Below are 144,179 nucleotides of genomic sequence, written 5' to 3'. Positions count from 1 at the left end.
GCATTTTCATTTAATTTCTCTTTTGCATGGCCCCACTGAGTACCATACCTTTTTTTTTTATGCTTTGTATACGAATTTTTTTTCTTTTACTACTCAGCATCTAGAAAATAATATCAAATAGTATTGATAAACAATCGGCCAAAAATTCACCATTTTCATAATTTAATGGAAGGAGCATCCTAACGGGTGAATAAACATACAGGCAAAACGATAATCTACTGGGAGCTGTGTTCACATCCACTTTCGTGCATAATTTCTTCTAAGGTGACCAGACTAAGGGCTAACAAGACTTACCTTTTTGTGTATATTGACAAAAGAATCATCAGTGAAGTCTGGGTGATCACTGGTGAATTTAAGTCATACGATAGCTAATTGTGATTGGGACTGCTGCTTTATCATTCTAATTTTTCAGACTTCACTGTTGATTCTGTTAGAGGCAAAGTTTATGCATGTAGTATTATTATACTTCTAAAGCGATTCCCAGGAAGCAGATTTGTTAAACAGAGCATCATCAAAACTTGCAAATGATTCATGTCACAGTACACTGGCCTTGATTGGGAAGAAATTGTTTATGCTGTTAATAGGAGTATTCTCTTCATAGGAACAATGGCCTAGAGGTGCTACATACTGAAAAATACTGATCCTGTTAAATTTAAGCCCTCTTAGAGCTGGCATTTGCTCTTATGTTCTCTGTCCAAGGTATAGTTCAGTTATTAATATTTTTTCTTGAACTTTTTTAGCTAAAATAGGTATTGTCTATTTTGTGACAGTTCATATGCAGAATCCCCTAACCATCTCTCTCCTAGAGGCTATTCTTTTAAATCAGAAAAAGAATACATACACAAAACACATGCATGTTCATGGCCTTAGGTATATGTAAGCACAGATGTGTGACAGCAATCAAACTGCATCATCGCAAACTGAGATTATCTATTGCTTCATTTCTGAGTTGCTCAGTTTTCCGAATGTGTGGTCAGTAAGGATGGGAAACAAAGAATTGCTATGAAAGATGTTCCTTTCCAATGTTCCCAAACTGCCTTTCTGGGATATGATTTAGAACAAAAAGCATTTTTTGATCTTTTGCTGTGTTTGGATAGCCAGACAAGAGCAGGGTTGATTTTTTTTTTTTTTTTTTTAAATCATGATTATTTCATTATTTTTTGCACTTAACTGGAAGGTGATAGGTCTTTCTGTCAAGTGTAGAGCTGTTTGCCTACACTTGGTCTCTGTGTATGAGGGTGCAACACACACACTTACTGCCTCATTCATTCGCAAAAATCTGCTGCTATTCAGTGATCCTCAGATGAGACTACATGTTAAAGCATATTGATGTTATGTCTGAATGCAGATTTCTCTCCTGGCTGAAGGAACCATGCAGACACAAGCTTGTATGCGGGCGTGCGTATAAGGCAATCCTGAAGGATCTGAGAGAAGAGAGAAGCTGCCATTTCTTAGTAATGTGCACCCTGACTACAAAATAGATGAAGTGGTCATGGGTAGTGCTGTGCCTACAGTACTAATAGCCCACAATGTCTTGGAAAAGCACATTTAGTATCAGGAAGATGAGCTGGCTTCAGGTCCCGAAAATGGCAGTGGCAGAGGGGGTGAGGACCTTGAGTATGAGAGCAAGGAGCCTCTGTTTGGGACTGCTGGAATTTGTACCACTTGCTAATGTAGGTGTCTGTTTATGTTTGGGAGAACATGTATATAACACATAGAGAACTGGTGAAACTGCATTCCCCTTCTACCTGCCAGCCTCAGACCCCTGGCATCCAGGCATCCAGTCTGGTGAAAGCTGTCACTTCCATGTAATTTAATTAATGCTTTTCTTCATATGCGTTCCTTCACAGGACGGGGCCCATGTGGCACAGCCCTGAGGTTCCTCCAGGACCTTCAGGGACGCATAGGGAAGACATGAGACATGGGGAACATCACCTAGGTACAACCTGTGAATAAAGAACAATTTCGGAATGGCTCCAGAAGTCTTAAATACTGCTTTGCCTGCACCAGGCTTGTCACACCTCTCTCAAGTCTATGGGTCCATGAAATTTGTCTGAAGGCAGTGAAAGATACCAGGTGCTGGCTTTGGTAACACCTCTCCACATGTGAATGTAAGTCATGTGCTCACTGGCCAGTTTCCCAAGGGCACAGTGTTCTCACCAGCTTGTCTCCTGGACGCAGCACTCACTGAGGCCAAGGATTGCAAAAGACATCCTGCCTCTTCCCTCCATCTAGAAAAAGAAATGCAGGAGGATGGGCAGGAATTTATTCAAGGTGTCGATGTGCAGCTGCAGAATTAGATCTATTTGTGCATCAAACCACCCTGCAGCAGATACTGTCCAAAAGGGCAAGGTGGAGGGAAGTATTTTCACAGAAAGCACCAATAGTTTTGCATGATCACAGAAAATGTTTCTGTACTTGAGCTCTGGTTCAGGTGGTGGTACTGCAGGTGCTGATTGTGGGACAGCTTCACTTGAGAAAGTGTGAAACCACATGTGCAACAGGAGCGCTCAGGTGCGTGGCCAAACCAAGTACTTCTGAAATGAAACATCAACATCACCAAGTTACTCCGAACTACTGGTCTGCCCCTCTTGTATCTAACAATTTGCGGTGCTCTTCTGGACCGACGAAAGCCTGTTTGACCCCTTATTCGGGACCGGGCAGGATGGCAGGAGCGCGCATTTTGGGGGGCAGGGGGTGCACGGGAGGTCCAGGAAGACAGCAGCAAAGTGGCTGCCCCGGCTCGGCTCTGGCATCGGTCAGCGGCCGAGCCCGGGCCGTGCCAGGACGCGGGGCCGGGCGGGGGGCACCTCCCGCTGCCGCGGGTAGGCGGGCGGGGGGCGGTGCTGCGGGCGGGGCGGGCTCGGGCTGCCGGCGCGGGACCGGGGCCCCCGCCGCCGAGCTGGCGTGGGGCAGAGCCAGGCTGGTGTCGGACAGAGCCGGGCTGGCGTGGGGCAGAGCCGGGTTGTGTCGGACAGAGCCGCGCCGCAGCGAGCAGAGCCCTGCGGCAGGTGGGGCAGCGCGGCTGGCGGAGGGAGGGCGTCCGGCCGCCGGCAGGTCAGCGGGGCTCCACGGGGGAGCGGGGCTAGAGACGCGAGCTCCCCGGCGGCGCCTAACCCCCGCGGGGCTCCCCTCGTCCCAGGGTCGGCTGGAGGGGCAGCCCGGGGCGGGGTGGGGGCCACAGGCAGATGCAGCCATCGGGGTGACCTAGACCCCCGCCCGGCAGCCGCTCTGCCCGCGGGCGCCGGGCGTGGCTGTGGGGCTGGGGGGCGGAAATTTGTGCCTCCTTTATAACGGAGAGCTGAGAGTGGACTGTGTCACTGGTCTGTTTTTTTATTTTTATTTTTTTTATTTTTTCTATGTGATCTAGGTGCGTGCAGGCAGATTGAACTAGCTTGAAAGCCTTAGTTTGTTGGCACGAGATGAAATAATTTATATCCTTCTGTGCCATACAAAAATCTGCTTTATTCTTGCACCAAGGGTGAAACGAGTTACTGTGTGTATTAATTTCTTTGATAATTTGTGGCATGGGAGCCCAAACTTTACAATAGTAAGTAGAAAGGTTTGTAGTAGCTGCAATTACACTTGTTGCCGTACCTGGAAAGAAAACCTGCCCTGCGGGCTGCTTCTGATGGCCACTATGCAGTTGCGTAATGCTTAGATGTACATGGCACTTACTGTGCTGAAAGGATGTGGTCTCCAATTCAAGGATTTCACAGGCTGGAAATCGAGTCCACTTGTTGATTCTGAAAGTCTTCCCGGTTTCAGGGACCTGAGAAAGCCTTGTGGGTTTACTAGACTCAGTAAACTTACTTGAAAGTTTTCCACAAACCTTATTGATTGTTGGCGTGCTTGTTATAGATCTCTCAGATATACTGAACTAAATAATGGGCACAAAATATTTGTTTGAAGAACTCTGCTAAGTATTTTCCTTAGGAAATATAGTTTTCAGCATGAAGGATTTGATAGGATACAGAATTTTAAAGGTGTGCAAAATCAAGACAAATGTCATTCTGGGATGTTGCAGGAGTATTGCAGATGTGTGATGGCATCTCTTGGTAGTTGTGACTTTGGGTCTGGGTCTGGTATTGGTACTGTCTGCGATTTTGGACACCACAGTTCCAGCAGTCTTAGCAGTTAGGCATGAGATGAGTAGCCGAGGTGATCAGAGATCGGGAAACATAACCTATGAGAAAAGAGTGAAAGAACTGGAATGTTGTAGCCTAGGAAAGCACAGACTGATGGAAGATGTGATAAGTATCTTCAACTGTGTAATTGGTTGCTGCAGAGTGGCGGGAAACACACTGTTCTCCACATTCAGTGGAGATATAACAAGAACCAGCATGCTGAACTGCAGCAGGAGGGATTAGGTTAAATGGTAGGGAAAGTTCTGTCTAATTGCACAGGTAATTGAGCACTGGATTGTCCAGGTAGGTTATGGAATCTCCTTCACTGTAGCAACAAACATTTACCAGAAATGCTTAAGGCAGGTGTGATAGTGCCTTCCTGTTGTGAGAGACACTACATGACCTCTCCAGGTCCCTTACAGGCTCCAGGGTTGACAGAGGCTACCAGGAGGCCAGCCTGTGAACTCACACTCTTGGTGATGATCATGCATATCAAATAAGTAGCTTTGTAAGGTAAACACAGTTTGGTAATCTGTTTATAATATTTCACATGCCTAAGTTTTATACTCGGTTTTGTGACTCTTCTTAGTTCTGCTCAAACTGCATTTACAGATGAAGTCTAAGAGCAGTGATGGATGATCTGCTGAAGAACATCACATCTTGGTTTGGCACCATCACAACTGGCCTTATTGGTAAATGTCAGGAGATTTGAGCTTGGTTTCAAAGTACAGTTCTGTAAACTGTATCACATTGTTCCCTTCAGGTCCTCAGTAATACAGGTGTGTCTCAGGCAGTCCATGAGGCAAGACTACTTTGGTTTAATTTATATCTTGACTATGATAATAATCTTTGGAATTACTTGGATTATCATTCAGTTCTTAAACATATTTTGAAAAGTGTAGTTGTCCTACTGCATTAAACAAGTGTTTTGTCCAGCCCTATTATTAGCGCAGCTATTACAGAAATAGCTGGCTGGAATGAGACCTGGTGTTTTTCTTCCCTTACCTCCATTGCCTAGAGGTTTTTGCTTCTTTGCTCAAATTTTGTTCTTTTATTTATTGTGTTATTCTTTGTGTCTAATTACAGATTAATTATTTTTAAAATTCTGCTACATTCTTTGCTTCTGGTGATTGCTTGTAAAATTAGCTTCACAGCCCACAAAAGTATCACTTCATTTTTTTTTAAACATCCACATTTTATAAAAGTGGGAACAGACATGGCCTAACCTCTCTTTCTAGGTTATTTGTTAGTATTTCTTGTCCCTGTGTTCTGCCCTTAGTACCTTAGAGAGGTGCTGAATGAAGCCAATTCAATCTTTCCAGTGTCTATTAGACAGTCCTTTTTAATGCTTTTAGTCATCCATGTTATCAAGATGTCATCGTTTCTGCCTGTTTTGTCTTCTTTGAGCTGACCAGAGCTAAGCCCAGTAACCCCACTGAAGATGCGCTGTTCATGCAGGATCTTCTCTTTCCTCCTTAGCCGAATCCCTCACTTCCCATCCCACCCATGGTCTCCCAGCAGTCTAGAGTGCTTAAAGAAATCAAAATGCGACTTACAAAATGCATTATCTTGCATTTAGTTTTTTCTGATGTCAGCATGTTGCCCTGTACTCTATTGGGATTTTCTGTGAATAATCTGAAATGACACATTTGGAGGGTGCATCAGGGCAGGGCCTGGCAGCCAGGGCCCATCCCGCTGTCCCAACCAGGAGCAGGGCAGCTGGGGGCAGTGGGGAAGCCCCAGCCCCTGGCATTGGGCACATCCCTGGTGACAGGCTGTGACCTGGACCCACAGGTAGGGCTGGCTTGGTGGGGCCTGTGGCTGGACAGGGAAGGATGTAGGAGCTGGAGACCAGCCGGTCTGCGGTGTCACTGGAGCAGCCCCGTGGGGCTGAAATGGGGTCCTGGGCTGTGGGAAGGGGCCAGTGAGGGCATGTTAGTGCTGTGAGGGCCCTGATAAATTTCAAAGCTTCACTGATCCAAATCTTGTGTTGAAAATGTGTGAAATCTACTCACTAGCACTGTAGTGGGTATCTGAAGTGTCTGAACATGTGGTCTTTAGGAAGGGTGAGCCTACAGAGACTGGAAGATGAACTTTGCCATCTATCCCAGGGTGATGGTCACAAGGAGATTGCCAGAGAGTATATCTCCCCTAATTACAGAAAACAGCAAGGTCTCTAGAAGAGTTTTTTGTAGTAGAGATGTGTGGTTCAGTGCCCCATCCTTCTGCAGCATGTCCTTGGCTTGCCTGTGCTGGAGCGTGTAGGGGCTGGTGCCCCCAGTGCATCCTCTGCCAGAATTCCATGCATCTCCTTCAGTATCTGCAGTGACCGTGCTCAGGTCTTTGCATTGAAGGTGGCTCCATCAGCCAGTGTCTGCCTGTGTGCAGCCAGCTCACTAATGCAGAGCAAAATTTAGGGATAAGGAGAAAATTATTAAGGAGGTTGCTGCACCATGGCAATACATATGGCTTTGTTAAATCAAAAATAATAATCAGGGCTTGGCATTTCTTCCCTGCTCTTGCCCATGGAAACAGGCTGAGCCCTGCGAGGCTTCTGTGTTGATTCATTTAGAACTGGACTGGCCATGGAAAAAAAGCAATATATGGTAGAAGAAAACTTAGACCCGTAGGGGCATAGACAAAATGACTTGAGGCTTTTTTCTTCTCTCTAGTTTCTGTGGTATTGCAATACTGTGAGACTTAGAAAAGAAACTTTTCTAAGTTACCATTAATCTGCACAGACATTGTTTTAAAACAGCGTTGATTGATTTAGCCTTCTAGGGTAGATTTCAGGCATTCTATTCATGATTAAGAGCAGATAGAAACCAGAGAGATGAGCAGTGTTGATCATACTGAATAATATGAATGGAAATAAGAGTACAAAGTAAATACATGTCAACCTTTTGGAATTTTGTGTATTTATATCGTTTCGGTGTTGGATTGAGTAATTGATCTTTTTTATCAGTGTGTTTTATGTTGTAATAAACCAGGATTTAAATAGTGAGAAGTTAATAGCTGCTCTAAGTAAAACACGCAGGCACTGGAATGAGACACATTCTCTATAACTAAGAACATGCAAAAATTGCAGGGAAGTTTGTTTGAACTTGATGTGGTGCAAAATAAAACTATCATTCATGCCAGTGAGAGACTTACATTTTTCCTTGAATTCTCTTGTCAGTTCAAAGTAAGCCTGTTAAGAGTACTGCATTAGCACATAGGAAATCTAAGTTTCCTCCTCGTATATTAGTACTTTAAGGCCTCTTCATAATTCAGACTTTTATATTCCAAGATTTTTCTTTCTCTCATGATTATTTCCAGTAGCTTGGTCTGAAGCTCTGGTTTGAGGCATGAGACACTGTGCTAGTAACAAGGAGAAGCTGGAGGCTTCTTAGCCCTGTTGACAGAAAAAACTACTGATGTGGCAGAATGAGCGGGTTCTGGAGATTGTCTCGAGAGACAAGGAGGGGCTGGGATCAACTGCAGCTCTTCTGGGGCAGGAGGAGCTGCGCAGAGGCTGTCAGGGTCACTCGCCTTTGGCTGTGGGACTGTGGGCAGGGGTCTTCTGGGAACTGACATGGGGACAGGGGTATGAGGAGGACTCAGGACATTTTTAGGACAGGGAGGTTTCAATGGAGCTTTTTAGCAGCAGGACTTCTCTTATTCTCTTACACTTTTCATCCAGACAGGCTCTCCTCATTGTCTTCTCCACTGTCTCATGTTGTGGGTGCCTCTTATCAACCTCCGCAGCCATCCATTTCTTCTCAGGCTACAAGTTTTCCTTTCTCTCTTCACTGGCCCCTTCAAACCCTTCCCCCTCCCACCCCCATTGCAGACTTTGGGAAAAGGGCTGGAGTTTCAGTGTCACTTGTTCTGGATGTTGAGGTGATCAAGGGACATATGAAGAGAGATAAGGGGACAGAACCATCCTGGCAGAGGTGAAGACAGCACTTCAGTGACCTTGAAGAGCAAGGGAGGCCCTGCAGCCACCTCACATACACTCATGTCTGTCCTTAGAGGTGGTGGCAGAAGTACTGTGTAAACAGGAGATGCTAATCAACGGTGTGGGATGTAGCTTTGCCATCCCCATCTTCTTTGGCACAGGTAAAATCTGCTGGTAGAAGTGGACTACTTGCTTACAGGTGGACAGGTTTGTGTATGAGTGTAAAAGACCCTGAAAAAAGAAGTGATTATTGGCTTTTAGTATGTTTTAATTGGGAAGTTAAGATTATCAGGGCTCTGAATGTGTCTGTCTGGGCATGACATATCCACAGCTGAAGTGGCTGTAGCATGGTGTATTTTAGCCGGTGTGATAAAATTTGTAGGATTTTTTAAAAGATTTTATCTGTGGAACATGCTAGAAAAGTGTCTTCATCCAAGCTGTCTTTGAAAGGGAGAAATTGAGGCACTGGATTGAAGAGTGTCCCAACTTCTGTGGTTGGAGTCTACATTAACTCTGGTATTTGGTTAGCTCAGAACATTTTTATATATTTTAAAGACCATTTACTATACCCAAAGCTCTGTATTTTTTTATATTTAGCCCAACTTATCAAATATACAGTGTTGATTTGCATTATCCCCTTCAGAGCCATGGTGATGATAAAACATGTTCCAACTTGCCTGAACTCAATTTATATCCTACATCAACAGAAAGTGGAAAAAAAGTCCTGAGCTCTACTTTGAGATTAAGCCAGCATTTTTAAAAGCATGCCAGCTTCTATTTTCCGAAATACTTTATAACAGTCTGTACTTTCTTCATTAAGTAGAGCTAATGATTTCCAAAAGTTTTATTTTTCCTCAAAACTGTTGCAGCATATAAAAATGAGCCAAATTAAGGTGATTTGAAAACACATAAGAGTGCTTGCAGCTGGTGTAACAGCAGGAGCATGGGTAGGCTCAGCCTTTAACAGACACTTGGGAGCTCTCTGTTGTCAGGAGCACCTTGTGCTGCTTTTTGTCTTAGTAGGTCATTGCAGTTCTCACCCCCTTATGACTATTGATTCCCTAATTCCACAACAGCTTGAAGTATCTTATGTGGAGAGGTCAAGATAATATTACGTACTTGTAGCAACAGTACAATTTATTAAAATACCAGATTATTGAGCACAGTTAAAAATCTTGTAGTATGACCCTTGTTTCACTGAAGTGTGGAAAACTGTGTGAACTTTTGCCAAACTACCAGGGGATCTGCCAGGGAGGGACCCCACGGTGCCCTGATGGGTTTTCTAGACTGTTAGTTTAATGCGTACATTTGAGGGAAGATGTACAAAGAGACACTTTAATTCTTTTCCTGATATCAGATACTTTAAAGTTTGAATTATAGGTGCAGTTAGAAAAGTACCTACTGCCGTCGGTCTCCCCAGAATGTAATAATTGATTTCTCTTAGTCTTTTAACCTCTTGGGTGGCTCTCTTGGAGCTCTGGCCCAGACAGACTCCATTAGACAGATCCAAGCAAGGCTGTTTAAATAAATGTGTCTTCCTTTCATTTCAACTCTCTTTGGCCAGATCAACATGTTCCTACTAACTTGCACTTGGGATCTGACCCTGGTTTCCTACTATTTTCCCTTTCTCATTGTGAGTACAGAAGACAGAATAATATTCCCAGTTAAATAACAAGTCAAAGGAGAAAATAAACACTCTTAAGTGTAGCTGCAGTGTCCTATGTGGAGAAGAGGAGGCAGGCACATCTGTGCAATAACTTAAAGGATGTGTGAATTATGCAGAATATGACTTGAAGTTGGAAGAAGCAGGAATGGACCATTGCTGGACTGTTAGGGTGGTGGATTTTTTCCTTTCCTAGCTGTGGGAAATGTTTCAAAACAAAAAAGCGCTCTGTGGGAAGTGGCTCTTTGAGATGCCCGAAATCAAAAACCCAGGGGAACATTACATAATGCTGGGCTTCCATTTAATCATAGGATTGCTTGCTTATGGGAGGTGGACATGGGAGTCTCCAGCTTTTAAAATCTTGGCCTTGATAGCACAGAACTGAAAGGTGAAGCAGATCACTCCTGGCAGAATGAAAACTGAAGTCAGCGTTGGTATCTTGGGAAAGGAGAGCACATGTTCCTTACCAATTGGAATAGTATCTGCATGGTTATCACATTCTGCTTAAAGGTTTTCCACTAGGAGAAAGCAGAACTGAGAGAATTAAAGTGAGAGAACTTTTGAGATATACCGTGAGATTCACCATCAACTCATGAGATAGAACAATGTGGAAAAGTCCAGCCAAGAAGACTGGAGCTATGTAAAAAGTGGAGCCCCTTACTTCATAGGAACTTAAAGGAAACTTTAGGTGGAAATGCAAAAATAAAAGGTGATATTATGTCGAGGGCAATTTTCAGAGACAAACCCGCTAATTATCTTACTTACTGAGAAGAAACTAAAATTCTCTCCTGCTGAAAGAAGTCCTTTTTGTCCTTCAAAAACTCTGTCACTTGCATAGGAAGCGAGGATCAAATGGCAACCCTAAGTGAACCAACCCAATAAATTAAATAGCTTTTTGAATAGGTCTGTCTGGAAGTTGAGAGACAAAGGACAGAGAAATAATGGCAATTAAGAGATCTGGAGGAGATTCTTCCTATCCCTGAAAAGTAAAATGGAAAATCTTTCAGGGCCTATGTAGAATTGCAGAAATTGTGAGAAATCACTGATGATAAGTATCTAAATGCTGGCAATCTAGTAAACTGAAAAATATACTCTTGCAGTGTAATAGAAGATAAAGCGATAAAATAATTTTTTGCTGTTCTACTAGCATGGAAGAGAATGAGGGGTAAGGAAGGGGAGGAAGCGTTGTTGAGCAGGAATAATAGTGATTTTTTTTTAAGGTCCTGGACAATGAAGTTTTATGTTTGTTATTCCCTGATGAATTTGGAATGAGGAGGAAGGAATGTAATTGTATGCCTCTGTGATTAAGTCCATTTGCTGTGCAAGGAGGCCCACATGGTCATGGAGTGCTCATGACTCAGCTGAAATGAACATTTACAAGTTTTGCCAAAAAGGGGAGGGAAGCCAGGATGCAGAGGATTTCACTAAGGAACTCAAAAGAGAGGACAGCTGCGCCTCATTTTCAGAAGCACTCAGTTGTCTTCGAGAAAGCCAAGCAGCACCAAAGAAAAAGCTTACTTTTTATTTCTTAAAGAATAAAGGCGTTCCATTTGTTTTCTCCCTTATTTTCTTTTCTAATCTGGATTTAAATAAGGTATCTGCCCTCAGAAAAGGTGTTTCTAGCAAAGGAGAATTTCTTCTTTGTGTATACATACATATACCCCACTCATGCTAAGTAACCTCTATAGGTAATGAGTAGCTTTGATTTTACCTAACAGTAGTAGCAAGAACAAGGCATTCAGCAGAACTGCCCTGGAGCTGTCCAGTACAGAGCATTCCCCCTGCAAAAGTTTTGGTGCTTTGCAGAGCATCCAGTTCTCTCTGCTCCTCAGTGCTCGACCACAGGCAGTTTTGAATTAGTTTCCTGGTTTACTCCGTCTGATTTTTAAGTAGCGCTGTGGTAATGTATGTTTTCTGCTCTTGTAGGAGTATTTGTAGGATGCCTTTGGAAAGTTGGGCAACGGCAGGCAATGAAATCTTGCTCAGAAATTAAAGTGATGTGAAAAGTTCTGTTATATGGTGATTTCATCCTGAAAACTCTGCTACACTAATACAAAAATATTAAGAGAACTCAAGCATGGCTGATTGACACCAGGAAGAAATATATAATCGCTTTGAATCATTAACCTGTTTTCTTATTTGAATAAACAGGAGGCAGCCTTTCTCTCCTGAAAATGAATAGGCCAAGATGTAGAGAATATTTTGATACCATGGAAAATACCAGTGATTATTATTAAATAATCCTATCGTCTTTTGTGACATAGACATTTTGCCACTTTTTTGCTGAAATAGTTATTTTCCAGATTCATTTGCTTATACATTTTCATTGGTTAATGTTTTGAATCTATTTTTATTGTCATGGAAGCATATTTTACGATTTTTGGTCTTGGCTGAAAGGGAATTGTCTTTTTGTGTGTATGCTTTTTTCACTTTTAATACTGAGAACCAACAACCGCATGTCTGGATATTTAAAAGTTCAAGTTTGTAGAGTTCATCTTTAACAAGTTCATTCCAAAACATACATGATAACATTTGCTTTTAAAGATCTAAAATGTAAAACAATGTTTATGGATTATTATATAGTTGCTAGTTATTATGGCTAAAATACAGCTAAATTCCGTAACTTGCAAATGGATTGTGAATCCTGATGAATTATACAGCCCATATAAGAACAGAGAATATGGTCACTTATCTTGAAATAAAGTTTAGAAGCATGAAAATCTGTTCTAGTCAAACAGTGGATCAGTGTGTTAGAGTTTAAGTAAGAGAACAGTATATGGTATTATACACACCATCTTTGGATGCTGATGCTATCCACCAGAGATTCCTCCAATGCAACTGTTTTTTTTGAAGATGACCTTTTTATATGAAGTCATTCTGAACTGGTAAACAAACATGAAATTATTGTGTGGAGTATCTAGAATTCACAGACCACTTAGATAACTATTGTGGTCTTACAGTACCTGCAAATACCACCATTGTTGCACTGGCAAATACAGCTTCTATAAAATGTGTCTGAACGTATTAAGTTGGTATTCTCATAGTGTTCAGTATTGCAGCAGTTTTGTATTTTCAAAATTGGGAGAATAGAATTTGAAAGAATACTTCCAGAATAGTGGTTGTTTCCTTCACATGGAAAGCAATGTTAGGTGGAGATTGGAGCATGGCATATCATTCTGTAACTGGAAGTAGAACAGCTGTTGTTTAAAGTTTCAAGGTATACAATGTAATGTGTGCGCTTATTTATTTGATGATTTCCTGACTGGTTTCATTTGGAGTCCCAGTCCTACAGACAGTGCTGTGCTTATTTAGGCCTGAATGCAAGGAATTACAGTCCAGGTACAGATTTTATGTTTCATTGAGATCACCATTTTTTTTTTTCCAGTATAATCATCAGTCCACCCAGTTGTGTTAAGGAGTGGCACTGTGTCTGTACAATGATTGGTTTCATCTAAACCTACAGGTGCTATGTTTATTTTACATTTTTATTTTATAGTTTACATATTTTTTTATACATCAGCATAGAATGTGGATCACAGCATAGTTTACTACATAAAAATACACTGAACTTTACTGAAAAGGAATTTGCCCCTCTCTCCTTTAGTATTAAATTCTGTACAAATTTTTCTGTATACTTTGGTGCAAGTCGGGTAATATTACTGTTGGTTTGTGCTAATGAATGAACCATTCATAAATGGACCATCAAAATCTGCATAGAACTGAAACCAGTAAAGTGCCTTGGGTGGACAGTTACAAATGTCTAAAAACTGGTCTTGTGGGCAGGCAGTGAGGAGCATAGTGGTGCGATTGAAGGTAAATGAGTGATATTTGCCAAGTCAGAGGATGGGAACTTGATTTTCAGGTTTCCATGGGACACATGGGAACACAGGAAAACTGGAAGAATGAACCTTAGAAGGACAGACCAGTGAAATCAGGGTTTCTGGGGATGCAACTTCAGCAACCAGCCAGCACCTTAGTTCAGTTTTGTGTCTCTGTTTCAAAGCACAGAATCTATTTCAGAGCATCTCCATTCTGCATAACTGGTATGTTCTGGCTTAGAAAAGGCTGCCGTCAAGTGTAGAAATGAGTCTTGAGTGTATCATTCCTCAAAAGCCTAAGGATATGGTATAGAATAGGATCAAAGAATTGTTTAGGTTGGCAAAGACCTTTAAGATCATCAAGTACAACCATTAACCTACCACTGCCAAGTGCGTAACTTCTATTCCAGGAACCGAGGTCCAGCATTGAAATGCCATAGAGACTCTTGCTTCTACTTCAAACCCCGGGGTAACTGAAGTCATTATAGCTATGTTTCTGTCAATAAAAATTCCTATACACCTACACTTCTGATGCTAGGCATGCCTAGAACTGTGTGGCATAGGTAGGTATCTAGCACAAGCCCAGTTCCTAGAAAGATTTACAGGGTTGGAATTCCTCTGTCTCACCTCTGGATCCTGATCCAGCAGGATTTTTAAGACTTGTTTTTGGAACAAGCTTCATGAAAAGCAGTATTTTTTACCCTTTATGTCATGTAGTTAGAGCATTAGTCAGAAAAGAAGACCAGAGTTTAGTTCCTTCCTTAGTCTGAAGCAGTTTGAACCTTTACATTTCTGGTAAAAGTTTAAATGATGAGCTTTTGGATAGAGGTGGAATGGGAGAGAAGTGTGAGGTATGGTGTAACTATGGGTGATATTGTGTATTTCAAGCCCTTTTTTTGCCAGCACTGCAGGGAGCTATAAATAAAGCTATCAGCCTCCAAAAGTAAGCTACATCACTAGGTGTTTGTTGTTCACATAGGACCTAAGTGAGATGTGTGTGTCAGTTATGGTAGAGATTATGCCTCTTAATAGATGAAGGGGAAAGCTATGTAAAAAGTCTGTTTTATTTAGTCAAGGCTAACTGTGAACATTGTGTGTGTGTGTTGCTGTTTTAGAAGCAGAGCTGCAAAAGTAAAGTGCACAAATGCGTTCTTCATACTGCTTTGGGCATGACAATTCAGTCTGCTAAAACTTTGTCTTCATAGAGAGAGAACATCATATGAAAGGGACTATGTTTAGAAACTCTTCATCTGGATCCATTTTGATCTCTTTTTGTATATGTTATCTAACATAAATTATTTATTGCTATGTGTTGGATAAGTTTGTTATAGAGCTTTTTTTTTTTCCTTTGTCTTGTTTTGGTATTGTTTAATATTTTTTCATGCTGCCAATGTACTGTATTTTTGACAGTTTATGAATGCCACAATTTAAAAGCTCATAGATATTTTCTAATAACACTACAGAAATGAATGTGAAAGTTTTGCATCATGGGGAGCAAATATAAAACAAATGATTTCATGTTGGTGGTCCATAGTGTAAATTCAGGCACTGAAGTCTGATGAATCTGGAGGTTTTCGTCTGTATCATGACAGACACTAGCAGCACCTCACTTGATAAGTAACTTTGCACCAAGTATTTTAAAATCAACTGGAGAAAAAAAACCCCCAACATTAAAAACTGCTATTATTACCTCCAGTATCTTTAGTGTTCTGGTGATAAATGGTCAAACTCAGAAGCACTTGGAGAGGGCTAAGGACTGGACGTGATTAAAAAGGATCACTCCCAAAAGGGGGGCTGTGGAACACCATGGTCTGAATAATCTGTGCTAATAATGCTTTTAAAACATGGCTTTTCATTTACTGTGAGAAATACAAATTGGAACTGACATTTAACAGATGAACATATCTCCACAAGCCTTCTTTATATGAAGTCGCTAAGACTGCACGCGTGGTACTTTTGTCCGGCTGTGTAATCCTTAGCTTCAAGTGCCAGAATAAACCTTGGAAACACTGCAAGTGTTTGCTCTGAAATGCTGGACGTGATGCTCAAGATTTTGTGTTCTTGGGAACACAGAATAGACTAGAGTTCTCTCTTGTATATAAATTCAGCTTTTTAAAACAAGCAAACAAACAAAAAAAACCCAACCCCAAATCTTCCCATTTTTCTAAGAGCACCAGTTTGACATTTAAAAAAAAAAAGCCTTTCTCAATGTGAATAACTCTGGAATATGTCTGAAAATGATTCTGGCATCTTTAGAAATGTCAAATTTCTGGCACGAATAAAAACATATTGTATTCCTTTTCAGTTTTTTTGAAAGCCATGTATTAGCATTTATGACAATATAAAATCTGCCTTTTTAATTTGTGGGACTTCTCTGAAAGGTAAGTTATATACCTATTTAGGCACACAGGTATGACCTGTACTTTGTTCAAACCTATCTGATAGCGTCACTATGCAGTGTAAGCAACAAGTGTGCTATGTTGTTTTATTCTGTCTTTTGCAACCTACGTTGGTGACAGTGGACATTTCTTAATGGACTCTAGAGAAAATAAGTTATATGTTTTGTATGTTTTAAGAGATGGGAACTACTTTGGAAAAAGTCATGTGTGCTTTTGAAAGAAAAAATGTTGTCTAAACTCCTCTAACCTCTAATGGCCATTTAATTCACCTTTTGCTAATTTAAATTAAGCTGTCTGATTCGGAAATGTGATACTCGTGAATTATTAACAAATTCTAGGCCCCTTAATGTAAAAAATAAAGGGCAGAAGTGTTTGCTATGTCCTCTTGAGCAGAAAAGTTGCAAGTGGAATGGCAAGAAGGAAGCAGAATGTGAAAGCCTTCAGCTATTTAGTCTGTCGGCTACAATATTGTAAAAAGTTATAATCTGTCAGAGTGGACTGAGGTAGTATGCTCTTTATGCCAAATGATATTTAATTATTGCTCAAAGGGGGAAAAAAGTGCCTTATTTCTTCTGGTTCCTTGGTGAAAACCTAAGAGATGTGTGGGTGATGAGTGCTTATGACTCTGGGATCACTGCTGGTACAGTAGCAGATCTCATCCCTGGAGGCCAGATGACTCTTTGACCCATATGTTGAAGGTTTCATCATAGAGTGGGAGGAAAGAATTTGCCTTCTCCTCATGTGCTGTAGCCTAGCAAGATGGAACAGGATGCTGCCCTCCGTCCCACTCCATCCTTGCACTGCCAGCTTGTGGGGAATTGTGTGGGACAACTGAGGATTAATTTTCCAGTTTTGAACACTGAGATTTCTGAGAATTTCCAAGTGCATAACAGACTTGCACGGCCCTGACTGTTGTAATTGTTGTGGAAACAAACATGTCTCAGACTTGAGGGTAGTTCTCATCAGGGTATCTTGGAGATTTGGAGTTGTGCTCCTGTTGTACTGTTAAATCCTGCTTAGTGAATGTCTAAAGGTTAACCAAGTGGCCAATAGCACAGATTGTCTGGAGTGAGAGAGAAGAAAAAGCTAAGATGTCAAAGGTAAATGTTTATAGCAGTATTACAGGGTTCAGGAGCTTCAGCATACGGAGAGATGAGGTGGTACATATGGTTTTGCCAGTATCACCAAGGGTATGGCTCATCAAAAACAAGAATGTGATAGCTAGGCAGCTATTATACAGATATGGAGCTATGTATCCAACTACAGAGTATCACATGTGAAAATTAAAGTGCACAAATACATGTAGGGCACATTTGAAAAATGTTAATTCAAATACTGACCCCTAAACAACAAAAGAGAAAAGCTGCAGTTACCCATGAAAGGGGGAAAGCTACCCCTACTTGTTCAAGAATCAGAGACAATAAAAGGCCACTTTGAAAGTTGAAAGCTGAAGAGCTGGTGAGTGTCTGCTACAAATGCTCCTCTTGCCTCTAAGCACAAGAGGAATTCCTTCTTAAGCACCTGTGAGGTGTCATAATAATATAAATACCATTTTGTCATTGCTGACTTCAGAAGACATTTGGTAGACATCTCATGTGCGGGAGTATGGCTGCGTATTCTGTGCATGTGACAGGGGAGATATGGAGCAGGTGCTGTAGTGTGGGGTGTGCTCTGAATGCCCAAACTTTGTCTTCTGCTTACTCAGCTGTCTGCTGGTCTTGTTGCCAAGAGGGGAGGTCAAGATACGAGGAATGGCAGTGGCTGCCCCTGAAGCCCCGTTCTGCCCGCTGGGGCAGCAGGAGGGCAGGGCTGCCTGGGCCATCTTTCCTCACCCTGCCCCACCTCTTCCTCCAGTCTGCTGATCATCACACTCTCCTCTGACCTTAATAGCCCCTGTTGTTCAATAGAATAGCTCAGAAAAGCAAACAGCTTGGAGAAGGGTGATATGCCTGAGGGATGGGGACAGTGCACCTTGAGGGCAAGTGCCCTAGAAATCATACTCAGGAGAGTGAGAAAGAGGGATACTGGAAAGGGACTGCAGAGATACAGAAACATGGAGGTTGGAAGGGACCTCCTGCGATCATCTGGTCTAGCTTCTGGTCAAAGCAGACCCAGTTAGTGTAGGCTGGCTAGGGTCTTGTTCAGTCCAGGTGTGAATAATACCAAAGGTGGAGATTTTGCTGACTCTTCTAGTGTCTGGCCATCTTCCTGTTAGAAAGTGTTTCCCTTACACTGGGCTGGCATTTCCTCTGTTCCTCTGTGCCCGTTTCTCCTTGTCCTTGCACTGTGCGACTGTGGGGAAACTCTGCTTCCATCTCCTGTACACCTGCCTTCTGAGTAATTGCAGACTGCCCTGGGATCTCCCCACAGCTTTCTCTGCATTCAGGTAGGGAAGCTGGGTATGGGGGAGAGAGGGAGAGACCTAGATTTTATTCCTGTCTCCCACTTAGACTCCCACAGACCCAGAACAAAACTGACCAGGACTGTGTCCAGCTTCCCCATTGCTGCTCTCCACACCCCAGGAGTCCTACAGAGTCCTCCCAGACATCTGATCTTCCTTTTGGTTCTCTCTTAGTGACTTGTAGCAATGCTACACGTACCCTTCCTTATCCCCAAGGACCTAAATGGCTTCAGCAAAGGCCATTCTTTAAATAATTAGAAACAGGTTCATTAGCAGACATTGAGGGATACCTACAAAGAGCAGTGCTTCTGAGATAATCCTGAATAATTGTCATCAGTTTATTCTTTGTAGGTTACTTCAGATATATTGTTTTATTTGGTGTCACTATTCAGTAGATAATCACCTCAATATGGGCTGTTGCTCCAGGGCTGTGACAAAATAGACCAGTATGTTTGGATGTGTGAAGAACAAGGCTTTTGAGTAGAAACAGGGAATTGATCTGGGATCTTACATTAACAAGTGTGCTAAAATATTGTGCCCTCTTCTATGTCCACACCTCAAAAACATTATGTCAGAAACGGAATTCAGAGGAAAGTAACAAAAAGGAGAAGGGATTTGGAAAACAAGTATAGCAACATGAATCTCAGGAGGGTCTATTTGTTTAGTACATGAAGGACAGGACTGAGTGGTGGCTTGCACTGTGTACACATATAGATAGAAAGGTGTGGGGGAGAACCTTTCAGTTTTGCTGAGGAAGTCATAGCCAGATCTAGTGGCTGGAAATTCAGACAAATTATTCTTTGAAATAAGATGCAGTTTCTTAAAATATGGGGCTGATTAAGAAGTGGAAAAGATTAAGGAGGTTGGAGAGAGCAGGGATGCACTTAAGTCGTTAAAACAAGATTAGAGGTTTTTCTTAAAAATGCAGTTTAATCCAGTTTCTTATATCTATAGCTTATGCATACATGGGGTCAAACTAGAAGATAAAAATATCCTGGGTGATGCTTTCTTTTCCCAAAATCGCACATAATGGCTTTGACAGAGCAGACAAACATTCACTTAACTGTATGGATGTTGAAAATGGCATTTCTCTTCTAAATTTGTGTGTTTTCATGTGCAACTGAAAACAGCTCCTTGTTCAGATGCCTGTCCAGGGGACTGGGAAATACTGGTGGTTTTGCTATGTCAGAAAGTGATTTTCAACATCCAGGTGAGGTTTGCGTGGTACCTGCTGGCTTATTTCATATTTTTTCTTAATGCTGTTTACCTGTGTGAAACAAAGCTGAAAGCGGAGAGGAATACACAGCATTCTTCTGGAGAGGGTATCCTCATAGACATGGGTTGTGTAGTGCTGCACAGCTCTGGCCTTCTCCCACCCTCCACCTTTGCAAAACCTTCTTGGTGTGATTTTTCTCTACTTTAATTAATCAACCCTGCAGCTACCGTGTCCTTAGTTACTTGGTGGACTGAAGGAAAAACACACAGTAGGGGCCAGGAATAAGTTTTATACTTTATGAATATAACAAAAAAAATGTCTTCATATAACAGGTTGTAAGAGTCATCACTTTGTAAAGAAGTTGAGCTTGAATACTTGCTGGAATATCTTTAGTCTTCTTGCAGGTGAAAAGCAGCTAACCAGCTGAATTTTGCATGGTTTTAATTTTTGCTTGGGATCATACTGTGTCTGGAACTCCAAGTGTTTCTCGAAGTACCAAACTTTGGAAATACTTGAAACAGCAAATGTTTATGTTTTCCCCTTTGAGGATGAATGTGCTAAATTTATGTTTTCTTCCCTCAAAAAATTGTTTAAAATATCAAGGGCCTGATATAGCTCCACTGAAAACAGTCAGAGGAGAGAACCTTCTTTCAAGGTTTTCACTAGTTCAGGTCCTACATTCCTACAAAATTTCTATTTCCATTCTTTCAGTGATCACAACCTCCTTTGAATGACTTGTCAGTATTTTCAGCAAGAACAAGACTAAGTAAAAAACCTCTATAATTTAAAAACACAGAATTGGAAAACCTAAAATTCTTTTCTGCTTGTTTATTTCATATGGATCTTCTTGGTTTGATGTCACTGAGTTTATATGTCATTGTCAAAATGCTAACATATAATCAAATGTTTTAAATGCCAGTCTACTTCATGATACCTTTATATGTAGTCTAAAGGCTGTTGTACAAAGTTAAATGGAATAAACATCCATTCTTTCTATAAAGTAAAACAATAAAATCAAGTTTTGAAGCTTAAATAGAGACTTTAACCAGCTTTTCCAATGGCTGTAGATGCCTTTTCTTTTTTTTTTTTCTTTTTTTTTTTCTTTTTTTTATAGATTAGTCTGTTTTACCTTTTATAGAATGTTTCTGGAAATAAGGGGAAAAGAGGGAGGACAGTTAAAGAATTAGAAAGGACTAAAGCAGGGCTCTGTGTGATCATTCTCATTCCCTCCAGCATTTGTCAGTACTTTAACAGTGAGAATAACATTTATTTGTGGAAAAAGACAATGAGTAACACAACTGGTTCTGATCTGTTGTGCTGGAATCCATTTTGAGGGATAAACAAGATAAATGAACAGAAGAAAAAGACAGGAAGACAGAAAATATAGCTTTTATTTCTGATGCTGACCCTTACTTGCACGAGGCAAACAGAACCCATAGACTTATTCTTTCCTTCACATAGCAAACTTATTTTAAATCACCTGTTGTGTATTTCTTACTGCTTTTCTCTTGTTTTCACAACAAATGTTACAGTCATCACATTGCAAATAACATCTTAACTAAGCCAACCCTACCCTCTCTTTTACCAAAGTGGAGAAAAAAATTAAAAAATGAAAGAAATGTTGGAGGATAAGATGTATGTGAGGAGTTATTGGCAGAAATGTGTATCTGACATATTGGGACCTAGCTGAATTCGCTAGTAATCAATGAGCAATTCTGTGTATCTCCTGTCAGCTAGGCGTGATCTTAATGTAGTATTTAAATTGCATTAGAAGTGCTTACTTGGATTGGTTCAGTTCTTATATTACTGTTACACCTTTTTCTGTCAACATTCATTGTTAGAGACTGTTGTACCTTGCTCTCAGACTTGAGCCAATTTCTGTAGTAGTTTCATTGCTAAATTATATATAGTTATGTATAATTATATGTAGTTGTTATATATAATTTCCAGTTATTGCATTATGTTCCCCAATGACTGTTCTCCTTCTGTTTACCAAAAATTGAACTCTACATTCCTTAGCTCAGACAAAATGGTCTCCCAAATTATTGCTCCAGGTATTCATTTGTATTGTTTTCTCTTTCCCTGTTTGGTAACACAGATACATATGCACACTCAAAATGCGATTTCCTGTAGGAGTAGGTGCAGATGTTTTTTTCTGCAGCATCCTGTTAACCGTATGCTAGCTCAATTTCAAGTGTAGAACTGGAACGTCAGATTTTATCCTATTGATTAGCTGTTTTGTTTTCCTTGAGTCCATCCAAGGAAGGAAAATTCTGTGGAATCTCAAGTTGCTTGATAAAGAGGGAAATAACAGCATGGGCTTTTCACAGGCGGGATGAAATCATGGTTTCCAGGGAGACCTCAGATTCATTTGTTGCAGCCAGAACGTGGAGCCGCCAACTGTGGTTGCTTACGTAAGTTGCCCATCCTATATTATTTTCCAATCCGTCGTGTATCAGTGAAGCAACTCAAGTGCTGTGGTAAACCTCCTTTTTCTTTAACCCATAATAACTAATTGCCAGCACCTGGCACAGGATTCTCTTGGAATGGGAATTAATCCAACAAAGTGCAAAGTGCCAGAATAAATTGGATTTTAAAATACAAGTCTTCTGTGACTTCAGATGCTGGAGAACGGATACAAACTTTATCTGCTGTAGACTGGAGGAGCCTGTGGGTTTGCTCTGCTTTACTGAATCATGTGAAAAATAAACAACCTATCCCACTTAAGAAGATTTTTGCTTTCAGAAATATGTGTCTTTTTGCTTGGGTTGTATTACATCAGCTGCTTACTTTGGTCTTCGAGGTATATAATTAAAGTTGGTATAAAGTCTTTGTACAGGTGATACAAAGCCGCCTTTCAGAAATTTGACAAAAATATGATAATTTCTTTAATCCTCTCTGCTTCTTTATATCATATTAATAACACTTTCTGCTGTATATATATCAAAGCTATAGATGTGGAGTGTAATCTTATGTAGTACTAATTCCTGTGGTTTACTTTATTGGTTTACTTGATTGGTTTACTTTATTGAACACCTCTAATAGTGGAAATTGTTGTTATGTTGCAGAATAGTTTCATTTAAACTACCAGTCCATTTTTTTTTCCTTGTCTATCCCTAAAATGTATTTTGGAGTGAAGATTGAAGTGAGTTGTTTTGTCAATAGTTTGTGCAATACTCTTTTGTCTGTTAAGTTAAGCATTTTTAATGAGAGATTGAAATAGGGGCTGTGGCACAAAGGAATTAAAACTCAAACATAAACTTGGTGTACTTAGTGCCTTTACTGAACTTTGGGGGAGAAACCCCACATAACATTTGAGCAGTAGGAACAGAGCACGCTGGTGTGTACCTGAGGGACCACAGATGTATATGCAGAGACAGGTGATGCTGCTGTTTCTCTGAGGTCTCCAAAATTCATTCACTTCCTGCAGCATTTGGACATTCACCGTCTGCTACCCCAGGTTGTTTTGCTGCTGATACCACACAGCTCCTATTACTGCAGCTGTGAACAAGATATTCTCACTGACTCAGCTGCAACAGGCCTTTGCCCGCATCTCTCCTGGCTTCTTTCATGTGTTTCTCCAGCACTGGCTGGCGATCTCTGTTCTCTAGTCTGGCTGTTAGTCTAAAAGCCTACCTGTTGTTGTAAAAAGAAAGAGAGCAAAGGTGATAGGAATGGGAGGGAGAGCCCAAGCAAAAGTGCCAGTAGCCTTTTCTTTTTAAGGTAGTTCAGACAATGCTTTCTGCCTGGTTTCAGGGTTAGGAAATACAGTGTCTTGAACTCTGTACTCTGTGTATTTTGCATAGCCGTGTATTCTTGTATAGACTAAGGACAGATATTGCTTAGCCAGAACAGAACCATTTTACAACTACTTTTCATTCTTCTTGTACTAGTACTAACTAGTAAAAAAAAAAATAAAATAGATCTCACAATACGCATAACTTAAACACGTAAGTTTCTTTCTTGACTCCTCTTAATAAAAGCTCATCTGAACTACTCTGTAATCATATATTTAATGTTGTAGAACCCTCCTGGCATGAATGTAATTACATTGGTGATGATGCCAAGACAGTTCATTGTAACATAGCAACAGAAATAAATGGTATGGGGCATACTAATGTACTCATCACTGTAGGAGATTTAGTCTATTTATATACAATCTTGCATTTATGTACATATATGTATGTGTAAACCGAGCCTAAATTAATGTCTTCACAGCCTCACCCTTCTGAGGAAATGCTATTACTCTTTTAAATGTTTGCAATATAATAACCTCATCAATTGTGCCCACCAAGAAAAATAAATGAAGAGGAACAATATGTGGAAAACATGGAAGCAGAATGGGACTGAAATCCAAGTGAAAATAAATACAGATTCAGATGTATTACTTGTTAAAAGTAACTGACTTAGAGTAACCTCATAGACTTTTTGAATGCTGAGGACTGGTAGTATAAGGTAGAGTTAGGAACAAATACTAAAATGTAAATTGCCCTAACATTTTATTTGCAAAATCCATTAATTTTGAAAACAGAACAAATATAAAAAGAAAGTGATGCAATATTACATTACTTTTCCACATTATTTAGTGCATATAAATCTGGATTTTCAGGGTTGATTTTTCACTTGCTGTACAGTTTCTGTAGTATTGCATAACTTTTGGAAATGCAAAGAATCTCATTTATGTCCTTTCAGTCATTATTGTTGTAATGTTTTAATATTTGTCCTTTTGTAAGCCAAACTTAACAATCTCTAGTTGAATTAAGAGATGTTTATACAGTGATGTAATATGAGAGAAGTGTTAATTTATACTTGGAAGGCGCCATTATATATGTAACCTTTAGTCTTGTTATTTTCTTGGGATGCTGGAGAAGGTTGAAATCATAGCCTTCCTGGCTTCTTTCAGAGGCAGTAACTGGCAATGGGAAATAGTGAAGGAAGGAACTCCTACTTTCAGTGTATTTCTTTAGTGTAGTTCTTCAGCAAGAAATCTTCATGCAACAGAGAAGCCAGGGTTTTCAGAGGAAGGAAGTCTCCCTTTCTTTCCCTCTCCACTCCCAAGTTTGGATAGTGACAAAACTGCAGTGAAAAGCAAATATTTTTGATTCTGGAAGATTCCAAATTACTCTTCCGAGGAATACCCTCTGAAGAAACTTTCCATTTAGAGCAAAGTGATATACTTAGATTCGGGAAGGCTGCATATGGAAAGTACATCAGTAAACTGCCTTTTGAGATACAGAAGGTGCTGCTTTTAGGCATCTTAAATGCACAGTGGAAATACTACCTAACCTGCAGAAAAGGATCTGGGAGTGTTGATTGACAGATGGCTGAATATGAGCCAGCACTGTGCCCAGATGACCAAAAAAGCCAACAGCATCCTGGCTTGTATCAGGAATAGTGTGGCCAGCAGGACTAGAGAAGTGATTGTGCCACTGTACTCAGCAGTGGTGAGGCTCCACCTTGAATACTGTGTTTAGTTTTGGGCCCCTCATCGTAAGAAGGACATGGAGGTACTAGAGAGAGTGCAGAGGAGGCGATGAAGCTGCTGAGGGGCCTGAAGCACACGTCTTGTGAGGAGCAGTCGAGGGAACTGGGGCTGTTTACAGTATCACAGTATCACAGTATGTTTGGGATTGGAAGGGACCTCAAAATATCATCTAGTCCAATCCCCCTGCTGGAGCAGGAACGCCTAGGTGAGGTTGCACAGGAACATGTCCAAGTGGGTCTTGAATGTCTCCAGAGAAGGAGACTCCACAACCCCCCTGGGCAGCCTGTTCCAGTGCTCTGTCACCCTTACTGAGAAGAAGTTTTTTCTCAAATTGAAGTGGAACCTCTTGTGTTCCAGCTTGATCCCATTACTCCTTGTCCTATCATTGTTTGCCAACGAGAAGAGCCTGGCTCCATCCTCATGGCACTCACCCTTTATATATTTATAAACATTAATAAGGTCACGCCTCAGTCTCCTTTTCTCCAAACTAAAGAGACCCAGCTCCCTCAGCCTTTCCTCATAAGGGAGCTGCTCCACTCCCTTAATCATCTTTGTTGCCCTACGCTGGACCCTCTCCAGTAGTTCCCTGTCCTTGAACTGAGGGGCCCAGAACTGGACACAATATTCCAGATGTTTAGCCTGGAGAAAAGAAGGCTGAGGGGAGACCTTATTGCTGTCTACAACTACCTGAAAGGAGGCTGTAGCATGGAGGGTGTTGGTCTCTTCTCCCAGTCAGCAAGTGATAGGACAAGAGGAAATGGCCTCAAGTTGTACCAGTGGAGGTTTAGACTGGATATTAGGAAAAAAAATTTCTTCATGGAAAGAGTTGTTGGGCATTGGAACAGGCTGCCCAGAGAAGCGGTGGAGTCACCATCCCTGGAGTTGTTTAAAAGGCCTTTAGGATGAGGTTCTTAGGGACATGGTTAGTGCTAGGTTTAGGTTAGGTTATGGTTGGACTTGATGATCCTGAGGGTCTCTTCCAACTGCAATGGTTCTATGATTCTGTGCTTAGGCACCTGAGTTTCCTACTGAAAACTTATGTTGGATGAGAAATTCATCTTCCGTACATGCATACAGAAGATGCTATCATTTGAATCTCTGTGCACATCTACATAGCAAAGATGTTCTGGAGATTGTATGATGCCTTTGACATGTCTAATACACTGGCAGCCTTGAATTAAATCAAAAATTGAGTAGCATCTGTTGGTGTCAGTAATGGCTGTACCACATGTCCACTGTGTAGGGAACCTGAGTTCAATTTCCTTCCTGGTCAAAGGTGCTCAGTGACCCTATTTGTGCAAATGTTGCTGCACAGCAAAACTGTAGCACACAGAAGAAAGCAAGAAAGTTGTTGCAAAAACTGTTCAATTGGTTTAAGCTGCCTGAAATGACACAGCATAAAGGTGAGTCAGTATGTTACCAATATCCGAACCTCATTGAGTTTTTCTCCTACACATGACAAAAACTGAATGTGTATTGGGGAGACTGTAATTTATCACAGGGCATGAGCTGATGCAGACAGCTTTGTTGTACCCTCTTATTTTCCTGCCTTTAGTGAAGATAGAAATGATACTCTGCTAACGGCTTTCATGGAGAACAGGTTCTTATACTACTGCCCTTTGGGCCATGGTTCAAGGGCCCAGTGTTTCGTTGGACTGCTATGGTTTTTACCTTTCATTTACTCTGAGATGCACAGAAACTTGCCTGAGTCTTGATGCAAGTCTCAAAGATATTCAGAAATATCTGGTGTACTCTATAACTCCTTATTTGAGGGGCTCAGAGCAGAGGCCTTTACATAAGCTGTCCCTCTACATAAGCTTTACATAAGCTGTCCCTTTACATAAGGGGTCCCTCTGTGCAAGGTAGACCATTTTGCCCTAGGGAACTGTTTCCACTCTCTCTAAACATCCCTTTTGCTATCAAAGTGTCATGTAAAAAATACAAGATAAAAAGCATATAGTGAAGAACAGAAGAATGGCCATAATGAGTCACACTAAAGGTCCACCCAACCCAGTATCCTGTCTCAGTGTCTGATAGGCCTTTGTGTCTTTAATCTGAGTTGTGGAGTTGGGAGATAGCCAAAGGCTTGCTCCCACCACCCTGTGCATGCCAGAGTTACAAACCCTTTGAGTGCAGTGTGCACTTTCCCATTTAAGGTGGAAAAAATAAATAACCATGGGACATGCCTTGAAAAATACAGTAGCACATGCTGTTTCTCCATTAATACTCTCTCAGTCAGCAACCCATTATTTGAGCTTGATGCAATGTCTGTGCATTTGTTCAGTAACCCTGTGTGGATTTCTCTTCCATGAACATATGTATACTAAAAGTGGTTTGGTATAACTGAGAGGTGGGAAAGCAGTTTGATAAATATGTTTCCCTAGTTACATTTGATATAACCACAGACTAAACAAATAATTTGGAAAAAGGCAGGGGCTAAAAGTTTTAATTGAAATATTTTTATTTAAGTTATTTTCCACAGAAATAATATCATAGAATCATAGAATATCTCGAGTTGGAAGGGTCCAATAAGGATCATTAAGTCCTGGCTACTGTTTGCAGATGCAGAGGAAATAAGGAGCAAGTGTGAATCCCATGTCCCTTTGCCTGTGCAGTGTGGGGACAGGCTGCCTGTCCCTTAGCTCTTCCCTGCACTCCCTGACCCAGCTCCTACAGCTCCAGCAGCAGTTTGGTATGAGGACCCTGACTTCTCGTAGCAGCTGGCTGAGCTCTCAGGGGCAGTGAAGAAGTCAGCGGGCACTTCTATGGACCACCATTGAGACAACTTTCTCTGTTTCTCTTAAAAAACCTGGAGATAGAAGGGACATGATCAGCAGTGATGAATTTTGTCTTTTGGCAATGTCGGTGGAGAGGTCCTGGGCCAGTGTTAATAGTGGCCTCTCCATGATAGCAATAAGGCACTTGGGCAAGTATTTTCTGTAAGTAATTTCAAGTACACTTCTGTTGCCTGTGCTATAATTGCTGTGTCAAAAAGACACAAAAGTTTGGTCTCTGTAGTTGTTGGTTTGGCATCTCTTTTCACTGTTAAAATTGCAGTGCTATATTATTATTTTCTTTCAAATAAATTGAACACTGGATAATTCCTGGAATCCCCTTTGATTGCTTAATTCTTGGGTTTATCCTTTTAATTTTGGTTTCTATTAATAACCAAGTGCATTTTGGACTACTAAATAGTTATTTGGCTCTATACTTATAATGAAGTTCCCACATTGAGTATCTCATAGTTTTCAGGCTTTATTGTAAATGAAATACAGAACGACTTTCACAAACTCATGGAAAAATTCGTCTGTTGAGAGAACACAATTTGGTTCTGCAAATGAGATAGGCCTATTTTAACAATTATTTTACTGATTTTTTTTAAGAAGTATAAGTTGGAGCATGGGTTTCACCAAAAGAATGGTGTGATAGTTTCATTGCTTTAATGTTTTTCAAGTTTAATGATGGGCACTGAAAGCTGCTGTAGCATTCACTAGTGAAGAATGGAAATTCTTCCCTGTGAGAAGTGACACGTATGATGCCTGCCCTGTAATTCATCCTGAGCTTCCCCACGCTGATGCCTGATGGCTAGTGAGGGTTTTCCCAGTATTATTTCTTTTACTGGTGGAGCGAGACCGAGTTTGGATATGCCCCTTAGGCGAGGCTGGGGCTGCACGGTGTGCAGCAGTTTGGGTGAGTGAGGCTGGGCTCAGGGGGAACTTGCAAACGTTTCTTCTTTCTTGTTCTACGCTTTTGTGACTCCTGTTTCACAGAGTTTTAAGACAACTTGATGAGAGCTGACCAGTGGGATCATATGAGGGGTGTGCCATTAATTTTTGCCTGTTATTTAAAATATATGTGTGAATGATGAATGCAATGATAGAACGACACAGAACTGAAACATTCAGAGGACAGCACATTTCTGCTGGGTGTGTCCATGGAACACACCACAGCATATGCCCATGAATTTTCCTTTCTTTACTTCTGGTTCTCCTATAACACCCCTAACTGGCAGTGGTTTTGAAATGACCTTTCCCCTCTGCTCCTAAACCAGGCTCCCTGACACTCCCTGTGCTCCAGGACAGCCAGTAAATGCTCTATTCACATCCTGCTTTCCAGCTCTGATGGTACCATAGGGTAAACGTTTGTGGAAAGATGAGCAGAGATGAAAGGGCCGGTGCAGTTTAGGGCAGGCACTAATGGCTTCTGCAGGGGCTGGTGCAAGGAGAGCCGTGCCAGGAGCAGCATCCCCGTGTCCCTGCCTGACCTGAAGTGCCTGCGCGTATGGCATGGAGCACATACAAGTTTTGTGCTGCAGGGAGTGTGTTGTTAAAATAATTTTGTAGATTTAGTGTGCTTTTTTTATTTTGCAAAAAAAAAAAAAAAGATGCAATATCAATGGTAGCAGTCCCTGTACTCCTTTTAGTGAAGACAGGCAGTGAAGTCACTAAGTTGCTTTTTTCTTTTCCTTTTACATAAAGCCTATAGATTTTATGTAAATAACCATTTATACACCACAGAGATGACGAACATCAAAAATTATTTAACATACAGTTGTGATATTATCCTCAACAAGCTTTTTCACAACTATTCCTTATCAGTTTTTTGGACCTTTTTCCTTTGGGCTTGTTGGTGGGAGAGGTCTATAGGATTTTGGAATTTGTTTGGGCCAGGACTGTAGTTTTGGTATATATTAGATTATTAGATCTCTGCATGGTAGTCTGTCTTTTTTTTTTTTTTTTTTTTTCAGTTTTAGGTTTATATTTTTCTGATATTTTCGAAGAGTTCAATTGTCCTTCTATGGTTACATGCTGTTCAAATTCCCACAGAGATATATTTTCATATGTTCTTTGGTATCACTCAGTTTGGCTTCATGAAAGATGTATTTTACCCTTCAGTAAACACTTGCCAAAGAAAAGGCTGAAAGTGATTTTAAAATGATGAATCTTACAAAGCATCAAGTCTTAAATAATCAATGTAAATTGCCCACTTCTACTATGGTAAGATTTTCTTATGTATCACATGCCTGTTACTTATACACTTAATTTCATAGTTTGAACATATTCTTTTTACAAATAGCTGGGACAAGAAATTGCCACTAAATGTACTTAAATGAAATTGACATACCAGTATTTGTAGCATCAGTGGAAGAGTGCATCTTATGTCCTATCCCACACACCCCAAAGTGCTTCGTCTGATTTCTTACCCATTCTGACACAAGGCAATATGAATAGCAAAGTCTGGTGTTACCTTGCAATTAGTTGTAATCCAAAAGTGGTATTTAATAACATAGTAATTATGTTTTTGCATTATTGATTTTGGGGGCTTATATTAGGTAGGAGTAACATTTCATGGAAATTGATTTTTGTGCATTCCTTGAGGTCATTTGAGATTATAATTATTTTTTTTGTCTTAATGGAATGAGTGCTCTATAAGCAGTGGAAAAAACAAAGCAGCTGACTGAAAAGCCAAAGTGAATCGACTTGCTGATTTGGTGACTCATCTTCTATCTGAGAAATACGGATTATGAATATACCAGAAATGAATCTGACATTGAAATTACTTTCTCACACCTTGTTACTGTCTTGCTCCCACACCTTTGTAATCCCTTTTCCCCATATTATTTTCCTAAAACATCATGTCAGGTATAGACGTCTTTAGAGAGAAAGGCCTGTGTTTAGCCACTGTAGAATTTTGGTGCAGATAACAGCTCACTGTCTGCTGGGTGGCTGCTCAGTATATTATAGTGATTAAATGGGATTCTATTCAGCTTACTCCCTTGCCTAGTCTTGGAAAATAAAATGGTTAGTTATCTCCATTTACCTTTCTCTTCTCCTAAGCGGCACATGCAATAGGCATGCTGAATTTTGTTTTGGCGTATTTTTGGGGAATAGTATTTTCCAGTGGTACAGAAATTTCAGAACACCTGCCAGTAGCTTATTGCTGGTAGTGTGGTGGACACCTTGCCCCCCAAAGAGTTCAAAATTAAAGATCAGCAATATAAAAAGCACAAATACACACAGCTTTCATCCCCTCCCCGATATACTGACTTTTAATTTTGTAGTATATTAAATATTTTCACTTATATTTGACCTTTTCAGTGAGCACGTAGATTCTTTTGGAGTGGGCATAAATGAAGGTTTATGTCTAAAAGAAAAAGATATGAAAAGAGAAGGAGTCTTGGCCTTATTCAAGGAAGGCATTTGAATTCTAGGAAATGGGCTGAAAAAAGCAGCAAGAATATTAGTGATAAACTAGTGTGTAACAGAGAAAGACTAACATGGCTGACAAAGCAACACTTGAAGAAAAAAGAGTAATATTTAGTCTTCTAGCCAGATGTAAAATACTTAAATGAGTGAAACTGAAAGGTAATGCAACGAATTGGCCCTGAACTGTTACTGAAAATTTGTCCTGAACTTAGATTTTCCAATGAATATGGGAAAATCTGAAAGCAGTAAGTTGGTTGGTCAATTACTGAGCACAATGTTCTTCTGAATGCAAACCAAATAACAGGGAAAAAAGTTTCTTTTACGATGTACAAAGAAAGATGTAAAGTATTCTAAAATTCTGTCCTCTGTTATATTAATGACATTTGATGAACCAAATCTATGCTTAAATGAACAAGTGCCACCTCATAGTTTAATAGAGATCACAGGATCACATAATGACTGAGATTGAAATAGACTTCTGGAGGTCATCTAGTCCAGTCCCTGGAGCTGGTTGCCCAGGACCATGTCCAGAGAGCTTGAATATCCCCAAGGATGGAGACCCCACAACCTCTCTGGACAACCTGTGCCAGTATTCAATCACTGGTGCATGCACTTACACCAGCAGTTAATCCTCCCTTTCCCTGTTAGGGTGTTCCTGTTTTGTAGTGGAGGATAAAATGGAGTTAGAAAAATTGCATTTTGCATTGGAGGATGAGAAAACAGAATACAAAAGAGATTCATTATACTTATATTCTTGAAATGAATGGATCTTTAATACAATACTCCAAAAATGCATCTTTTCCCATTATGATTCTATTTTTTTGCATTTAATAGAAGTAATTGTTATGACTTAATTTAAGTATGGTTCCTTTCTGACTTGATCTATTCTGTGATTTTAAATTTGTTAAATAGTAGTTATGACAGCAACATGAAACCAAAGTTGCATCTTTGCTTTGGGACCCTCTTAAGGATATAATCCAGAGGCCATGGTAACAAAGGAGATAGAAACAGGAAAAAAAAAAAGTGGTGAATATAATTGATATAACCTTTGATGTTACAGTACACAGTGGGCTTGGCTATGCTGGGAGGGGGCTGGGTCTCACTGAGACCTAGACTCATGGTGGTGGTCTCAGCCTAGGACAGAGGAGAAGGAGTGTCCTAGACTCCCTGAAGTAGCCAGGTATGCAGGTTGAGACTGAAGTACCATGTCCACACCAGTACCTGACACAAACACTTGCTGTATTTTGGAGCAGCAGCTCTGAAGTCTTTGGATAATGGCTGCAGAGGGGGATGGTGGTTGGACGAGTGTGACTGGGACTGGGAACATAACCTACTTGCGTGTGTATGTGGCAAGTGAAGTATATAAATATGCCTTGGTGAAAACGGAGCTTCCACAGAAAAGCTGGTGAGTGTTCTTGAGTTTAGAATCTCAACTTTGGGCTTACGTGCCTGACTGACACTTTTGGGGTCTGTGGTGCGTTGCAGGCTGGCCTTACTTTTGGGCTTGCAGATTCGATTTCAAAGCTGTTCCTCCTGTACAGGTTTTAAAACACAGCAATTTGGATTTGTTTTGTAATATAATGACACTATACTTTCTTTTCATTTCTTCCCCATCTAGTTTAGTCTGAAGACTTTGAAAATACAATACACATGGCACAGATCAGAACATTTTTTCAGATGGTATTAAGTCTATTACTTCATGATTACATCTCAGCTGAAGATGGGGAAACAAGAGCAAGTAAGTCTTAAGTTTTTATATTTCAGATAAGGGCAACTTCAAAGCATGCCTTGAATTTATAGTAATCATTTTCAGGTTCACATGCACACTTCTGTTGATGGTGATTTTTTTTCCATTGTAATTTTCTTGGTGAAAATACTGTAATATAGGGTAAGTAACTTAAATATTTCTCCTTTAGGAAGGGAATATCTTTATTTCTTTTTTTTTTTTCTTTTTTGTCCTGGAAATGCCCAAGGAGGTAGATGGAACTGTAAAGTTCCAGTCTTGATATAAACATGTGTCTTGAGTATTTATATTTTCATTTCTTCAGGAGTCCTCTTTTAAATAGCTTAATGTTATGTGAGAAACTAAATAACAAAAATAAAGCTTCTGTGAGGGGAAGCTGAGATAAACCTCGGCTTTGGGACAGATCTTCTTGCATATTCTTCAAAGTTAGCATCTCAGACCCCACCAAACCAAGTTATATACTCTAAATCTAGTTTATGGAAAAGAAAAAGTTGAAGCAAGGTAGCTTTTTGAAAGACAAAGTGAGTGGAAAAAAAGACTGTGGAAAACTTTCCTCTGGCCACAGTGATACTTTCAGAGTAGGTCTTTTTTCTCCAGTTCTGCTCTTAATACAGCAATTTTCAGTATTGTACAACATACTCCATAAAATTCCTTTTTGGTCTCTAGAAAGACATACATTTTTTTCAGTCCACCTGCTCTAAGCTGGGCCTGCTTTCAGCAGGGTCCAATGTCCCTTCATCAGGTCCGAAGTCCCTTCCGACTGAAATTACTGTGTGATTGATATCCCTGACTACAGAGTGACACACTCTGCTCGCCCCTTGCTCCTTCTCCCAGTGTCTCTTCACCACCTGCATTGCAAAATGATCTCTCCAGCAGACCATGGTCAAGTGCTTTCAAGGAAGGTAAAATCTTGACCTGACCAGACGTGTCCGTAGGCAGATGTCAGGACAAGGCCAAGCTCTCCTTCCTGTGCTGGAGCTGCAGCCTTTCACAAAGCAGAAAGCACAGAAACACCCAGCAACCCCTATGAGCCCAGGTGCCATGGGATCAAAATAATGTCTCCTGGTTTTGGCCCTCTCCTTGGGTCCTTGTTTGTCGGTTATTTAAGCTCCTTTCACAGTTGATGGAAGCTGATTATCTCCTCTGGAGTTATTCCCTCTATCTGAGGATGTTCATATAAGAGGGATAGGACTGACCTATAGAAATGCTTGTGTCAGTCCATGGCCTGTACTTGGCAATTTAGTCTAACAGCTCCATTTATAAGTGACTACAACTAGGAGAGCTGAGTCCACACCTAAATCATCATGCAGTTACATTATATTTGTTAAATGCTTATGTGTTCTTACACTCTGGAGGTTGAACTTGTTCACTGAGCATTTTCTTCTACTGAAATCACAGTATGCTATCAGCAATATTCAGTCAAGACTCAGGATTTTATAATAACTAGTTCTATAAGTGCCATGTAGCAGTGTCAGAAGTCAATTAAAATGCATTTGTAAAAGGATTGGATATTACTTCTGGAGTATTCAGACACCTCTGCAGTGTGCTTGGTTTGCTAACAAAACCAAGGTTTTATGTTTATCATCTGTGCAGACAGAGATATGGAAAAAACCAAAATGTATTTCTATCTGCTCATTGCATGATGTGCAATTGCCAGCTGAGGAATGAAGTTCCAGAAATTTTCATAGTTGTTTCTGGTGATAATGCGAAAAACAGAAAATGGTGTGGTTTTCAGATACCAAGCTGGATCTGTGTGGATTATGGAAACAATCTTGTTTTCTCTGATAAACTCAGCTGACCTTTTTTTAAATGGAATGTATTTGTCAATATAGGTTCTAATATAAACATTAATTGATATGAAAAATGTTTCTTATGGAAGAAGAATTGGAAGTGTTTGTTGAAAATTTTTCTTTTTTTTATTTTAGGTTGCAGAACTGCTCCGGCAGATTTAGTTTTTATCTTAGACGGCTCTTACAGTGTTGGCCCAGAAAACTTTGAAATCATCAAAAGCTGGCTTGTCAATATTACAAGAAATTTTGACATAGGGCCAAAGTTTATTCAAGTTGGAGTTGTCCAGTACAGTGATTACCCTGTACTTGAAATTCCCCTTGGAACTCATGAATCCACTGAGAACCTCATCAGGGAAATGGAATCCATACACTACTTGGGAGGAAATACAAGAACAGGAAGAGCTATTCAGTTTGCCTATGACCATCTTTTTGCAAAATCTTCAAGATTTTTAACAAAAATAGCAGTTGTTCTCACTGATGGAAAGTCCCAAGATGAAGTCAAAGATGTAGCAGCAGAAGCAAGGAAAAATAAAATCACTTTGTTTGCTATTGGTGTTGGCTCAGAAATTGAGGAGGATGAACTTAAAGCCATTGCCAATAAGCCTTCATCAACTTACGTATTTTATGTTGAAGATTATATTGCAATATCAAGAATTAAAGAAGTTATAAAGCAGAAACTCTGTGAAGGTAAGTTAGAGATCATAAAATATTTTAGAAGGTCTGCAGAAGACAGTTGTGTATGCGTATTTATTTCACAAACAGTATGTATTATTAATGTAACCTAAGGCACCTGATGATCTTTAGTATGATCTTCTTTCATTTTGATCTTGTTTGTGGAAGTCCCTCCTAAAATGGTATTTTCTCTGTTAAACAACATTTGTGAAGTGTATGATGTGTTAACACAGTGTGTGTTTGATTTTGGTATATAAGATTTTCGCCTAAGTCCCAAATTTTTGCGTTGATAAAATTTGTAAACCCTAAAGTAGGTGAGGAATTCTCGTACTGCCGAGAACATAGGGCTTGCTTTGTCCTTTTCCTAGATGTGGCTGACATCTACAATCTGGCATTTCTTTTCGACAGTTGAGAAGATAGCCTATCAAGACAAACAGGAGTTCTTCCGCTAGCATGCATTGAAAAACCCAGAAGAAAGGCTCTTGGCAAAAGTGCCCCAAATTGTAACAAGCTGTTATGATCTTTTTTAGAAGGATTTTATAGAAGAATTAGCCAAGACCAACATTGTAAAGTGACTTTTTAGCTTTAGAATGCTAGTAACATTACTGCATTGGGGTTTCTGATAACTTTGTAAAACACTCAGAAGGACTCTGTTATACAATGAATATTTATCAGTGCTATTTTGTACATTTTTTTATTTCCAAGAATTGATCCAAGTCATATTTCATTTGGACCATATTCCTGCACTTAGTAAGAATGCAAAATAGTTTTCATTTGCTCTCACTTTCAGTATGAACTTCATTGAAAAAATATGATACTTATTTTGAGGTTAATAGTGTTTATTTCTTGATACACTTACAAAAATCTTAATTCCTTGTGGCTGATATAGTGAGGTGGTCAGTCCAAAAATTAAATCAGCTAAGTGAAGCTAAATTCTTTAATAAAACTTAATGTAGAGAGAAATTTCCCAAAATAATAATGAAGTTTTCTTTAAATAAAGCTTAGAAGTAGTGACATCATATTCCATCAAGATGGAGTTTCTGCTTTCAGCATTAAGTTAACTAGTATCCTTTCAAATTCAGCTGCACTATTTGACTCTTACAGAAGGAATGTGTGAATGTTGACTACAAACGGGTACTTGAAGTGACCCTTTGCTCCCACACTCTGATGTTGTGCTCTACCCTCGCTGTAGCATTGAGATGCTTCTCTCAAAGAGCGATCAGAGCCAGTTGGCAGCTTCATTTCTAACCACAATGTCTTTAGCAGCTGAATTCAAAGACTGGAAATATTAGATCTGAGTGGTGGTTTGTTTTATTCATGTTGTTAAGATTCACTTGGACTCTGGGAGAGGAAGTTCCGTGAGGGCAAAGCAACAATGATTTGTCCCTAATCTGCCACATGAATCTGCCTGAAAATTCTGGAGTTCTCTCTTGATCATCTTTGTTTTAATGTCTAAAAAAATGCTAGCCTTCACTCTTTGGTGTTTTTAACTTCTTTATTATGTGAACATAGATCTAAGAGCTTAGGGGTAGTATTTCCTTTCTGGAAAAAGGAGGCCGAAGTTTGGTGGTTCATGTAGCAAGTAGCGTCATTATCAGCAACTCTCAAGGACAACGTGGCTGAAGCTTCCTCATATATTTAAAGTTTCTTATTCTGGATCTCAAATGTTCCTGTGTTATTAATATTCTCTAGCAAGAATATAGAAAAGAAAGATCATGTGTCGGGAATGCATTTAAAAACAATTTTCAGTGCAGACCTGAGAAGTATGACTAGAGGATGCTGAGTAAAGTTCCTTTGCATTAGATAATGGGTTTTAAAATCAAAAAGTTATTCCATACAGGACAGGAAAAACAAAGCATCAGAAAACTATATAAAACACTAAAAGGGAACAAGATTTCAGTATAGGCCAGAGAGTTGCTGTGACTGATACTATGGATTGGAAACACAACCCCATTTCCCTTGGAAGATAGTTCTTAATTTTGCCACTGACTTCTTCATCCTGTATAATGGCTCAGATACTTATCAAAATACTCTTGACAGAAGATGATCCAGAAGACACAAAAAAGGTTTACTGTCCTAGCAGTGCTTTTAGGTAGCTTTTCAATGTGCCATTGGAAATAAGGAATACTTCCTTAATGTATGATTTTGCAGATGCTCAATTTGTGTGTTGATTTGGAATAGTTACTTTGGCAGTGATCCAGAATAATGGCCCCCTCACAGAAAGTAATCCTATTTCTGTATTTAATTTTTGATTTTACACCAGATTTCTAATCATAGAATCATTTTGGTTGGAAGAGACCCTCAGGATCATCAAGTCAAACCATAACCTAACCTAAATCCAGCACTAAACCATGTCCCTAAGAACCTCATCGAAAGGCCTTTTAAACACCTCCAGGGATGGTGACTCCACCACTTCCCTAGGCAGCCTATTCCAATGCCTGACAACCCTTTCTGTGAGGATTTTTTCCCTAATATCCAGTCTAAACCTCCCTTGGTGCAACTTGAGGCCATTTCCTCTTGTCCTATCACTTGTTGCTTGAGAGAAGAGACCAACACCCTCGATGTTACAGCCTCCTTTCAGGTAGTTGTAGACAGCAACAAGGTCTCCCCTCAGCCTTCTTTTCTCCAGGCTAAACAGCCCCAGTTCACTCAACCTCTCCTCATAAGACTTGTGCTCCAGGCCCCTCAGCAGCTTTGTCACCCTCCTCTGCACTCTCTCTAGTACCTCAACGTTCTTCTTATGATGAGGGGCCCAAACCTGAACACAGGATTCAAGGTGGGGCCTCACCAGTGCTGAGTACAGTGGCACAATCACTTTTCTAGTTCCTGATACAAGCCAGGATGCTGTTGGCCTTTTTGGCCACCTGGGCACACTGGTGCCTCATACTCAGCCGGCTGTCAGTCAACACCCCCAGATTCCTCTCTGCCAGGCAGCTTTCCAGCCACTCTTCCCTGAGCCTGTAGCGCTGCCTGGGGTTGTTGTGACCCAAGTGCAGGACCCGACACTTGGCCTTGTTGAACCTCAGACAATTGGCCTCAGCCCAACGATCCAGCCAGTCCAGACCCCTCTGTATGGCCTTCCTACCCTCCGGCAGATCAACACTCCCACTCAATTTGGTGTCATCTGCAAATTTACTGAGGATGCACTCAATTCAGAGCATTGATAAAGAGATTAAACAGAACTGGCCCCAATACTGAACCCTGGGGAACACCACTCGTGACCAGCTGCCGACTGGATTTGGTTCTGTTCATCACAACTCTTTAGGCCTGGCCCTCCAGCCAGTTCTTTTTCCATCATGGAATACACCCATCCAGGCCATGAGCTGCCGGCTTCTCCAGGAGAATGCTGTGGGATACAGTGTCAAAGGCCTTACTGAAGTCTAAGTACACAACATCCACGGCCTTTCCCTCATCTACTCTGTGGGTCACCTTGTCATAGAAGGAGATCAGGTTGGTCGAACGAGACCTGCCTCTCATAAACCCATGTTGACTGGGCCTGATCGCTTGTTTTTCTTGTATGTACCATGTGATGTTACTCAGGATGATCTGCACCATGACCTTTCCCAGCACCGAGATCAGACTGACAGGTCTGTAGTTCCCTGGATCCTCCTTCTGGCTCTTCTTGTAGATGGGCGTCATATTAGCCAACTTCCAGTCAAGTGGGACCTCCCCAGTTAGCCAGGGTTGCTGATAGATAATGGGAAGTGGCTTAGTGATCACCTCCACCAGCTCCCTCAACACCCTTCGGTGTCTCCCATCTGGCCCCATAGACTTGTGGGTGTCCAAGTGGTATAGCAATACTGTAACTGATAAGAAATTCTTGTGTTCATCGTTTTGTCAGTGTATATGACTATCTGCAATATGTATTTATGGCAATATGACTGTTAATTCAGATTTGAAACATGTGAGTTTAAAACATACTTCCATGATAACACTACACAGTGAAGAAACCTGGAAGAAGAAAGTGTTATTGTTATTATTCTTACTTAATATCAAAAGTATGTTGACATAAATCCTCTGTCTGTGTTTTGAGGAGAACAAAAGGAAAGTTGTGTTGGACTTTTTTTTCTTTTTCCAGCATTCAAAAGTTAGACATTTTAGTTTCCGTAATGTGGTCGTGGACTTTTTGCAATTCTTTCTTACAGAACCAGGCAGATAACATTTAATGTGTTTTTAATTTGGGAGTCAGGTGACATTTAGCTGTGGGTGGGGAAAGAAAACCAAGGGGAATGTATGTGGCTTCTTGCTGCTGCCCCAGGTTAACTGTGGCATGTCCCCTTAGGATGGATTGTCCTTTCCCACCATATATAGTTTGTGCCTGCCCTTAGCTGAGTTGTCCTAGATCTTATATATCCTGCCTCACTCACCAGAACAGGGTAGCCTCTGACTACCCTTGGGCTAGAAAGAGAAACTGTGCAGCATTGCTCATGTTATAATGAGAAGCCAGTCTAGACCTTTGAGCTGATAATTCCCTGGCACTGAGACATGAGTTTTCCAGCCCGCAGCTGGTCCAGATGAAGATGAGAGAACCCTCCACTCCTTCTTTGAAATGTGTTCCTAACCTCCTCTGACTAATTATTAACCTCTTCTAACTGATTATTTCTAGTGAAACAAAGGAAAATGAATAATGAAAATGTGTTTATTGTAAATAGTTTAGCATAACTTTAACAAAACAAAAAGTAGTTTGCTTTCTTTTCATTGATTTACTACTCTGATACAATGTTGGCTTTATCATTAAATTTCACTCCGCTATCTCACTTTTTTGTTTTAAATAACTTAGGTCCACTGCCTAGTATTGTATTTGTGTAAAGAGAATTAAACAGAGATAACATTCAGCTAACTTTAGTCCCAGCAGAAAATATATCACACAATATTTGTCCAGTGAGAATAGCTTCAAGCAGATTTCAGTGTAACAGACAAAATAGATCAGAGTCCATTTTGAGCAAAAGAAGATGAAAAATAAGTTGTAGATAATTCTACCTTTGTCCATTTTCAACCTGATTTATAGTTGGGAGGGATCCTGGGTTAATCCAAATTGTGTCATGGAAATTAGCACCTGTAATTTTGTAGCATTTTGAGACCATACATTTTTAGAAATTAACTTAAATATTTTTATTGATCAGATATTGTAATACCTTTTAACTACAGTTAGTCTCAATTCAAAATAGTATGTGAGTATGCAGTAAAATATGGCATCTCTGTATTCTTGCTTCCTGTTGCTGAGGAGTCTGCATGACACTTCTCTTGTAACTGGCAGTTCCCAACTCTTATTTCTTGAAAGGCAGCTACAAAAAATGGGGTAAGTGGAGAGGTTTCTTTTTGGAGGTTTTACATCTAATTTTGAACTATACTTGCATTTATTACTTTGCAGAATCTGTTTGTCCAACAAGAATTCCAGTGGCAGCTCGAGATGAAAAAGGATTTGACATTCTTGTAGGATTAGGTGTGAAGAAAAAGGTTAAAAAGAGAATTCAAATACCAACTACTAATGCAAAAGCTTACGAAGTCACTTCACGTGTTGACCTGTCAGAACTGACGAGGTATTTAAATTTATAAATACACTTCTAAATTTAGTAAGATTTTTTGTTTGTTTGTTTAAAGTGAGAGAGACTTGTTTTAAGATCTGTATGAATGTTCAAGTACTGTCTTTTTGTTCTCTCTTCCCCATTATTTAGGAACGTGTTTCCAGAAGGTCTTCCTCCATCCTATGTGTTTGTTTCCACTCAAAGATTTAAAGTAAAGAAGACGTGGGATTTGTGGAGAATTCTAAGTCTGGATAAGAGACCACAAATAGCAGTCACTATTAATGGGGAAGAGAAAACATTATCATTCACTACAACAAGTTTAATGAATGGCACACAAGTTATTACTTTTGCTGCACCTCGTGTAAAGGTAAGGACTAATTTGACATCATGCTGGAATACGCATTTAAGTACACATTATTCCTTAGCAACTTTATGTTTTTTAAAAATGCGTGATCTTATTCTTGGCTCCTTAGGTATTTAAAAATAGATGGTTTGTACTTCACCCATGTTTCCAGAGTGTCCACAGTGATAATTAGTGTCAGTGCTTTGCAGGTGCCTTCTACTCCGCAGTTTCCAGCAGGTAGTTGTGAAGATCACAGAGACTTTTCTGCACACAGCTCTTTGCTTAGTATATGATGGCATGTATTTTCTGCCTTTGATGTGGATACTAGAAAATATGAATGAAAATATTCCATTTTTTGGAGCGAGTTTTTGTTAAGTGTCTAAATTATTGAAAAAAGATATGATGACAGCAGTTACTTTCTTTTCTAGAAGAGTAAATAGCATTTTACAAACTGAGAGTTCATTCTGGATTTGTTTAGTTCTGCATTGAGTAAAAAATCCTTTCAGTTGCTTACTTTTCTCTCTGAAGAAGGGATTCTCCCCTTCGTGCAAACCAATTTTATTGTTTCCTGGTGTAATCTGAAGGTTCCCATTCAATCTTCTTTCACTAATTTCCAGTGAAATATTCAACTCTGTGAGAAAGATCATCTCAGTTGCAGATGAGGAAAAGGGAAGGATATTGAATGTCTCCCCTCTTGCATTTGTAGCAGGAATACACAGCCCAGAGATGCACTTTTACTCGGGAAAATAGAAATATTATATATTCTGATCTGTTTTTTATTTTATCTTATAATGAGAGACATTGTAAATAAATAAAAACCCAATCTAGAAAAGAAAAAATAGAAACAGAGAAGCTATCTATGGGTGTATACTATTAATTGAAGTAAGATTAACTTCTCTTTATGTCTGAAAAAGGTAACAAAGATGTATAACATACTGAAAGATGTATATTTCAGTTTATGTACATCAGTGTAGTGGTTTCTGTTAAATTTAGGTATATTAAAGGGATGCAGCTAGGCTAGGCGAGGTTAAAGAGCTAGATTGTTTTTGAAATTAAGGGGTAGGCTCAAGAAGAAGGCATTTGTTCCCATGTTGAATTTCAGTTCTAAGGTAGGTGAGAGGAATACTTTGAAAGTGTCTCTCATTTTCTGTTACTTACAGAACTCTGCTATTTGTTTAAACCAGACCTTAAGCTTTAGAAAACTGATGTTTTATGAGATGATTAAGGTAATATTTAGTTTATTCATTGTAATTTTCTGGCTCTTTCTGCCAATATAATGCCCTTTTCTCTTTTTTTTTTTTTTTTAATAAGAGATTAAGTAGAAAGACTTTCAAGTATCCATTTGTTTTCGTCATGATTTAAGATCTGAAGTATTTGAGATATAATACTACTGCTGAAATAAATGCTTCCAGGTTCATATTTTTGAAAAATACTGGCTTGAGCATGTTCAAGATCATAGACTGAAAAAAATCTATGTGAGTTATAAAATAAGTTTGAAACAAGGATGCATTATGACCCAATATCTTGTTCTCAGTTGGCTCTCAACTTGGCAAATACTTTTTTGCCTCTACAGTTTAACAGTTTTTTGTATGAGAAAACCTAGAACATTGATAATCTCAATAATTAACAGTCGTTTAAGTGTTGAAATGAAGTTTTATTGTTATTTAAATTGAAGATATTTTGTCTTAAACAATTTTGTTTTCTTCTCTTTTATTAGACATTATTTGATGAAGAATGGCATCAAATCCGTCTCCTAGTAACAGAGGAGTTTGTAACATTGTATATAGATGATCAAGCAATTGAAACCAAGCCATTGCATCCTGTTTTAGGTATTTACATCAGTGGCCTAACACAAATAGGAAAGTATTCTGGAAAGGAGGAAACTGTACAGGTAAGCATATGCTAAACCCATGGTAATTCAGAAGTTGTACTGTAGGTTAACATTGCATTGGCACCTTCTGTTTTCCTGAACTTGCTCTTCTAATTTATACTAGGCTGAAATTTAATATGCAAAATTTTAATAGGTAAGAGGGAACATGAATTTTCTGGAGGACAATTGTATACGCACAACTGATGGATCCTCTGCGGTGGGTGCTGAATTGGTCTCACTGACTTCAAGGGCATTGGTTTTTGCTGAAACATGAATTTGATGCAATGTGGTTGTCTGAATTTTGGAAACAGTGTCTCAAAGCTGGGAATTTCCCCTGTGCTGGACACTTGCATATAATTTGCTTCCATCATTATATGGGGTTATGCTGGCACAAGAGGGAGGGAACAGTTTTGAGGAAATGTCTTTCTCATAACTGGCTGTCAAGAAATTACAAAGTGTATCAACTCCATTTCTGTTGTACTGCAAATATTTGGTACTCAAACTGATCCTGCTGTGCTGGAAGAAAAACCCTGAAAACCCTGTACGGAGACTGTGCTCTATTCTGAGAAACGTTAAGCTCCTTTTGCCTTCAGCTGTATGCAGACCAAAACAGCTGGTTAAAACTTCAGGTTATAAAGGCTGTATAGACCTATGGTGAAGACTAGTATGTTGACAGCATTCCAGATGTTGGCTAAATATTGCTTCCATTGATCTAGTAAAGATGTTACTAATTAGAGGAAGCAATACTAAGAAATACCAAATTATACAAGTAGGCATTATTTTTAGTTATTTTGAAAGCTATGCTTCTTTTGTACTCTCATGATCCTTACTGCTACTATTAAAATATATGAATGCGTGTTACATCGTCTTCATTAATTCTCTTCAGATGTCTTTACTCAGTTACTCCCAAATTTTGTGTATTTGTAGCCAGGCTTCAGTTCTATTATTATAAAATTCTAAAAGTGTACATGGAAACTTGGATGATGCACTCTGTATGTGACTCAGCATTGCTGGCAGTAACACCCTCCATACACTAAAGTATCCTTTTGTGAAAACTACTGAATGTTTGTCCACAGATTTCTTATAGGATTTCAGGCACTTATTGCAAGGAAAGCAGAGATTTCAGAATTGTAATAAATTCTCTGTGTGCTGTATTTGTTGATACAGGATTATCCCATTTTTATAGTTTTGTGCATTCTAGGATTATAGGGTTGTTTGGTTGTTTTTGTGTCTTGTTTTTTCTCTTAAGTCACTGCAGAAATGGGACTTCTGTAGATTCTCCCAGTGATACAGTTTCTGAGTTAGAATGTTAGTAGCAAGGCATGTTATTTAAAATAAAAAGGAAAACATTTTAGGAATGTCAAATTGTCCAAGATCCTCTTCTGGTAGTGGACTAAAAGAAAAGTAGAAAATCTGCCTCAGGTTGCGATTTTATATTTCCAGATGATCTCTATAATCTAAAAAAGATATTCCCTTCCTCCACTTTCCCAGACTGTGACACATTCTTCAAATCATTAACAGTCAAAATTTCCCAGGATATTTCTACTTAAACTATGATTATAGAGAAAGATTTTAATGAATCTGCATAACACCTTTCCATGAAAAGGTATTTTGAAATCCTTTAAGAAAGCTGGGGTTGTATACAAAGTTGTGTATAAAGTATGATACAAGAATTTTCAGAGATTCTTTAGTGAATTTTCATTCTCTTTCTGTGCTCTGATTCAAATGTTTTCTAGTGTTTTAACTAGTGTCTTATTGGCAGATATGCTTTCTAGTATTGCAATGATAAACTTGTGCACATAATTAAGTGATGTGAATTGTAGATATTTTAAAGTTGAAACCACATATTACTAGGCTTAGTATTAACAGACTTTATTTTCTGTGCTTTCTTCCTCCGCTAGTCTGACTTATGGTCTGTGATTTCAGATGAGTGCAACAGGACTTTTGTCTCTTTGCAGTCATGGTACCTTACGCTAGAAAAATTGACTTAATATATTTCATTTTTCTGGAGTACAGTGACGGCACAAAAACTTTTGCCTACCTGATGCCAAGGTTTTTATTGGCTGTTTTTTAAAGTTTTATGTTATACAACTGAACTCTAAACCAAATTCTTTCAAGCATCAGGGATGCCTTCTGATGCTTCACCAAAAGTTACTAATCTTACGTGCAGTAGATTGTTGCAGGACTGTAAAGGTAAAAAGGAAAATGTTGGTTTTCCTTTTGCTGTTGTAACTTCTTTCCTGATGGTATTGGCAGCCAGTGTAATTTCTGCTGTGTGTGTTTGCATTTATTGCCAAGGATTAGGGGTGGCGATTTCTACTATTTTAGAAAACACAATCTTGGATTGATTATTTTTCTCTAAATACTTCTGTTACAGAGTGTTTAATTGGTTTCATGTATTAATCGTTATGAGTAGCCTGACTAAAAATGTTTCTACATCTTTAATTGATTTTTAACTGTAGTGGCTACACAGAGCTTCCAGTTTCTCTTGCTTTTTAATATTTTGTCAATTTTTTTAAAACTTATGAATGACATGATTTAAGAAGAGTATAGTTTAACTGTTAAACTATTAACACTTTCTCTAAAAGAGTCTTTTATGTTTTGAATTATAGTTTGATATACAAAAACTGAGAATCTACTGTGACCCAGAGCAAAATAATCGAGAAACAGTCTGTGAGATCCCAGGATTTGTGAGTATGATAAATGAACATTTGAGGACTACTTGGCATTTTTTACAAATCACTGTTTAAAGCTGACTTAATGAATTCTCAAATAAGTAATACTGTATTGATTCTGCTGGTGGGAACAAATGCTTGTTACCTCTGCAATACCAAGGGATACAGAACTTTTCTGTTTTCAGCCTTATTTTTGCACAAACATATTTTAAAAGGGTTTTTTTAGTTTAGATATGTGATGGTGGAAATATGACAGCAATATAAAAGAATCTCCAAATCTTCTGTCACAATTTAAGATTTCAAACATTATAAATGCATAAAACTACTAGGTTACAGCAGTTTATAATACTTTCAATATTACTTTTTAACTTACCTGATATACTTCTTGCTACTTATCAGGTCATTTAATCTCTGAAACTTTTGTACATAACCAACAAACCTATATTTTTAAGTCACCTTTTACTGTCAGAAGTATCTATGGTGATTTCTATGTTAAATATTCCATTCACTGAAATTATGCTAAGATTTGATGAATTATTTTATGGATAAGACACACATGAAATCCTCGTCATGATTTTGTGATTCACATACACAAGTAGGAAGCTTAGGTGTATTCTTTTACCTTTTCTTTGCCCTCTTGCTTATAGTTAATTCTGCAATAAATTGTAAAATACGTGCAAACAGATTTGGAAACCATTCATTATATGCAGTTGGAACCAGATTTTCAAAAGCATTCAGCTTTTATCTCAAAATATAAGCAAGAGATTGTTTTATTCATACAGTTTCCTTCAAAATATCTTCCTTTGTTTCATGTTTAAACCAAAATGAGCTAAAGATGATGAGACACCAGTGTCTTACTGTGCAAACGCATATTCTTGATTTGTGATTTGGTTTAGTATTAGGACCATTTTACCAGTTTGACAGTAGAACCTGTGAATCTTCAACATCCAGATATATCATTTTTTGTCAGACTTCCACAGACCTCCAGCTAGTCTGGTTTTCTTCTGTTTATTTGGGGGCGGTGTGTCTATTGCAATCAACACCATCATTAGGGCTTTTTCAAAACTCACAGCTTTCATTTAAGGAACAAGCAGGTGGCTGGATTATTAGCTGTTGTGAAATCTGACTGTGTGTGCCAAGAAATAATGGGTTCAGAAGCACTATTGTAAAGTTAACTTTAAATCCTGAAGTAAATTTAGTATTTAGCTATTTGACTGCACCACATATCTCTTTGCTCTTTACAAAATAGAAGTAGGATATGAAAAGTAGACGAATGAAAAAAAAATTGCCTAAAGAAAGCAAACAATAAAAAGTCCAACATATTTTGTGTTCTCTGCAGTTGACAAGAAGTCCAAGCAAAAAGATTGCTTTTTGCCAGTGTAGTTTCACTTGCTGTTACTGTAAATTAAGTGTGGACTTCACCCATGAAATTCTAGACTCCTTCACAAATGTTGGATGATCTCCAAGGAGGGAATTAAGTTGGAGGAATATGTACTTTATGGTTGTATTCTGTCAGTGTGGTTGTATTGGAGCTCCTGAACTAAGCAGGGCTTGTATGTACTAATTACAGCCTGAATTCATCCCCTTTCCCAGAGATACCTAGCTGCATAGTATTTTTAAGCTCCCTGTCTGATCTGTGGAGAAAGATAACCTTCTCCAGAGGGAGCCTAAGATGAGAATTGAATGTAGAGGAAGCTATCTCTCCGCACACTGTGTATAAAGTCTGTGGTACCTGGGTGCACATTAGAAAACTCCCATACATGCCGCAGCTAATGATGGCGGCTAAACCATACAGATAATTTCCTGATTAGTATGCTGAAATATTGGGATGGATTGTTCTATGATATTGGAGATACTGGAAAACTCAATTCAATTAATAGCAGAGCCTAATGCAGTCACACAGGAAAGTGAGAAAAAGCCAGCCTTGTCTCTGTGCTGCTATGTATTTTCCCAGATGCTGGATTCAGACAGAGAGTTTAGAAATATTTTCGTACACGCTCTGACATGAACGAGGAAGCAGAGGAATTTTTTTGATGAGAAATTATTCATGGCAAAAGGTTTGATCCAAATCTAAACATTTATTGTATAAATATTTACATGGTTCAGTATTAATTCTAGTTTTGTCATTGCCCTTTAAAAACTGCTACTGGTAGCTCCTGTTGAAAGATCTGTAAATGAAATGAACTAAAAATTCATATGCATTGAAAGGAGCTGCACATAGGTCTGAGAAAGTCTAAAATTTTGAATTATGATTCCTTGACAGTTGGAGCCCTAAAATTATTATTGGTTTTGGTAGTGTTAACAAATGAATGGATTTTGCTTATTATAAATATTGCTGTACTCTTAAACTGTGTTTCTTCTTGTTTCAGAATGGAGAGGTAGGCTCAATCCTAAACTGCTCAAACTCAGTTTAAGGTAGTATTTGTCTTTTTGTATAAACTTCTTATTTTTCTAGGGAATATGCACTTCATTTTGAAAAGTGGATAGAATTTACTATCCTTAAAAGTGCTGGATTTTCATTAACTGAACTCTAGTCAATAGACAATTTCAAAATCAGTTTTCTGAATAAACATTTATTAGAATAAATGGCCTGATTATTTTTCCCTGGTTCAGTTCAATTGCTCTTATTTGCAGGCTGGATGCTGTTGCAAAGTGAATGGGGATATGCAGTCAGGTAGCTGTTACCTGCATCATGCTAATGGGAGCTCCCTGAGGGGGTTGCTTCTTTGAAGGCTTAATGTGATAACTTGTCCAACCATCCTCATAAGTCCACTCGGTACCATTGCAAAGGAAATGTGGATGTGTGTTTTGATAAATCATTTGACCCTGAGAAAGAATTTCTTTCAGAGAACATTGTAAAATGTCTGCATTATTTTAGAAAATATGAGTAAATTGTCATAGAAAGTGTTCCAGGTAATAAATAGAACATCTACTTTTTTGTATCTTGGATTCTTAGTGTTTTGCTTTTGCATAGCTCTAAGAACTTGCTGGGTGAAAAAGAATTCACTGAATCTGATTTCAGCACATATATTTAGTACAGATGCACCTAAATTTGGGGTGCCTGACCTTGGGCAAATGGATTTGTTCTAGTAGCTCTTCCCTTGCCTGCCTTGGTATAACACTGAGGTTTCATGTGGTCTCAGTGGTGAGAAGGAGACACCTAAAAATTAATCTCTAGAGGGTGATGTGGTCTGCCAAGGTTTATTATGTACTGCTGTTTGTACAGGGAGCATAGTTTGGAGAAGGTCTTCTATTGGTCTTTGCAGAATGGGCACCCTGGGGGCCAAGACTTTGTGACCAATAGCAGTTGGTGGTAGCAACCGTGCCCCACCTTTCTTCAAGTAGTTGGGACACATGCCCAGGAGGTAGGAGACTTGGGCTCTTTTCAGGTTTGCTACACATTATAGGATGTCCACTGGCTGTGGTCATTATACTCTACATAATATGTATTAGATTATTTTTACAAACATTGATTAAATATTGTATTTGATAATTATGAATAAAAAAATTATGAATATCAGCTTAGAAGAAGAGTTTTGCATGTTCCCAGACTGAAAGTTATCAGACTATGACAATATATTTCTGGGAAAGCAAACAGAATGTCAGATATCAGCCCAGTATTGGTACTTGATTTTTTATTTATTTTTCTTCTGGGTAAAATGCTGAATTCATGCATGCAAAGTAGTTGGAGGGCAATATTCAGGTAAGGAGAAGTTCCAGCCGAACTAAGGAGTGAGAGCCATGACCTATGCAACCTCAGGAAAATCAGCTTCCTATAATATTAAGATACATTTGTTAAATGCTTTTGGCATGTGTATTGATGGTTGGTTTCACTCTTGGTAGTGCATGAACGGCCCTAGTGATGTAGGCTCAACGCCTGCCCCCTGCATATGCCCACCAGGAAAACAAGGACCTCCAGGCCCCAAAGTAAGTTTCCATTCTGTTTTAGTGAGCATACATGACTTTTTAATTTTTTTTTTCCTTTTTCTTTGTCTTATGTTGGCCAGTCATGGTCAAAGAAAACGCTCATGGATGTAAAATTGTGTTTCCGTGCTGCCCTTCAGCAAACAATCTTGAACTGTGAGAACAGGATGTTTTGCTAATAAAAGTCTTTTAATGGAGAGGTTTTTCCCTTTGTTAAAGAATGGACTAGGTGCTTGTGGGAAGAGTTCCACCTTAGCTGTTCTGGTGACCAGTGTTGATGAAGGATTGAAATCAGAACCAGACTTGAGTCTCGAAAGTCCAACATGGCAAACTCAAATCCCCAGTACTTTGCAGTAGTACCTTTCCCAAAACTGAGTGAAGCAGTGCTTCCAGAGTTACTAGCTTGCCTTATAAGGGTAGATAAGAAAACCCCCAAACACTTGACTTTCATTAAGCAAATTATTAAAAAACCCCTACTCTCCTTACATAAGTGGTTAACAGTCTGCTGCAGCTGCCTCAAGTCAAAGGGCTTGTTGCTACAATGGTAGAGGCTTCTCATCGGGGAATTTTAGTCCACAAGGTGGAGATCATTATTGTTTCATGTAACAGAATTTTTGTGGTCTTCTACCTTTTTCTTTTCTCTTTAGGATATCAGAGAAAAATGAGAGAGAAGAAAGTATTTATCATTAAAAAAAAAAAATGAGCCCCCCATCCTGTAAAGTATGAAGGAGTACGAAATGCCAGAATTAGGGTGGCCTATACAATTTTATTTAGATCCCTGCTTCATATGCAATCTTTCAATTGCATTGCAGTATAATATTTGCTTGGGGATAACTGAATAATACAGACAACAAGATGCTGCCTAACACAAAAGACTGCAGAAAGTGTGAAAAGGAAAGCAATTTAAGATTGTATAGGTGATCTTAGTTACAGTATTTCTTAACTTTTTAGTACTGGTCTTTGGAACCATATACACTTAAACTTTATTTGTGTGGTTATGATATTAGTAGAATACAAGAACACAAATTAAAACAATTTAAAACCAAAATAACCTATATTTTAACTTTTTCAAGTTAAAGGCATAAAATTTCAGTTTAGATAGGATATTTGAAGGGATGATCATAACAGAGGTTATCCAAATAATTTCAAAGACCTTATGAGAAGAAATCTAAAATATCATCATTTTTAGACAGCAATAAGTGTGTGGAGAGCAGTTCAGTATTTAGCAGGTTTTAATCCTGACTCCTGCCTTTCCTTTGCTTTTGCTTTAAGAACTAGTCTCAGGCACTGCAGGTGAGAGTTTTCTTCAGAGTAGAACTATGAGATTAGCAAGGTTTTAATAAAGATTTTTATCATCTACTTGATGAAAAATGATTTTATTTCTGTTGCTTAAGATGCTAGAGAGCTTGAAAGCATTTGAGATGATGAGCCAAACTTGTGCTGTAACTTAGCGTGGGCTCACGTTTCCAAGTCCTGCACAAGAATTTAGGGAGGATTTTCTCAGATAGGGGGTTACAAGATGAGTTCCTTTCTGCCGTAGGATTTATTTCTCTATAGCAGGTATCTGGGCTTGCAGCCAGTGTTCTGTGGAATGTACTAGGGTTGAGGTTGCTCTGTGCTAATTTTGAAATGCTCTTTCTTATCTTTTGTATTAACATATTGCTTCTCCATAGGGTGACCCTGGGCAGCCCGGGAATCATGGTTATCCTGGTCAGCCTGGTCCAGATGGTAAGCCTGTGAGTACTAAAAACTTAGTCATATATTGTAAATGCAAAACTAACAGGAGAAAAAACATGTACTGCTGATATCAGATTTTCAAATTTAGATGATTTTGTCTCCATTCTTTGAAACTGTGAATGTCACACTTAAGCACTGTCTAAATGTAGCAATTCTATGAATATGTTAATCACAGTGGGTTTGTTTCCAGCTAAAATATTTTAAATATGGTAGCATGACTTAGGTACTGTTGTAAAGCAGAGAACAGGCTGTGAGTGCTCCTGTTGGTCTTCGCATTAGTTTGCAGCAGTTACCACCACCTGACCTTCAGTCTTTACTGCTTACGAAATTTTGCATTAGAAAGTACTTAGGGCAGCTAAAATCCTTTCTGTTTTGTTTTAAGGATTACTTCTCATGTTTAAGCTTAGTTCATTTAATTTCTTTTTAGGCTGCCTCAAGTAGTCAATCAAAATATGTAGATATACATGAATAACATATGTTCCTAAAATAAAAATGACACATTTGGCAATGGCTCATCTGGTCTTAATTTTTAATATTTTTTATTGTAATAAAATTGTAATAAAAGGAAATATATAAAAATAGCCTAAGGTTTCATTAAAAAATATGGTAGAACTCTGAATATGATTGGAAGCCTCTAAGAAACGAAACAGCCAAGCTTCTTCAGTGGCTAAGGGTGTTAATAGCCTACAGTCTCTGCATCTCTAAAGTGGTGGTGTGCATGTGCCTCCGATGTGTTAAGGGAAGGCAGGCCAAAAGCTGGGACACTTCACCACCCATGTTTCTTTTCTAAGAATGTGGCCTCTCATTTTGCTTCGTATGAATCAGAAGCTGCTTTATTTATATTTAAAAAAAAAAAAAGAAGAATGTCAGTTGGGAGTGTTGAAAATAATTTCCTTCTGAAAAGACTTCTCAGTTTGGCTGCGAAAAGCAGGAAAATAAAAGTGCATACACATACTAGAAATTGTTAATTCATCGTAGGTTTTCATTCTAATTGTGAGGACTAAATTTTATGGTTGAGTCCCTAGGTTGTAGTGTTATTTTGAAATCTCCATGGTGAAGCAGGAGAGAAGGTAAGCATCATGTCTTGAAATCCACAGAAAATAGGGAGGAGTCCCAAATATTTTTGAGAATAAAACTATAAAAAAATGTCCCAAAACATTAGAAAATATAAGTGTATGAATGCAGAGAAGACAAAATCATTTATGAAAGAAAGATTGGACTGTGGACTGGGGAACTAATAATCTATGGGTTTGGTTGAGACTTAGGGGATATTAAGTTATGTTGGGTCCTTTTGGTCCACACGTGACAAACTAGAGAGAATTCAGAGAAGGGCAACTAAGGTTTGAATTGAACCTTTCAACTTCACTCTTTTAGAAACTTTTCTGTCCTGTGGAAAGATTAATGAGGATATTGTAACTAATCACAAGTCTTTTCCAAATTTGCCCTTATCAATTTTAGTACTTCTAGCATGTTATTCCTGCTAAAGTGGCACTACCAACCAACTTTGATGTCTTCCATAATAACACCTGACGTTCTATTTTTGTTAATAATTTTTAATACTAGTAATACATTTAATTTCTAGGTCAGCTGAAGATGGAAACAGTGACATTGATCCTTAGGAAGTGTGTATGCTGTAAGGGTAATAAATATTGCCAGTTACAAAGAAAAAGCTCCATGCTCACTTTATAAAATGTTCACATTTCTCCTGTTTTGTTGCTTAGTTATGTGTTGGCCTTTTCTGAGGGATAGCAGCTGGTTCATTTAGCTGTGGTGATTCCTTTTGGAAGCAGTGTTAATTTGGGAGGGAAAAAAATAGGCACTGAAAACAAGAAATACAATTGTTTCTAAAAATTGAAAATTCCTCTTTTTTAAAATATGGGGCTTGGTAAATAGAAACCTGGCCATGTAGCCCTGATGGCCCAGGAGAGCAGTGAGTACATGCATTTTTCAACAGTTCTGCAAGCAACGATCCCCATTTTTCCTGTTTTAGAAAAACATTTTTATACTTTTGCTTGTGTTTTGATAGATATTATCTTTGAAGTGTCTTGGAACTAAAAATAGAGAAAACAATCTGAATTTAATCTCTCAGTGCTACAAAATGCTGCATTTTGGTTCCAGACATTCATGAGCATACAGGTTTTAAAATAGGAAGGGGTAGAAGCTGAGCTGGGGAAGTGTGATCTAATCAGAATAACTTTTTCGTTGACTAATGGTGGTGCTTAAGCTTCTCAAGAGCAGTCCTGGTCTCCTCTGCTGAGACATGTATGCAAACTGTCTCAACCCAGAGTTGCATGGGAGAGAGTGTCCATCACAGTTTGATGACACCAATTGGTAGAAGTAGACTTGCAGTGTTAGTTACGATTTTCATAACAATGAGTTATGATTTTTTCATACATTTGTTAACACATTTCTACTTCAATGCTCTCTATCTTCCCATAAGCACTGAAATTTGTAACAGTGGGAATTATGGAGAAGAAATAAATGGGTACTGTAGTGTTTCTGTAACTCTCTAATCTGGCAGATATGTTTGTGTATTTTTTTTTCCTATGAGTCATAATGTGCATAGATGGGCATTCTCTGAACATAAAAAAGATTAACAGAATTATCTTGGACAATTAAAAGATAATCAAAAAGCACTTATAAAGGAGAAATTTTGCCATATTGCTGAATTGAAGTTCATATGTTATTTGAAGTGCAATACAGTTAAATCCTATAGCTTTTCTAATTGACTTTTTTTTAAGTCAGCTGTAGCTTTTTGCACTTGTTCTTTGTAAGGACATAATTGCAAACCTATTAGATCATCTGCAGCTCTGGCCAGTACATTATTGTTCCTTACAGTAGATTCTTGAATGCTTTCCAGGCTAGCTTTTAGCCATGAACGGTGGGAGATCCTTTAGGTACACTCTGCAGGAAAACAGATTCCTCTTTCTGGATTTTTCTTTCTCTTTTACTTACATGTTTGCTAATACAACTTGCACTTCTGTGCTGTCAGTGATTTTCCTTGTTTGATATAACCTTGCTCATATGAATCTTTTTAGCTGTATCCCTTGGGGAACTCCGAAAAACGAGCTCTTAATTCAGAAAGCACAATAGACTTACAGGTAGTTGTGGAGTCAGTGTTGTTTAATCAAATGGCTTTTGCATGAAAAGCTTTTCCTGGAAAGTCAGTCTTTTCTGTTCCAAAACACATTTTTATGTTCTTCTCTAAAGTTATTCCAGTTTGCCTATCTGGTATTCATTTTCTTGGAACAGTGTAACTGGTCAACAAAATGTTTCTTCCTCTGAGAAAGGTTTTAGGCATGCATTTATATTACTATATGTAACTGTTTTTTAAAGTAAAACATCAAAGAAAATTTAATTTATTGTTTATGGGCTGACTAGAGTGTTGTAATATGTAAAGTTAGTTTCAGTCCAGAAAAATTCAAAACAATTCCCATGAATATCTTCAATATCACCAGAAAACAACTGTTCACCTGGTACTATCTAGTAAAATTGTTTGCTGTAATATTTGGGGAAGTGAACATTAACATGACTCATTCTCAAATATTCTTTTTTTTTAAATAGTTTTGTTTATTGGCTCTTTGTTTATTTCCTTTAGTTGCCACCTCTGCTTATTTTCCATACTCTGATACATACAGAAAAGATCAATTGAAGTAACTGGAGAAAAGCTCAGAAGTGAGAAGCATAATAAATAATCAAAATACCTTTTTTTTTTCCCAATCAAAAATGTCATTCAGTATCTAAAATGATTAAATTGTCTTGCCAGGAGAAACAGCACTGGTAAATAAGCACAAGGCTAAAAATAGTATTTGATTCTCAACTGGAACTCATTTTAATAGGCATTATTCATCAGAAAGAAGCAGCTGGAGTGGTTGCTGGCCCTGAGAATGCTCAGCAGCCTGACTGTGCGGTCACAAAGCCATTTTTTATTCCAAAGGATACTTTATATATACTGGGGAGAAACTCAGTTTAAGGGGAAAAATAAATGAACAGAGTCTATGCAGTGATCACTTGTGGTTAATAGAGGTGATAGGTTATCGGTCTGCTGAAAGCAATGAAAAAAACACACTTATTTGTCATTTTTGAGCTTTGAACTGCATGTCTGGCAAATGTGAACAATTTCCCAGTATTCCATCTAGTTTCATTGATGAAATTTTGGAACCATTTGCCTTGTCTTTACAGTGTCTATAAGCAATAAGCAGTTTGAAAATAATCTGGTGAGTGTGACTTTACTGATTTACCCAGATAGAGTTTGTAAGGTATAGAGAGCCTTACATAGTTAGTAATTTCTTATCATTCCAATATTGCTTAAAAAACCCGCAAACCTGTAGAACATTATTGCAGCTTCTACCTAGAGTTTAATAGTATTTGGTGACTAACTGTAGGCTGAATCTTTTATGATGAACTTGGCGTAATGGCAAGGGCTGGCTATTTCAACAGTACTTTTGGAATAAAAATGGGTGATAGTTTCATGTATACATAGGATTACCTGTGCTATTGGATGGTTTGCCTGAGGATTTAAGTTGATATAAACTCTGCAGCTACTTTTCTTGGGAAACTTTCACAAACATAGTTGGTAATTCAGCTGTAAAATGCTGCTGTCGATTCCAGAAAAATACATGTTCCTCAGTAACCCTGTGACCTTGTTATTCTTAGAGGAAACATGTTTGCTCCATTCTGACTAATACAGTCATGTAACAGCTTCCCTGAGACCTGCTTTGAGACCGGGACCAGACCTGATGCTGACTTGTGCTCCATACAGCTGTGCATTTCAGACAAAGGACCCTATGACTGTTGTCAGCAGTGGCCAAGGGCAGATGATAAGGATGAACACCTGAGCGGCGAGCAGAAAGTTAGACTCCCTTGGCGCATCATTCCATCTTCCAGAAGTCTAAAGCTCAGGAACTTTTAAAGCTGGATTCATGACGTTGTATTTAATAATCTTGATGGATTTTTTAAAAAATTCCTCTGTGGTATTCGAGCTCAGAACATCATATTCAGATAAAATATACTGCTAGTGGCTCTGAGCTTTGAAAGCCTTGGTAGATGATGGAGTAGCCAATGGAAGGAAGTGTAATCCAATGCAGAAAGAATTAAAAAGCCCAAAACAAAGCAAAAAAAGGCAACAAACAAAGCAGCGCAAATTCTTTTCTGTACTCTTCCCATAATATTCATATGCCTTCAATTCTTTGATCAGGAGTCACTCCCAAATGTATGCTGGTGCGTAAAAGCTGCATTTAGTTACCTTTGTGATCTAATGTTGGATCTGTCCTTCATTTTCATGTTTTGGCATGTGTAGACAGAGGGGCTTCACTGCAAAGACAGTTCTAGTAGCCTGCAGAAGCCAATGCCATGACAGGTCCTTCTACAGAGGTGTCCTATTTAACAGAGGGAGGACAAAGGAGATGGCACTTGCTCCGAGCTCCTGAGTTACCACTGTGTGAGACAGTCCCAGGGAAAGAAGGTACAGGCTCCAACCAAACAGACCTGCTGGAGAGGGCCACCTGACTGAGCCAGATGTCTGAAGGGATGGGAAAAACAGAAGCAGTAGGCAGCTGAGTCCAGACACAATGAGGTGTTAGAGAAGGTTGTTTGGGAGTGGGATGGGAAAAAGGCTCCTTGAGAAAAGGAAGAGGAAGCACCTGAGGCAAAAATTTACGAAAATTACATGATAAACAATGTCTCAGAGAAAACACTTAATTCAAATACATCAAGTACTTTCTAACATTTCTGTTGCCTCGTAGGATTTTAGTTACTCATATGGCCAATGAGGGAGAAGGTGATAGCATGGCTGCAATTTTGACTGTAGGCGTGGATGCATGTCTGAATAACTAAGAATTTCTGCCCTTTAAGATGTATTTTATAAAAAGGGTTTCAAAACTTCTGTTCTAATACTTTAGATAATTGTGCTTTAACTACGGACGATTTTCTGCAAGAGACTTCCACAAGAGGTCTGCAGACCTCTCTGTCAGGATGTTTTCTTAGTACCAAGTTAAATTTTTCTTTTGCAGTTGAATTCCATTATGCTTAGTTACATCACCCTATATAGCTCTGTTTACTTAGTGTTTACAGTCCTTAAATATCTTTAGACCATTACTGTTGATCCTTGGTTATTTCCTGGCTGAACTGAGCTTTTTTACTTCTCCCTGGTCTTTCCCAAGTAGTCCTGTTGTCACGCCTTTGTCATTTATGTTGTTCAGTGTCTCCAAAAGCTTTTCAGTAAGAAAGTGTGCAGTGCAGTTGTCTTTGGCTTATCAGTACATCCTCTATTTTTATTTTATATTTGTCTGATGTGATACACCTATGAGTGCTGCCTGAACTTTTGTCCTTAAAGAATGCAAATACATTGAAGATATACTTTTGAGGTTTACTCTGCTATTCCACCTAAAAATTCTTTGGAATTAATACTTGTCATATGTCCTTCCTGCTCAATTTTTCTCCAAGTAAACTAGCTTTCATTTTCCAGCAAGTCTCTTAATTCACTGATGATGACAGTATTGCTAATTTGTCGGTGTCCTTTATGTAAGTTCTTTGGCCTAATAAGTCTGTTCAACATTTACCCCTAGAATTATTTATAAATTATTGCCATTTTCTTTATATTCCAAAGTTACATTTTATCTGTATGTGACTTTTTTCTTTTTGATACCTAGACATCTGGTACAGAACTAGGCATCTCAGTGTTTTGCTGTTTATCATTTTACCTTTACAGGTTTTCATGCACTAGGAATTTATCAGTAGCATTCCCATCCACAACAAATTAGAAAGGGAGTTTTTGTATAATCTTGATTTCAATTGCACTGATGTAAAATAATGAATGAGAATACAAACAAAGTGCTGTGGAGTAGTACTGCTTAACAACATTGATGAAACATTATAGGGAGGATTCAGTTTAAGACATCTGTATTTAGTGGTTACATTTGTACAGAGACACTGGCTGTCTATAATAAATTCTTGTATTAGTCAAGAGATATTTAACTAATATACCTGAATAGGTATGGAATTCTTATGCTGTGAGGTATTTTGTCTTGCCCACACTGCTGCTTCATAAAGATGAATACCTCCCAGATGTTTTTTGCCACTATCTTCTAACACTGTGGGTGCCTGGGGAATCTCAAAAGGCAGGAGCTGCTTATGTTTAAGCCACTAGATACAAAACTGAGTACCAAATTTAGGGTTAGCTATAAGACTTTTTATACCATTTGTGTGTCTTCTGAAAAGTTCATGAGGGAAGACCAAGCCCAAATAAAAAGAATTCTTTTTAGTAGTAAATATAGTTCTTTCACCTTATTTAAAAGTGGATCTTTAGTCCTGAACTCACCTTTAGTCCTGAACTCATCTGTGTCAATTGAAAAGGGAATTTTCACTTCTGTCCCTTTTACATAAAACATCAGCTATGGCACAGCTGTTCTTGGACCATGTGTATGTGTGTCACAAATGTACTAGTATCGAGGGCTTTGAGCTTAGGGAAAGAGCTGACTTGAACTGACTTTAGTGCAAAAAATATGCAAGCGTTAGCATTGAGATTAGTGATCTGTACTACAAAAGGAGTAGTGATATGAAGACATGCTTAGTTTTTATGAAAGCTCTTTTTTGTAATTTAGAGAAGGTGTTTTTGACTTGTCCAAACAATACGTTATTTTTATCAGACAGTGATTCTCATTTTTATGACTTTCTATGAATTCCATTTTGAATCTCCTCTGTTCCAGTTTTGCATTAAACAAACACACTGACAATGTGTTTGATTTGCTTTGAAATCACCTTACAAGATCTAGCTCTGAGCTAACTATGCAGTTTTGTAAGCTGAAATCTCTTCTGCCATCCTCCACTCATCTTGTGAATTTTGAAATTCAGTTCAGCCAGCAAATTGTCCTTGTCAACTTCTTCCCCTGCTTGATTAGAAAGAAGGGAAATTGCATTTCAGAGGTCTAAAATGTGAAATAAAGTTTTATTTATATAGAATTATATCCTACAGGAAGTCATACAAACTTTTTGCTTTTTTCTGGAGAAGAAGTAAAGGAAAAACTTTTGAAGACATTTTTTGGCTTGGTGTTTCAGCTACCCAGGAAGATGGAAGAAACTTCTCTAACATAAGCAATCTGGGAATGCTACACCATTTACAGTTAAAGCTGATTTCACTAGAACTGCCTTAGGCACTAAAAGTGAAATGCTTGATAAAAGATCCATATATGACAGAGACCTAGAAGTCTGTTTACTTCTATACTAAACATTACCAGCTGGCTCGTTGGGCATCTGCTCCACTGTCTTTTGGGAAGAGGGCACAGCAAGTACTCTCTTGTATCTAACCCAGCAAATAATTTTAGCTCTGTTTATTATTCCTAGGAAGCCCTGACTGGTTTAAAGAAGAAATCAGACATACACATTGCCTTCTTTTTACTGAAAAGCTTCTATTAGCTCCTTTTTACCAATGTGGAAATCTCCCCATCAAATTTTCTGCTAAGTTTTAAAATCTGAATCTCATTTAGCAATAGGAGTATTAGTTCTTTCAGTTCAAATCAAGATCAAATTCTGGGTATTTGAAATTGGATAGTCCATTTTATGGACTGTTGACAAGTCTGAGCCAAATAGCCTCAGCGTTTTGTAGGACAATTTCTCTTTTTGTTTTCTATGTTTTCTCAAAAACCCTCCTCTTTGTAACTCATTTGATCCATTGGAATGAAGTGTTTTTACTGGACTTAGGTAAAATTCCTGTTCTTCTGTTATTTGCCTCCATTAAAAGATTCTTCTAAAGCACTTGTTAATTTTGCAGAAAAACTGTCTGTCTTTGCTGTACTCATTGAATCCAATCTACCAAAACATCACAGGCATGTATTCTGGTTTCTGTAAAGGTTCTCTTGTTCTGCCAATATTGGTTTCTAGTAAAGCATTCCTGAAATTCTCTTTTCAACTCATGCATTATTTAGTATTTCTTTTCATAGTCCCAGTCATTCAAATTATTTTTTTTTACTTGCATGGCCTGTTATACCTTGAAGTTCATAGTTAAGTTCCTTAGTCTTGAGAATGGAATTTTTATTATTTCGAGATATTATAAAACTAGATGGATAATGTATTAGAACATGCCTTGTTTGTTAAAGCTTATTGCTGTAGTTGGAAACAAACCTTTAAAACTCCTGGCATTTTTCAGCTGTTTTTCTTGAGATAGAGTAAAAAGAAGTGTCTATGTATTTGGGTAAATTTGTTTTAATTTTTTTTTTCCTCCAATGGAGAATAAAACAATCTATTTGTTACATACACATGTAAAAGCTCTAAAATAATGGATTTTAGCTTGAAGTCTGGAGGCTTCAAACTTAAGATGCAGAGATGATAGATTCTGAAAGCTGAAATCTAAATCTCGAATGTATGATTATGATGGCAATTACTGAATTTGTGACCTAAAATGACAAGGTTTTGACAACAGTTCTCTAGTAACCTGGAGGACTGTTTTTTCCTTAAATACGTGTTCGGAAATTTGTAATTTTAACTTATGAAAAGTCACAATGTTTAGTTTCTTTTCCTTAGGGATACCAGGGATCAGCAGGAACTCCAGGTATCCCAGGAACTCCAGGGGTTCAAGTAAGTTCTGTTTCATTCCTCGAATATGGAAATCTGAGCCAAATCTTGACCAGTGTCTCCCAATATCCATTGTTTGTCATTGAGGGCTGAGGTGTGGGGAATTAAAAGGCCTCAAGGGATGGCATGAAGTCAGGGGCCATCCTTGGGTACTCACCATCACTTTGGTACTCACATGGTTTTGGGGTTTGTAGTTAGGCTGACAATTAGGCTGGAAATTAATCATAGCTATATACGGCCTGTAGGAGTGCAACTCAGCTGGGACTTAGACATTGTCATCCTAATCCAGAAGCCAAACAGTAGTTCCTTCCATGTTACTATGAGTCAGTAACAGTGATGTGAAGCCTTGTCATGGTGATTGATTACCCACAATTCACACGTCCAAAAGGTTTCAGGTAAAGCTCAGACAGACAGAAAAGAATTGTTTTTCTTTCTTCATTGTATTAATTTAGTAGCCCTTACTGGGACTTTCCTTTATTGGAAACCAGTTCTGTATTTTACTTATGGCATGATCCAGTCTGGATGGATAGTTGAGAATTTATTAATTTGTTGAATTAAATACCTGATAGCAAGTCTGCAACATCGCATATATGAAGACTGTCTGACAGACAAGTGAAGGGAAAGGGACATCTCTGGACAGGCCGTTTGATGTCCATTTCCCCTGGGGTGGTCCTTGGTTAGAGCAAAGAATTGTTTTCATGTTCCCCAGTCATGGGCTGTGATAATGTGTCATATTTATACTTGCTGGATACATTTCATGGTTGGTTCTGGTTTTGAATCCAGTTACCAAAATGTTCTGAGGAATCAACTGACACATCAGTTCCTGAGCCATGTTGTATTTCATTTATCCATCTCTTTCTGTGTCAGATTGTGTAAGTATATGAGCTGGTTTTCTTTTTTGCTTTCTTAGGGACCACGTGGCTTACCAGGTATCAAGGGAGAGCCAGGAAAAGATGGGGCCAAGGTAAAAAAAAAAAAAAAAAAGAGTAACACATAAAAAGATTTTGCTTTTACCATTTCTTATTTTTGGTTGTACAGTTAATAGTATCAACATTTTCACTTGAAGCTTCTGTGAGAATTGTTTACTAAAAAAGTAATAAAGAAGGCCTTAATTTAGAATGCTACTTCAATTATGAATCCAATCTGCTTTATTTAATAAAGTTTATGTAGGCTTTAGCACTGCCAGTAACACCTTTACTGCAGTGAATAATCTATATTGAGAAAGCATATCTAAATATGAGTACCTGGAAGCACAATACAGACATCTGTCAGAATGGTTTCTTTCTATCTCTTTCTACCCTTTTCCTCTTTAAGTGAGCATCCAGATGAGCGAGGTAGGAATTTCTGGATGGCACTTTTTATCAAAAAACACTGACTAATTGAAACCAAAGCTTTTTGTGGAAAAAATCTAGCTGAGGTGTAGCCAGTAGCTTGGAGCTGCAGACAGATGTGGAAGCTTATATAAATAAGTCCCTTCTGGTAATCAGGATAAACTTGAATCTGGATCTCCGGTATACACAGTGAATTAACTGGCCACTGGCTATTGGCAAGTCTCATTGATAGGTAAATATCTGTGTTGACCCGTCTCTCACACTTTTGCCCTGTGTTTAGAAAAATTCTAAGTTCATTGTGATCAAAACATATTTTGGTTTTCGTTTATTAAAACGTCAAAGCCTTTTTTTGTAAAACAAACAGTTGTTTTCCAAACAGATTTTACCATAGAATTTCCATCTTCTAAAGTTCCCAATATTAAAAGCAGGTCCTTAAATTCATCACTGTTGAGCAGAATTCTCAAATGCATGATTATAGCTGAAAAATGTCCTTATGTGTTCTGAGCTTTAGGGATCTTAATCTAATTGATTTTAGATGTTAATCTAATCAATCTGACAGTATTGGACCATGTGCAGAAAGTAGGATAGTGATGATGAAAAACTATTCTCCTGGCAGTGCAGGGTTATGACAGACAGAATGTTTCCTAATGTTCAGTCCAGCCTTGTTCAAAATGTGCCAAGAAACAGGGCTTCCACCACTGTTTTAGAAAACTTATTCCATTGTAAAATAGGTCTTGCCATTAGAATTTTTTTCCTGATGATTCAGCCCAAATTTTCATCTCCTAATTTCATCCCACTGCTTGTAAAGTTTCTGTAGCAACTAATTTTAAACTATTTCCATTGCCAAGTGTTTTAATTTATTCAGTAACTGAATCACCACTTCTGAGCAGAAATCAAAGCTCCATTCTTTTTTTTTTTTTTTAAGAAGCAATAGATGCATAATGTGTTTATTTTATGAGATCTACTGATACTTTTTGAACTCCATTCCATTGTCTGTTTTCAATACTGATTTGCTGAGAGATATTTTGATAGCATTAACCCACAAGCTATCATTCCTGTGGTTCTGTTCCTGTCTTCTGTGAATGTGTGACAGACCCCTCCAAATCTGCTTAGACGTGAATGGGTTTGATAAGTATTATACCACTGAGACATATTATCTTTTACACTTTGTCTTAGAACTTGAAATATTATCAAAAATAACTTCCTGAGCATAGCTTACTTTTCCTTCTTTATGATTGAGAAATATATTGCTCAATATAAAGTTAGATATTTACAGAGAGAAAACACTGTGATTGTCCAAATATGATTTGATGATTGGCTCTTTGTCCTGAGTGATGTAGATCCAGTCTATGGAAAGAAGCAACTGAGCTTGTTTTTAAAGTTTGAAGTCATGTAGTACCAAGTTATAATTTAGACTTTTGTAGTAGTCACTCAATGGAGCTTGCAGACAAATTGTCAGATAAATATCTTCAGTACCAATAGCAAAAATTTTGGAATTCCTGATATCTGACAACTATGAGGACAATAGAAAGAACTGATGTTTTGACTTGTGATTTCAATTGCCAGCTGCTTTTACCTAAGTGAATTCCTTGTTCCTCTGAATTAGCTCATTTGTCAAAGTGCCAGAGTTGTTTTATCAGTGTATTTTGGTTTCATTTTGTTTATTTTTTACAGAAAGTACTTAATACCTGTATTCACTCATCCAGAGTAAGCTGGTGAGAAATTTGATAAAGTCGGTGTAGGTCTTTGATATTTTCAATAAGAGGTAGGAGCAAAGCCATCCCGGATTCAGGGAATATCTTTATTCTTCAGGAATTCTGAATGGATGGTAGAATTATCACAGCTTTATAGAGATGGTCAAAGCTTTTTTTTTGTCTTGTCAAAGCTAAATCGCTACTTTTGAATCTCCATAAGCCTCATTGAGAGATTACAATAAAATATATTTTTAAAAATGTAGTGATAGTTTATTTTTTCTTTTATTTATTAAATGTTTTTTAAAGATCAGCAAAATCTCATCAGTCAATATACTAATGTTATGTAATTGTATTTGTTGATCATTGAAAAGATGAATGTTATTATAGTATATTACTACTATTCCAGATGTAATGATTTAAAATACATTTGCTCTTTTAGGGTGACCGAGGACTACCTGGTTTTCCTGGATTACATGGGATGCCAGCACCGAAGGTTGAAATTAAATATTTCTTTTTACAATATTCATGTCTGTCAGCTTGCTCTACAGTTTAACTTAAAGGGAAAAAACCACCAAAGTTTGTATACAATATTATGTCAGTGCATTTGATGAAGTACATAAGGTGAGTAGATATGATACTGAAACCGAAGGAAGATATATGCCGTAGGACTTCATTACATACATGTAAAGCAGTGGAAACTACCTGTTTTTTCATTTTTGTTCTGTTCTAAGAGATTCTCTATTAATTACTGTGAACTTTGATTTCACTACTACTTAGAACTTTCTTCATGACAAATAATATGTAAAAAAAATATATATAATTTTCTTGAAGTCATTCTATTTGAGTGACAGGATTTTGAAGGATAGTTCTGGTCTAACCCAGTGAGTTTATTTCATATGTTTGTGTCCCAGAACATCATTAACCTTAACTTTTGCTCTTCTGTATTAGTACTCAACTGAATTTGCTTAGGAGTTTTTCCAAATTTGTGTTTTAAACTTCTCAAATAAGGTCTTCAGAAAAGTGTAGCACTTCTCAAAGAGCTGAATGTTCAGTTAAGTACCTACCTAACATAAAATGTCTTTGATTGAGAATAGAAGCACTAAGCCTCCGAGCTGTGGATTGTCTCACCAGGGATATTGGATATTCTGGGCTCCTCCCCTAGGAAAGCTTGAAAAATAAGATTTGCGTTTACTTTCTTGAGTGTATATATATATTTATATAGTACCTGATGGAGCTCTTTGCCTGCTTCATTTTATGTCTGATATATATGTATATAATGACTTATATTTTGAAAATTAACTTCTAGACATACATTTTGTCTAGGGAGAAAGGGGTCCTAAAGGAGATCAAGGAGTACCAGGAATATATGGAAAAAAGGCAAGTAAAATTATAAACATAAAATGAAGTGACATGGTGTTGCTATCTGGGGTGGAGTGACTTTGGCTGGCTGCCTGATGCGCCCCCAACTGCTCTTTCATTCCACCTCCTCAACAGCACAAGGGGAGAAAATTAAATGAAAACCTTGTGGGTCCAGATAAGGACAATTGCCATTATGGGCAAAATGGGCTCAACTTGGGAAAAATTAATTTAATATATTGCCATCTGAAGTAGATTTGGATAGTGATAAAGGCAAAAATGAAAACCTCTTCCCCCTACCCTGCTTTTTTGCAAGACAATATGATTTATATTTTTACAATAGGTGTATTCACAGAGAATTTAATTCTGCAGTACTAAATCAGAAAAATTTCCACTGAGGTTACTGGATATTGTTAAGTGTAGTAGTATTAAATGAATTATCTGATTTTTGGTTATTTTGGGAATTCCCTTCATGCTTCTGTTAGTGAACCAATGTAAATAATTGTAACATAACACAAATGCAAATATGTCTATGCCTTTAATATGGGGTATATGTAATAATTATATGGCAAAGAAATCTGTGCTTTTTAATTCATAGAAACATACATAAACCATATAACCCCTCTGCTCTGCTCTGGTGAGACCCCACCTGCAGTTCTGTGTCCAGCTCTGGAGCTCTCAGTATAGGAAAGACATGGACTTGTTGGAGAGGGTCCAGAGGAGGCCACCAAGATGATCAGAGAGCTGGAAAACCTCTTCTGTGAGGACAGGCTGAGAGAGTTGGGGTTGTTCAGCCTGGAGAAGGCTCCAGTGAGACCTTATTGTGGCCTTTCAGTACTTAAAACGGGCCTATAAGAAGGATGGAACGGACTTTTTAACAGGACCTGTTGTGATAGTACAAAGAGTAATAGTTTTCAACTAAAAGAGGAGATTCAGGCTAGACATGAGGAAATTTTTTAAGATGAGGGTGGTGAAACACGGGCACGGGTTTCCCAGAGAGTTGGTAGATGCCCCGTCCCTGGGAATGTTCAAGGCCAGGCTGGACGGGGCTCTGAGCAACCTGATCTAATTGAAGATGTCCCTGCTCATGGCAGGGGGGTTGGACTAGATGAGCTTTGAAGGTCCATTCCAACCCAAACTATACTATGGTTTTAACTGAAAGGGAGAGAGGAAGAGGAATAAGGGGAGTGAGACCGATAACAGCTACGACAGGTGGTAGTTATTAACTGACCACCGTGTGTGTTAAGAAAGAAACAGATCTTCCATACATTTTCAAACTAAGAAGCAACATATATGAATTATAGGTTAAAGACACTGAATTTGCAGCATAAACATTGAGCGCTAATTACTTTTCATTTGCTGTAATTCTCAGGGTTCAAAAGGAGAGAAAGGTGATACAGGGTTTCCAGGAATGCCGGGGCGATCCGTAAGTTTTGTTAAGATAATTTGGCTTTAAGTTTTGCTTGTTAACTCATACACTGATGACTGTTAACTGTTGCCATAGGGAGACCCTGGCAGAAGTGGGAAAGATGGATTACCAGGAAGTCCTGGTTTCAAGGTATGTACAGATGTATATTCATATAATGTCTTGCCAAAGTGTTACTGGGAAATGCAAAGGTTTGCTGCATTCAATGGGCAGACTTCAGTAATTTCAGTTGGTTTGTGAGCAGGGGCAAAACTTTTATTAAGAGTGTGTTAGTGCTCACCAGAGATTGTTTATACTTCATCTTTCTCATCCCATTTGTGTTTCTCTGACTCTGTGATCTGTTAATGAAATTTATATACAAGCACACACTGCAGACCATACCTGTTGTGTACAGTTAAGAAGGAAGTAATCTATTATTATTGCTTTTGAAAGGAGCTGGATGAAAGTTAAGGAAAAATATCTTCAGTATTGGATTCATGTTTACGTTCATATTCTCTTCATGGTGAAATGCCCTTTATATTTACTTAAGAACATTTTTTCAAGTGGACTAAATATCTGCCTACTGTAAAAAAGACTGCAAGATCTGGTATTTCTATAACGTATTGCAGTCTGTAAGCTCACTGGTTATTTTGTTTACCCAGTTGTTTGCACTGTTCTAATAATGAAAAGATGGACTTAAACAGTATCAGGTTTAAGTTCACGGGAAAAAAAATTATTTGTATGTAAGCGTTCAATTGAATTGATCTAAAGAAGCTTTTCAACAGCAGCTTTTTTCCTATAATATTTTCCTTAATAATAATAATGAAGTAATCTGGGGCTGCTCAAGATTAATAATGTTCCTTCTGTGTTCAAAAATGCAAGTGTACTTTTAAGTGCATTTATTTAAACTCCTGTTACTGTACTTGGAGATCTGGGTCCTTCTTCCATTTTGTGACCATGCTTGTGTAGAGCAGCTGGGGATACAATGGCATATCTGTGTCATCTGCTGCGGCAGGGAGATGTGGCACAAGACCTGTGAGACACCTAAACTCTTCCAGGCAGCAGCTGCCAACAGGGTGGTTCTGTCAGGATCTCAGGCTCACTCAGACTGGAAGGGACTTTGTTTGGGGCATCTCCTGAACCAGCCTCCTGCTCACAAACAGGACAGTGGTGAATCCACACCAGATTGCTCAGGGCTTTTCCAGCTGGGTCTTGATGAACTCCAAGGATGGAGACTGCACAACTGCGAAGCTTGTTCCATTCTGACTGTCTTCATGGTGAAAAATTTTTCATCCTTATTTGCAGCAGGAATTGGCTCTACCTGTCTGTGTGTTGACAACTGAGTCAAGCTCTTAGTAAATATAATACATTGAGCCTCTGAAGTCATTCAGCTGCTGACTGTTAACTGTTATAATTTTTGTGAGATCACTTACAAGTTTGCAGTCATATTTGCTGGTTTTAGGTACCTTAGGTGACTTGTAAGTGCCATTTCAGGAGGACACAGGTCTCCTGGGAGTGATACCTGCAAGCCTGATGTGGAAGCCTTGGCTGCCCTAGAGCACCTCAGACAGCACCAGACATTTGTGATTAGGTAACTCAATCAAGCCCATGCTTACTATAATGGGATCTTAGATCCCTAATGTATCTCTAGACAACTTCAGGTAGAAAAACACATGTAGGTGTCTTAATTTGAAGTTAAAGGGAGGAGTTACCACTTACATCTAACAATACAGCACTATTATTCTAAAAATTGCCCAATTTCAATATATAACAAAGCATCCTACAATTCAAAAATGTATTAGGCGAACACATCTAAAATAACAGCCTTTAAAAAGTACATATACAATCTAACTTTTACGGTAGGTAAACTCAGTATTTCCTATTTTATTTTCTTTGGAAGGCCTAATGAGAATGTGCTAAAAGGTAATGGAATAACTTTATTTTATGTCAAATTGATGTACTGCTTTTTTTAACTGGCTTTAAGTTTACAGCCTTAAAATATGTTAGTAAAAGAAGTTATAAATCTTAATTATGGAAAAAAAAATCTTTTTGCTCATTTTCTGAAGTTAGCTACAGCAACCAACAGCAGATTATTTCTGTGACACTGAAGGACTTTTTCTTTATTTGTTACTTGGTTTAGTTTTAAATATCCCTACATTAGTTTCATTTTGATCTTTAAATCCCTTTGATACCTGCCTACAGATTGCCATTATTAATATATATCTACAAGAGCCTGTATCTCTGACACTTGCAAATATGTTGGGCAAAGACAATTTAACAGGGGTTCTTATAACTCTCAGCTCAGTTTGTGTCTGTGGATATAGTATCTACCTGTGGTGCAATTAATGTCAGTGGAGGTCTAACGAGTATTGCCAATGGAGTGGGGGGAGCAATTCAGCTTAGAGAATGCCAACTTGTAGGGATCAATTTATTCACCTACACAAAAGTGTCTAGTGCATTTGAGATACATGAGTATCCAAAGCATCCTAAGGGAGCTGACAGATGAAAGTCCTGTGGAAAACCAGCGCCTTTCTGGAGTGGGTGTTAAGACAAGATACCCTTGAGTATCTTAAATATGACCAAATGTCTGTGTGCAGGAAGTGAAACTGAACTCTTGGTGGCTGGTCAGCTGAATCAAGCCTCTGTCAATTGTCTTGACTAGATTTCTGTTGGCTGTGACGGCTGTGACAGGAGCTTCGTTACCTACATGAGCTTAGGTCAAATGTATCCTGCCTCATCAAAAAAATATATATATGTGTGTATATATGTATGTTATATATACACACATATATATTTTTACATATATATTTATATATACATACAGATTACTCTGCTAAATTGGTGGAGAAATTCCTTTGCTGGTGCTATAGACAGTAGAAGAAAATAATTATATGTTAGATTTTTTTCCTCTGTGATATTTGATAATATGAACAGGTAACAGTTGCAGTTGTTTGACATAAAATTTTAACTGTCACTGGTGGCCCTTTAGAGTGAAGTATTATGTGGATAAAGCATGAATTTGGAGAGTATTTTCATGAGTTTTTATGCTTGTAAACAATATATGAATTCAGTATGTAAGTTTTGTGAACCTGTGTGCATTTAAACAGAAAGACATTAGTTGACTATTTTCTTAATTATTGTAGTACAAGAATATTACATACTCATTAGTTTTTATTCTATTTAGAATATAACAATTAACAGAAGCCATATTCTTCATTCAGACTTTTTGTCAGCTTGACTTCAATGTCTGCTTGCTATAAACTAGTGCTTCATTACAAACAAGCTCTTTGAAGGAGATTTCTGCTGGAACTTTCCAATTTTCATACAATATTCATTCTGGGAAAGAATATGCAAAAAGGGCATGGCTTGGAACGCAGATGCTACCCATTGTCACTTCAGGTCCAGTTTTTATAATTTTAAGTTAATTATTACCAGATTATTTTCTATCTATATTAATTGATCTTTGCATTTGTTTTATGTGCTATTATTTCTGGAATTATTCTTCAAATTTTCAGAATATTTTTGGTATCATACATATTTTGAGTGAGAACATAAAGGTTTGATCATATCTGGTACTGCTGTATTCTGGAGTACTTTGAAATAGTTTTCAGAATATTAGTTGTACTAACAATTAGAAAATAGCAATTTATTACTGCTTTATGTGCTTTTTCAAACAATAATTTCTGTTCTAATTCCAAAGACAATTGTCTCTCACCTCTTTTTGCAAACTGTTTGACAGCTGTCTGTTGGATGCGGCAGGAGGGAATACCAGGTTGACAAAACTTACTGTGTTTGAAACTGCTTTTAAGAAATGTTTGATGGAGCCTCGATCATGTGTATTGGTTTTACGTTTTACTTATATTAAAAATAATAATTTACTATTTGAAATAATTATTTTATTATGCAAAGGAAGTTTGTTTCTTTATTTAATATTGTATTTAACAGTCTTTTTTATTTTAAAAAGGGAGAAGTTGGACAGCCTGGACCTCCAGGCCTAGAAGGACATCGAGGAGAGCCTGTAAGTCATTAAATTATTGATATATCCTTATATACTGATTTGTTGTTGTTGTTGTTAATGGATGTTATACTTCATGTTTCATCCAAGTTGATTTGAGTTGGTTAATATTTCTGTTTTTATAAAAGTGCTTTTTAAAATTTTCTGGTGTTCATCTTTAAATTTTTATTTAGTAAAAGAAATAAACAAGCCTTTAAAGTCAAAGATGCCTTAAAAGAAAAGATTCTTAACTATATTGCTGTTACATACCAATTTGTATATATGTTTTAAATTGCCTCTTTATTGACTTCTTCCCTATTGATAAGATTGTGGTGTTAGATACTGATAATAACTTACAAGAGGAAAGATTCTGGGTGTTTTTAACTCTCATTTCTGCCACGTGGTGTATGTTCTTTCATATACTTGTTAATTGTCTGTTTTCTCACTGTTTACATTCCCCTCCCCTTTGTCCAGTTTTATTGGTCTTTTACTTCCTTTCATCTTTTTATGCTGTCCCTGTTATCTGTATCTCTGTTCTTCTTGCTTAGACGGGGAACATCTAAGCTACTGCTACTGCAGTTTTGTTTTGCTTATTTCCAAAGACATTGTTCCTCTGCTGGTGTTTGGACAGCTCATTTTTCCTGCTCTTTTTGTGCAATAGTTAGGCTTTGTTTGCCTTGATTCCTTGTTTGGCTCTTATAAGGCTACCAGGCTTTGCTTGAAGCAAAGGAGCCAAGATATCTGCAGAAATAGCTGAAAACTTTGAGTGCAGAGAGAGAGTCTTCAAACCATCAGTAATTCTTCTGGAGCCCAAGAGCAGTAAATGGAGCTCACTTGGTGGAACACTGCCTTCCAGACTAATTACATTCTGAATTATATTTTGAATTGTCAAATCAGGAGGTACAGCTTTATACATTCTGGAATTTTTGTGGTATTGAATGTAATACCAAGAGGCAATATGTGTTGCATGGTACTGAAATCTGGTAGAGAGTTTGGGCAACTAGGAGATGGAAATAATGCTCCTAGCCGAAAAATTCTTAAGGTCTTTCATTTAGATATTTTATGTATTCACCAAAAACTGAAAAAAACACTGTGAGTAGACTGCAAAACACTGGTCAATCATTCCCAAGAGACTTTCTTCCCACTTGGCTGGATTAAGTGAAGAACTCACATAATTCCTTACTTGCCTTTCTTTTTTGCTCTTTTTCTGCCCCAAAGAACTGTGAGATGCATTAACCTTTTACAGTCTGTGGTATCTTCAGGTGTAGGAAAGACTGAAAGTGGATGTTAATTAGAAACCATAAAATGGAAGTGACAAGGTTTTTGTATATCCGATAGTACACTATTACAAATGTGTTGAGATAGATAGTAACAAGACTTCTGTTATTTTCCCTAGCCTTGATTTGTCTCTTTTTGTTTTTAGGAATAATGCTAGTCATGGTGATTTAAAAAAAATTAATTTAAACATTAAGGAGAAAGCATTTCTGACCTAGGGAAAACTAAGTATTTAATGCTTTAATAGCTCTCTTTCCGATCTGATAGCTTTGGTTGAGTCTGACCTATATCTACTAAAGAAATGTATTTTGGTTTAAAATTAATGTAAATGCTTCACAATATAACATTTTAAACAGCAATGTAAACTTACCACTTAAGTCCTATACTTCTGCTGTAAAGAGAAATTAAGTGGCAAATTTAAGACAGTAAAATCACTACGAACCCTTTTAAGATCACCATAGAATACTATAGAGGAAGACTTCCAATGTATAAACAACTTCAAAAGACGTACACAATCCTAAGAGGGGAAGCCAGACTGCACTGTATGCTTGATTTGTAGTCTGTGGAGGTTCTTCTGAAGAGCAGAGCATCTACATGCTGATCAGGAAATTGCTTTAAGGTAACAAGTAGGAAATGGATGACACCAAGTCATACCTGCTTATCTGCCTCTTGCTGGCGTAGCACCAGAGTGGATGTGGAAACACAGTGCTCCCATCTAGTCACAGCCTGGAGAAGGAGCAAAGGGCATTTCTGTGCAGCAGCTTTGTGGTAAAAGTGTTTGCTTGGGCTGTGCAAAATGAGAGCTATCCTCAGCCATGGGATATGTGAGCCCCGCTTTCAAGCTACATTTATACAGTCCTAAAATTACATTCAGCACTTTGAAGGCAACCATGAGACTGATGTGGCTCCAGGTGAAAATGAGTTTGACACCCTGAAGTAGAGGGTAGTTGGGCTTCATCTGATGGAAAGGCAGCTGGATTGTGTGAGCTGTGAGGGATGTCTTGTGCAATTTATTGCTTCTGTCATTTCTGTTGTTCCTCTGACATGTATCTGATGTATAACACGTAAGCGCCTCCGCTCCTTCTTCTATGTAATTCAGTGTGGTGGGATACCCTAATAGTTAGGGTACTGATGTGGGAGAGAGGGACGAAATTCTGCTGTGCCCTCCCCGCAATACCCAGATAGGCTGCCTAAGCTCAAGATGGGCCTTGGATGATACTGTTGAAACTGTTTCTCTCCGTACCATTAACCAGCCAGCTGCAACTGTGGCCTTGGGACAGCTCAGCACGTTGCATGGATACCCCACCCACGCATACATGCAAACAAGCTTTATTTCTTCCATTCAGCCACCTTAGTGTTAGACATGGTGTAATTTGTTACGTTGGTCTTTTTAAAAATAGCTGTCTTACGATCCCTCTTACTTTAGCAAATAAAAAGAGCATGGTTGCAAAATGAATGCATCTTGAGACAACATCTAAAAGGCAACTGTCAAGGATGGAGAGCACAGCTGAACTGAACTCCCATTGCCTCCAGCCTCTGAGGACAATATACTTTCTGGTGCATTATTACTCTTATTAATCCCCAAATTTATGAACAGGAAAATGTAGGTTGTAAAGCTAAGTAAATAATTCCAAGTGATGTGGTTGTTTTCCCTCAATAGTGCTATTTGTAAGTGAAAGGCAGGCCATCCCAATCCTACCCACTCTATGTTAGAAAAGCATTTGACAGTATGAACAGAATAATTTAGACAACATTTAGTAAAGCTAGTAATCAAGCTCATTTTACTGATGAAAAAAATAAGCCATGCTCCAAGTGCAGTCATGCTGTCACTTTGATAGTTTAACAGCTGGTCATGTGTCTTACTGATGACAGGCTGTTTTGAGAAATATGTTATTTTGGAGGGCCAACTGTCTGAAAGAATAAATCAGTATTTATTTGAGCTTAGTTTCAGTCTGGCTGTCGTTTTTAACATAGGTAGAGTTCTGTCAGGGTTTGGTTTCAGTGGAAGCCGTGTTGGACTTCTTGTGTTTACAGTCGTGCAGATGGGAGCGCTGAAGTGAGTGCTTGTGGGTGAAGCTGGCAGGACACTTACAGCACTCCTCTAGGCCTAACATGTGCTGCCATGCCACAAGTAATATGTCTGAACATTTGTGACTGCTCATGTTTACTCTCCAGAAATCATATTTTTCAGCTGCAACCACTTAAAATGCTACAATTTGCCCTTAATATTTAGGTCACATCACAAGACCTCAGATATGGCCTTGTTTGTGCCAGCGATAGCAGCATAATGTGGCTTTCAGCCTCTGACCTGACTCCCACTGTTGTTTCTCTACTCCTCGTTTAGCTGTTGATCTCTTAAAACTGCATCAGGAAGGCCAGATCTAGATCAATGCATGGTAGCAGAATTCTTCTTGAAACATGTTCAGGATACATTAAAGATATAGAAATCTCCAACAGAGGTTGCTGTATTTTTCTTCATAAAACAGAAATCTTTTATAGCCATGTACCCTGTATATTTGGAAAGCAAACCTAAAGTTAATGTAATTCTTCTGCATCTGTAGCCATACTGAGATTAATAGAAACAGGAACCAAGGAAGGAAAATTCCTGACTTAGTTACATGGTAGTATGCAGAACAAAATATTTTTTGGTGGGTTTTTTTTTCTTCTGTGTACCATGTTCCATCCTCTGTGTACCCCCTCTCCCTTATTACACAGTTTTGCAGATCTCTTCCTTAGAAGCAAATGGTTTTAGTGGAACCTTTAGAATGCAACACCTTGAGGCAAGATGCCTTGTTAAATAGTCTTGTGTTCAGTGTTGCCTCTCTTGGCTGTCTTTGCACTATGATAACAGCAGGCACAAAACACACAACTGCTAACAACTGTGTTGTCTGTATACTCACAAAATTCCTTAGAGATCCTCTTCTTGGAACAGATGCCTGGCAGCCAATCATAGTAATAATATATGAAATCATGATGTTTACTTATCAAAATGTAAATTAGCTGATTCTAGTGAACTTTCTTCTTCAGTACAGCTTTGCACATATTATATCCCTGTCATTTAATAAACTGACATATATAACTATTTTGAGAATGGAGTTAACTCTGAAAAATGATATTTTACATCTATTTACCTGCTGCAACAAATTTTTCTTTCACTTTACTTGTATCCTTTTATGCCTCTAGCCATGAGTGCATTTTCATGAGAATCACTGAGGAGAGGAATATTAACAGCACCACCACTATATTTGAGTGAAAAACGTGACACGAATTAATGATGTGTGAAGAGGAACATCTTCTATAAGATTATCTAATGCAGTTAAATGAGATGGGCAAATTTTTAGGTGTTCAGAATCAGAAGGTAATTTTAACATGATTTCTGTACATTTAACTTGGTTAAGTTAGGTGGACCATATAAGGGGGAAGATAGACAGTTACCTGTGGAATAGAATGGGACTGTGAATAATAGAAAGCTTGGTAATTGTTTCAAACTATTAATCAAAGGAAAATTAAAATTCACAGTCAAAACCTTTGCAATAGACAGTGGAGTGTAGCAGCTATGCTAGTCTGTTTAGAAAGAAAGCTACTATTCAACTTCAATAAAATAGCTCAAATTTTGTGCTTTTCGTGGTCGTATTTATCAAGTGTATTTGCAGAGTTATTTCTGATAACAGCCATATTTGAGGATGCAGCATCATATGTGTCTTCCTGTTTCACAAATAGAAGGAGCAGTGCAGTGTGGTATTGTTGACTGAAACAGATGCTGAATGCTGGCTGAGAAGTGGAAGTGAAATACTTAACACCACACATATACACAAGTGTGTTTTTCAGTGATCACAGTGATATGCTTTGCTTGATTCACATTTTGTTGATGTTATGTTGCTTTGTACCAGTTTTAGTTAATAAGATGCTGTTTACTCAACATTTATATCTGCATTTATATACTGAGTTACGAAATACTTCAGTTAGAAACAAGCCTAAAATCTCTATACTATATCTATGCAGTAGGCCATGTGAAAAATATCTTTATTTCTGTAAATGTTACCTAGTTTCTTTTTAATGCATCTGATCTGATTATTGTTATATTTCAATTTCTAATCTCACAGTAAATTAAAGCATAAAAATACTGTTGTATATCCAGTGCTCAAAAGTTCATGTGTCTGTAGATTTAATACATATGAAAATGTTTCATAGAGTACTAAATACTCAAGTTTTATATTGCCTTAAGGTAGGCTCTTCTATAAAATACTGCTCTCTGTATAAGTAATATATTTAGAATAAATTGTTTCCTGTCGGTCTTTAAGAGAAAAGTGATCAAGAGGCTCAGCAAACTGGTTGCTGTGAATCTATCAACATTCTTAGCTTCAAATCTAATATTCATGCTTTTCCACTAATCCTCCGTAGTAGCAGCTGAACTCTGAACACTCATGGCCTGCTTTCTAAGGTGTCAGCATTACAGTCATAGGGGAAGTAAGGACTAGGATTTGTTCTAAAGTTGATGTCTTGTGTGTCACAAAAGAATACCTTATTTCTGTGCAGAAAATTTTGACTTTGACCTGGGGTGGTTTTTTTTTCTGCATAAACAGCTGATGCAGTAAGACTTTCGTAGGCATATGCCATCCATCATTATTTCTTTACAAATAGGTTTGGTTAGTTGAAGTAGTTTTTTAAGTGATTGTTTCTCTTTATTTCTTCTGATTTCTGAATTGTTGGAGTAGTCAGGGCAGTGTCTTGCTGATGACTTTCTGATTCCTGGAGCTACTATAACAGACTTTGTTAGTTCTCTTCCCACTTGAGGAAGGGGGAAATGACAGCTTTGACAGCACAATACTTTCAGGAATAGTTCTTTAATTACATAGTGCTTGCTGTAAGCTCAACCACATTTTTTTAGACTGAAAGCAGGTTTTCCTGTCAGTTATAACTTTAAGGTCCACTTTAGGTGTACATATTTTTAACAGACTTCATTTGCAATCTAGGTTATCTTCTTCATTCTTTCTGACACATTATTTTAACTAAATTCATTCCATAGTACATTTTCAGCAGAATTAATTGCTATTAAGATAAATATGAGAATATAAAGAAACAGGTAATTAAAGACCTCTGGAACTTCAGGCAGACTAGTCTGAACTACTCTATTATTCCCAGTTGACAAAAATGATATAAGACGTGACAGCATAGTTGCTGATCCAAAGCCTATTGAAATCAATGGAAAGATTCCCATTGAATTCAGTCTGGACTGGGGCCACAGTAAATGCTGTAATAAACTTGGACCAACTGACCTAAGGCAACTTGGAAAATAATGCCTGATTTTCTAAGTTGTAAAATTAACAGTTCTCTCTCATCTAATTTTTAATTTCTGTCTGTTCCTCATGATTCCTAATTTCTAAATTTCTGGCTTCATATACTATGTAATTACATTAATTGTATTAGTTTTCTATAATTATATAGTATCTTCTTATTTTTCTTTTGTCTACAGAGACTTTGAAAAATATTATTTTTTGATTTTTCAGTTAGTACCATTTCAAATTTGATAATTTTGGAAAATCAAGTGGAGAAAAGGTTGCATAACTTGCTGCCAGTTCTTTAAGGCTGTTTTACAGATGCAATGTTAACAATAGCATTTTCTTAAAAGATGAAAGGAAATACAAAAGGAACTGTACTTGTAAACCTATTATGGACATGAATGGTGTGTGCTATAGTTATAAATAGTACCAAGAGTAGCCTGGTTTATGCTTGTATGCTGTAGTGACCTTTTTATGGTGATGCTGGCACTTTTTAAAGTAATTCATGTGCTGATACGTTACATACCAGCATTCCTCCTCCACTGCAGCTGTTTTGTAAGCATAGTGATAGAAGTACCTCTGACCAATATGTTGTACCAACTAAAAATCTCCCTACTGACTTGCTGAGCTGTATTACAATAAACCGGTGCTTGTAATTTGTTAAAATGTCTCTTAATAATTTGTTAATCTTGTATAAATTTAAAAATTCTGTTAAAACGGCGTGACTCTGAAAGAATTGTCCTGCAGCAAGCATTGTAAGGTGCAGCTTTGTTAAAGAGTGCAGTAACTATCTTCTAAGCACGAAATTAGTGGTAGCACTTATTTATTTGTATTCCACGGGTGACTCGAAGGAACTAGGCCTGCTTATACACGAAACCATAAACTCTATTTAAGATTGAAATTTCTTCTATGCATTAAAATAATTTTGAGTATTTACTGGAAACGTTCACGTAGAGACTTTAAACTTGATATTATAAGTTATCTGTACTAGAAAGTGAGCTTTAGTTCCCAGATGAAGTGCTTTGGCATAAACTGATACTGCCTGTAGAGTAAGAGCTATGAAACACATAGAATCATAGAATCCTTTTGGTTGGAAGAGACCCTTAAGATCATTGAGTCCAACTATAACCTAAATCTAGTGCTAAACCATGTCCCTAAGAGCCTCCTCTATACATCTTTTAAACACCTCCAGGGATGGTGACTCCACCACCTCCCTGGGAAGCCTGTTCCAGTGCTTTACAACTCTTTCCATGAGGAAATTTTTTCTCAATATCCAATCTGAACCTTCCCTGGCACAACTTCAGGCCATTTCCTCTTGTCTAAACCACATTGTTCCACCTGTGGCTTTTCCCACAGAGGGAATGATCATATTCACTTCATACTCCAGCTTCAGCCTCCAGCTGTCATGTTCTCAGCTTGGCTAAGATAGAGTCTAAAGAGCTGGTATGAAACTAAGAGTGAATCAACTTGGCAGTATGGTTGTATACAGTACACATCAGATGTCCCCTCTTGTGATAATATTACTCAAAATACATATAAATGTTTGCTCCTTTAAATGCTTGTACATTTAGGAGACTGGAGATCTTCACATCAGTTGCAGAGACTGCAGTATGCACATGCTTACAAACATCACCTTTTTTTCTGAGCACCAGAAATTAGATTTTCTTAGTATTAGTATTGCAGTGGGCCTTCCTGTAAAGATGGTTTATCAGTATCAGTATGTCATAGCTATATAATATGACTTTTACTGTATTTTTAAGTGGAAAAAAGTCAGTTTCCTATAACTGATTATCATTGGAAAGCATTTCTGATGATTTATGTTATTTTGAGCAAATGATGCACAGACACATTTCAAGTATATTAGCTAATATACTACTGATTGGACCGAAAAAAATATTCTAAAAAATTACTGACTTGAGTAAGTGGAGATTTTTGAGGAGTTGAATGGACAGATCCACACAACTCTAAATTGATCTTGTATTCTTTTTCAGAAATTTCTTTTCTCCCGAATCTCAGTTAAAAATGTGATTTGTTACTGAATTGTCTTAGAGTAAAGAATTAGAACTATATAATCTCTCTGTGTGTATGTGAATCCAGTTTGTCTCTGTCTGGGTAGTTGATATGAATTAGAAAGTTCAGTTCTTGAATCATTCTTTACTCTCCTTGTAAGTTTATGAAATTACGTGTTTGCTTACGTATTTCATATAATTTGATCTGATCTAATACTTTCCAGGCATAGTGGGTTGATTTACCCTGCTGAGAAGAGAATGACCACTAAAGATCTTGAAAGTTATATACATCTATGTTTCATACATCCAAGAAAGGGTTTTCTGAAGTAGGAGATACTTGAAGAGAATGTTTGGACTGGTGTATATTGTATATTGGGCTGATGTCTGCCATTTTCATGCCAGAAAAGTTGGGTTTTATATGTCCAGTAAGCAATGTGCTGACTCATCTTGAAACAACAACATCTCTCTGTTATTCTTGCCTTATAGTTTTCTTCTTAACTCACACATTTTTCAGGGAACACTTCAAGACACTAGCAAATCATTCAGTAATATAGATAACGCATTAGAAATTACGTCTTTAACAAAATGGATTTTGTATTTTCCTCAACAGAAGCATTATGCCTAGGATCAGAAAAATACATATATGCATAGTGAAATACTTGAGAATTTGAATGAACTTCTGACAGCCAAAGATTTAGTCACCTTTTAACCAAAATATGATATGATAAAGTATTTGAAATCATTGAAGTAACATTTTTGCAGTTTCTTGAAAGAAAGAGTAAAAAATGGAGAAAAGTTATTTTGTAAAGGAGAAAATATTTTGAAACTAGTGAACTAAACATCCCATTTGTTGATTGTGGCAGAGGAGTTACAAGTAAGTGATATGCAAGATATTTTTTCTGTTTGTGTTTAAATATTTTGCAGCAATGACAGGTTTCTTATTTGAGTATTTGTCTATAGTAAGTTTCTGGTCTTGCGCATATTATAGAGGTAGGAAATAAAATTCCTCAGTTGCTAGTATCTATACCAGTAGAATTAAAAACATTTTTAGTAACAATAATTGATCATTTAGACAGTAGATTTTATGCAAAAATACAAGGGATATAACATAATAATTTAGTTTACCAGATTAAAAATAAGAATATAGTTTTTACATTGCTTTCACCTGTAATTTACAGCAACTGTGTTCAAGGTTATTGCTCAGCAGCTCTGTTCAATCACACAGAAAGTGTCATGTATGTTGGACTATGTTAGACTGTGAAATGCATGAATATGTAATTAATATGTGTCAGTCCTAAGTGAGAAGTCCCTAAGCACTATGCTTACTGGGGTTTTTCATTTTGTCAGATCTCAGAAGCAAGCTATGGAAAATCAAGATAGATCTGCACTTTTTGGCATTGTTTTAGCATATGCTGCAAAATAGAAATGTTTTAAGTCTTTAAATATTTGCCAGACAACAAAGTTTTAGCTCTAAGAATACCTTTTATGGTGAATAAAAGCAGAGTGTGTGGTTTTTGTTTTTTTTCCCCACGTTTATGGTGTATAAATGCAAAATACAGACAAAGTTTTTTGAACTGTACATTGGTAATTCCACATAGTCACAGGCCATGCCATTAGGAGCTAATCCTCCATACTGCAATTTCTGTTTGTGTGTGCAATTTCATATTTCATTTTTAGGCACAGACATTCTTGATTGTCACTGGTTTGTGCCATTGCATTTTGACATATTAATAATATAAAGTTTGACTTGAATATTAGTAGTATTGCTTAAGGACAAATTCCTAGTTATATTTGAATATTGTTCCATAGAACACAGGTACATAGTGTTTTGGGTTTCTAGGGAAAGCGCTCTCTTCTTGGTATGAGTTGCGTCTGTTGATGTTCATGCTAGAGAATAATCCAAAAAAGGAACATCTGAATGCCTTTGTCATCCCCAAAGTATTTCTGTCTTCCTTTTCTAATGAACTATGAATGCTAGGAATTAACATTTTGATTTACAGCTTAGGTAGATATCTGCTGGAGTTTCCAGTGACTCTGAAAACCAAACAGAAACTTCCCTCAGCTGATTGCTATGAATGAAGAAGACACTCAGAATGTAGCAGCCATAAATATTTATTATTTCAGTTATTTAATTTACACATTGTTGTTCTGTTCTGTGCTTCTCAACATGTTTATGGTGAGTTACTGAACCACAAGTAGAAAGAGGATTACCGAAAGGATGTTTGACTTTCCATCTTCTGATCCATCTTCAACAGGGTAGTAACAGGGTAGCCAGTTTTCTTGCTGGTCATCGTTCTTCAACATATGGGATGAGCCAGAGAGAAGATTTGCTGTACCTATGTCCTCAGAAGTTCTGAGTTACAGCCTCCTCGAGAACAGTGGTCAGGGTGGTGATATGAAGCAGCTGAGCTGTAACTCCTTCAGGGCTCTAGGTGCTGCATCTGGGCATCTAATCTACAGTCTGTACTCTGATAATTGTCCAGAATGATTTTTATTTCATCTCGTCTAGTCAAGGAGACATATTTAGTCCCTCTCTGTGTTACAGTTCTTCTCTGATAAGAAACTAATATCTGCATAGGATTATTAATCCCATCATGAAATACTTGTCTGAAATAGAAAGGGTCATTTTCTGCAGAAGTTGCCTATTTCTTTTAACTGTCTGAGACAGTTTAGACTTCTAGATCAGTTGAATCAAACCCTTCAGAAAATGTGGTAGGAAAAAATCAAGCAAACAACTTAAAGCAGGGCTTCTTTGTTATTTTTGTGTACAAGTGGTAGCTGGGCTGTCAAGCTAACTAGTTTCATGTTATGCTTTTTCCATGTGTCCTTCGTGATCAATAGCATTGCACTTTTCTTCTGCAAAATGCTCAGTTTGGGTCATGCCAGTTGTTGAAAGTATTGTCTCATACTTTGTAGTGCAGAAATAGGAAATGATATATTATCAGTAAAGTTACATAAGGGTGATCTGCAGTATTTGTCAGCCTTAAAAATCCTTTCATCAGAGAAACCACGTTAGTTTTGCTTGTACTCAATATTCTAATTTAAAGAAGGTGATAAAGATAGTTTTGTCACTGAGAACAGTTGGTTTCACCTCTCTTCGGGAAGCAATGGTGATAGTCTGTGTCCATAAAATGCTTGAAGCCTGAAGTTAAGAAGTTGATACTCAAGTCTCAGGCACTCAAGTAGATACAGTGCTAGCAAATTTGGGGAAATTTCGTGCAGTTAGTGTATTCATTTTTCTTATCATATTAAAATTGCAGTGAAGAGAAGCTATGGAAATTCTTGTCTGGATACAGGCTGGCTTCCCATACACAATGAAACAAAAAACTAAATCTTTATTCAAAGTGAGTTTGAATCCATTTGGAAGGTTTATTTAATGTTTCTGCTAAGATTAAAATACCATGATGGTTTAAGACCTCTCCTTTGCAAACTGAAAAAAAAAACCAAACCCATTATTCAAATACTTAATTTTTCATTTATACCACACGTTGTTTTATTGGAAGGCTTCATTATTATGTATTTTATAACCAGTATTTGTTTATTTTCAGATAGGTAATTTAAAAATATTGTATATTTGTGCTTAGACATTGTTCTAAAAACATTAAATATTGCAAATCAAATAGTACTCTGAGCTAATGAAGCACAAGGAATGCATTGCCTATGGGATCCTATTCTTAGGTCAAGCTTCAAAACAATTGACTTTAGGATTTTGACACATTTTAATCATTGGACCAATATGGAAAAACTTACTATAGGACCAGCTAAACCAAGATTATCAGATCCACTAAGACCAAGAATGAAGAAATGTACTACAGAAATACTAACCCATTCAAGAACTTTTGCTTTACTAATTAATTTGAGTAATTAAATTTAGTCTTAGTGATTGCTGCATGAGTCAAGGTGTGATTTTCCTCCTTTGTGCTCTGGAAGGGTTTGATCCCATTCTCTGCACCAACTTTTTCTTAGCTATTTCTTAAACACAAATAAAAGCTGCCAAGCAGACTGAGAGTAAAGGAATTATCACTGAACTTTTTCTCTGACAATGAATAGGATTATGTAGAAAAATGATTTCTATTTTTCTCCTGTTATTTACTGCCAGATTCTGTCTGTCAGAGCTTTTGGGACTTCCTTAGCCAAAAATGCGTGCTGGCCCTTCCTACTTAATAGCCAGCAAGGACCAATTTTCTAGTAATTTTACAGTCCCTTTTGGAACACAGTTTTACTGTTTTCATTTGCTACATCCTGTGACAATTTTCACGGTATGCACCATATGGAAAAAAATGCATGATTTGTTGTTAAACCTGCTGACTGTGAATTTAACTGAGTGGCTCCTTAACTAAGGGAAAGGGGAATGGCTGAAAATCGCATTTATCTGCATCATTGTGACCTGTGTGACCAGAACTGTGATTCTTGTAGCGTTGGACAGCTGGGTGCGTGGGGTGCAAAGAACAGAGCAGCAGGCAGTGCCCTTCGAGGACTCTCTGCTGTCTGATGTGTGCAAGGTGCTCAAGCTGTGGGAATCAACATGAGCTTTTCTCCATAATTTAGACAGTGGAGAAATTTTAAAGCATTTTGAAGGCAAGTAACTGCTTGAATATCAGTGTGCTTGTATGTAAGTGTCAAAAATGGGTCAGTTTGTCAGCTGTTAGAAGTCAGTCTAAACTTTTTCAGCAGAGTGGATGTTGGTTTGCAGAGTCCTTGAGGCTGGTGCCTGGCATGGCAGGCAGGAGGAGGACCTCACCCTGTCACCTGCATAGCCAGGGACTCAGGTTTTGTGTGGCCACCTTTGGATCCTCAATGATTTAATGAGTCTGTCACTCATATTATTTTGAAGGATGTTTACAAGAAACCGTGACACCAGTTTCAGCCTGTGACAGGATATACACAGATTCCATTTACTATTACTCTTTCCAGCTTTCAAACTATAGTTTTCCAAGCTCTGTGTTGTTGGCAATGCAACAGGGGTCACTGTGTTCCACATTTAATGTATGCATGTTTTATTTTTAATAACTGATTTGCCAAAAAAAGGAGTTTGCAAACTCTCATCTAATAACTGCAAAGATCTTGGTAATGCTTTTTCCTTTCCTGCATTTAATTTAAAGCTGCTATGCTAGTCCAATGGATGCTCATAGCTGTGGGAATGCTTCCTTGTGTTTAGCCCATTTTTTTTCCATCAATCCCAAGTACTCAGTATTAGCAGATACAACTTCTTTGAATTTCTTTAACATATAGTTTGCTACTTTCTCCAGTAGAAAGTTTTATCCATATCTGAATTGGGTTTGCGTCTTTCAGTCTATTAGGATTATCAGGGATTTGTAGTAATATTTTTAAAAGTATCTGTAGTGTTATACTTTTATCCAAATTATGGCTTGACTTGTACTTTTTTTGCATAGCTCTAGTAAATCTCTCATGTGTCATCAAGTACGCTTTTCAAGTAAGGATCAGTAATACATAAATAGTCATATTTTCCAGGTGTTTAAAGGGATCATGAAAATATACGGGTAGACAGATATCTTTTGTGAGTCTTGTTCTATTGCTATAATTTATTGTAAAGTCCTTTAGTGTCTTCCCTGAATCAGAATTGCAGATTTTTCAGAGGGGAAGGAGCCATTTGATTGAAACATAATTCAGAGAACTCATATACACTAGATAAAAACCGTATTTTTATCAGCAGTCTTGGCTTCTATCTGTTTTAAATCTGATTTTCAGCTGACCCTGATTAACTGTTACCCTGCTGAAGAAAGAGTGGTGTCAAAATAAGCACCATTCTGGCAAACTTCTTAAAAAGCCTATGGACTTTTTAAGACAGAAACTCTGATAAGAGTTTCTCAGTGCCTTGCTGGCAGTCTTTTGTGAGGCTTGTTTCACTGCCTCAATTATGAATGATCATTAGGGATACAGTTTGAATTCTTGTTGTGTAAATGGGCAACAGCCTAGAATGTGACCATCTTTTAACAAATGTCTCTAAATGTTATTCAATGGATCCATTTTAAAAAGTTAATATAATTTAAACAAAGTAGAGTCACAAGAAAATAACCTTACTGAACATACTATCAGATACTATCTTAAGCCATAAAATTAACCCTATATACCAATATTCACCAACAGTAATAGAGAAGCTGGTAGATTTTTTTTCCACTGAATAATGACCTCTGAAATAAAGGGTCTGTGGTTACCTTACATTTTACTACTTCTTTCATATTTTCAGAAGCTCTCACTGTTTAAAGAGAAAGTATTTTTTTAATTGTAACTTTTAATATGATGAACATTTTTAATAGGGAAAAATTGTATTATTTCAGGTATTTTTATCTTGATGCTGAAAGAAGGATGGATAGTTTGAAAAAAAGTTCCACAATGATTTGTCCTACAGAGTATTTATCAATTATTTAGCACATTTCAAAATAAGTGCGGATATGCTGTATTCAGTGAGGAGCCCATTTAAAGCAGTATGTTGAAAGAATACAGTTTTGTATACCTACACTAAGAAAATATGATAGTAATAAGATAATAATACTAATAATAAAACTGCTAATACTAATGCTTTCTCCATCTTCTTGGCAAATTGACTGCAAACGAGTTTACAGGGTAGCTTTTGGAAATTTTTTGCATCTTCCAGAGACAGAATTTTATGATAATTGATGTGTTATCTATAGTCTAGAAACTCCTGCTTTCCATACTGGGGCTGGCAGCCAGTTGAGGGAGGTACAGATAATCCATAGTACTAGCTAGAAAAAAATGGGAAAAGTATTTTGAGAAATGTAGCTTGTAGCTTAAATAAAAGTGTTTACACCTAGTTGATCTGTATATAGGGCTTCAGGCAGTTTATTTAATGGATTTTTTGTGAGTCTGCATGGAAAAAAGTCCTGCTGCTTAATAACGTCCAAAACAAAACTTCGTGATTAATGAAAGCTACACGAAAGATTTTCCAGGGATTGTGAAACCATGTTCCTTTTACAGTCAAATCCATTATACCTGCCAGGTATTATCAAAGAATGGAAGATTTATTTAAATTACTAAAACGGGGGTAAAATAGAATATTTATATAGGATTGTATAAGTGTCATCACTGAAGCTCATCTTCACAATAGAAACAAATTCATGATTTTGGGTGTTCTGAAGTCCCAGCTGTGGGGGCTGCAGCTCAGGAAGACAGTGCCAGGGGATTTAGTTACATACCCAGCTGAGCTTCATTCTGTGCTGAAGCTGTAAGCATTGCTATCTCTTGCAAGTGAAGCATACCCTTAGCTCCTTTTACCTTTGGATATCCTCGTTTACATTTTCACGTCTTGTGATTCCCAGCAAATGAATTTGTCAGAAGCTTTTGTTATCTGAGCCTGTAGAGACCTATCATACCAGCCACATACAAACAAGCAAAGAAAAAAAGAAATAAATCTAATTTTTGCTCCAGAGAACGAGACATCAAGGTTTGGGATTTGGTCCCCTAGGCACTGGCCCAAGGGCCATTTGAGATGTACAAGGGCAACTGCAACATCTGGCATGTACGACACAGTTCTTAGAACAGGCTGACATCTTTCTCAAAGGGTGGAACAGCTAACCTACAGCACCTTTGGTGACACCAGATATTATTTCAGTTACCTAAACTGCATTCAAGTGTCACTTGATGTCCTGGGAGTACCCTGCAAAGCCTCTCCAGGTCTGTGACAAGAGCTTAGAAGGCTGACAGGCTTCTAGATACACATGAGTAACACAGAGTGGAAGATAAATGATTAAACAGGCAAAGGAGGCTGAGTAAAGGGTAAGGACAGCATTGTCTCAATAGATAAGAGATATTGGTTAGCTGCCAGATTGATACCTGAACACATTAGTTTTTAGGCACAAACTCAGCAGTGTGTGATAAAAATGCAGCTGAGAATCTTAAGAACAGACTTGTTTTTAAAATTATGAATAAAGTTTACTAGGCTGTCTTGCTAGCTTTAAATTTGATGTTACTATAGCACTTGCTGATTAAGGATAAAACAATGAATAATATTACAGACTTCTATGGGGTAAGTGAAGACTTCTCATTTAAGGGAAAATGTCACAGGAAGGAGGAAGGCATTTGAATGAAAAGAAGTTAATTGAGAAGGTCAGATTGGTGATACTGAAAGAATGAAGGCAGTGGTAAGGCTTGCAATAAACTTCGCTTTTAAATATGAAAAAGCACTGAATAAAGCTTACGTGAAATTTGCTGTAAAAGAAGAGGGTGAACAAATTAACCAATTCAAAAATGTAAGATGGTCCAACTCATGTAAGCATGGAAATCACTAAAGCACAGTAGATGCTTTGATTTTTAGCTATTCTGGCTAGCAATGTAATGCTATGTTGTATTGGTAGTGCAACTGCATATATGATAAATACAAACCATATAAAATAAGTTCACAGTATCACAGTATGTTTGGGATTGGAAGGGACCTCAAAAGATCATCTAGTCTAATCCCCCTGAGGCACTCCACTAGATACTGGCCTCCAGCTAGACTCCGCCCCATTGACCACAACTCTCTGGCTTCTCTCGTTAAGCCAGTTTGCAACCCACCTCACTACTCTATTGTCCAGACCACACCTCCTCAACTTAGCTGTGAGGATGCTGTGGGAGACTGTGTCAAAGGCTTTACTGAAGTCAAGGTAGACCACATCCACCGCTCTGCCATCATCCATCCACCTTGTTACATTCTCATAAGAGGCTATGAGGTTGGTCAAGCATGACTTACCCTTGGTAAAGCCATGCTGACTGCCCCTAATAACCCTCTTATCCTTGATATGCCTTGAGATGGCACCAAGGATAAGCTGTTCCGTTACTTTCCCAGGGACAGAGGTGAGGGTGACCGGTCTATAATTACCCGGGTCCTCCCTCCTGCCCTTTTTGAAGCCTGCAGCGACATTTGCTTTCCTCCAGTCCTCAGGCACCTCTCCCGTTTCCCAAGACTTGGCAAAGATGATGGAGAGTGGTCTAGCAGTGACTTCAGCCAGCTCCCTCAGCACCCGTGGATGCATCCCATCTGGACCCATGGATTTATGGATGTCCAGACTATTTAATTGCTCCCTAACCCAGTCCTCATCAACTAAAGCTAACTCCTCCATTGACCTGGCTTAGTTATCTGGAAAGACAAAGAAAATAAAATCTGGAGTTACAACCCCTTTTTCTTATTTCATATGAACAAAATGTTGCTTGGTGGCTTTGCAAAGGACATCCCCAAAGGCAATTTTTTCTGTAGGCCAGTTAATCACAAATTATTCCATAGCATTGATTCTGTTACTCCCAGTGGGTGGCAGTTTTCCTATTTGTACTACTTCCAAACATTGTGTTTCCCTTAATGGCAGAAAAATTGCATGATAAATCTGTTTCGTGTTAAGTTTTGATTAAACACAGACGTTTGTGATAATTTTAGTTACAATATGCTCTTCACAAAAATTACATTTTTATCTTACAAATGGAGTAAAACTAGTTGCTCCACCTCATGCTTTAAAGTGAGAATACATTTTTTTAATAATTAGAGTAAGGTTTCTTTGATAGTTTAATTAGTGTTATGTCACCCTATTAAACATAACTTCCTATTAAAAGTGCCGTATTACTCATGGTGGACAAAAAAATGCTTAGATTCTGTGTGTGAAATCTCTGTTTAGGAGCAAGACACATTTTCAAAGCTTGGTTTGACTTTTGTCCTGGAAGTTAGCAAAGAAACTCATGATATCTAAACTACCTTTTCTTCTGGGACAGTGCAAATAATTGTAACTGGCATAACCAGGGATTATCTGTATAAAAGGAAGTAATAGATTGGCAATAGATAATGGGAAGGAAAACAGATTTAGTTTTTTAGGCATGCTGGAGCTGATCCTACAGAAATTAGTTTTTGTAATTGCTGAACCATGGAAGCTATACAGAAAAACAACTCTCATGGGAAAAACTCATTCTTTATGACCAAATTAGCCACTTCATTTTCCTTTTTCTGTGCCAACTGGCATGTGGAGAAAAACTGAAAATCTCCATCCTGTGTACTCTGGGAATCACTCACATTAGCATAGGTGATAGATTCAGTCTTAGCTGAGTGAATATCAATGAGCCATAAGAGAATTTTAAGGGTCTGGACCAACTCCCACTGAAGTAAGAACCTGAGTTCCATGTGCTTCAGTAGTGCAGAGTCAATTAGAAGTAAAAAAAGGAGGGGGGGGAAAAGGAAATATGACTTAGTTTTATAGTTGTTCTTTGAGTTTTATCCTACTTTGCCACTGATATAAAGGTAAAGTTAAATGTCTCATATCAGTGATTTCTCTTAGCCAAGAAAGTTCAACACAGCTCAGCAGGAGCTTGTGTTTCTTCTTTTAGGCTTGCTGATATAATGGTCAATCATTCATGGTGTTGGATAAGTGTGTGGAACTGTCTTCTCTCAGCCATGCAAATAGCATAGAAATGTAACCGTGGAAAGCTTTGGTATATCATTCCGTATGAGAAGGTTGCTGCCTATTAGGAGTTTTTTTCAGCATGCATGAAATTGTATTTTATATTACAGGTACAGATGTCCTTTAGTTTTATTTAAGAGCTACAGAAATTAACAGTTAAATAATTATACCGAGAACTCATGGACAGGTCTGGAAGTTCCTAAATGGGGTAATAAATATGCCCTATTTCCCATTATTTTATTTGTACAAAAGATCCAAGGTGGTTTCGGACTAAAGTTTAGCAAGAGGACTTATGTTACACAATGTGAAGAGAAGGCTTGGGGTTGAGGCATTGTTTTCCAGTTGTTTTTATTATATTCGTCACTCTCTTCTTTTAATAATAGATATATTGGAATTTTGATGATCTCTAACATGCTCAGGATGTCATAGTTTGCTCATGTACTTTTGACCAATGAACTGTTTCTGCTTGGTGGGATCATTATTAACTAGAAGCTGGGTGTAAACTGCAAAACAATGGAGCTATCTTTTCCAAGCCTGAGTTGCACAGCTGTAATCCATATGGAAACTATCATGTTATTCCTGGTTGTTAAATTCATGTTGTTTTTTTTTTCTTCCCACAGACTGCATTTATTTTGGTGATGTCTAAAACGATCTTGTTTTCACTGCAGCATATTAATTTTCAATCTTAGATTAAAATGTACTCTGTAAACCAAATTCTTGTTGCAGATTAATGGTGGTGCAAGAACACTTTGTCCAATAAATTTGAGTAGTTTTAGAAAAAAAAAAAGTTTTCTTTTTTTAAATTAACTTAATGTAGACTACACTTTTAAGCATATATGGAGTTTTGTTTTAAAACTGAATTCAATTAAATATTCACTATAAGAAAACTGTGGAGATCCATAGTAGAGCTAGATGAGCAATGATGCTAAGGAAATGACAGAGGTCTTCAAGTATTTAGGGAGGTGGAAGCTAGCGTATCTGAAATTATGGCTGTCTCTTCTGTTAGAATCACTGTATTTTAGATGGGAAAACAAGACTCATCATACTCATGGTGCTGTTGACCAGGACTTGTGCTGGAGGAAGATGTGCTCTATGTGGGAAATCTTATGGACAATCAGAAGTGGTTTCTTTCCTCGTGTTAGCTGGGATTTTCACGACAACACTGAGCCCTCGGTGGGCAATGGGAGCACAGGAGCCTGCCCAGCGGTGGACATGGGCTCCTGACATGAAAGCGCTGGGGAGTGACTGAAAATTCATGTTCCATTGTATCCCCAAATGAAGTAGTTTTCATATTTCCAGCTGAAGGTCTTTGCTCTTACGTGTTGTTGGGTTTTGTTTATTTGTTTGTTTTTAATTGTTTATTTCCTGCCCATATTTTGAACCGCAATCACATGCCAAATGTTAAATTTATGAGGACATGGGAGGGTTATGTATTATTTTCTGGAGAAATTATTCCATATATGTAAAAGTTTTTCTTTTTTTCCCCTCAGGGAATTCCTGGAATCCCTGGAAATCAAGGAGCAAAAGGACAGAAGGTATTATTAGTAATTTAACACAGTTAAAACCTGTGCATATGTATACCCACTCCAAAGTAAGAGTTCAGTCTGTGCTGAGAGGAGAGTTTTCATAGTGGGGATTTAGGACATCAAACCTTGCTGCAAATGGAGGAAGACCTGCTGTGCATTCTTCATGGCATGTTTGAAAATCTCTCATTAGGTTTTATTTCTACTAGTCCAGAAGGAATGAATAATTTAAAAATAAAAAAGTTAGTGTCATAATTCTTTGATAAATACTCCTAAGTAAATATGCATAATTTAAAAAAATTATTTAACAAATTTGTTAACTATACATGCATTAATCACAGAACTCTTCTCTTTATGTAAAACATATAGGGTGAAATTGGACCACCGGGTCAACCAGGAGCAAAAGGGTCAACAGGGGATACTGTAAGTTTGTAAAATTATGTTATTGTGAACAAATAATTCTTATGCTGTTGTTCTCTAATTGTTATAAGCAAGAAATGGAAAATACAGTAGCAACCTAGCATTTTCAGGGTAGCATTTATGAACAGACTAAGTCTGATCTCTGATTTCCCCTCAAAATATTATATACCCACTTTTATTTTAAAATTGATTTCCTGACTGCACATTTGGTAAACAAATCCAGCAAACACTTTAGTCGGAATTTACTCTCTGAATTAATTAACTTTGAAAGTACTCAATCAATTTATTGTGAAAGTTAAGACCAAATTATATATTGTCATAGTATACAATGGATTTCTGAAGATGAATTTCATTATGCTTTTGTGATAGTGCTCTTTTGAAAAAGACTGGGAGAATAGCTGTGATCACTGAATTCCCAAAATGCTTAAAGAGAGATTTTTATTTTAGAATGTAGGAAATGTAAAATAATTCATTGTTTTTGGACAGGCCTACTTGCCACATCTTTGATACTGTCTAAATAGGGTGATTTCTGTCTTCTTTATAATCCTTTAGAAATCACAGTAGTAAAATAATGGTTTTGAAAATTGTTGCAAGTATATATAGACTTAAAAAAACCCCACATTTTAAAATTAAAAGGGACAGCTGCTTAAAACTGGTTAGAGATCTTGCATTTATTAGTAGGAACCTCATCACTGGTTGAACATATGCTGCCTTAAAAAATAATTTCACATGACTAAGCAATACTCAACAATCAGACAATCCTAAAGTAAGGATGAAAGAGTCCTCTGTGAAATCAACAATCTCAGCATCATTCTGATACATGTACAATCACAGCAAACAGCTTATTTATGATGCTTTTTTATTGAAAAATTCGACAATGTTCCACTATTAATCATCCTCACTGTTACTGTGTCTTTTTGTAGTTTTTGTTTTGTGCCTGAGATATTTAACCTTCTTTGCTGATAAATTTTATATTATTTGCTGACTAAAATGCTTCTAACTTTCCTGAGCATACATGGTTTAGCATAATAAACAAGCTATTTGCTGTGATTGTGCATGTATCAGAATGACGTTGAGATCGTTGAGTCCACAGAGGACTCTTTGGTTTTAACTTTAGGATTCTCTGATTGTTGAGTATTGCTTAGTCATGTGAAATCCAAATGAATATGTTTACTATCACTTGAAGAAGCTGAGGATGTTATTAAACTGTAAACAGACTTTTCAAAGTTGTACAGCCCACAGATCTCATAATCTTTCCTGTTTCTCTTCTTAATTTTTCACTGTATCATTTGTTTTCGTCAAAGAAAATTCAAAACTAAGGATGTAGTTTGTACTTTCTACTATATTCCTGTAGATAACCACAGACAAAGGAGAGAGCCCTAAACTTGCTCTTGTAATAGTGCTTGGTTTAAAAATACTTGCCTTTGGTTTCCAGATAACAAAGGTGATATGTAGGCATACAAATGTCTAGAAATGTATTGAAGAGCTCACGTCTTTTTCCTTGCTCGCAGTTCCTTAATAAAATATATGATCAACTGAAACCAGTGCAGCCCTGGTTGAAAAGAAAGATTGAAACTAGTTTTAGGTTTTACAAATTCTGGGCTACTCTGTCACCCAATACATTCATAATTTCCTGCACAAATATACAGCAATCCTGCACCCACCGAGCAGCTCCTCCTTCCCTGACTCTACCACAGACATGACCACTACAACACAGCTGTCAAAAGCCCTTTTGTATAAAGTGAATACATGAACTTAAAAGACTTTTTCAGACACCTAAAGGTCTTTTCTGGAAATAATAAATTTCCTGATTGCCATAATTTAGACCACATTTGAAAGAAATCTTGCCTGAACTGGGACTTCAAATGTCCGTACTCGTAGTTAACACATGCAGACTTGTTGTCTCACCTGTGCCTCTAATCATTTTTATTGCCTATCGTGGGAAATTTATTTTCTGTTTCTTTTTGAGCAAAGCCGAACAAAATGCCGAAGGGAAGCCTGTATCAACAGCTGTAATAAAACCTTGTGGGATTCCAAAGTGTACATATTTATTCAAGTAACTCACCTACCATGTTTCCTTAAAATTTTATTTAGATAAATAACATCTGGTTCTTGGTACACTTGAAAATTATTTATTTTTTCCTGTCAACTCATTTAATGTATCTTTTGTCACCTGATAAAATAAGTAGAAAATTGATGCATGGAATAGTTGAATGCATTATATGGCATTAGGGAATTTCAACCAGAAAAGATAGTGGGATTTTCCTTGTATTAGTCACACTGGATATGTTTGTTCCAGAAAAAACAGATGGAAAGCTTGTGGATGGTCTATTAATACCTTGGGAAAATTCTTCAGTAACAAGTTCTTCAGTAATAAGTATCCCTATTACAGTGCCAACATCAGAAATTTATTAATATATCTGCCACATAAATAGTGTCAGCTCTGGAAAACGGAGGAGTAACAGTACATTTCATGTCCTTGAATTGTTCTTTATTTTTGTTCAGGACGTGCTCTTCTCTTTTAATTTTACATGCCATAGTTAATGGATAGTGTTCTCAAGCTTTTGCTATATTGCATCTGAAAGTTTTCTTCTTACAGCGTACTGATTTCATGTAGTCATCTTCCTGTAATTTTTTAAATGAAATATGTTAAATATAACCTAGTAATTAAAGTGCCAGAAAAGAAGCCAGGACAACTGGGTTTTATTTCTCCCTTTCCTGCAGACATATGCCTGACCTTTAGTTATGCTAAACGTATTTTCTGATGTGCCTTCTCTAGTATATGTTTGCAGATCACCATGGATATATACATATATCTGATAAAAACAAACCAAAACAAACTCTTCTGTACACATGGTATTTTGAGCTTCTATAAGATAAAAATGACTGAGGGACATTTATGATGATCATTTAAGCACTTCTGTAATCCATGGACGGGTGTTGGGCATAAACTAGATGTGATGGGGTAGGGAGTTGGTAGGGGTTAAACTCTCAGCATGTTACGTGACTTGAAACACAAGGCTACACTGAGGTGGTGATGTACAAGGAGCCAGAAAACCCTTGCTAACATTTCTCATCCCTTCCCAAACTTGTGCTTGCTTTTCTCTACTGATTAACATGCTTGTAGTGAGCACAGAATAGGAATCTGAGGAGAAGAGAAATAATGATTTCACAGTGTTTTTTGGAAAAGGAAGGTAGCCTTCAAGGAATGCAAAAAATATCACATAATGAAAGAGAGCTGTATTTCAGAAGTGAGGGTGTCAGTAGATAACATGAAATTTTATTTTAGAAAGACAAATTGAATTAAGCCTTGTAGTGAAATGAAAATCAAAAAATGTGGTTTGCTCTGTAAATAAAAAGAGAAAAAGTGAAGCAGCCCTGATGTGCAAGTGAATTAACACTGTTAATATAATCAAGGTTAAGTTTCAAAACCAAATTAATAGTTTTTACACTTGCAGTAAGAAAGCTGACACTGAGTATAGGCCATAAACAAATGGTTAATGGGAATACACCACCTTTTAGGTTGTGAGTGGAAGCAGACCTCAGAAACTTCACTCTGGCTAGAGAGGAATTGGTAATTTCTATTCCAAAATAATGAAAGAAGTGGCATAGGGCAAACCTCTATTTACCAAACAATAGGTTACGCTAGATTAGCTGCATCATCTTTGATAGAATGACTGATTTTTTGTGTTAGAACAAGCAGATCTAATCTTCAGAGTTCAGGAAAGTGTTGAAAGTCATTTGATGTATGACGTTCTTAGCTATTTTTGAAGTTTAGTAGAAGTTTTCTTAGAAGTTTAATAGAAGAATTTTCATGTGCAATTGATTGAACGGGAAAAGTCTGAGACAGAGGAAAACTGGCAGCAAAATTACTCACATTTTAGTCTCGTGATACCATTTATTTGTATTTACAGACCAGTGTCTGTAGCCCAAAGAGCAAGTTGCTATGTTTATTGCTGGAAAGTTTTGGTGACCAGTACTTTCTCACAACACAGCAGGAAAGAAACCTGAGTTAATCTGTGCTGCCTCAGTTAACAGTAAAGCACAGGTGAAATACCGGAAAACTGAAGAAATGCTGAAAACCCTGGCTACAAAGAATTACTTCGTATTCCAAATATTCTGAATTTTCTCTGCATCTGCAAAAACAAAGCCATCCTTTTAATTATAGCAGAGAAAGTTAATATTTTTTTGGCTAAACTGAGTTGCAATCCCTTTAACAAATTGCTGTAGACATACATTTATTTTTGATCACATGTAACTTTTGAAGGAAAGCTGAGATAGTGTCGTTGAACTGGGTAGTTCCCAACAGTAGTAATAAATGGAAGGTGGTTGTTTTTATCTCTATGAAAGCAAAGATAAAATAATGATAACTGCAGTTTTTGGAAATACTGTCAATTAGAATAATTGATAAAACATCTCTCACAAGTTAGATTTCAGGATTTATTTAATTGTTTGACTTTCTGTATTGTTATGCTTTTATTTTATGCTGTGTCTTAAGTATGCTCTTGTAGCAGATCATATTTCAGAGTATGTATGCAAGTCCAAATGAAACAATAATAATATATTGTTTTTATTGATGCATGCAGCTCTAGAGTCAAATAGAAGTTAGATGAAATTGTGAGAAAGACACAGATTAATACCAGATGTGGAAAATACTCTAAATAGGAATTCCTTCTTGGAAAGTGTGATTTTAAAAAAATATTTCTTTTCTAATATATACTTGAGAGTAGCTTTAAACAGAAATTAAGAAAGCCAGCAATTTGATGGTTTGACACCCTTTAGCTCTTAGTTTATGTATGGAACAAAGACAACTAAATATGCCTTTACCAACACCTTTCCATGAGAGGAATCCAAGGGACAGCTTTGGCACAGCTCTGACTTTGTACATGTGCTGAAGTGTCACCATCTGACATGGCAGAAGTTCTTGGATTCTTGAATAAACAGTTCAGTCCTGAAGATGCAAAGGTTGGGCCCCAAAGGTAACTGCTCACAGTCAATCTCCACAAAATTTGCCAAAGGACTCAAGGCATGGAAACCTTAGAGAGACACATAGTTAGAAAGAAGACAGAGAATTATAGAATACCACATACACTTTTGCTGGTTTGGGGAACCCTAAATGGAAAATAGGAAACACTTGTGTCACTTTCAATTTTAGCTAAGGACATACTAAGATATGTCAAAGATTAGATCACACTGATTGGGTTTTGAGTTGCAGAATCTTTTCTCTCAGAAGTATTTTGTGGCAGCATTGCACTTTTTTCCTGATTTTTTTTTTTCTCCATTGCACAGTAGCCCTTCCTTAGGCCGTAGAAGATCTAAATAATCCACTGTGCTGTATCAGAGCTAAAACCTTTATAGTAATATGATGAAAGATATTATATTTCTGTCTATTTAACTATAGAAATATAATACTGATAATACTAATACACTGCACTGAAGCAATTATTCCTTTAGCTTATTACAGAAATGTCTTTGCCTTTTTTGAAAATAAATAGGGTTTGATGGGACCAGAAGGCTCATTTGGTCTACCTGGAGCTCCTGGGCCTAAGGTGAGTATTTGTGTTAATTCACTTGTGACTTTAATAAAAGGCTGCTTTATAGATGACAAAATTCCAGGATTTTGCAGCTATTTTTTTACTATATTGAATATTGGTAAATAGCTGGGTGATTTTCCTGTACTACCTTATATGATAGTTCAGTCTCAAGAGAGTTTAATATAGCCCGGTAAATAGTGCCTGTAATCCCATGAGGTTTGGATCAATTGCAGAAATGGTGATGAGACTTTGTTTCAGCTGCACAGTCCTGGAAAATGTTCTGCAATGCTGGGAGCCAGACAATTCTCAGTATACATCAGAACTTTCTGCCCATGTTACATTTATTTATATTTTAATTGTGTTAAATAACGTTACGTGCTGCTTTTTTCCAGCCAAGGAGCCAAATCTATTTCAGATGTAACTTTATTGATTGCACTGCAACTACAGCAAGAATCAATTTGACCCAAACTCTCAGAAACAAAAATAGATACTATAAATCCAGATCTGTTAGTGTAACCTTTTAATTTAATCCGAGATGAGTTTTGGCTAGTAAGCACTGGATTGTGTGTCCTAGCGAATATTTCAGAATATAGAATAAATTTCCTGAACTTTGTATTTACTTTTAGATTAATTTTCACCCATACATTATTTTGTATTCAAAAGTACATATGTATTTATTTGAAATCGTGTACTGAAAGTAACATTTTTTAAAATGGTCAGTATTTGCTATGGTCAAGAACATTTAATGCCTCTGACAATTTATTAGCTTAATTTTTATTTGTGAAATGTGCTTTTGTCTTGCACGTTTGTCTCTCATTCAGAATATAAGCTGATTCCTACAGAATCATTCTTAATAAGTTCATTCTTGCAGAAGAGCATCATGAAGTTATCAATAATTCTTAGATTTTAGTGAAAATCGTCATGCTGAATATATGCCTAATTCCATAGGCTAAAATAAAACCCCAAACATACATAAATACTTTGATTCAGATCCAGAGGATTCTCAGAGTTTTATTAAATAAGATGGTGGAGATGTGAAGTCATTCCACACAGACATGGTATGACTGGGCAAGGGCAGGCAGTCAGGTGGGAATGGGACAGGTGAGCAGAGGCTGACGGATCCCAGTTTGTCATCAGTATCTCACCTTTCCTCAGAGAAAACTGAAACTTCAGGTTTCCTGTACCTCTTTTTAAGACCTAATTTCCCAGCAGTGTCTGTTTATGTTTCCTAGTCATACCATATGTGACAAAACATTGATGTATCATCCACACTCTTATATTGTTCCGTAGGGTGATAAAGGCGAACCTGGAATACAGGGAAAACCAGGATCATCAGGAGCCAAGGTAAGTATGAATCTGGAAACATTCTAGTTAAAGAAGGGATAGATCTACTTTTCCATGATTCACTGATTTTCCATTATTAGCTACAAGGCAGTTTGTTTCAACAGAAAACGGTAGTTAACAGAAAATTGTGTCAGAATCCATTTGATGGCTTATTCTTATTAATTTTATACTAGATTTTAGGCAATATAAGTCAGCTGTTCATGCAGTTCAAACGTGCAAACATTGCCATTGCTTCAGGTAGTTTTATTTGTGTAATTTTGAAAAATCAATATCAACTATATTAAAAGGCAATTAAAAAGTTAGATACTGGAAAACTGAGGTTAAGAATTAGGAGTCCCTTTTGTGGCTGCTCTGTATTCAACATCTCTTCACAAATTCTCCAGATATTTCAGTCATCCTCAGTTGTAAAATTTCAAAATATCATAGCCAAAGCGTGTGACCTTGAGAAAACATGCATTCTATGTTTTTACACACAGCACATCTCTGACACAGAGCTATTTTATTACTCAGGGAGATCTAGGAGTACCGGGTGCCCCAGGTGAACCAGGTTACCCAGGCATTCCTGGTACCCAGGGTATAAAGGTAAGTATTTTTCCCAGTTTTACATTAATTGCGGCATTGGCAAATGCATTGGAAATGCCTTTCTTATAAGTGATCACTATTAAAGGAAATACTTTTTCTCTAATACATCATTATTACTAGAGAATAGTTGGTATATTTTGGAAGGCCTATTCTTTAGAAATAACAATCATTTTTTGATAGGGAAGAGAGAATGGCCAAAATGGAGAAACTGTTAACAAAAAATTCTATGACATAGGTATTAATGAAATTTCCGTTATGAATTATAGTACATACATAATGTTATATCCATGATTCTATAGTTATTTAATCTTATGTCTTTTACCAAGTGCTACCTCACTGTTTCTTGTAAACACCCTTCAAAATAATATGAGTAACAGACTCGTCGAATCTTTGAGGATCCAAAGGTGGCCACACAAAACCTGAGCCCCCAGCTGTGCAGGTGACAGGGCGATGTCCTCCCCCTGCCTGCCATGCCAGGCACCAGCCCCACGGACTCTGCAAAACAACATTCACTTGTTTCTTTAGGATATAGTTTACTATAGCTAACAAGCTTTATCTGTAGCTATTCAAACTAATATTTATTCAAGCAACAAGTTGTAGAGGCTAAAAATGTTGCTATATTTACTATCTTTTAAATTTTAAAATGTAATGTTACTTTTAAATTAATTAAATGAGCAAACTAAATTAGTAGGTTAATTCAAACTTTCAATTGTATTTCAACTGATTTAATAATAACTTCAATTTTGAATGTGTAGAAAAATTTATATAGAAATAAATTGTCTTTAGGTAATATATCTGACACTTGTTTTGGAAATCTAGCAATGTTTCCTGGGAAATATTGGAGTCTCAACTAGGGTGAAGATTCTTCCATTATGTATTCAAATTATGGATTTCATAACAAACAAGAAATCCTGTAAAAGCAAAGGAAGTTCACGTAAGATGTCAGGTAGAAAGGTGCAGTTAGTAAAATATGATACTGCATCTATGCAGTGTTACCAGCAGTGTAGAGGACCACCTTTTGAAGGATGAAGCTCTTCATATAAACTCATTACAGAAAGAAGAGCTTCATCAGGTACTTCACCATGGAAAGAAAGGTTGAAGGGTAATGAAGCAGTAAGTAAGAAGGGGGGTGTTATATATAAAGTTGTATGAAAATCCCATGCAGAGGTATTCCACCAGACTTCAGCTTCTGCTTCAGAAGCTCACGAGTTTCAGGTATGTCCAGTGTCATATATGCCAGTCATGTATGGAAGTCTTACCTATGCTAGAGTATTTCACATGTCAGTAGGCACATATGGGGATGCCTTGGGTTGCCTGGTGCGTCTTAAAGCATCTGAAGCAGGTCCCTGGTCAAGACAAACTAGAGGCTGATCCAAATTTAGATGAGGTTATCTGAGCTAAATGTAATGGAACCTGAGTCCTATTTTCCAAGACAAGATGTAGAAAAATGAGTCTTCTGACCAATTTCAAACCAGTGATTTCGAGAGCACATAAAGACAAAGATTTCCTGGCTTAAGTCTTTCAAAATATTCTGAAGCCCAGTGGAAGAGTGACTTGAGTCAAACCAATAGCTTAATTCGTTTCATTATCACCATATATTCAGTTTCAGTATCTGAGGATCTTGTAAGGCACATGTGCCAAGACAGTAATACTAATTTTAAGAAGGGAGATTTTGTTAAGATTTGTGGAACCTCTGTACATTTTAAATTGAAGACAGTTCTGTATAAGTCATTATCCATTTTATATCAAGATACACGGCACAATATGTATTTCTTGTTTAACTGGAGTTACAATTCATATGTATGACAAACTCTTGAATTATTCAGGAAAAAGTGCATCTGACAGTAAAAGTGGAGCCTTTCAGCTATAGCTTATTTTAAAACTTGAAACCAAACCAAAGATTTTACATTCAAATACAATACAACCAGATACAGCTGGCATAAATACCCTTTTATGTTCTGGGATTTTCAATCAGGAAAATATTTGCCATGAACAAAATATCCTCTTTACTACTGTTTAGCATTTAACTAAACATTCTCTCTTTTAAAAACCAACCAACCATACATGTTTGACTCTTGCAAGAATACTAGCAAAACAGATCCAAAAAGCTCCATCCGAATTATTTTCTGTATTAAATTATTAAATGCAGTTTTGCATTTTATCTTTTTAAATAGTCACACTGATTTAAGAGGTCTGAGTTAGGGCAGGAGGCATCATCAATAACCTTAAGTTTCCTTTTCAGTCACTTGAGAAAGAAACATTCTGGGACTACGTATTTTATACCACTACCATTAGTTGGCTTGAACAGTTTTCAAGAGCTGCCTGTTTCTCTCCAGTGCCAATCAGGTGGTGTTCAGACAACTTGATAAACCTAGATACCTGCCTTTTAAGTACCATTTGCACCATCTCATTGCCAGTCACCCCACTAATGCTTATTTGCTATAAACATTTCAATGGAAGTCAAAAGGAGTGGGTGGAAGTGGAATTTAGTCTTTGGTGTGTCATGTATAACTTCTATGTTCAATGGGTTTATAGGAAGTGTTACAGAAATGATTTATACTCTATTATCTGTGGGTGAAGGCAAGCATACTTAATGGTTTGCATCCAGATGAAATTCAGCTAGTCAGAAATACTGCTCCCCTCCCTGTCTACATCCTCTGTGCTCCCTCCCATACACGGAGTGGATGAAATCCTGCTGGATTTGCCACATCATCATGTTGTATTTTTTAATTTTATCTTGGTATCTGAGTATACACTTTTCTTTTTGATAGTTCTTTCTATGACAGATTCTCTTCTTAGTATAACTTTCTGTACTTTTTTTTTGTGTTTGTGTACATGAGGATAAAGTGATTTGTTTGCATTCAGTATAAATAAAAGCTATTAGATGCTTTTCTTGTATTTACTGTGTTCATTTAAAACACAGACTGCATGTCTTTGAGATTAATCATGTTACAATGTAGACTTTTCTTCCAATATTTTACAGGGGGACAAAGGAAACCAAGGTGAAAGTGGTATCCAGGTATATCAACTTTGTTTCTAATAGAAAACTCCTGGCAACACAGTTAATACAAGTCTTAGATGTTAATTCAGGAGCTTTTTTTTAAGATCAAGCTCCACAGATGGTTTACTTGAGGAGCCCTAAGTCCTCTTCAAGCAAAATTGCCCAATATGCCCAGCATGAATTTCCAGTTGAATTTCTGGAGCTGGGCAGCCTGTTGACATTTGGTGTGGAGGGTGTGGGCTTAGGGGTGTGGGCTGTGCTACTGCCCCACAGGACTGGGACATGACCTGCGGTGGGACACAGTGGGATTCTCCTCCTTGTGATCTAAAAGTCATGGAAGTACCTTCATGAAAAAGAAGAGTCACATGTCTCTATTCAAATCTTTGCTTGGCTCCTCTGTATTTGGAGTAGAAATTATGTCCTTCTGCACTGTTTTTGCTCCGAACTCTTGAAGAGTAAGTTTTCAGATTGGTTGGGCCTAGGTTTGGATGAGATTTTGAGGATTACTTCCTTGTGTTATTTTTGATAGTTTAATTATGTCTCCCAGATAAATGTATGTTTTAAGAAAAATGTGCTTCTTTTCTGAAGGGACTGAAAGGAGAAAAAGGAAGACAAGGAAATCCAGGCTTACAGGTACTGTTAAAATAGTGATCTCAGTTCAAGAGAGTCATGGTCCATATTATTTTTTAAGATTACTTCTATCAACATGGATAATTCTTTGAATCAGGTGAAATATATTTATGTATAATGTGATTACATAGTTATATAAATTATCTCTTAAACAACTGTAGTATTTTAAAAATAAGAAATACACCACATATAGAGAAGATGGAGCCACACTTTTCTTGGCTGTGCAGTGGAAGGATGAGACAAAACAGACATGAGTTGGAATGCAGGAAATCCCAATTTGATATATGGGAAAAGCGTTTTGCTTTGAGGGTGGTCAAACACCGGAGGAGGCTGCTCACAGAGATTGTAGCACAAAACCTGTCTGGCCAGGGTGTTGAGCAGCCTGCTCCAGCTGGGTCTGTGCTGAAAAGGAACTTCAACCCATGGAGGTCTCTTCCAACCTGCATGTTTCTGTGGTCCTGGGCTATTACATATGGAAAAACAGGCCAGAAGTACATTTTTCTGCAGTATTTTAGTAAATTCTTAATTATGGAAAATTTTCATGAAACATAAGTGATATAAAAGGCAGGTAACATCATAAAGTGGCTTGTAAAGGTTACAAGAGTGGTGCTTGAGATGTTAAGATTTTGTGTGTACCATGCTAAACTTTTATGTAGTTCATTACCTTCTAGATTATACTGGGAGTCACTATTGACATCTTCTGTGCTCATAAATTACAGATGTTTCCTTTTTCAGCTGCAAATCAGTGAGATCCAGTTGTTTCTTTTAACTCTGGGCCAATGTATTCTGATTGTGTCATAGTTGGCTATCTTGTTATACCACAGAAAATAACTGTTAGTATTTATAAATACTTGTTAACTACATGATCTATGTCATGTCTAAATAGAGGAGTATTTGTTAGAGGTACATATCTAGAACTAGACTTGGAAGGAAGTCGTAGTTGGTTTTTTTTGGAGTTGCGACATCAATAACAGCTGCCTGTCTAGCCAGAAGGAGCAGATTCCAGTGGAGCATGGGCAGGAGATCTAGATTGTACGTTAGCCTCGGTTTATCACTCTCAGAGGTATGTAGGTTGACAGCAGTCTGGTAGTAAAGCTGAGAAAATAAATTTTGAAAACATTTTTTTAAACTGGAAGGCCCATCATTGGTTTTAACCAAATGTAATGTCCTAGACTAACATTATGCAAGTTAAACTTTCTGGCTTTTCCTTTTGAAAATAATGGAAAAAAAAATCATATATTTATTATTTTAATCATAAGGTAAAACAAAGTGATAGTGAAAGAAAACATTTTTTCAGATAGAATGATGCAACTGAATTGCAGACTTGGTCTAAAATTGTTTCCCATGCTAATCTAGTTTGGTCAGCAACCAAAAAATCAGTCATTTAAGTACTTCTGGTAGACAACACTAGATCCTTCCAAGGTTTCTAAAGCCTTCAGGACTTCTCAAGGATACAATCCAGATTTGCTTGTCCATAAGAGTATATCAGAAAAGTAAAAGAACCTGGTGTCTTGCCATGGAACTTGACGATCAATAACGCCATTAAGCCATTTCACAGAAATGACACCAAAACCGTTTGCCACCATGCAAATCTGGCTTACAAACTGAGTTTGTATTTAAAAGGCTCTGAGCTTGATTTCTGTCTAGTAAGACAGTATTAAACAGATAGAATCAGGAATTTCCTTTGCCAGAACACATTTTTTTTTCTCTTTTGTAGAGTGAATAAGGTTTTGTCTATATGCACTTCTTGTACACTAAAAAAATATATGGTTTAAAATATGTATGATATATTCCCAACTTATCCTTTTGTTATATGGTATTGAAGGTATTACTAAGGTGTTAATTCACCATGATATACCTTTTTTCATCTTTATACGCAGTTTTTATTATGCAAATAGCAATCACAGAATCTGTAAAAATTGACATTTGTGATTAATTTTTGAAAACAAAGTACAAAAATATTATTTTTTATTCCAAGTAATTTGACTCAACTGTTTTTTTTTCCTATTAATTCCTAAAGGGAGTAGAAGGACGAAGTGGAGAACAAGGAGAGGTAAGTATTTTGTAATGATAAATACAGTATTACAAAAGTATTGCATTTGTTTCTGCAAATTATGTTATCTGTAGCATGTATGTTTATAGTCTTGTTTCCATACTCACATCTCTATAAGCAACAGAAGAAAAATGAATTAAGAAATATCAAAAAGAAAGAAGTATTAGTTAAAAAGAGACATAGTGAAATATATATTTAATGAAATGAAATATTAAAAATAGCTAAAGTCAAGTATATAATTTAAGAGAATAAAAAAACCAAATCCAACAACAACAACAACAAAGAAGCAGTAGTTGAAGAAAGCAAATAATTAAAGAAAAAAAAAAATCTAGAGATTCTGTTGTTCATTGAAAAGTATAGTTCATAAAAGAATACAGAGTACTTGATCAAGATGATCCATAGTGTTCAGCAGCAGCCAATAATAGCAGGGCAGGATACAAATAATAGGCAACAGGATACACAAAGAAGATCTTTCTTCACTTTTTGGCAGTCAACAAGTTAGAGGAATTTAAGCTGGAGATCAAGACCATTGCATTTAATGTCAGTCCTGAGTTTACCTAATTCCTTTTGAACTGTGCTGATATACTGTAATTTCAGCTTCCATAAAAGTCTGTGGCAAGGAATTCCACAACTGAACTATTTGTCTTGCCAGTGAGATTTCTTTGTGTGCCTTTATTTCAAAGCTAATGAAAAGGAATATAGTGAAGCCTTTACAAAGATAATTTTTTAGAGAATTCTGTCTTTGAGCCTGACTCAGAAAATGCAGGGCAGAATTATTTCTTTCTGTGACTGAGTTTGTGCAGGAATAATTCAACTGAGCCTGAGACTTGAGGGGCATAAGGGGAAGCCCACTTGGAATGCCCTTGGTCTGCCAGAAACTTCATTTGTTGTTCTCCAGGATATTTTTAGAAGTCCTATCTTTTTTTTTTTTTCCTTTGTTTTGGCTAATGTAGATATATTTATGGCCAGACTTTTTAATCTTTGTGTTGCACATTGTTTAAAAATAGGATTTGAAAAATTAACTTTGATAGTTATTTTTTATTGATCCCAATGTTTAGTGAAATCAGGGTGCACTCTGTCCCATTGATTGAATTCTCCTTCTACTTTATTTAGAGATTTCATTGTTCAACCTTTTTTCAGTAAAGCATTGTTGCATATCAATAGCTGGACATATTCATTGGAAGCTCAGTTCTGATAATTAAATAATATTATGCATTTAAACATATAAATTGCCCTATATGCTGTTGTGGTTCTATGAAATACTTAAGATGACAACTTGATTTCTAGGTGTTTTGCTAAATCATTGCTGAAATTGGTAAAAGATTAAAGCCTCTTTAAATATTGTAAAACGTAGTAATAATATATTTCTTCTGAAAAATCCTTTTAATAATATTCATACAATACGCTGAAGTATAATCATGTAATTGTTTTTAATTATCAGACCTATAAAATGGGCTTATTTTCCCTTTTAATGAAATATGTTCTCTTTTGTTACATTCCGACTCCTCAAGGAAAAGTTTCTTCAGTCTGTAATTTTCAGCACTTACTGAGGTATTTTCCTTCTGTTTTGTTTTGGTTTTTTTTTCCCTTTTTTTTTGCCAATAACAAGGATCAACAAACAAGGCCACATATGTGATGTGGCTGAGCATTACAAGACCAAGATATACTGCAGAAAATGTTCCCTCAGCAGTTTCATTTGCATTTTGGCACGTTCTGCAGGCAGTTGTGCTGATGTTTCCAGAGTTCTGTCCTGGTGTTTTTGTACTGGCTTCTTGCCTGTTAAGTTTTTTCAACAACAGATGCCATTTTCCCAGTATTTCAATGGTTCTTAAAACTTTCTAACCCCTTTAACATTTAGTTCCAAATAAATCAACTTTAAGTCAGATGTCTTTTATGTAAACATATTCCATACCTGTAAAAGTAATTAAAATTAAAACAAATAACTTCTAGCTACAAGAACAGCATGATTTTCAGATCCCAGCATGTACAGCTTTTAGTATAGCCACAGGCAGCTACATATGCTGCGTATGTTTATCTCTGAGCGTTGATGACCCTGTTAAATGAAAATAAATTTGTAGTTGTGTAATATAGAAATGAACAAGTACAAATCTACAAAGTGTAACTAATAGTATCAATTCTCTATGACTACAAAATTCACGTTGACAGTATCAAGAAAATGAAATACAATTACAACCTTGGAAAAAGTCAGTTTTGTAGTGGGAAGAGGGTATGGACTGCTGCTCAGTTCATGCATGGCATCTTAGTGGTGGCCCATCTTTCCAGCAGCACTCTAAGGCACTTGACTGACATCTGTTGTTGGCTCATCTAAGAGGATAAACTACCTGCCTTAATTTAGTGGCTAGTGCTCTGCATAAAACTGAGAAAGCAGAAATGGAATTTGAAGCTGGCTACTTTTTAATTATTCATGTGGAGAACTCTAGACATTGTTATTAATTCAGACCAAGCCAGAGAGCTTTGAATTTTTCTGATATAACTATTTTGGTAAGTACTATATAGAATGATACAAAGTAATATACATACCATAATTAAATATTCAGTGTAAGTCTATGAAGACTGTATGCCTGAGTGCCTCTTAAACTTGCATTATTTGCTCGAATAAGTTTTGTCATATATAGTAATGCTGCTGCACTGTTTCCAGGATTCCATCTAAAATATTTGGAAAGGGTTAAAGAAAATTTTGGGGCACCTGATAGCATTATGCAAAAACTGTGCAAAAATAGAAGAAAAAAACTCGTCAGGGAACGAACATAGTATACCAACTTCAGTCTTGAGCATGTACCAGCTTACATTATACTGATGTTTTGTTGGCTGCAGCATAGAGGAATTCCACATGAACTATTGCAGTAGGCAACTCCATACATAGCAGAACCATTGCTTTGATGAAGATACATCAAAATATTTTCCAGTATTATTTTAACCTTTTCCAGTGAAGCAAATACGCTACAGTTTTATCAATTATGTGGAGAATAAATGAAGTCAGAAAAAAAAAGCCCAAAACCCAAAGGGAACAAAAAAACCCCAAACAAAACCAACCAACCTAACCAAACAAAAAAAACCCCACAAAAAACAAAAAAAACCCCTAACTGAAATAAAACTATTTTTTCCCTTTTCTTATGCATTACAGGCATGGGGTAAAACTCTTGATTGTTGTAGTGTGTTTGCCAAGAACTTCAGAGATGCCAGAATTTCACTTCTCATTTTTCCAGCCTTCTAAGGATTTTAACGTATCATAACAAATTATCTCATTCTCATGAAAAAGTGACTAAAGCCTTTCCTTCCATATGTTAATAAGGATGACTATTTTGTTTTATATTAATTAGAAAGTAAAGGTAATTTATCTCTAGTTATATTTGGCAAGTCATTTTATCTGGAGCAGTTACTAAAGAAGCTGAAATCTTCAGTACATTTTAGTGAAAGAGATCTCATATGTATCAAGGAAAATTTTCTCAGAGTGTGTTTGCTTGGTGCTACCTCACTTCCAAATGGTCTGTGAAGATACGACTGGCTTTTTGTTGGTTTTCTTTCCAGAAAGGTGAGAAAGGAGATCCAGGCATTCGAGGCATCAATGGGCAAAAAGGAGAATCTGGTATCCAGGGCTTGGTTGGACCTCCTGGTCTCAGAGGTCAGCCAGGAGATAGAGGACCCCCAGGACCACCTGGATCAGATGGAAAACCTGTATGTATAGGACTTCAAACTTGTCATTTTAGGTACTTTAAAAACCCCAAACAAATGCATGCTCTCTGTTTTATTAACTGTTCTCTGTTCAATTCAGGCACGAGAATTTTCAGAAGAATTTATTCGACAAGTGTGTTCAGATGTACTGAGAAGTAAGTTTGAAAACCTCTTTACTCTTCTTACCTTGTTTAAAGTGCTAAAGAAGTTTCCTGATAATTATAAAGATGCTTTCGTGGAAGCAAGATTGATATTACTGATTTAGCACTGATTTTCCTACAGGTGTGAAAATATATTTCCACACCACAGGTTCCATGCTCTACCATTTTGTTTCCTAAACGTATCATATTGTCTAAAGAGAGGATTCTGTGATTGTATTAGTGCTTAGGGGGCAATACTTTTCTGTTTTGTTGTTTCAGCACTCTAAACAGTTTTCTATTTGAATTCTTCCAGCCCAGTTGCCTGCCATCCTCCAGAGTGGAAGGCTACAAAGCTGTAACCACTGTCAATCCCAAAGCGCTTCTCCAGGACTTCCAGGACCACCAGGTCCAAGAGGCCCTGAAGGCCCCAGAGGGTTTCCTGGACTGCCAGGCAACGATGGTGTTCCGGGGCTGACAGGGATCCCCGGCCGCCCTGGGGCTCGTGGGACAAGAGGTACTGTCTGCACGGGTCATGGTGCCAATGGCCTTCATGGCTTGATTTTCTGCTTCTGGTTTTGAATGGAGTTACTGCAGGGTGGAGAAAGGGAACAGCTGGGTTTGCATCACAAGGTGTGACTGAGAACGTGGTGCCATGTCGAAGTTTCACTGCTTACGAAGAACATGTGGCAGAATAAGAGTACAAGAACACAGTAAGATAGCTACTGTTCAGCTCTACTGTAGTCAAACATTTTTTAGAGAGTTCTTAGTCTTATGTATATGTTTTTAACTGCTTTTAGATGTTTTTTTAAATCAAATATGTGGCTTTCAATGTATTTCCATGTTTTCTGGTTTATTTTCTTCCAAACTTCTGTATTTGTGCTATTTTAAAGAACAGTATTTATTCACTGGCTGTTTACTATCTGCTACTCTGTAGGCTGATTTTTGGCATGCAACACCCTTATACCCCCTATAATTTCCTGGCATTTTATCCTTTTTTTCTTTTTATCTCATAAGGATTTTTACTCCTTTATGCTTTTCTTAAACATTCTGGTTTCTTTTTAGGCAAGCTAAGGTTTATGTTTTCAAGTAACTCATCCATCTGAGCATTCCAACTGATTTCTGTGGTGTATTTGCAGATTTTAGATTAAATATGCGTATATTTAGTTTGGAACTGGACCAAAAGACTAGGTGAAGTCCCTGATTTGGTAACTGATCCAAACAGCAATTGTGTTTCCTATAGCATCACAATAATCAGGAAAGCTGTGTGAAATACAGCTAACTAGTAATGTGCCAAGGGTAGACAGGCAAATATTTGCTAGATACCTGCTTTCTTTGTGATTTATTGACTGTGACCTAGCATGTCAAATTCAGTTTGGGTGATTTGTCTGTGGTGCTTGTATAATTTCATCGCACATAGGAGAATGTGCAGGTTTCCTCTGGAGCTGACACTAGTGGTTCTGGCTATTCCGTTAGAGTTGGAAAAATAGATATCTGTTTCTATGAAGAAACTGAATTAATTGGGTTGTACTCGTGTAAGTGAGCACATCTTTTGCCCCTCTCAGTGTTCCTTTGGTGGAGAATGAATTCTGCCATATGTTGTGGAAGATCGTTTATACATTCATTATTCCACACGGACTGTGGTGAATACCTTACATTTCCTTCATACTACTACTTAAAAACTTTGCCAGTGGAAAGGCAATGACAGCAAATTTCTTAATTGCCAATGATCAATTCCTTCAACTCCTTGTGGCTCTCTGCTTAACAGGTGCCACATCAGCTCTTCATTCAGTGGAACTGAGGATAATTCAGAACTCAGTTACACTGTGCAGGTTACAAGAAAATGCTTATTTTTACATCTCATTATTTGCTTTTGAATTATTATATGTTTTATTCAATAAGTATATCAAATGCTGACTTCCTAATTCTTTGGATGAAAGTATTCTTAGTGTGCAAAGATGTGCATGTGTTTGCTAATTCACAGGACTGCCAGGGAAAAATGGCGCAAAAGGCAACCAAGGAATTGGGGTTCCCGGGATCCAAGGCCCACCAGGACCTCCAGGTGAGAGTTGGTTCATCTATGCAGATTGAGTGCATGCTAATAACTTCCAAAAATGTGGTTTAGAAAAAATATGTATATAATTTGGAAAAACTTAGTTTTTACACAACTTAATTATTGTATATGTTTTATGTCTAATGCCTGTCTCTTGCATGTCTTTTAAGTTGTCATAGAATACATTATTTAGTATAAGACAGGTCTTGTAGAGATTGATACCTGAGATTGCTGTTTCTTGATAGATGGAGCCTGAAGTCAGCCATTGTCTGAAAACTGAGCCTTGCTATGATCAGGAGACTTGTAAGCAGTGCTTAGTGAAGGAAAATGTTCTTCCTAGCAGCAACGTATTCATACAAAGTGCAAAGCTGAGCATTTTGAAAAGATAATGGGGCCTGATCCAAAGCCAGAGAAACTAATAGAAATCGGAGGCCTCTCACTCATGCCCTGGTGGTTCCAGATTATATGATAAAGTGTAACAGTGTACTGAAGTTGATTTTTATATTTCCTCTTCAAAACATTTTTTTATTAAAAGAGTTTTCCACATGCTTTTTAAAAAAAAAAAAAAAAAGTCTTAAAAGTGTACCATGTTGGTTATATAAACATATAAACAGTTTGCAACAAGAATTGTCTTTCAGAAAATGAAGTTTTCTTTATCTGCATACTTCACCAAAGAGCAGGGGGTTTGTGGGTCAGTGCTTGTTCTTTTTATCATTTTAATAAACATCCTTTGAAATGTATTTGTTTCTTGTGTGTTGTTAAGGTCCTGAGGGTCCTCCAGGTATGAGTACAGAAGGACGTCCTGGAGAGCGTGGGCCACCTGGTAAAGATGGTGATCGCGGCAGTCCGGGAATGCCAGGACCGGTTGGACCCCCTGGAATTTGTGACCCATCACTATGTTTTAGTGTAATTGTGGGGAGAGACCCATTTAGAAAGGGACCAAATTATTGATTTGTGATACAATGATTTAGAGGAATAGGTATGGTGCTTGTCTTTTATGGGCTTTCAAGTCTCAGGAAGGTGACCAGCAATAATCCCATAAGCAAGAACAAAAGTACCTCTGACATAATAAACATGATAAATAATGATCCCAAAGGTTATACATTCCTTTAGAAAAGAAACCCCGATATTTTTTTATAACTTGTATTGATTGAATCTCAAGTGTATTTAAACAATCACAGGAATAAAATTAACTATAATATTTGCTATTTAGTATTTAAGTTTCCTGTCATACTCCTGAAGTCCTTTGCAAAATTGCTGGGCAGGCCACTGGGGGCAGGATTAGGCCTTTAATGGTATTGGTCAGGTATAAATTACTGTGAAATTTTTCACATGCAATTGACATATACAGTACATGACATTGAAAGAATGTGGCTGGCTTTGACTTCATATGTGTGTGAATCTCATTGGCTTGTGTACATTTTGTATGTCATAGCTCCAAGTGCTCTGTGAGCGAAAGAATATATCAGATTTTTATAAATTAAGAGGAATATCTGGACTTATTTTGGAAATAATATCACCTATTTTGCCATGCAACACTTTACTTAAAACCAAGGTGAAATGCAAGGGTAGATAACTCCTACTTGTTCAAGATTGGCCAAGGTTTTATTGAGGATGGTACTTTTAGCTACAAAAGGTCAAAACGTTCCATGTGGGTAGTTCACATTATATGAAAATAGCATTGAAAACAAAAAAGAACAAAAAATGGTATAGCTGGCTTGTAGCTATGATTTGACAAAAATAAAAATTAAAAAAATGTTTACAGAACCCTAATGTAACAGTTCTGCATAATTAGTATTAAGTTATACACCCTTTGCTGTTTGTCCCCAAGGACTGCAGTTGCCAAATTGAAGAAGCAGGTTTACAAGGAGAAAGGTCTAACTGCTGGCTGACTAGCTGCAATGTTTGTTGTGCTGTTTCCTTTTTCAGTTTAAGCAGGCTATGTGTAATTTTCATTGTATGCTTTGCTAATGAGGTGTATTGCTTGCTTTTACTTAGACAGCAAAGGCACAGTTTCCATGAGAATTTAAAATCCATTTCTTAAATTAAGGCAGAGTCTTGTATTGAACTTAACTGATGCTTTATAAGTGGCTTTTTCTAATGTGGTGTTTTTCTGTTGTCCTACTATCAGAGATTGGTAATATGCTTGACATTCAAGGTAAAATAAAATTTTGTAAAGAACTGGTGGTGGTTTGATGAACGATTACAAGAGTCGTATGCGTCCTGTGTCGCAGAAGAAAGTGAGGTCTGTGATATACAGTGGGACGGTTCCACCTTGCAGCTGTGTGTTTTTCCTCAGTGTCCTTCCATTTCCTCTTGAGAAAGCACCATCTGTGGGAGCAGCACCTTTCACTGGGCTCCCTGCTGTGTGTCCCCAGGGCTGCTGCCTGCCCAGAGCTGCAGCCTGCAGGAGTAGCTTAGCCAAACCACAGCCTTGGTTACAGCAGGGTGCAATCATTTATCTCATAAAACCCAGCCTAAAAACCTCCAAGGTTATTATTCTTCATTCTGACATGGACCTGAGAAACAAAGGTGTGTGTGAATTTTTCTCACCAGACACATGTTCCTTGGTACACACTGTGGGACTTTGCTCCTGTGAACATGCATTGATTGAAGAAAGAATCATAGAATAATTTAGGTTGGAAGAGACCTTTACAGGTCATCTAGTCCAACCCCCCTGCCATGCACAAGGACATCAACTAGATCAGGTTACCCAGAGTCCCGTCCAGCCTGGCCTTGAATGTCTCCAGGGATGGGGCATCTACCACCTCTCTGGGCAAACTCTGTCAGTGTTCTACCACCCTCATTGTAAAAAATTCTTCCTCATCTCTAGCACGCATCTCCTCTCTTTTAGTTGAAAACCATTATTCTTTTTGCTATCGCAACAGGCCCTGGACTCAAAGGGGGATGGGGTTGTGGCTGGACTTTCATCAATTGGGCAGCACTCTACAGTTGATGAAGACCAGGAGGCCCCCCATACCCCTAGGGTGAAGTCAGTGTGCTTAGCTCGCTCTCAGAAATGCCTGTACACCAATGCACGCAGCATGGGGAATAAGCAGGAGGAGTTAGAAACCTGTGTTAGGGCAGGAGATTATGATCTGGTGGCAATTACAAAGACATGGTGGGACAGTTCACATGGCTGGAATGTGGTCATGGATGGCTATGTCCTTTTCAGGAAAGACAGGCCAGCCAGGCATGGTGGTGGAGTTGCTCTTTACGTGAGAGAGCAACTACAATGTGTTGAGTACTGTCCAGGCACAGATGAGGAGCGAGTTGAGAGTCTAAGGGTGAGAATTAAGGGGCAGGCTGGCAGGAGTGTTACTGTTGTGAGTGTCTATTACAGGCCACCAGATCAGGGTGAGGAAGTTGATGAGGCCTCTACAGGCAGCTGAGAGCAGCCTCACAGTCACAGGCCCTGGTTGTTGTGGGGGATTTTAACTTCCCTGATGTTTGCTGGAAGGACTACTCGGGCAGCCACAGTCCAGGGGGTTCCTCCAGTGCCTTGACGATAACTTTCTGATGCAAGTGGTGGATGAGCTGACTAGGAGAGGTGCACTGCTGGACCTCATCCTCACTAACAAGGAAGGTCTGGTCGAAGCAGTAAAGGTTGAGGGCTGCCTTGGTTGCAGCGACCATGAAATGGTGGAGTTCAGGGTCCCGTGTGGCAGGAACAGAACAGCAAGCAGAATTACAACCCTGGACTTCAGCAGGGCAAACTTTGGCCTTTTTCGAACAATTGCTAGGGGAAATCCCATGGGCAAGGCTGCTTGAAGGTAAAGGGGCCCAAGATAGTTGGTTGGTGTTCAGGGACTGTTTCTACTGGGCACAAGATCAGAGCATCCCGACACGTAGGAAGTCAAGGGAGGGAGCCAGGAGACCTGCGTGGTTAAACAGGGAACTGCTGGGTAAGCTCAGGTGGAAGAGGAGAGTTGATAGATCATGGAAGGAGGGGCTGGCCACCTGGGGAGACTATAAGGCTGTTGTCAGAGGGTGTAGGGAGGCAACTTGGAAAGCTAAGGCCTCCTTAGAATTAAACCTGGTGAGAGGGGTCAGGGACAACAGAAAGAGCTTTTTCAAATACGTGGCGGATAAAACTAACACCAGAGGCCATGTAGGCCCACTGATGAATGAGGTGGGTGCCCTGGTGACAGAAGATACAGAGAAGGCAGAGTTACTGAATGCCGCCTTTGTCTCTGTCTACTCTGCCAGAAGCTGTCCTGAGGAGCCCCGTACTGCTGAGGGCCCAGAGGAAGTCAGGACAATGGAGGAGTCTGCCTTGGTTGACGAGGACTGGGTTAGGAAGCAATTAGGCAATCTGTACATCCATAAATCCATGGGCCCAGATGGGATGCACCCACAGGTGTTGAGGGAGCTGGCTGAGGTCATTGCTGGACCGCTCTCCATCATCTTTGCCAAGTCTTGGGAAACGAGAGAGGTGCCTGAGGGCTGGAGGAAAGCAAATATCACTCCAGTCTTCAAAAAGGGCAAGGAGGAGGACCCAGTTAATTATAGACGGGTCAGCCTCACCTCTATCCCCGGGAAAGTGATGGAACAACTTATCCTTGGTGCCATCTCAAAGCATATTAGGGATAAGAGGGTCATTAGGGGCAGTCTACATGGCTTCACCAAGGGGAAGTTGTGCTTGACCGACCTCATTGACTTTTATGAAGACATAACGAGGTGAATAGATGATGGCAGGGCAGTGGATGTGGTCTACCTTGACTTCAGTAAAGCATTTGACACAGTCTTTCACAGCATCCATTCAGCTAAACTGAGGAAGTGTGATCTGGACGATTGGGTAGTGAGGTGGACTGGGAACTGGCTGAATGGAAGAAGCCAGAGAGTTGTGGTCAATGGGGCGGAGTCTGGTTGGAGGCCTGTATCTAGTGGAGTGCCTCAAGGGTCAGTACTGGGGCTGGACAGGCTGGATAGTTGGGCAGGGAAAAATTTAATGAAATATAACAAGGGAAAGTGTAGAGTGTTGCATCTGGGTAGGAATGACCCAGTTGGAGTCGTTGGGGAATGACCTATTAGAGAGCAGCTTAAGGGAAAGGGACCTGGGGGTCCTGGTGGACAACACTGTGCCCTCGTGGCCAGGAAGGCAAATGGCATCCTGGGGTGTATTAGGAGGCGGGCAGTTAGTAGGTCCAGAGAAGTTCTCCTTCCCCTCTACTCTGCCCTAGTGAGACCACATCTGGAATATTGTGTCCAGTTCTGGGCCCCTTAGTTCCAGAAGGACAGGGAACTGCTGGAGAAAGTCCAGCACAGGGCAACGAAGATAATTAAGGGGGTGGAGCATCTCCTTTATGAGGAAAGGCTGAGGAAGCTTGTTCTCTTTAGCTTGGAGAAGAGGAGGCTGAGGGGTGACCTTATTAATGTCCACAAATATATAGAGGGTGAGTGTCACGAGGATGGAGCCAGGCTCTTCTCGGTGACAGCCAATGGCAGGACAAGATGTAATGGGTTCAAACTGGAACACATGAGGTTCCACTTAAATTTGAGAAGAAACTTCTTCACAGTGAGGGTGACAGAGCACTGGAACAGGCTGCCAGAGTCTCCTACTCTGGAGACATTCAAAACCTGCCTGGACACCTTCCTGTGTAACCTCATCTAGGTGTTGCTGCTCTGGCAGGGGGATTGGACTAGATGATCTTTTGAGGTCCCTTCCAATCCTTGACATTCTGTGATTCTGTGAGTGTAAAACAATCTTCAAACCCTTGATGTGCAAAAGGAGGAGATTTGAAGCTGAATCTATTTGATTGCCTTAACTGCTGAGCTGTTTGTGTACTTTGAGCTTCGGTACTGCTCTGCCTTTGGTATTTTGCTCTGAATTTGAGCCTGCTGAACCTGTCACATTTCTGCAAAAAGGATTTGTTTTTGACAAGTTGGAATTTTCCAGAGAAGTGCTGACCATCTCACCTATGCAGGTGTCTCTTTGAAAGCTAGTAACAAGGTAGTTTATTTAAATGAAAACAAACAATTTGAAAACCTAGTTCTGTGTGATTAAATAGCCAGAAGCTATTAGCAAGTGTCTTATATCCCATTGAAATGTAGATGTTATAGGCTAGGAACCTGTGGTTTAGATTATTGCATCTGATAAAATTTATCAAGCCAGAATTTAGCTGACTTCACAATAATTTAAATTTTTGATTTCATTTGATAAAGTGGGATTATGCAAAAAATGTAGGTGTGTTCAAGATCATATCTTGACTGGATCCTTTAACTGAGAATATGAGTATTTTTCACAGAGCTTCAAGTAATTCTAAATCAAGAGATTAAACAAATGTTATAAACTCATGTATTAGGAGATTAATGATTCACAGGAGACTCTTATTTACTCTTTATAGAAACTGTAGGAGATCCTTGTGAGTGTTGATTTGCAACCAGAAGCTGTGAATAAAAAAAAAGTCACTGTGAAATATGTCACCATCTTATTACCAGATATTGTCTGGAAACAGTTATGAGAAACTGTTAATTGACATTTACTTACTCTCCTGATGATAGTCCTTAAAACTGGATCTTAGCTAATTTTTAAGCAGAGGGTAAGATGCAAAAAGAATTTCTAGGCTTTTTTTTTTTGTAACATCTTACTGTGTGACTATGAGTTAAAAAATACCCTCCCTGGTTGGTCTAGTGCCTGCTGGTGTCAGCAGAGGAGCTACAATGCACTGCACTGAATTTTGAATACAGCTTCAACTCATAATATTTGTGTGTGTAAAATGGATTTTAAATTTATTAATTTACTATGGTGATGGACTGCTCTTGCTTCGTAGATATTGAGGCATGTACTTGGACATAAAGATGTAGAACTGCAAAGTATTGCTGTGGGAACTGAATTTCTTAATGAGAGCTTAGTGGTGTATGGAGCTCAGCAATTTGCACTTCTGAGAATCATCATCTTCTTAGGGAAGTTTACAGTAAATACATATGGAGTGGTATGTATATATACATACATACATACCATTTAGTAAAAGACCAGATGTCACAGATGGCTTCCACATGTGCAGATTTATTTGGTGAAAAAAAAAAAAGTATATATGATGTGTATATATGTGTATGTATGGTTCTCACTTCTTCCTTTGTTCAACTGAAAGATATCATAGTCTTAAAAATGAAAAGGAAAAGTAATAAAATCTCATCTTCTTGTAAGAACTGAACTATCCCAGTCCTGCTACTGCTCTGGTGCCATGGTGTCATTGTCAGCTTCAGGTGGAGCCAGTTTACTTCAAGGTTGGTCAGCCTCTTAGAGGAGGAGCTGAGAATCGTTAGCTGTGTGTCTTTCAGAACTAGAGAATCTCATTTATCTGAAAACTCAAGGTGCATTAAAATGAAATTTCCTGTCAGTGCATTTGACTGGCCTGGCAGTGAACACTGGCAGGATGTCTTTTGTAGTTCACACAGATTGAACAAATGTCTGTGAAAAGAGACTATAATATTTTCCAGTAGAGGGAATATGTAGATGATAAATCAAAACACATCTTATTAATCCATATTCAGCAGAGACCGTAAACCGTTTTAAGAACTATGGCCTTTTGGGATGCTGTTGAAATGTTTAAAACTTCAATTTATGTAAAAATTATTTGTGGGTTATTTTCTTCTGTGGATAAGCAAGATTTTCTCATAGAGGACACCTTCTATGTATCCTAGAGAATCTAAGTACATTTTTACAATGGGGAAATCATGACTATGTGATGCCTGAGTTTTTCTTTACAAGCATCTTCCCCCCTCCCAGTATTTACTAAATTCGCATAAAGTGCCTTTTGGTAACAAGGAAATATTCTGGTGATGTTCCAGTGTATTGTATTCTGTGTTCTTCTTCCCTTTCTTGGCAAAAAATGCAAGCAGTAGAAGATAATTTTCCGTAAGTGATGTCTGGCCACTCAGCTAGATCTCCAGAAGGTATATTGGCGGGTTGGAGGCTCCTTGGTTGTCTGCCATAGGCTAAAAGAACTATTTAAGTGCTCTGTATTGATTTTCTGACACTTCTTGACAAGTTTCCTCTTGTTGCTGATTAAAGTGTATAGTCCCCTTCCACTTAAGGGAAATCTAGTTGAGAAGTCATCAGCAGGTTTAGCCATGTGACTGTTATGGCATCATATGTCCATATCGCCTGCAAAAAGAATCTTTCTCATGTTGGAACCTCATACATTTCAGAGAGTGTTCCATTTGTTGTTTTCAGTTTTCCCTTTTTCAAAGCATGAAAAAAATTTGTGGTATCTCTGCGACACGTTGAAATCACATATTAAATATCATTCAAAAAAGGCGATAATGCCTAGAAACTGTTTCAAAGAAATAACTTCCTTGAAGTGCTGAAAAATACAATGCCACCTGAGAGATGAAGGCGAAAAAAAAGAGCTCCATTCTAACTGGGTCATGGTTCTTCAAGGTATGTGAAGCTTTTATTAATGTGGGTGTGAATGCTACCTTTAATGTAGGCAAGAGAGAGCTTGAAGAAAAAATATCTAGCTTAATCAGTACAGTAGCCTGGATAGCAAATGAAGGAGAAGGAAAAGGCCATTCACTTTATTCTTCCATTCTAATGTAATGTTTGGAGTGAATTGTGCTTCTTGTCCTCAAGAAAAGTGATGAGAGAGTATACTGTGGGTATAACAGTCCCCGTGACATGAAGTGACAGACCTCCCAGAGGTGAAAGCTCCAGACGAATGTGTCAGTGCTGAGCACAGGGAATCTCTGGCAGCTGCGACCAAAATTCTGGATGACAATTCAAGAGATCATAACAACTGTCCCACCCTGATATTATCTAACTCCTGCTTTGGAAATTGGCAAGCAAATGCTAGCATTTAGCAGTGTTTATATTTAAAGAGATTTAGAAAAAATATATACACAGTCCTTTTACAATGCTTCTTAGGAAAAAAGAAAACCACCACCACCACCCCCTCCCCCAACAAAACAACAAACAACCAAACAACAACAACAACAAACCCCCCAAAAACAACCCCCCAAAACAAACCTAGAACTGAGGAAAAAAATTCCTGGCTTTGTGTGTTGCGGGCACATAAATCTTGTACTGAATATCCAGAGCCATCTGCGCTGGGGAACTGAGTTTCCCTTCATAAGGAAGGGGCTGAACTGGCATTTATAAAATCCCCTGTACGTACTTTCTTTTACTTACTTACCCCTGCACTAGAGCTGCTGTTACACCCAGGACTGCAGCAGCTTTCTCAAGGGCAGTTCCTTCTCACTCAAGCGAACAGAAATACAAAATTTAATTTACAGTGTTCATTAACAGTATTCATTGTAAACAGATTGCTGCTAAATTAAGAATCAAACCTTTTGTGTGCACTAGTGTTTATTGGAGGTGCCTCCCATATACCAACTGGCATATATACCTCTGAGCTGCTATGTAGGCAGCAGCTGGTGGCACCTGCAAAATACGAATTGGCAAAAGTAAAATGTTATTAAAAGTAACTATCAATGCTCCTTTAACAGGTAGGTGCAGTGGATAATAAGTAGGAAAACTCACTTGTTTGGTGCATAGACTCAGTCAGAGTCTGCCATGGGAAAGTAAATTTTATAAATCTTGACACAGAAGCAGATTAATATATTTCCTCATAATTACACCATTGCCTTAAGGTTGCCTTCACATGACGTGCATACTCGCAAAACCTTGAGAAAACTTAGAATAATAATTTGATAATAACTCGCTAGTGAATCATTATGATAAGTTCTACTGGTTGAGAATTTGATAGCGTAGTCCTGACCACTGTAACATCATTTATTAAAAACTGTGTGAAGATGGAGGAAGCCAATTTTTAAGGAATACTTGGTGGTCAGCTGAGAAGTAACTCAGAGCTATGCTTGATAAAGGGGGGTGGTAATGTCTGTGAACATTATGGTAACTCCTGGGGGGAGATTCCAGCTTCTGTCTGTCACAAGCTGAAGCCCTTACTCAGCCTGCACATGATAAGAATCATGAGAAATTAATTCCCAGCAGGCTGAGGGGTGTTGCTGCTAAATGTAATGCAGCTGGACTAAGTCCCAGCTATAATGGAAAAAGGGAGAAAGTGCTAAACTGGAAAAGAGATGTCAGAAATAAGCGTTTTGGAATGTTAAAAGTTTTGACAACAAAAAATGGCTCTGTGACAAGACTACATGTGGACAATTTTGACGCTTATTTGGCTTATGACAGGTTTGCTTTCAACAAGTGTTCTCTTTGTGGAAGAGTTAGTTTTTACCTGAGTTGTTAGCAAACTAGTTGACCTTATAGACCAATTGAAAAAATGCATAGCAGCTAATAAATGGTGGCTTTCTTTCTGCCTCTGGGCTTTCTTTCTGCCTCTGGACTTCCTATGAGCAGCTGGAACAGTATCAGCTCTATATTTATGGGAGTACTGTGCAGCCATTTAGCTGGGGACAAAATACCTCGTGTAGAAATGTGTGTTCTGCTTGTCAGAATCAACTGGAGAAAAGATAATTGAAGCTGCCTCATCTCCTTTCCTAGTTAGGTGTGTCATAGGAATATAATTAGAGAAGAAAGACTGAGGTGATAAAAGAGAAAATAACTGCAATCTAGATCATCTCTTTTGGAGATTAGCTCATAGCTTTTAAGCAGAGCAGAAAGCTGTAAAGAAAATGTTAAAATGAGAGCGGAAAATTCCACTGAAATTATAAACCTTATACAGTTAATACTGTTACAGTGTGAAGTCAAAGAAAATGGAGATATAGTTTGCATTTTGGGTTGGGATTTTTTTTGCTTTTTATGATTTAAAGGCTACATGGTATATGTATGGTCATCTCCTGCCAAGTGCCACCGGTAACAGTTTCATGATTTTTATTGCCTTTCTCTCTCTTTCCTTCTGCTCTTCTTCCCCAGGTCACACCCATGGCCTATCTACTTCGGCATACATGTAACTTGTCCATTCATATGGTCCCTACGATATATTCTTTCATTTCTTTTGTGTGATAGATACTTTATTTGTTCATGTTTTTTTTTTTTTCTCTATCTGCAAATATTTTTTTTTAAAAAAAAAAAAAATCTCTTTTTTTAATTACATTTCTTCCTTCTTTAAGCTGTGTCACACTGTACTGTCTGTGTTTTTATCCATGTCTTCCTTCTACTTCAGTCTCTCCTGCAGTGCTTGCAATGCTCCTGTAAATAGGAGGTACAAAAGCCAAGTATTTCCTTGGGTCTTGAGATATAAAGTAAGTTACTCAAAGATACACAGGCTGTATCCTGGCTGTTGAGAGCTCCATGTGTATACCATTACTACTACGTGGTTGCTTTCCCTGGGACTCATCTGGTTGCTGAGTTGGGTGAGAGGACTTTTTGGAAGAGGTGGCAGCTGCTGAGCAGATCTGCTAGCAGGAGGACTCACGTACCCTATGTTGTACGGGGTCTACAGTTGTGTGGTGGGAAGGAGCTCTGAAATATTGACACGGGAAATCCTCATCTTTCTGGGAACACTGGCCTTTTCTACTTTGAAGCTGTTGCTAGAAGTGGGAGAATCTGGTAGTAAAAATAGTGACTGTCTGGAACAAACTTCTTGCCTGTTTGAACTCAGTTTCCTACATTGTGCATACAGCAAATGTCAGTCTCAAAACCCTTACTGTGTATCTCTTCTTCTACTGCTTAAAAGTTGAGGCAGAGTGTTTCTTTTATTAAATAACTTAGAGTTGGCTAGAGATACAACTAGGTGCAATTTAATGGATTGCAATATATGAGATATCCAACTGTCTCTTTATTCCTTCAAATCTAAAGACTTTGGTCTGTCTAGTGTAGCAAAAGAGACCATGCAAAGGGCTGTAGTTGCTGTCTATAAATATGATGGGCTAAACAGGAGTGAGGGAAAAAATACATCAAAGGACAATGTTACTGTACGAGCAGATGGGTATAATCTGACCACAGGTAAACCACAATGGACAGCAAGTGGAAAATGACAATAGCTTTGTCTCTGTTAGGCAGAAGAGCCTATGGCAGCTGCCAGGTTCTCATGTATTTTTTTATTTGATTAAACACTGAGCCTATGGAGCCACAAATGCCTGGAACAAACCTAGGAGTGTATGTCATGCTCCTAGTAATTCCTTGTAGCTCTTTGATTAAGTCCTGTGGCTATGTATACTAATACTTCTACTGATTTTCTCCAGAACTTGTACATTTTGTTTCATGTGTGCAGAATTTCTTCTACTAATATTTTTCAACTGGGCTGTATCAAAGTAAACTGAGCAGAGGTAGGCAAATATTTTCAAATAAAAGGTTTTTTCTTTGTTCCAAACAGTTGTCTTGTCAAAATGAAAACCCAATGGGAAGGTCTTCACCAGTTGGATGAAGAATGATATTGTTCATGTGTGTGAAGGAGAGAGCCAGCAGCTCCCAGCAAGCATTGGAACAGGCTGCCCAGGGAAGTGGTTGAGTCACCATCCTTAGAGGTGTTTAAAAGATGTGGTGCGTAGGGTCATGGTTTAGTGGTGGACTTGACAGTGCTATGTTTGCAGTTGGACCTGATGATCTTAAAGGTCTCTTCCAACCTAAAGGATTCTATGATTCTATAAAAGAGTTCTCATGTGGATTGTTGAAACCACTGATGATATTCAATTGCTGCAAGGTGGTCTCTGGTTTTCCATGCCATTTCCTGCAGTTCCTAGTATATTGATGAGGCTGCGGTATGTGAAGGCTGGTGCTTTCAATTTGTAAACTCTTAAATTCAACCTGAAAATGAAACAATTTAGTTTTGAAATATTACATCTCTGTGAAATGGAAAGCATTTCTCACACAATTCTATATTTAAGTTCTAATGCTTTTAAACAATTCCTTATGAATGTATTCCTAAAATGCTGTCATTTCTGGTAATGCACGTACCTTTCATATAATGCAGGTTATCTGAGAGATAATGGGGCTGTTGTTAGTTTTCTTATCCTCAAATTAAAAAGTCACTATATCAAGCTACTCAAAACCAGAGATTATTACTGTGGGAATGAGAAAGAACCTGAGTGGAGATCCCAGGTTAGAGAACTCTATGGATCAACCTCAGTAGTTAATTCTAATACTGAGAGGTCTGGGGAGGAGAAAACTTTCATTGTGTCTGGAGAGTGCTCTATTCTACGTCCATGAAGACAATATGAGCATTTATTCCTTGCAAGATTGTGCAGTGTATGCATTGCTGTAATCACGTAGCATTGATTTCAAGGAAGTCAAGCAGGAAAACCTTAACATCAGTTCTAAACTCTTCAACATTGAGAGGAACGTTTTCTCAGCATTATAGCAATTTCTCATATTTACTCCATCTGTTGTGCCCATATGCCAAGTAAAGAAATACTGTGTTTGGAAGAAGTGAAATTTCATTTTCCAGTAAAAATACTTGGATTCTGCAGAACTTTATATGTACATAACAAAATGTTCCTCTGTTTAAATGCTTAAAACAAATGTTTAAACAAATTGTCATAGTTAAAGTGCCCTGAGAGCCCTGGGGACTGGGTGTTGACAAATGGAAATTCATTTTTATAGCAAGTATACTAAAGGGATTTCTTTTATGGTTATCGGAGGTGTTCCAGCATATCCCTTATGGTCAGCGATCTTGTTTGCCGTGCTAGGGCAACAAAACAAAGACACATACTTGTGCACTTTGGCATGTTGATTTCAAACAGGCTCATCTGCTTATTTTCCTTGTACATATAATAGCAAGAGGATATTTTCTACACTTCCCCCTGCCTCAGTCCTTCTTGGTCTTTCTGGAGTCACCCTAAGGCTATGAGAGAAATTCCAAGTTAGGTGAAGGATTTCTCTACTTTCACATCTACATTACAAGTGGAATCAGTTGATCTCTCTTCTCTGTCAGTCATAATTTCTGTTTTACAACTCTTGTACATGTGAAGTGCACCAGCCTGGCCTCCAGGAAGTCTTTCACATCTGTTTAGATTCAGAAAGCCATTTAGTCCATGACCCACCTGAAGCTCAATGCACTTGCCCACGTACCGTGTATTTTTGTACGTGGTGTATGGTTGGTTGGCAGATACCTGGATCTCAGCCAGCGTGCAACTTGTGCAAGAGCCTGGAATGAGGTCTTCTCTCACTGAGCTATCAGGTATGTGAGCCCTCAGAAATTACAGCCTTTCCTTATTTTCGTTACTGCTCATCTATCGGATCACTGAATTGGCGAACCACATGTGCACGTGCAAGTAGATGAGTAAACTCCTTGGGGCTATTGGACCTGGAAGTACTTGTTTGCTTCAAACTAGGCATGTGTAAGTGCTTTACTTATTTGTGGCCTTCTAAATAGTGGAATAAATATTACCAAGAGCTGTACACAGGAAGCAGTATTTAATAACATCTTTGTCAAACTTAAAAACTTCTGAGATAAAATAATCATGTGATCTTTGCTAACAAATTATATTCAACCCATGTTGAAAATGTTTAATTAATTAGGTGAATTTTTTTAATTACAGATATAGCTGAGACATCGCATTTTGCATGAAAATATATTTTTCTTTCAAAATATAAGTTTAGACAGTACAGCTAAATCCCAGGTCCCTTTCTAAAGGAAGAAAACCCCAACTTTCTCAGTCTGCCTTAGGCTTAATGTTACAGGCCAACAGTCATAGCAAAAAAAATGAGATGGATAAGCAAAAGTGTCACTAGCAATTTAGATCTCTGAAGGAGCTGCAAAGCTGTGTGATGCCATTGCTAGATAAAGCTAGGAACAACTTTTTAGTGAGCAATTTTCCATACTATAGAGAAATATGAGTTTTTTCCCCTTTTCCCAGCAGTGGTCACAACCTAGGTGATTGTGGAAGAAATTCCTTTATGATCTAAAGCATGGTATTCTATTTAAATATATGTTCAGACAAAACATAATTCAAGAGACTTTGGTGCCATGAGGAGCACTTGTACACATTGCCTGCAAATGCTATTTGATGAGGTGGGCCTCACCTCTGTCTCCTCTTTGCTGTGCCTGGGGTAGTGAATGAATAGCTCAGCTTCAACTCTATTAAAAGTTCACCTTTCTGTGAATATTCAATGAATTATGTACTTTGCCATGAAATTCACTTCTCAAACTTTTTAAAATGTTTGAAGTTCAGTCCTGCACAGAAGTCAAAGACAGTGTCTCATGTTTGTGCTGTGTCTTAAGTGTTCATTTCATTCAGAAGATAAAACAAATGCAGCTCATTAATTTAAATTGCAAACATTTCTGAGCAGTTCAGTAATGTTAATTCAGCTCTAAAAAGTGTATATTCAGTGCTAATATGCATGGTCAAGTTCTCTCTTCAATATCTTCCTCGTTTGAAAGCTCATGTAACACACAATGGCATCCAAATAAATGCATGTGAAGTTGTGTTGGCTGAAACATGGTAGCAACTCACTATCCATGTTCTTCAGGTCTGAGTATATTCTTTCATATTAAAAAAAATAACCCAAATTTGGAGAGTAAACACACATGCTAAAAGCTATTCAGAAAACAGTAGTGGTTCAAATGTTCCCAGAGTTACAGCTGCAGGAATACTGCAGACGTAGTTCCCCTGTTCCTCACTAGAATAAGTGCCTGTCCAACAAGGAAAGGGTAAATTCCAGGTCTGAAGGGGTACTTGCCTTTCTAGATGAAGCTATTATGCTGGTTTTCTAACTGATTTTTCTTCAAACTAGGGTAGGATGCAAATCAATAACCAAGTATTTCCTAATTCTTTGGAATAAGAACAAATCTTTTCATGCTATGAGTTAATGTATAAGCCTTAGGAGTTGTTTTTTATTCAAAAGAAAGACTTCTTCCAGACTGACTGGAAACAACACTTGAAATCCCCCTCATTGTGACATTGAGCACTCAGGAAAACAGCTTGTTCAAGAAGTGGAAATTTTCTGGACTTGCCACCCCACTCTGAAAGTGCATATAAATGCTCAGGGAGCTGACATGAAGGGGCTTAAGCAGTGGAAGGGAGCTGAGCCAGATTCAGCATAGCCAGTGGCCTCCAGAGCTGGCTTCAGAGCCCTGGGCGAGGTACCTGGATTTCCTGAAGTAGTAAATAGCTGTTGAGAGTGAGCTGAGAGGGAAAGGTTTAGGAAGGGAACAGTCTTGGATTCTGCCCAGGAGGTAACTCTCTTAGTGCTAATGTGGGGAACAAAGCATCCATTCTGTAAAGTACATCTGAAGTTAGGCACATGAAGATTTTCTCTAGATACATACCAAGATGATAGTAATTTCCCTTTCCTATGAAGTGGGATAGTTTTGAAAAATACAGGTAAGAATATTTGGTTCCTGCTTGAGGCTGAAATGTTCAGCTGGGCTGCAAGAAGGAGGAAGAGGAGCGAGAGAATTACTGTACAGCCCAGGCTGTGGGGCATCTATCCAGAAGGTGTGTGTGGGACAGTGGAAATCCTACTCCTGCTCCCAGAGAACTTTACATGTTCGAATGTCCATTGTCTACAGAAACAGGCTTTGAAAAGAGACACAACCTCAGTGTTTGCTGTTAAGTGTCTTAGAAGTCAGACTGCTGCACTGTGCTCCCACCCTGGTGCAAATATTAACAGGGTGGCACGAGTTAGAAAGGAACAACAGCACTCCCGGGTAGTCTTTAATCTGGTGTTTTTGCTGGGAACTTGAATGTTTTCAAAACAAGAGGGTTGGAATTCCTTCCTGATTCCCAGAAGTTTCCCTTAGGGCCTGGGCTGTGATGGATGCTGCTGCAGCCATCTTGCAGGTGGGTTGTGGAATTTTGGGGAGATCGTGAGTGTCAGACCTGGCTGCAGCGGGGATTCTGGACTGAGGCTCGGGGTACGATTTCTGCAGAAGACAACCTAGCACAGGAATCTTTCCTGGCTGAGAAATAAGTCACGTGTGGAGTTTCTCTGTTTTGCCGATGTCAGAGGGCACCTGGCACGTCCTTTGCTGCTGCTGCCCTGCATCCTGGAGTCCTTTGGGCCGAGCTCACTACCTCCAAACCGCCTCCCAGACAACCAGAATCTGAGCTGACAGAGCATGCAGTCAAGGGGGGGAGTTTCTTCCCCTCTCCTGTGGCAGAGTGGGGAGCTCTGAAAGCATGGTGGGCACCCCAAGGGCACCTGAGATGTCTGGAGGTAGCTGGGCCAGGTACAGACCCTGCCATGGGGCATGCAAGGCTATTTTGTGCCAAAAACCTTTTCTTGGTGTGCCCATGTATGGATGGTGAAGATAGGGCTTGGATTCAAGCACCAGATCAACTTCTCATCTGCTTTCTAGGAGTATCGCTGGTGTCTAAACACTCAAGTAACTTCAGAGGAGAAGGTGCGGCAGTGCTGGGGCTGAGCTGCTCCCTGCAGCTTGCAGTGCCGGGCTGGGGAAGGGGGGTTTCAGCATTGCGAATTTTGACTGAAACATTGAATTAGTTGTTTTGTCATTTTGGCCAGTTCCAGTCCTGGGCTTTGACCCAAATGACCTAAATTACTCTACACATAAAAACCAAACCCCTCTGCCTCGAGGTTTATAATTATCCTATAAAATTGCTCCTGACTATGATTCTGTCCTGAAGGGCTATTAAGTTGTTATGTTTCCTTTGGTTCACTACCTGGTATGTTCTTTTCATTCCTGAAAAATCAAAGAAAGATTATGGAAAAAAAGATATGAAATAAAAGGGGGAAAAAGTAACGAGACAGATAAACCCATTACAATAAAACAAATAAAACGCATATGTTTATACAAATGGAGGTAGAAAAAAAGGCTGTCTGAAGGCCCAAAGCATTATTCTCTTCTTCAGATGAAACTTCCATTAAATAACATAGCACAAAAAACTAGCTAAGAAATTCCATAGAAATATACTTTAAAATTTAATTATGAGACAGAATTTACATTAAATTAAAAAGAGTTGGTTTTAGTATTTGAGGGATGAGGTGTTGTCTTCTCTCTCTCTTTTTTTTTCTTTCTTTTGTGAAAGGATAGATGTATGACAATGAGACACAGAATTTCTGTGATGGAAACTGCAAAGAGTGTTTTCCTTGTGTCCTGTTTCTCACCCAGCTGTTTCATTCCCTGGTCCAACTTCCAAATTTTCTCCAAACCAGATATGAGTTCCTCACTGAACTTACCTTTTCTAAAACCTATGGGATTAACTGCTCAACTTTTCCATACTCTTCTTGATTTTGTAGGTCACTGTCACATCCTCTAATATCTCTTTTTCAGATCCTAATCTACTTAAAGGTCTTTTGTACAGGAGTCTTCCCATATCATCATTGCCTCCTTCCCTGAGATTTTCCTAGTTGTATTACATCCTGAAAGGCATGATGTCATGGCATGATGCAGTGTTTTATATTTACTGTATTATGTTTACTGTTTTCTGATGTGTTTTTTTCTTTTGTTTTAGTAATTCCAAATCAGATTTGACTTCTGGCTGCATCTGAGCTTTGCATTAATATTTTAACAAATATATTCAAAGTAACTGAGATCTTTGAGGAGTAATAACAAATTCAGACACACCTTTCTATATCTGTGTTTAGACTTTTTTCCCTACATAGATAATTTTTCACTTATTTGATAATAGCTTTCATCTTCAGGCAATTTAATTGCCTGGTAACTCATACTACTTTTTATTACTCTATTCAGCTGGTTTTAGATTTGATGCTCCTGAGTACATCTGTGTCTTCTGTGAACTTGGCAATATCTCTGAACTCATTATTTTTTCCTTTGTCCTCATAACTTCTGAAAATGTGGGGCAGAAAAAAGACCTGAGAGCGGGTTCTTCCCATGTCAGTGCATTTATTTATTTCTACCTAGCTTTCTATCTTTTAACCAATTACTAATCTGCTAGAAGATTTTTCTCTTAGTACACGATAATTTATTTTTTTCAGCTTAGCAAGGAATTTTGCTGAGAAGCTTTGGAAAATCGGGCATCCTACATTCCAATGATCATTTTTATCTGCACACTTTAATTCATCATTTTTGCTTGTCTTGCTATGGTTTTAATTTTTCTTTTTTCTCTCTGGTTAGATGTTGATTTAGTTATTAAAAGTGTTTTCTCATTTTTCTTGCTATTTTTATTTTCTCCTTTTCTGGTGTTCATCTTCAATCATTTTATAATTATTTTCTATTTATTTTGCTGTTTAAAATGTCTCCATCAAGCCTGCAAAACTTTTAGCCATTTATATAATTTTTTAATGAGTCCTCCTGTTTAAGTGTTCTCCTCAATAAAGTTGACATAGAAGCAGATCTGGGGGAAAAGGAGGGGGATTTTTCCATTCTACAAGGATGCTGAACATACACTGTGCTTGTTACATTTATCTGTAGCTGCATTTTGACTTTTGTCCTATGAATTACTCAGGAAATGCCGTAGTTGCTTTTAATGGATTTTCTGCCTAGATTTTGGCAGTCACATAGTTATATCTTGTTTTGCTTAAAATTTCATATTTTTTCTGTTTTCCCCCAAACCCGTGCTTTATGTTATATAAACTTTTTGGAAGCATGAAAATAGTAAACGAGATTTTCTCCATGGAGTACTTTGAGACTTCTGCGTTACACAGTCCTCACGTACTATAAAGTATTAATGTTATCATCCAAGTCAGATGCATTGCGAGTGTCTCAGAGAACAGCTAAACAATAAACCCTTCCTATTTCTTCTGTATTTCAATGTGCAGCATAAAATACCTTAAATGATACATTTAAAGCATGTCAATTTTATCTCTAAATATCAGAAGTTTCCTCTGTGCTTTGAAGATACACCTACTACTATTCTGATTAAGAGGAAAAATAGAAATATAATAAGATACTGAAAATATAAAGTACTCTTCAATGACTGGAAAATGGAAGAAATCCCACTGAACGCAGGAATGTGCATATTTCTATGCTTTAAAAAGGGGCTTAAGTGTGAGGCATAAGTGTATAGGTGTAAAATCAGAAAGGTGAAGATTGAAATAGACTTCAGGTTATCAAGACACACAAAAAAGAAAATTTAAATTAATAGAAGGTTTGGCTAGAACTAGATGTTTTATTACAATTCTTATTATCACTAATGTTAATAGGAATATGGGACACAAAAGGAGAAAGGGCAGTTAGTGAACATTTTGATAAATTAATAAATCATGCTCTGAGACTATAGACTTTACTTAGGGAACAAGACAAAGCAGTTTCTGAATCATTGTGGTCTTCTCAGGGAACTGATGGAGGGTTGGGGAATCCCTGAGATGTGGCAAAAGGCGAAGAAATTGCACTTAACATAGGTGGAAAAGTAGTTTTGAGTGGAACCTATTTGCTGAGAAAATAGTAAATTGATAAAAGTGCAAATAATTTCTTCTCAAACAAATATAACATCCATCCCTGGTGGGGCAAATAGTCTAATGGACAAAGGGAAACAGCATTTATGATACAACTTGTGTCATGTAGGCTTTTGATCAGCCCCATGTGGGACTATAATGAGCAAATTAGGAAGCATGGTTGACCGTGAGGTGGATACAAAACTGTATGGAGACCCATAGTCAAAAATGTTTCTGGTACCTGGCTCTTAAGGTGGTGTATCAGCGAGGTGAAACTAGGCACCCCTGGGGCTAGTTCACTTCTAAATTGTCCTGTGTGACTTCTGCGTCGCTGTCACGGAGGCACCTCGAGGTTAGTTTAAGGGACAACAGGGTCCAAAACAACTTTTATTAAACCGGTGAGAAACAGGGTTTTAGCACTCCAAAGTGACTTAAATAAAGGTTCAGATATCAGTTGAGGAAAATTATTAAGGGGCAGCAACTAATACAACAGGTGGTTCACAGTGTGCATGCACGTGGATTCACTCAAAACAATGCCGGAGCCGTCCCTGAGTCTCGGAGAAGTACACACTTGCCTAAACACGGTGTGGGATTATTTTTAAAGAGATACACGTACTCGTAGTGAGTACGGGAAGTGTACACTCGCGATTCCGCGAGAGTAAATTTATAATACACTCGCAATCCTGCAAGGGTTAACTTATTTACACGTGCAAATGTGCACGGAATATTACACGTGCTTATGTGGAAGCACAGGAGGAAAATACACTCGCGATTGTGCGAGGAAATAATTTATACACGTGCTCGTATTGAGCACGGAAAGTTACGCGTGCAAATGTGCACGGAAAGTATACGTGCTTGTATTAAGCACGGAAAGTACGCGTAAAAATGTGCACGGAAAGTTACACATGCAAATGTGCACGGAAGGAAAATACACCCGCGATTCTGCAAGGATTAATTTTACACGTGCTCATATTGAGCACGGAAAGTTACACGTGCATATGTGCACGGAAAGTTACACGTGCATATGTGCACGGAATAGTATAAACATACTCACAATCCTGCGAGAAGTTTTACTCACAGCCGTGGCGGCGAGGCAAGCACAGTCTCCATCCCGGGGAGGGGGCTCTCGGCGGCAGCATCTTGTGCTCCGAGAGACCCGCGAGAATGGGCGGAGTCTCGATGAGAGTCCCGTTTTTATATTGGCTGATCAGATCTGGCCGTAGGCATTCTAAAGCTTCTCTGCACCCCCACACTGGCTGTGGGGTGTCCCTGAAGCCTCCAAACATCCCCCACACTGGCTGCAGGTGCCCAGCGGCTCACTGGCGCCTCGACACCCCCTTCTCCTAATGGCCCTGGCCAGGGTGCTCTGGGGCCAAACAAAAGAAGCTGTTAGCCTCAAGTAGCAGAGAGAGGGAGATGTGCCCACTCCTTCCATGATGAAGGAGGGAGGGGGAGAGAGGGAGGTTTGCATTCTGCCACAGTGGCACTGGAGAAAAACAAATGCTTGCAGAAGACAGCCAGCTGGAAGAGGTTAGAGAAAACATGACTGCAATTCAAAATTACTTTGCTAAATTGCAGGAATAGTCTGAAATCAATATGAGTGATGACTTGGTATAACAACTTCATAGTCACCCAAACAAGAATTGTTTTCTAGCTTCTCACCCTTGATTCACTTCTGCCTGTTTTAGGAATCCAATACAAGAGAACAGTAATTTTCTTTTGTATACAAGAATTGCTCATTGCACTTTGATAGTTTCTCCTCTGTGAAATTCATCTGACCATATGCAGACATAAACATTGTGGACATCTATATCTGAATGTGTAATCCATTGTCAGGAAAGATAAATTGACTGTGATTTTTCTCATCCTAAAGTACATGTACAAATTAGGCTAATTTAAATCCTTTCTAAAAGTGCCTGTTTTCGTCCAGTGAATACTAAGGATTACTGTGTTGGAAGTAGCATCTACATTGGAAGCATGTTAAAATTAGGCAAGACAAATCCTACTCTCTGGCTGAATCTATACTAGAAAGTGAAGCACTGCCAGTGAATGTTTTTGCGTCAGTGAACTACTGGAAAACTCCTTGGCTTGATGACTGTTGTTCCTCCACATAATTGCCAGGTACAGTTCACAGTGAGAACACTCCAGAGACCTTCTCACTAAGAAATGTGCATGTAGGCACCATGTTTTAAATGTCTAGAGAGTTCATCAGATTAGACAGAGCCAGCTCCATATGGGTTGCCCTTGCTGCCTGTGGAAGTCACTAACTCATTTGCCTGGGGAAGTTAATAAATCGTTAGTTTGCTAGTACAGAAATGTTAATCTCCTCTTTCTGTTTTAGAGCTCCCATTAGTACCAGCTCTTTTGCTTTGGATATCTACGCTGGTTGCCCATGGAAAGGCTTCTATCCACTCATTACCATGTTATGTATCTGTGGACAACCAGTGTTGTCCGTACCGTGCGTGTTGTCACTATTTCCCTCTACTCTAAATCCTACATGAATATATATATCCATGAATACCAGGTGACACCTAAATCATCTCCCTACTGTATTTTAGTTTTGAACAAGTGAAATGTTAGTGAAAACACTATCCAATAAATCTTTGTTATTCTAATCAGGTGATAATTTTGATGGCTTCCAGATTTTGTTGGCACTCTTTGCTTTAGGATGAAGGTATGTAAGGTATTCAGCAACTTGATAAATGACTTTTTTTTTTTCTGATTGTCATACCACCGATCATAGAAATTTCTTCAAGAGTTTCAGATGACTGTATCCAAAAAGTTTATTTTCTTTCTTTTTGGAGTCACACCATCTCTACACAGCAGTATCCACAGCAAAGAGAAGATGAAGTGCTACCAGAATAGGTATGCATGTAGGTAGGGTTTTATCTTCCCTCTGCTAACTGCTTTTATTTTGTCTTTCTGTGTCGGAAAGCATGTACATACATCATATTATCCAAAAGAGGTCAGTCATTGTCTAGCTTTTCCATACATATAACAGAGTTGAGGAGAATCTGATCTGAACCTCTGGCTCTAGTAATTTCTGATCCACTCAGTTTTAGTCCCAGAGGAACCATCAGTGCATATGCAGTTAGTAATGTGGTGGGGTAGGCTGCAATTCAGATGAGCCCTGGCAGCTTGTCTGTAGTGGATTTGGGGCCCTTTGCAGTAGCGCTTTCTGATACTTTACAAGTCAGCAGATCCATTCTTCTAGCTTCCTCGGCACTGAGTCCCAGAAGCACCAGAAGCTCTTTGAAATGTATAAGCACCACTACAAAGAAGCAGCAGAGTCATTAGGGTATTAAATCAGTAGGGTATATTCCCTGCTGCTCATGGAGATAGCAATCGGTTATTGGCCTTGGTCGCTGGGGTGAAGCAAGCAGCATTTCCTGCCCAAGGAACAGCTGCATTCCTTCTCTCCTGGTGGAACTGCTTCAGATTGCCTGGATAACCTAGAGTCTTCACACTTCTAGATCTTCTTCGTCTTCATACAAATATAAATTTCCTATGTTTCAGTCTTCACAGTTCCTTCTCAAGCTTTCCTGCTGTTCTTGAGGGTCTACTACTAGCAACTCTTGTAATTGACTTTTTTTATTTTTTTGTCTTCTCCTTCCTGACTTTCAGTGGATGTAAGACCCAACCTTCTAAAAATCCTAATTGGTATGTGTTTATATTTATTGGAATCCCTGTTTGCGCACACGTCTCACAGAAGCAGAGGAAGTTCTGCCAAGAAGATGTGTGCAATGAAACACTGAGGCTGAATCATTTTTGTCCTTGTGTGTTCTCTTGATTTTACTTTTCCTGCTCTGTAACTCTGACAAGAAACTGCTCCACAGCTACCACTTTTCCATATTTTTCTTTAGGTGGTTATAGAGAGGAAAATGCTTATTGGAGCCTAGAGTATGTTCTTGCAATATAGTGATTGTGGAAATGCATACAATTAAGTGGTTATTAGAAATGGATCTATGCTTTGGTAGTCTTAGTGAATGTGAGTAGTCAGGATCTCTTAGCAGGACAGAGAAACATAGACTAATTTAGATTAGAAGAACCTCTGGAAATAATCTGGTTTCTCTGCTCAAAGAAGGGCCAACTTTGAAGTTAAATCCAACTTTGAAGTTAGATCAAGTTGCTGATCCATAAGATCAGCAGTTTTATTAGGTCCCTTTAGTTATGTACACTGCTTCCTATTCCATGTGATTATAGAAGCTATTATTTTCTATTAATCTTCTGTACCCAAAAAGTATGGTTTTAGAAATGTTTCATAGATTCCTGTCATTTGGTGAAAATATTCCAATACTGGGTATGTTAAAGACATGATGTACAAGGAACCAGAAACCAAATCAGTAAAGACATCCAGGAGCAACAGACAAGGGTAGGAACAGAAAAGCTGAGTTATTGTTATAAAACCACTCATCACCGGTGCACCTATCAAGGTGATAAATTGGGAAAGCTTCCCTTTACTGACCTTTTGCATTGTTGGAGGGCACAGCTCCTTCACACAAATCTAGTTTGCTAGTCCTGGTATTCTTGAGAGAAAGGAGAGGAAAATATGAAAGGCTAGATTGAGCCTAGTCCTGGGTGAGTAATAAATACACTAGAAGGGGTCTCATACACAGCATAGATTCTATACCAAATGTGCATCAAAACAGCCTTGGGATCTGCTACAAACAAAATATTTTCTGAGCATGTACAAACTCATTTGGAGCATGCTCATGTTCGATGCTGGTAAAACCAGTTATGCTTTTTGTTGCATTGAATTCCTTGTATTTAGTTCCCTTCTACTTTAGCTTTGCTGTTGCCAGATCAAAACATCAAATGAAAACATAGTGGGTACTCATACCTACTTCTGAAGCTAATAGCTACTGTGCTGTCCAAAGCAATAGGTAGTATCCTAATAGTAAAACTGTTTGCTGGTGGCATGGCAGGAAAATATTTACTTTTCTTTTGCTGTCTCTAATTATTAACCAATGTGAATCTTACTCAATTTGCAAGAAGTAGCATAATTCGGTCATAGAATACTCTCAAATTAGCCACAAAGGGACAAGACAAGGTCATAAGTCTATCAAAATGTGATCTCAGAATGCCAAGTCCTCAGAGCTTGTAAACAACCTTGCTCATCCGAATTGGTTATTAGCTATTATGCTGAAGATTATTTTATTGTAATATTTCAAATCTTTCCCACCTTTCTCCCCCTCCCTGCCTTTAATTGTTCAAGTGCGGTGAGGGCAAAATGACCTAGAAAGTTACTTAGCATATGTTCTTCCAACCACTTGAAATTGCCAGGAACCATCTAATCTCTAGCCAAACTACTTGCACGGTTTGCTGACTTGGAAAAAAAGTACATGTAGCTGACAAAAAATTAGGCAGCCCTCGTGTGTAGCTGATCTTTGGGGATTCTTACTTGAAAATTCTGAGCTAATAGAACTACCATATGTGCTGGCTACCAAAATGCATATTGTCACTTTTTGCTACAGTCATTGCCTATGGAAACTCACTTTTCTGCCTAATGTCAAAACACGGCACCTTTTTCTTTAAACATGGTAAGGAAAACTGGAAACTTCCTTGCTAAGACACAGTACTATAGCCATGGGCCATATTTTAACCTGATGTGTGCTAAATTCACATATACTGTTTTGTTTTGTTCTGGTTTTTTTAACATGTAATTATGAATATACGCCTCTGCAGTTGAAACACTCCGTGCAATAATGGCAATATGCAGCTAAGTTGGTTTCTTTAATATTTTGACACTCTCCCGTATGCATCAGTTTTTCATAAATGTCATCAGGATCTTTGAGGAAAGCTTGCTTTTAAAGAAAACTATTTGGGTGATGCAATCTGTAATGACATAGATAGCTTGTCAAATCCCTACTACCACAGTGAAAAATCCATACAATACTGTAGGAAACTGATTATGTGGAATTAGGCAGAGGAATATATGCATCATTCTAAATGTGCCTTATGCAGGCTACTTTTGAGGAGCATAAAAGGAACATAGATTTTTCCTCTTGAATTCTTAACCAACAGGAAAACTGTAACCAAGAGGAAAACTAGAACTTTTCTCTCTTCCAGTCATGGTGCTCCAGGGAGCATTTGATCATTACTGTGCATCTTCTATTGCCTTTTATCCAATTAAATTTATTTTTAAGATTCTACCAAGTCAAAATGACAATCACTCAGAATTTACTTTTCGTTCATAGAAATAACAAGCAGAAAAGAACATAATGCCATATTGAATCAGATCACCTGTTCATCATGCCTGTTATTTTGTGCCTTGCAGTGACCAGTAGAAGACAGTTAATATAAATTTGATAGAAATAGAGTATGCTTAACGTGCGCGTTCTTCATTTATGACAGTCAGCGGTTGTAGGCATTTCCTGAACTGTAGGTCTCATCTCGACTATCATGCTGTGTAGCCTCTGATCTATTCTACATGAGAATTTTTTAATGCCTTTTGAAACCTTTTGGACTTTTGACCTCCACAACATCCTGTGATAATGAGCTCCACAATTTAATTTTGCGTGATATTTAATTATGTGTGAAAAATGACTTCCTTTGTTTGTTTCAGACTTTCTGCCTGGTAAATAAATTGGGTGCTCCCTGATTATTATACTAAGAAAAACAGAGAATAGTAATTCTCCATCCAATTTCTCCACATATTTAATGTTTTTATAGACCTCTAGTATATATTTCTTTTGTTTTCTTTGTCCAAACTGAAGAGACTATGTTATCTCATCTTGCATTAAAAATGACTTCATATCTTTGCTTAGCTTTCTTCAAACATGTGCAAGGATACATAATGATGGAAAGGTGAAGGGAGTTATGCTCTTTATAATAATAACTCACACTACTCTGGTTGTGACTCCATTTATTTTCCAAATTAGTGGGACTTCTGGCCAGCCAGTCCTTCTAACTACTGGACTATTGCAAAGTCAGTCTCTGTTTATATGTATACATTTCTCAACATATCCCTAACCAGCCAGTTTCTATGATTAGTGCATGAATTTAGCTTCAGAGATTCTGGTTACATTTCCACTCTGGAATTACTATATCACTAATTTCTTCGCTTCAGTGTAAAACTGGAGTACTTATCTACGATATTTTTTTTTTTAATCTAAGAATTTAAAAGTGCCATTTATTTGCTAGATATTCTAGATATCGTCCCACCCAGTCACTACTAAAGCTACACTATGTCTTTGCGACCTGCTTAGATATTAATAGGTTAGTAATGCAAATACCCAATTAACAGAATTCATGCCAACAGAAAAAGACGTTTCTATGCCCAGCAGCTTTGTGTCACACGCCAAAGACATCTGAGCCACCTGATTTGCAGCAGGCAGCTGCTTTGGGCATTGCTGTCAGTCACAGGCGTGTGCAGAAGGAGTTGTGGGAACCAACGGAACCAGAACTTCTATTAAAAGTGCTGTGCACAGAGAAGTAACTCAGATCCCAGATGTGCTGTGTTTTCTTGTGTTTCCAAACATGGCACTTTCATTTGTAACCAAAATAATCACAGCTGCAACAAGCAGTATTTTTATCACATTAATACTTTTACCCTGTTCTGATCAAACATTATGTTTTATGATAACATTCAACGTTTTTTTTCTCTTAGTGTTTTTCAGGTGTATACAAGTTACAATCTACAAAAGAAAGCAAGTATGTGGGGGGGGCAGTTGCTGTCTTGGTGACATTAAAATGTACTGACACCCTGTCAATGTGAGTCTCTCTGGGCTTTGGCTTTTGTTATATTCTCAGGCTAGATTCCCCAGGTTTTGCCAATGTTTTGGTGATTCTTGGTCACATTCCATCAAGTTGGGGCCGAGTTTTATGTACTCTGGAAACTGGACTTGGTTCAAACCTGAGAATAATTTCTAGTTTGGGAAAATATTTATATAAAACTTACTTTGATTCTGCCAGAACTTGGTGGATTTGTATGGGTTTTATTTCTAGTTTTATATCCTATTTGAATGGATCTATGTAACTGGAATCTGAATGCATATGCTTACGGAAAAAAAACCCAAACAACCTAGCTTAACTGAAACTACTAGCTGGTTTTGCCTATTTCTGTGAAGCAAAGAGTGAGATGAGTAATTTTCTTCCATTCTACATTGTAAAATTAACAAGGTTCAAGGATCCATTGCAATATAACAGTTTTCTGGCAAACTGAGATGACGTTCTAATAGGATCACACTGTGATCTTAAATTGTTCTGTGCCTATAGTGGCAAACATATGCATTGTACACATACCCCATCAGTATGAATCTCTCCATGATCCTCCAGAGTTATCTAGAAATAATAATAACTCACATGCTAGAAAACATCTGAGATCTATTTTGGAGTGGAACATGTAGTTTTCTCACACGTAACATTTAGAATGGTTTAGCTCTTGCATGTTAAAGTATTTCTGTCTCAGAGAGCGGTCACGTAGGCCGGCAAAAGACAAGCTGACTGAAGGCCTACATCTGAGGGAGGGTGTGCAACTGCAGAAGTCCACAATATTGTCACCTATGGATAAGTTGCTGGGTGACTTCTCACTGGAGGTTTTCAGTTCAGCCTGCAAACAATTCCTGAAATAAAAAATAGACCCAGAAGTCTAAAGAGTAGTCTATGTAAAAGTCCATGATGTGCCTAGCATGAGATAAAGAGGCTTGAATGTAAGCAGGCAAAAGGACCTGTGGATCTGTGGCCAGTATGCACTTGAGGATGCTACTAGTGTAGATCAAAGACACCATCTGGCTAAAGGACATATAAGGGATCATGAAGAGTAGCATAGATGTCAATGAATTTAATTCTGGTCTGCCAGGTTAAGTCAGTTTGCAAGATCAGGCCTCTTGGTTTAGCACAGTTTAATTCAGAAACAGACTTAAGACACTGGAAATTTCTCAGGAGTTTATTTTAACATAAACTTTATCTCTTTTTGCTTTGTAAATTGCTGGACAAACATTTTTTTTTTTTTCTCAGATGTATATGCAATATTCACTTGGTAATTTTGCAAAATCAGTGTTGAACAATGGCTTTTGGAAGGCTGATTACAGTATGTGATACTAACACATCAGTTACATTGTCAATTTTAACTGTCATACATCTATTGCAGTGCTGCTAGCTGCTTCAGCTTCAGTTGAGAGGATGACAGGTCTATTTCTTTGAAAATATCTTACATAATAGGATTTTGAGGCTTTGAGATTGTCATCAATAAGTGCTTTAAATAAATATTCTGGAATATTTAAGTAAAATTAATCTTTGGGATGCAAACTGAAAACAAAATCAGTGTAAAAATATTTGAAATGTGCCACTTCAATTATTGAAAGTAACCATTTCCTTCCAAAAGGGAGATAAACTTTTAAATTAAATGGAATTTAATCTTATTAGGCCAAATTTTGAAAGAGGTGTATGTATGCATTCAGGAATACATATAGGCTTCAATATTTGTATGGAGCCCCATCAGGCTGAAAAATTTCATAGTTTGCGTTTTTTCCCCATTAGAAGGCATGACTTCACGTAATTATTCACACATTCACACCCAAATGGTACACTAGATGACTTTACCTCAAGTGGGCCTGTAGTAATTAAGTGAAGATTTCTTGAGGGTGCAATTAAAATGTAATTGTTGAAGGTGTTAATTGAGCTGCTGTTTTATATGAACATAGAGAGTATTTGGGTAAAATTTAGTATTTGGCCAGGTAAATACAACAATGAGATAAATATTCTATTCTCTAGAACATAGTTTACAAAAACACTTCTGCTGTGGGAAGCAGGCATTATTTTTCAGGTTCAGCACTAATATGCTGGAAAGTGCAGGTGGCCAGTACATCAGTTTTTCTCCAGCATGGGTCTCAGCAATATCGGTATTGAAGTAATGGTACTTATGATGGGATTACCTCTTGATGATAATGTTACTTACTTAAACTTTACTCTGACATTTGATTCTTCTGTAATTCAGAATTTGGTCATGATAAATGCATTATTTATTCCAAAAGGAAGAACACTGCACTGCTGCCAAGACAATGCAATGACTTCTGCATATCCCAAATGGTACTATATGCCTATGTGAGGACAAGCAAATTGAACCATTGGTATTAAGGCAAAGAATGAAAATGTTTTCCTTTATTCCAGTGAAATGTCCTATTTGAGAAACAGAATCTCGTAAAACTTGTTCCCTTTTTGACTTTATATTTTATTCCCATGTCTTAATCTATACTCTTAACATAAGCCCCTGGAAAATAACTAAGATAGTATCCTTCAAACACTTATCAAAAGGAAACCTTCAACTCACAGTGTGTGCACAGTAGTCACAGCCTCATTGCCTCACGTGAAATCAGTGGAGTACAGCTGTTGCCATTTCCTAATCAGAGACCTGTCTGAGGAGAAGAGCTGTGGGAAACTGTCGGGAAGCTCATTTGGAGTCCCAGGCAATCTGCCCTGGCGTTACTACTTAGTCACTTCAGTTGATAAATGTCATCCCCAGGCATATTAAAGCAGTTGGAAAGACTCCAGTAGACTCCAGTGGGCTTACATCAGGCAATTAGATGATTGTTGGAGGACTGGAAATTGATGAGCTTTTACTTTAAGTAGAAGTTCTTTTTGAAATAAATGTCAAATGATACAGGAGTATCTTAGCAGATCTTCATCTCAGTGACATATGTGTGGTTTCTCCAACATGTTGCCATTGCTGAATATTAAGGAGTGAGTAGCCTGGAAGTTTAATCAAATATTTCCTTCTGACTCAGGCGAGGATGTCAGCTTTGGAGTATAGAAGTATGAGGGAGCTGGTACTGGAACGAGAATGCAGCTGTCTGCCTTGTGCACACATAGTGACACCTTCACTGACCCCTCCAGGCACCAGAATGGTTATTTTCCTAAAATAGTTTCAGTACTACATTTCCACTAAAAGAGTTTCCTCTGATTATCTGACGTAGACAATTGCAGATGTAATTTTCATTGCTTTGTAAAAAAGTATTTAAAAATTTACTCTCTCAAGCAAGTCTTGTCATTCTGTACTCCCTGAATGCCAGGTTAGTATCCAGACTCCTTACCTCTCTGTGTCTGAAGCCATGAAGTAGTACAGACTTCCCTGTGGCTGGCTGGGAATAGCTCACAACATGTAGATGATATGTTAGAAACAATTATCTACTCTTGATTTTCCCTAGGGTGTTCTGAGCCTTTGCACTTAAACATATGAATTGCCTTAGTGAACTCAGTGAGACTATGAGCAAAAGCTTTAAGATTGAGCCATTTGATATGTTGGGTCTTCAGGAGTTTCTCATTGATTTATTTCCATTTATAATGTACTGTAAGTTGGGTGGTGTATGAAACACTTCTGATGTAATATTAAAAGATGACATTGTGAGTTTGGACTATTACTGGCTAGAAATTTTCAGATTCAGAAGTAAATGTACTTAAGTCAGAGTCAATCCAAAAAGCATTCCCATAGGCATGATTGTTTTTCAGCCAACATTGTAGTCTTTCTGTGCTCATGCTTTGTGTTCAGGCTTAGAGTTTCCCCAATAGGCAATAATTTCTAACAAGACAGATGTTTATTTCTATCTTTTATAAACTCTCTAAGTCTCTCAGAAATGCCATGAGGAGGTTTTGCTGGATAAAAAGTTAAGTCAAAACCCAGCATTCACTTTTGCAAATGTTCTGGTGTTGTTTTTGTTTGATTGATTGTGGTTTTTGTTGTTGTTGTTTGTTTGTTTTGTTTTATTGTTTTTGTGGTGTGTGGTTTTTTTTTTTTTGATTCTGTAGTGGTCAGCCATATACACTCTACCACACATGAAGAGTTAATACAATTTCCTATTGCGTGTGCTGACTAAAAGGAGTCAGTGTTGACATTTATTCATGCCTATTTCTATAAGGAAGTACTTCAATTGTTGTCTTTGTCTTGTATCAGTTTACTTTCGTTTTTGACAAAAAGCATGTTTTTTTCAAAGGAAAAACTAATTTTTTTTCTGACAATAATATTTTGTTTAGTTAAATTTTGAGATGTTCTTAATTATCTGGAACGAAATCTTGGCAAGAAACAAAACAGATCTTGAATTAGTTGTCTGAGTCCATTTTTACACTCCTTTAAAAAGACCAAGGAAACATTTCAAAGGAGTCCAAACAGAGGGAGTAGAACATTTGGTGCAGATGTGACTTTATGGCATGAGACAGGAAATGAATGGTAATGCAAAATGTACATTTTGACTATCAAATGTAAACAACTTTTCTTCTTATTGTTTTTAAGGATGGTTTATCTCCTTGCTTTATTTCATGGCACGTATATTTCATGGCATATATATTTCAGCAGCTGGATTAACTCTGGGTTTTGGATTATTTAGTTATTTTAATGTGGCCGTAAATCTTCATTGAGTGTTAAGGATTCATCATATGCTTTGCTACAGCTTTCATTCAGTTGCAGTTATTTTAATAGGTTATGCAATATTTATGAGTTATAATAACACATAGCTCTGTGAATAGAGTTTCAATGCAATTGGATCTCCTACATATTTGTGTCTTGGTAGATATTTTATAAAAGCTGAGCTGATGATGCAGCTTAGAGGCATTTAAAAAAATCTATCTTTTGTTGATTTGCCTATTTCCAACAAATTCATGAGCTCTTTGCCAAATTTGTTAAATTTGTGGTTACCTTGAGATCAAAAGTTCGTGGGTAGGACTGATTTTTTTCTGTAAGTATCCAGACAAAAAAATAACACACCACTACTGAGCCTTATCTTACTGTTGTATGTCCCTTCCTCTCTTCTCAGCTTTTGGCAATCAATGGCTTAGGGATTTCCTGAACTAGAGGCAGCATCTGGACCATCACGTTTTAATAGCCAGCGGTGGACCCTTTCTCCACGAATTTGTCTAGTCTCTTCTTTAACTCCATTTATGCTTTTGGCCTTAACAACATCCTGTGGCAACGAGTTCCAAAATGTAATTATGTGTTGTGTGAAAAAGTACTTCCTTTCATTGGTTCTTAAATACTTGTTATGGGCAAAGTGCCTTCTCTGCTGAGTGATAACACTGATTTCTGTGCTGCACTGGGAAGCAATCACACCCCAGACAAGAGGTGTTCCCAGCAGCAGGCCAATGTGGTTATATGTGGACATCAGCGAGAAGAGTGACAGGAGACAAGAGAAGTGTGTAGTGGCCCCTAGGTTATTGGACTTTGTTCTGTCGTGGGACTATATGTAAGAACATTACACCCTTAAATAGGAACTGCACTGCTGG

At 38.0% G+C, this 144,179-nt stretch overlaps 1 protein-coding gene across 2 annotated transcripts; it reads left to right on the top strand.

The window, feature by feature from the left end:
• Nucleotides 1–32,905: 32,905 nt before the first annotated feature.
• Nucleotides 32,906–111,760, top strand: COL21A1 (collagen type XXI alpha 1 chain; the record flags this gene model as incomplete). 2 transcript variants are annotated; one of them, XM_080342317.1, is made up of 29 exons in its annotated part: nucleotides 32,906–32,993; nucleotides 34,925–35,476; nucleotides 40,833–41,001; nucleotides 41,137–41,353; nucleotides 43,047–43,220; nucleotides 45,812–45,889; nucleotides 48,244–48,252; nucleotides 49,718–49,801; nucleotides 51,472–51,534; nucleotides 61,052–61,105; nucleotides 62,013–62,066; nucleotides 64,567–64,620; nucleotides 65,451–65,504; nucleotides 66,856–66,909; nucleotides 66,988–67,041; nucleotides 70,853–70,906; nucleotides 91,330–91,374; nucleotides 91,732–91,785; nucleotides 97,278–97,331; nucleotides 98,607–98,660; nucleotides 99,171–99,242; nucleotides 102,226–102,261; nucleotides 102,832–102,876; nucleotides 104,894–104,926; nucleotides 108,476–108,622; nucleotides 108,720–108,774; nucleotides 109,073–109,273; nucleotides 110,741–110,818; nucleotides 111,573–111,760. In XM_080342317.1, 29 exons carry the CDS (start codon nucleotides 32,906–32,908, stop codon nucleotides 111,758–111,760), a joined length of 2,874 nt encoding a protein of 957 aa, XP_080198443.1. The 2 variants fall into 2 exon arrangements, with proteins under 2 accessions (XP_080198443.1, XP_080198444.1); XM_080342318.1 differs by lacking the exon at nucleotides 48,244–48,252.
• Between the last annotated feature and the right edge of the window lie 32,419 nt (nucleotides 111,761–144,179).

This window comes from Nesoenas mayeri (genome assembly GCF_963082525.1).
Source record: "Nesoenas mayeri genome assembly, chromosome: 3".
NCBI classification, from domain to species: domain Eukaryota; kingdom Metazoa; phylum Chordata; class Aves; order Columbiformes; family Columbidae; genus Nesoenas; species Nesoenas mayeri.
Note: the sequence above shows the minus strand (reverse complement) of the source record. Positions and strands in the feature narration are given on the sequence as shown.